The sequence below is a fragment of the Thamnophis sirtalis genome, unplaced genomic scaffold (genome assembly GCF_051295495.1).
Source record: "Thamnophis sirtalis isolate CommonGarterSnake01/CBP01778 unplaced genomic scaffold, rThaSir2_p1.2 scaffold_11, whole genome shotgun sequence".
NCBI lineage: Eukaryota > Metazoa > Chordata > Lepidosauria > Squamata > Natricidae > Thamnophis > Thamnophis sirtalis.
The window spans coordinates 53,331,269-53,475,447 of NW_028261391.1; the positions used below are offsets into that span (position 1 = coordinate 53,331,269).

General features: G+C 38.7%; 1 protein-coding gene across 5 annotated transcripts; it reads right to left on the reverse strand.

Moving 5' to 3' along the window:
- Nucleotides 1–74,434: 74,434 nt before the first annotated feature.
- On the reverse strand, nucleotides 74,435–120,476 carry XPNPEP1 (X-prolyl aminopeptidase 1). 5 transcript variants are annotated; one of them, XM_087725817.1, is made up of 21 exons: nucleotides 120,375–120,476; nucleotides 110,712–110,811; nucleotides 105,356–105,476; nucleotides 104,383–104,446; nucleotides 100,125–100,229; nucleotides 99,350–99,442; nucleotides 98,702–98,845; nucleotides 98,293–98,388; nucleotides 95,857–95,938; nucleotides 94,805–95,015; nucleotides 93,162–93,251; nucleotides 92,875–92,925; nucleotides 91,409–91,467; nucleotides 89,245–89,322; nucleotides 86,438–86,509; nucleotides 83,417–83,477; nucleotides 81,690–81,759; nucleotides 79,920–80,093; nucleotides 79,288–79,364; nucleotides 78,289–78,387; nucleotides 74,435–76,075 (listed from the first exon to the last, which is right to left on the reverse strand). In XM_087725817.1, exons 3-21 carry the CDS (start codon nucleotides 105,470–105,472, stop codon nucleotides 75,947–75,949), a joined length of 1,872 nt encoding a protein of 623 aa, XP_087581943.1. In that variant the 5' UTR covers nucleotides 105,473–105,476; nucleotides 110,712–110,811; nucleotides 120,375–120,476; the 3' UTR covers nucleotides 74,435–75,946. The 5 variants fall into 5 exon arrangements, with proteins under 5 accessions (XP_087581943.1, XP_087581941.1, XP_087581942.1 ...); XM_087725815.1 differs by having other exon boundaries at nucleotides 105,356–105,479; XM_087725816.1 differs by lacking the exon at nucleotides 120,375–120,476 and adding an exon at nucleotides 120,094–120,352.
- Nucleotides 120,477–144,179: the final 23,703 nt, after the last annotated feature.

The window sequence follows — 144,179 nt, forward strand, 5'->3', positions numbered from 1 at the left end:
TAATAATTCATGACTCTGATCAGAAATGTTTAAACATTTTATGTCAAGTATTAATTTTCATCATAGCAATACACTACTCTAGTGGCATAAGAAAGCATAAGCATAATCACCATTGTACAAACAGAAATCTTAGCCTTCAAACCACTAATGGGCTACAGTATATAGTTTTTGTGCTAATTCAGTGGTTTGAAAATTGAACAATATTTTCAAAATTAAATCACCCTGTGTTTCAGCAGTTTAGAAAAGGAGGAAGAAAAACTTGAAGCAGGGCCCAAAGTACTACCTCAATTTGAGGGAATACATTTTCCAGGAAAGAAGTCTATGTGCCAAATATTGCAAATTAAAAAAAGGTTATGTGACCATCTTCAAAGAAGTACTGAGTATGTATACTTTATTTTCATAAGAAATTAATTTACTTCTTTTTCAATCATAGGAGTGAGGGCTATGATAATCTCCCATTCCCAAAACAAGGTTTATAATGGCAAAGAAAAGAGCAAATGCCTCTTTTATATAATACTGTTTCCAGGAAAAATCAATCAAACAACTAAGTAACAAATTTTAACAAGTAAAAGTTTACTTGCCAAATAAGATATGTTCCAAGTGGATTGCCAATATCAACTGTTTCTAGCAGCAAGTTTTGTTTTCCAATGCAGGATGGCCAGTTCTGTCCCTTCCATTGTTTGGGAAAAGATTGCTTACTACCTACATTCAGATGTATTCTAAAATTATACCACAGCAAGCTAAAATGCCCATAAAATGACTGCAAGCTTTAAAGAATGTCTTGCTATGTAGAATATCCTGGCATAATCTTAGCTATGGCAATATTTAAATTACATGAGTGTAAACAGATTACAAGTGGTCCTTAACTTACAATAGTTCATTTAGTGACTGTTCAAAGTTACAATGGCACTGAAAATGACTTATGACTATTTTTCACACTTATGACCTTTGTAGCATCCCCATGATTATGTGATCAAAATTCAGATGCTTGGCAACTGGTTCATACTTATGACTGTTAGAAGTTGTTGTCTAATGAATGGCATTTACAATAACTGTAAAGTAGAATATCCAGTTTACTGATCTTATAAATCAACATTAATGTTTTAATGCAAGCGAAAGCCTAGGAATCTGAATCAGAAAATGATTAAATGCAAAAATCCAAGGCTTTGAAACTTGGAAAGCGCATGGCACAGAATGGTACAGAAACAAGCTGCAACTAGTTCACAGAATCACAACTGTGAGTGCATCCTTTAGTTAGAACAGAAAAACCACCTTGTATATTTTCAGACCAAAAAATGAAGATTGATCAGATTTTTTGCATCCTCAGTTCCATGTAATTTTCCTTCAGAAATCAGTACTGTTTTCTACTCTATTGTTACAAGTATATCCCCATTTAAATGAAACTCAGGGCGAATCAGCTGCGGTGCAGCCGGTGGTGGGCAGGAAGGTTTTCGGGCAGCTCCTGGGCGGCAGGTGTCCGGGCGGGAAGAGCCGGCGGAGGTGGCGATGGCATCTTCACTGCAGAGCAGAGGCGCAGCAGCGCCAGCAGCAGGGCAGCCTTAATTGGGCAGCAAGGTGAGCTGCGTACGCGAGGCTGCTCGGCCAGCCCGCCCCGCGACTCCTGTTAGTGCGCAGCGCATATCTGCCACGCAGACTCCAGCCCCGCAGGCCGTCCTCCCAGTGCACAGCCCCTATCCTGCAATTCCTTGGCGGCGGCGGTGGCAGCGGCAGCCGCAAGACCTCCTCCTCCTCAGCCACCGCCATATTGGCTCCCTCCTCCCTCCGAGCCCCCTCCCTCCAGCTTCCCTCAGGCCCCGCCCTGCTCTTCCCTCGCCCTCGCACAGCGGGTCCTGGCTGCATTGCCGATGCCCTTTTGTCCACTCAAACAGCACCGGGACTTTTTAAAAATGTCGCGGGACAGGGGAAAAATTGTGACAAAGAGTGCCTGTCCCGCCAAAAGCGGGATGTCTGGTCACCTTATCTACAATGTGTTCTTTTCCCCATTCCACAATATTTATACAATTCTTCTTGTTATTAGGCTTATTATATAACGTAGAAATAAGTAATGTAGATGCTTCCATTTAAAAAGAATTAAACTAGCTTTTAAACAAAGTTGGCAAGAAAGTTTTCAAATTATATCTTCATCTTTCTACCATTTAAAAATGGCAAACTCTCAACAATTTCTTTCTTAATTGGTTGCCAGTATTGCAGCTGTAACACAAGCTCTCTTGTCAAGCACTGTTAGAATTATCTTCTATTTGTTGCAATAATCAGCAAAACATCCCCCTTTCTATGCTTAGAAAATGCTAAGTAATCAATTAAAAAAAATATAAAATGCGAGACAGAAAAGTGTGAATCAGTCTGTTCAAATGTACCAAAAATAAATATCAAACCAGAAGAGTATGGGTTGAACAAATCAGATAAGGTGTTCAGATTATTCAATAAGGTGGGGGAAGTTACAGTTATGGCATCAGAAAACAATGGGTATGATTAAGATAAATTAACATTTTCACTTGGCATTGATTTTAGAGAAGCTAGTTAACTACAGTATGTGCATATATTTTTCCAGGGAAAATCAATGAAATGAAAAAGTATAACTTTGGCTCAATCTTATTAATGTTTCTTTTGCCAACTTTACTAATGTTACCCATAAAAATTCACACATTCATCAGAAAATGCAGGTGCAATCCTCATAAAATACCTGTCTTTGTCAAGACTGCTGGATAATGTTTGCATATAACACAATATAGCCAGCTCTTCTACCAAGAAATTTTGGTATAAAGAGTCCAAAATCCTATGAACTATAGTGATCAGCCATAGGTTTCCAAAAAACTGCCTTCTTTAAATTTGATGATTCAAAAAATAGTATTCGGTGATCTATTGCTGTACAGACACAAGTTTCATCTAATGCTTTTGCCTACCATCAGTTAGTCACATGAAAAGAAATTTGTGTGAAAATACAATATTATGCACACTAAACACTTCTGATAAACAGTAAAAATGTGATTTATTCTCACAGCTTTTTATGGAAGACTGGTGTGGCAAGAATTAATTCTTCATACAATGGGATTGTTTTAATTTCCTGCTAACTACAAATAAAATGTTTTCTTCTTTATACCTTGTAATTATAAAACATTCTTGTTCTATTTTTTTTCTTTCAGTGCTTATCAATTGAGCCAACAAATTCCTATTTTTTTTCAAGTTTGTTATTGGTCCATAACCAGACAATTTCTACTTTTTTCAGGGAAATGTCAGCAAGAGAACTCATATTTGATCCATGGCACCTGAGTGTAGAACAAGAAGCAATGGGTGGAAACTAATCAAGGAGAAAAGCAATTTAGAACTGAGGAGAAATTTCCTGACAGTTAGAACAATTAATCAGTGGAACAGCTTGCCTCCAGAAGCTGTGAATGCCCCAACACTGGAAGTCTTTAAGAAGATGTTGGATAGCCATTTGTCTGAAATGGTATAGGGTTTCCTGCCTAGGTAGGGGGTTGGACTAGAAGACCTCCAAGGTCCCTTCCAACTCTGCTATTGTATTGTATTATCCTTCCTAACATTATTCAATCATAAATGTAATGTAATCCTTTACAGATCATTAATGGTTTTTATCTGCCTTGTGGCAGTCTAATCATTTAAAACAAATATATAAAAAAGAAAATGGAAGATCACTGTAAGCAATTTCATGACTAAATGCCAGCTTCCAAAATAGGAACACTTTTTTAAAAAAAAAAATGGATGAATGAAGATATCACCAACTTACCTTTTTGATAAGTCATCAGTGAGCAAGGACAATGATCTCTATGGATCTGGAAATTTTACTGTTCAGGATTTTGAATCTTTAGAGTGGGAAAAGAAAACTAGTTGGTTTTTTGCTGGTTTCATGAACTCCTAGTCTTAGTGTTCAAGGACTTGTGAAGCCAAAACACCACCAGAAAGTAGACATGTAGAGTTCCTGCTTTTAAAAAGTTCATATCACTTGAAGCATTACAGGTCTCTTTTGTGTGTATGGACAGTTACTCAAGTTATGACATTGTCTGTGTTTTATTAATTTGGGATTCTTTATTTCTTTTAGAGATGTCCTCATGTTCCTCTGAGGCTCAACTTGGCAACTTACAAGGTCATATTATATATGCTTTGGTCCAAAAAAAAACTATTATTTGTTAGACAACTCATGCCCTGTTCGGTCATCATTTCAGAGTTATTCCCTCACCTAAATAGTGAAACAGAATGACTGAGGGTGGGCAAAATAGCAAAAGGAGCAAGAGGTCAGGCTATCTTCTGGCTTTCCCATTTAGTTTCATTGTGGAAATCTTACAGGGAGCATCTGAAATCTTATTTCCTCCTGTTTCTTCCTTTCTCCCTTCCCTCTCCTTTCAGCAGGCAAGAAAATAGCTACCACTAAGAGGAGAAGGGAGCCAAGTATTGGGAGACTGGCAGGGAAAATGTTATAGAAGATTGAAATGAAGATCATCTGACTGCAGCAACACATAGCAGCCAACTTTCCCAGGAATGATGGGTCTTGGATCTGAGACAAATTCTGTAAGCTACCCCAATTGAGGTACCTTGGCTCAAAATGTTTGCCCTATGATGCACTGATTTGTCCAGTTAAATGTCATGACAAAGAAATTTTAGTTTCATTGTATATACATACATACATACATACATACATACATACATACATACATACATACATGTATGTTCTGGCCCCCACTTAGCCTGTTCCAAAATTACAGTCACACGAAGCTTGCAAAAGAAAGCCTTTATCAGTCCCAGCTCATGCTGGCTGTGAGCCCAAAATAAACATAAATAAAGTTTCTGGCAAAAAGGTTACACAGCAGAATGCAAAAACAAAGAGCTCTTACAGCAAAACGAGGTTTACAGAAAGAAAGCAAATCACTTATCCAAGTGTCTCTTTGAATCAGGGTTACAAAAAGCAAATCACTTATCAAAGTGCCTCTCATGAACAACAAACCACGACCGATGAACGACGAACCACGAACGAACATTGACTTCTGCAACTAAGGCATGGCACCATCCGTCTTTTATCTCCAGAAGATGACACTAACGAGCAACAGCTGCTCATTAGTCCTGCATCCTGACTCAACTCACAGCAAACTTCTGCTGAGTCACAACACTATCCCCCACTGCAGGGCCCTTTCCCCGGGTTCCGATGGTCTGGATGCAGTCAGAATGGATTGTCCATAAGATGGCCCGCACTCATTTCCTGTGGTGCCTCTTTCATGATTCCCAAATATCTGCAGGTATAGTCCCCTTGCACCAAGACTCCCCAGGTATCCGGTGGCCACCACATCTCCTTCTACCCTTCACGGCATCGACACCCGTCCAGGGTCCTCCACCCTCTCCAAGGCCAGCCCACCAGCCCCCCTACTGTCGGAGTTTGACGGCAGCTCTAACAGCTTCGGCTGAGCCCTAACACCCTGTCCAGGGTCCTCCACCCTCTCCATGGCCGATCCACCAGCCCCCGTACTGTCGGAGTCTGGCGGCCGCTCTAACAGCTCCGGCCGAGCCCTAACACCCTGTCCAGGGTCCTCCACCCTCTCCATGGCCGACCCACCAGCCCGCGTTCTGTCGGAGTCTGGCGGCCGCTCTAACAGCTCTGGCTGAGCCCAACACCCTGTCCAGGGTCCTCCACCTCCTCCAAGGCCAACTCATATGACCCCTCGCCGTCGGAGTCTGGTGGCAGCTCCACCGACTCCTGCCAAGCCACCACACAATCCCCTCCTGCAGGGCCTTTCCCCGGTTCCAACGCTCAGGGTGTGGCCCAGAAGGGTTGGTGACGGCCTCCATGGAACACAGCCCAAGACACTGGTACCGCGCCAGGAACCTAGAAACAAAGACCAGTGCTGCAGGGACCGGGGTTGACAAAGGCTGGAATCTTGGCGAAGCCCTCCTCGCAGACCTGACCCATTGGCACTGGACACATGACTCCACGCACCTCCGGACGTCATTTCTCAAATGGGGCCACCAAAATTGACGGGATGCAAGGTGCAATGTCCGGAAAAAAACCCAATGTCTCGATGCAGAAGCGCCATGAACCTGCGAGAGCACCCGTCTACGGATGTGCCCTGCGGGAACATAGAGCTGGCCCCGATACTTCAAAAGATCCCCTTCCAAAGTCCATGGGGAAGCCGGCCCTACTTCCGCCTTTCGGTCCACCCAGTCGTCTCCCCGCTGGGCATCCCATATCAGAGACTGTATGCTCACGGGATGACAAGCGGCAGCGCAGGATGCAACGGGTAGAACAGTCCGAGGTGGAAGCGAGTTCGCAGGTTCAGAGTTCTCTGCTTTACTAGGCAGGGCATCCGCCCTGGAATTCCACACCCCCCAAATGCACGCTACCTTGTGCGAACGGGGTATCACAGCCGCACAAACGTGCTGGTTGTCTGACACGATAGTTCGTTGCTGAGGGATGGCCGCAGTCCACGCAACCCTTCTGTTCTTCTTGGGGCAACTCCCCGCCAGGTGTCCAAGATCCCCACAGTAGAAGCACAATCCCTCAGCACGTCGTCTGTCCATCTCTGTATGTGACACTCGAGGTCTGACAGCACCCAACTCCATTGGCTCCTCCCAGTCCACTGCAGTCTCTTGCTGAACTGGCATGCTGGTGGTCTCCTGGAATGCACAGCGAGGCCTTCGCCTCTGCAGCCTGTTGACAGAACTTGCAGCTGCAGTTGCTCTGTAAAGTTCAATACAGAGTGACACTGAGTACATTTAAGCTGGGGAAAATATTCAAGATGTAATGTAGAAAAATGCAATAAGAAGGACCAAAAAGACAGAATTCAAAGTCCCTTCTAATACTATTTTCATAGGAAAAGGACAAAATAACTTCATACTGAAAGTTAACATAATTTCCAGATAAATGAGAAACTCAGAAGAGTAACTTACCATTGAGCCCATTGTTATAATTGCAGGCTTTCTCGCATATGGACTTTTGAGTATGCTCATTGATAATCCACTCTTATCTTCACTTTATCACTAGTATAAAGCAAAAGTCTATTAATAACACAGGGATAAGCCACAGCAGTTCTAACTAAACAATTACAATGAATTATAGATATTCAACAGAATTTCTTTTGAAGAGTGTTAAATAATCCATAAACTACTATTTCTATGTGGTGCAGCATTAATATGTCTAAAAATAACCTGTAATTCTTCAACTATGCAATTTTTCCATTTCTATTTTCCGTTCTCCTTTTTTTAGTGGCTAATTCAATGAAAATATAAAAGAAAAGTTATGGACAGCTACCTTAATTCATAAACAGAGTATAAAAATAAAGCTAAAAGAAAAACATACATTCATACAGTTTTTAATAAGTGAATTTTGACATGTGCTTATGGGGATATTTTGTGTGAAATATTTATATAAACATATCATGTAGAATGTTTTTATTTCACAGATAGATTTCTTCCTTATGGAAGTTTGGCTATATGAAAACCCAATTGTTTTCAATCAGTTATTATTACTTTGGTTGTGGTAGGGATTCCAAGATCCCCAAGAAAGTAGATGGAATGGATTCTTCTACAGTTTGAAATCAATTGTGCAGTTATTTCACTACTGGCCTGATTCTTGGCATGAAAAGCTTACAAAGAAATAGTAAACAAATAGTATTTTTATATCATCCATTCATCAAATTTAGGGTGGTATACAGAAACATGAAGTCATACCATAAGGGGAAAAACATCATATTCTGTCCAAGCCAAAGTAAAATAACTTTCCCCAAAAGTCACCAAAACTAAACATACATTTAAAAAAAACAGCATTATCCAATTACCATCATTCTTTGAAACTCTGTGTAAATAATAATTTCACTTCTGTACTAATAATGAGTAATGAGAGGGCAAGTAAAGTATCTAAAGTAATGTCTGGAACCATCACAAACAAGGGCTACCTTCTAGTCCATGACCTTTACCTCCAAGGACTTGGAAGAGCAGAATCATTCTGGAAGACGTAGTTCTGATACAATTCAGAGATGTATTTTACAGATAATAGCATGATTTAAGAGAAATTAAGATTTATGCAATCTGAACACCAGACTATTTAAGGTTATTTTTTTATCTCTACAATTATTTATTTATTTATTTATTTATTTATTTATTTATTTATTTATTTATTTATTTAAATAAATAAATAAATAATGGAGTTGTAGTGACTTCCTTGTCACAGGCTTGTGGGCAATAAGGAAGATGACCTTCACAGAGTTATGCCAGATCTGTTCCCAAAGTGATAAGGAGAAAATGACATGATGCAAAACAGGTAGAAAATATGCATGAATGGCTTTGACTTATATCTTCCTAATACAGATAGGTAATAAGAAACTAAAGAGACATATCACAAGTTTCTGTCATATCTATTATCAATAAAAGAAAACTTAGCCTTCTTGTTCAATTGATGCAGCTGAACTACCTAGTGAAGTTGACAAAATTTCATGTACAAAAAGAATAATTCGCCATAACTTATGTTATTATAAAATCACATCTGATTATTCTACAATCCTATTTTATTTTATTTTTTCTTACAGAGACATTACTTAAAGGTTAATAGAAGCAAACATGCATTCCACGTGTCTCTGCCAATCATCTAATTTGGAAAGTGCAATCAACATCTGCTAAACAGGTACAGTTATCATGGGACATTTATTCTTACAGATCTCAAAAACTTTTTACTATATTTATTTGCAAGCTAAAATTATAGCTGTTTTAAACCAAGCTTTTTAAAAGGTTAACTTCATTTGTAGTTGAATGAATTAGATATTAATAAGTATAACAGAGTTGTGTTTTCATTGTCGTGCAGAGCTATGATTTTATTTAATTATATATTTGCAAGGTATTAAGCTGGTTTTATTTCCCAAGTCTTGCTGTTACTTGACAAAGATGATTTCTCATTGAGATAAGCAATTGGTGGACTCATCAAAGAATGTCTAATATGGCTAAGTCAAAACAAAAGCAATATTTATGGACACTTTGGGGGGGAGTCTCCAAAAATGCTTCCATTTGGTCTTTCAGAAGATAACAAAGATCAAAATTAATATAGATTCTGTATGCACAGGTTCATTTTTATGGCCAAAAATACCACAGTAGGAGAAACATTTTCTGTATTCTAAGGCATGATTATCTCAATATAATGACTGGAATGAAAAGATTGAGACTGTAATCTCATAAACTAAAACCAGAGAAATAAATAAATAGGGTACACAGCAGAAATTCCTACGCCTTTATTTTATGACAGTGCCCCTCGTAGAGTAATTAGCTACACTCTCAAAATGTCCCTACTTTTAGAAATTATTGCCTTCCCATTACTTACATCCATTATTATAAGCTCTATATTTCTGTGTGATACTTTTTCTAGTGTGTTGAAATTACAAAACCATAAGCCTCATACAAAACCCAACAGGTCAAGACATTTAACGCTCATGAAGTTATTGTAGTAGAATTGCAGATCATAAAGAATTGCAGATGGTAAAGATTTAGTGGAATCCTTCCTTTTCCTGCAGGCATGTTTTTTTTTCCTTTGTTAAAAAAATCCCCTTTAAGGCATCTTGCCTTTAACCAATAGTTGATCTGTTATTTCGCGTGCCTTTGTTTATGGGGCATGATATCAGTATAGCATGATGTGCTTATCTCAAATCATTAAATTAATGTGAACTATACTTTAACAAATTTGGATAACCAATTTCAATGCTCTTCATCTATAAACAGATGCATTCAGATAGTGTCCTGAAGTCTCTAGAAAGTTTGTTGTTGTTGTTATTGTTGTAGCCAGAAGTTCTGCCAAAGCTCTAGTCTTGAGATAATCACTCACAGATATCCTCAGTAAAACAATAAAACTTTATCTGGATTTTGGTACTCTAAGAAAAGGAAAGATGACTAAATGGCAGCTGAGAAAAAATAAATTACCGTAAGTGAATTTGTGTGAGTGCACATGCTTACAACTTGCCAAAAGAACTCTTTTGAGTGGTGAAATGTGCTTTCTGAAACATCAAGAGAGCTAATGGAGGTTTGAAGTCTCGTTCTGATAAATTTACATTCCATTTACAGAAACAATCAGTCACATTCAATCCAACTTGGATGATACTATTTTACAATTTAATAATGATGAGACTCACCACCTGTTCTTTGGATCTACGTCCTTCATAGACACTAACAGCTGCCAATACTGGGTTTAACATTTGAGATTATAAGTAATTAATGCTTCTTTGGAGCAGTATATGGCTTCTACAAAATTAAAGATCAAATGACTGCTTTTTCATATTTTCCTGCAATTAATGTAATTAAAAGATATATTTTATATCTTATATCACTCTCCCTAAGCCCTGTAAAATAATTTCATTTTTAGTACATTTAGAGGGTAAACAATGTGGGACACATTTAATTTATAAGGAGACATTATTCTGTAGCATGGGTGCAGCTACTGAGAACAGCTCCAATGAGCCTTAGCCCCCATAAATTTGTGAAAGAAATTGATTTCAAGCAGTTTCTCCCAGATAAAATATGTTTATTCTGCCTGGCTAAGGCATTCCTGCCAGTACATCAGTGCCACATTATAAAGGAAATCCAGATAATTAAAAAACAACAACAGAATGTTTGTAAAACACCCTTTCCCAGTGTACAGATGCAGTCCAGAAGTCTGCCATTCTAATAATATGAAAAGCCACCCAAAAATCTAAAAGGACTAGAAGGGGTACACTAATTCCAATCAAATTCTTGACAATGTTCTTCAACTAGGATAACCATTCAGTGCCTGAAAAAAGGTTCAGATATTCTGCAATCTCTATGGTGCTCCACAGTTGTTCAATGATCCCCATTCATTTAACTTCACTTAAAGGGCCCATGGCTACAAATTGTCAAAAATGATAGGGTCCAAGAAGTGCATCTAGATGCTAGAAAAAGATAAGACTTTCAGTTCCCCTTTATATTGAACATTATCAACAAACTCATTCCAACATTGTTTAACCTTGGTTTTGGACAGAAATATTGTTGGGGCTGATAAGCAACTCACAAATGAATGTAATGTAAGTTTATTAATTTTCTTGGATATCTCAGCAACCTCAAATACACCAGCCAGAATATTTTTCTAAACTAAGTTAAAATAGGACTTTCTTGGGATATTCTTTGTCGTCATTGTTGACCTTTGTTCTGAAGTTCATATTATTGTGAGTAAATGAACAAATTCAGATGTTAATTTTAATCAGATGGCTGTGTATCACCTTGACTCCTTTTTAAGCTTGTTAATAATGGCCTAAAATGCCATCACTTACAACTTTTGCCTCGGATTTCTTCAAGCATAAGTATTTCACTAATATAATTGTGACCAAAATTTCTAATATTGCCTGCTGGATTCTAAAATCCAAAATATAATGTAAGACCTTCTTAATAAGTATATGGATTGTATACATCCATATTGCACATTAGTATACTTGCTCTTATGATATGACTAACCAATGGGGAAACTCTCTTTTTGTCTGTCAAACAGTTATTGATTTACAACCTAAAATAAAGCATCTACAAAAACATTACAATTAATTATAAGGCAAATGAAATGAGGACACTGTATAATAGTTTTCATCATTATTTAAAAAAACATTCATAAATTTCTTCCTCTTTAATAAATCAGATGTCAGACACAGAGTAATAATAAAAATTATGATATAATTAATAAGATTTGTATTGAAAATATCAGATAAACCACACAAAAGCACTATTATCCTCTTCTGTATGAATCCCTGCTGATGAATTATTTGTAGTAGCGTAGCCTTTGGCTGCCAACTGCCCTCACTTGGTCTGGAACAGCTACAAAGATAAGTAGAGATGGCGGAAGTTAATGGGCAGTGATAAGAGAGTACAAAATCTTTTCTGGGATGGAAGAAATGATGCCAAATATAAAGATACACAATGAAATACAAGACTTGGATAGGTAAAAAAAAACCTTCAAACAGCTTTCAAGAAAACAAACCTCAGACCTGAACTGAGCTTAAATATAACTAGAACCTGATAGTTACCTTTAGCTTGGAATCTAAGCCTCCAATTTTCTTTTGATGGACTATTTGCTTTATTAAGTTAGAAAAACTGTAAGTGTGAGGTTTTCAATTACTGAAAAAATCACCTTTTGACAGTTGTATTGTGGGCTTGAGTTCCCTTCTGGTCTACAGTTTCTCAGCTCTACCATCAGTCATATTAGTGTCACTCTCATTTCACACAGATAAGGGTCACATCGTTTTCCACCAGTTTTTCTGACTCATTGTTTGGGGCTATGAAATGCTCATTATGCTTTCTAAAACATATTACATTCTGTCCAAAATTATGTAAACTATTTGTATCCATTCTAATAAAAATGTCTGGTTGAGAAGAAGCCAGCCAGCCATTCCCTGGAGCTTTTTTCCTATTTCCAGGATATGCTATTATAGTATAATTCCATTTTACAAGACTACGCACCATGACAGCACAATGCACACTGATACTGGAATTTCCCATCACATAGACCTTACTATTTTTACATCTTTCTGCATCATGGTGATTAAAAGAAGCAGCAGACAGGGATCTGCTGACACCTTCTCTGGGATTCCATTTCTCCATGACTTCTGTGATCACTTGGGATGCAGGCTGCTATTGCATCCTAATCAAGGAGAGGAACCACCTATAACTAAGGAGAAACTTCCTAACAGTGAGAACAATTTACCAGACTTGCCTTCAAAAGTTATGGGCCTCTATCACTGGAGGCTTTTAAGAAGAGACTGGAAAGCCACTTTCTGGAATGGTATAGGGTCTCCTGCTTGAAGAGGGGGGTTGCACTAGAAGACCTCCAAGGTCCTTTCTCCCTCTGTTATTCTGTTATACTACTCTTTCTACATATTGAGGTCAATTGGCTTGTGAAGAAGAACAAAAAAACAATCCACTTTGGTGATAAAGAGAAACTTTAAAGCTTCCATAAATGCTCGACTGTTTTGCAGCCATGATAAAATTAATAAAGCATTACACTCTGATTTCTAAATAATTTCCTTTTCCATCCTCCTGTTCTTTTTCTTCTGTGTTATGCCTTTTTAGAGTGCAAAACTGTAGGAGGCAAAGAGATGGACTACAGAAACTGCTTGGAAATCTTGCACTGTTAACATAAATTGATCGAAAGAGCATTTCTTGGTTTGCTTTTACATATTTTTTAATGTATTCTGTCATTTGACCCCAACATGGATGGAATATTTTATTTTTGTATCCCAGTGGCTAAGTGATTAACATTGTGATGTATATATTAGAAGCAAAAACAGCTCCTAAATTAATTTATTGCATCACCATATTCAGTCTTATTGAGCTATGAATATTTTTAAAAATGTAATGGAAACAGATGTACAAATTGAAGTGCTGAGCAATTTGTGTAGTTGGCAAACATGGAGAAGTTCACCTTCATTTATTATCAAGAGATCATTGTTCAAAAAAAAGTTCATCCTTCTCATATTTATTCCCTCAGTCTGAGAGCCAATTTCAACATTAATTGCAGCAAACAGATATGCCAGGAAAGTCAAGAAGTAGCTAATTCTGTATGATGTACATGTTCTACATACACCAATATATCCTTTAGAGGGTAGTACTGTTTTTTCCACTATTCAGCTTCAAATTGATCAGCTGGACAGCAGGAAGACATTGGCGGAGTACCAAGGACCAATTCAACCACATAAAAAGAAACAAAATCATTTTCCATCTATGCTAATATGACAAAAAAGAAGAAAAACAATATAGTCCCTAATGTTTCAGTGTTATTCATTGTCTGAAGGTTCTGTAACTACAGATATTCACTGATTGGATAAAATATATAAATAAATTAATAAACCTAATATAAAAGAAAAACAGATGTGTTTTAGAACATGTAAAACACCTGCTAGTTGTACAAAATGTATTACAGCCATCATCAAAATATAAATTCACAAAAATTAGAACATCCCAAATCTACATGCTTCTTCACATGTAGATTTAGCAATAACAATAGCAGTTAGACTTATATACCATTTCATAGGGCTTTCAGCCCTCTCTAAGCGGTTTACAGAGTCAGCATATTGCCCATGTCAGCCTCTGCTTTGCTGCTGCTTCGGCTGCCATGAAATGGGGAGGGAGGGCATGATATTTGGGAGGGGTTACTAATTGTGCTGGAGGAAGATTCTGGAGCTCAGCTGCCTGTCGGACTACGCATGCGTAGGAGGTTCCCGCCAAGACTAACGGCACCGACATTCCATCTTAGTGATGCCTTTTGAAGTTATCTCACACCTGACGCTTGGGAGAATTATGATTGGACTGTAACTGTGATGCCAAGGGGTGGGGAATGGGTCATTCTATACATCAATCGCTTTCGCGCCTAAATAATCAGTCTTCGCTTCGCTATGCCTTTAATCATTTATAATTAGTAAAAGTACACTTGATTTCTACTTATGGAGTCTCGTGGTCTTCTTTCCTAATTACCCAATGAAGAGGTGCTGACAGCCCCCAACAAGAATCCGGGTCCTCATTTTACCCACCTCGGAAGGATGGAAGGCTGAGTCAACCCTGAGCCAGTGAGATTTGAACAGCCGAACTGCAGAACTGCAGTCAGCTGAAGTAGCCTGCAGTGCTGCATTTAACCACTGCGCCACCTCAGCTCTTAATGCCGAGGTGGCGCAGTGCACCTTTCAGCATGCACTGAAAGACACGGTTTTCTTTTGGCGATGAAAGAAAAGTTTGATCTGAATCTTAAATCAAAGCTAGAATTTAAGGTTTTTTTATATTTGACTATGATATTCAAGTTTTGAATGCTGCCAATTAAACAAAGAAGAAAACACATCCCAATTAATGGATATTGTTAATTTTTAACAACTATAAATGATAAATAAAGCAAGAAAGATATTACCACAATCATGCTTCCAAATGAATGTTTCTCATGTCAAAGTTCACAGCTGTTAACTCATGATGGAGGCTTACTTTTAAGCTACTGATTAAACACTTTAATATGGATTTCCTCCAGTTGTAATGAACTGGTACTTTCTTAAGGTGAAAAAGAGCATAAGCATATGGAAGGAGACATGTTATTCTGTTCCCAAAAGGAGAGGATTAATTAGCAGTGATAGTCTGCCCGTGCAGTCAATATGCCATTCCATGATAAATGGAAGCCCAATCTTTCAACAGTTTTCTGAACTGGCTTTTGCTCTTGATAGAGGAAACCAGCTCTGCTATCTATCTACATCAGCTCTTTCCTTGCACATAGTTTTAATTGTTGGAACAGAATGAGCAGTGGTGTAGAAAACAGCAGGAACAAATTGCCATCTTTTGTCATATCACTGTGTACCAGGTATTATGGATATAATGATGGAACACATCCATCTGCTTTGCTGGAAGAGCCGAGGTGGCGCAGTGGTTAGGATGCAGTACTGCAGGCCACTTCAGCTGACTGTTATCTGCAGTTCAGTGGTTCTAATCTCACCGGCTCAAGGTTGACTCAGCCTTCCATCCTTCCGAGGTGGGTGAAATGAGGACCCAGACTGTGGGGGCGATATGCTGACTCTGTAAACCGCTTAGAGAAGGCTGAAAGCCCTATGAAGCGGTATATAAGTCTAACTGCTATTGCTATTGCTAACTCCTTTTTGAATGAATATATGGTAAAGAAAATGTATTCCTAGTTAAAAGAGCTTATTTCACCAGATAACTCATTCTTAGTGTGTTCATTATTTAGGCTTGGTTTGTTCATAAGTACTAAATGTGAACATACTTTGTATATCCATTATATTATTTAGGAACAGGAAAATATTTGCTGGGTTCCAAAGCAAAGGATCAAGAAAAGAGCTTAAACTAACACTGTGGAATTTGTGACTTTGGTCATATTCATACATCTACTTTACTATGCATTCTCTCATCTTGGCACTGAAATATGAAATCATGCCATTGTAAATATTACTACTCCCACAGTTACCAAACATTCAGAACTGATCTCCCCATAGTTTTAATTGCAACATTCTAAGGAGTGTGATTGGTTGTTCCTCTAACTCAAATTGCACCCCATCCAACATCATTCAGCACATGAAAAGCCTTTTCCAGTTGTCATGCAGAACATTGGTAATTCCATACACTGCATTTTTTTCTTTTCCATTGTATGATCAACTACTTTATTTTTTGAATTCCTTCAAATAAGTAGGTGATAGCAAAGAGACTTTTTATCTCCTGGGTGCTATTTGTAGTCATGCAACTAAGATAATTCCTGTTTGGAAATAAGGAATTTAAGAAAAAGATTTAGTTGTGATAATTGTGTGGGAGACAAAGAATAAAAAGTCCTTTTCTTGTGAGCAGATATCATTGAGAAGAAAGTTCCTTGTCAGAGTGACTAAAGAAATACAATTCCAAGTCCTTTCAATTACATTTTCAGCAACATGTTAACATGCCAGGCATGGGATGGTCAATTTCAAGGGTTGTATTGTGATATATACGTATGAAAAATACTGGCTGTTCTATTCTTTTTGTAATTGTAAACAAGCTTAAGAATTGCCAAAGAGATCAGGACCAAACTGAAGGAGTTGGCCTCATAAGAAATAACATAACTAATTACAACTGCTGTATAAAATTAATATCATGGAGCTTGTCATTTCAAGTTGTCTCCTTGAAACATCTTAGTGTTCCTACATTACTTCCATACAGCATCTTGTTGCTAGATATTACAAAAACTGCACTTCTAGAGTCCAGCAAATTAATTCATATTTGGCCAGGCTCAGCAACCAGAGAACATTGAGATAGAAAAGGAAGCAAATAGAGATTTAATCAGGTAACCGTCAGTTGGCTATATTCAGAGCAAGGAAGTTATGTGTATTTAAATTTATTCTTCTTTCTTGGAGCCATGTGCCTTGATCTAACATTGACTGATTTTGAAACTATCCTCCATTTCAAGCCAGTTTGCTATATCTATGAATATATAGATCAGTGTAAATAAAATCTCTACTTTCTAATATATAGAGGATATTTGCACTCTGACAGATTTATGCCTACAATTTATTGAGTATCCTAACATAATTCACTACTCTATTTACAAACTGAAGTATAGGCTTACTTTTGAAAATGTATGATGTAGCCAAGAATATTGTAGTTTTTTTCTTTCATTCCATGATAAAATTTCCCCATATATTGTACTTATAGTATATAGAGACCTCCTTTTGTCTTTTCAGAAAGTTCTACAAAGATAAATTAATCATTTCAGAGAACTGTGTAAGGAGGATTTTCCAGATAAAGCAAGAGAGAGGGGGGGAGGAAGAGAGGGAGGGAGGGAGAGAGAGAGAGAGAGAGAGAGAGAGGGCAAGATGGAATAAGAATTTCTAAAGAAGAATAAACACTAGCCAGCTTTAATGTTTATTTTTCATTAAAATCTTTGGCAATATTCATGTTTGAGAAGGAGAAAAAAATTAAAGGCCAATGCATTTCTAAAACAAGTTCTTTGGATTCTGACTTTATCCATGGGCACAAAATCCCAACTTCATAATGAAAAACTATTGTTGATATTTTAATAACAAATCACAATGCTAATAAAATGTTAGTAGGGGTAATTAGCTGAAAAAGCCATTAATTGGGGGATTCATCTTTGTGTCAGGAATGTAACAATATATAGGGTTCTCCAAAAGGTGCTTTTTCAAAAAGTAACTGGACTTTCTGGTTTTTCTTTGAAGACGTTTTGCTTCTCATCAAAGAAGCTTCTTCAGCTCTGAGCTGAAGGAGCTTCTTAGATAAGAAGCAAAACATCTTCAAAGAAGAACCAGAAAGCCCAATTGCCTCTTGAAATAGAACATTTGGGACAACCATGACCTGAATGACTGAGAATCTCCATAGACATTCAATGTATGGCGTTGTTTCAGCATTTTCAGTTTTCACTATCCAATTTCAGAAAAAATGGGCTTCCTCATCACTACATTAAGATGCTCTTGCACAGTGCAGAAACCTGAAGAAAAACTGTCTGGTTAACAAAATACTGCCCATACGTACAACCATTATTTTTCTTAGGCAATGGAGTATAATAGGGATTATATTTACACAAGAAGCAGAAGAAGAGAATATGATGGAGAACATCTCCTTTGGGTCTTCTGCTGACTGTTCTCTACTGTTGCAGAACAATCAGTAGGACTTGTCCCAAATAAGATATTCTCTGCCATTTCTCTCCTCATTATTTCTCCCTTACTCCGTCTCTTGCCACCCAAGGCAAAAGAGATATGGAGAGAATGATGGGAGCAAGATTGGAAAGCTGGCACCAACACTGCCATTCTTCCTATTCTTGTGAAGCAGAGAAGGAGAAGGGGGGATAATTTTCATAGCAGTTCTCTTGACATGCAAAATCTGCTTTCCCCCACAGCTGGAGCCTTTACTTCACTTTAATTTTCACAGAGAAGGAATATAGAATGAGATGGCTTTGTAGACAGCAGCTCCAGTGGGAAACCAAGGGCAACTTTATCACAAACCTGATATCTGCAGGGCCACAGCTTTTCCTCCATCACTAGAGTCACAGGCAGCTTCACCATCATTTTGTCACCCATAAGATCACTTTTATCCCATCCAAATTTAATTTACCCTTTGGTAACTTAAACCAGATTAAAGCTGTTTTCCAAACTAAGGCTTTTCTGACAACAGACCTTTGACAGATTGGCCTCTGTGACATTGCAATCAGCAGCAACCAGTCAGCAGTCAAACTGCCCAAGACTATTGCACAGAAGCAAAGAACACTGCTCTCCTTTTTTTGTATATCCTAGCAGGAGCCAGCTGTCTTCATGTGCTTTAGATTTGGATAATCAGGTTCTTATTTGTCCAAAAATAATAAGTAGATCAGGGTTGGATTTTTTTAAAAACTTCCTTACCATCAATCTTTAGCCTGTTAAGGGGGGATATTCTTTTCAACCAGATTGAGTAAAAAGGATAAGTAGTAGTTAGCATACAAGTGAAATGAAATGAGTACATTTCAGGAGAAGTTTTAGTTGTGCCATTCATAATGCGCAAAAGAAAATATCTGTCTTTTTTTAAAGAGATTAAGCTTTCTGTTTCACAGTATCACCAAAATAGTTGGCTAGAAATGAAAACTGCCACAGTTAGCCCTATTGACTCAGGTGAGCTTTGGAGCCAACAGATCCCTGACTTCAGGAAGGACAGTGTATTGAAACAATGTTTAGATTTCGCACAAAATAGACTCACATATCTCAGCAAATACACACTTATACACACACATCCACACAAAATCTTTTTTTCTGTAAATAATGCAAAGTATTATCTTTACATTCTTGGTGGGAAAACTCTCAAGGAGATAACAGTTGTATGATCCCTGGTAATTCATTGTAAGAATAGAACTGTTAGCTTCCCCCACTGGTCAAATATGCCAACAAAAAGAGTCTTCTATAATCTGCCAGCGGCCTGATAAACTATTTATCTGAATTGTGGTATTCATGAGATGAGTAGGTAACTCAGGGTCTTTATGTGCACTAAGAACATAGTGTACCCACCCTTTCTATATGAACTGCTTAACTAGTTCACTTCACAGATTTCCTTTGCTTTACACTACACCTTTGGGATATTTATTCCACTGAAACTTAGAACTTATGCTATTTTCCAATAGCATAAAAACACTACTAGGAATAACTGAAGGTTGAAGCAACTAGAAAACCTGAATCTGCAGTGCTTCAAACTAGTATAATAACTCTGTTGTCTATTAATTTTCTCTCAGCTTACTTTTAGTGACATCGTATTAGGTTCAATATGAAAAGAAAAGAATATGATTCAGGTCATGGACAATCCAGTAATCAAGTACATTTTGATAGACATTTTGATGATTGCATCTATCTACTTTGCTGGGTGCAGATGATATGGGTCATTTAAACATTTGATGAGAAACTGATTCATGGAATTGCACTTGTGCAGATATAGCCTAGGAAGTAACAGATTGCAAAAATTTCTTTCTTCACTGCAAAGTGTGATTTGTGAAAACCCCTGCCAAGGAAAAATAGTTCTGAGAGTGGTATTGCAAAATTTATAGGCATTCTTTTTAGAAAATAACCATGGACATAAACTCAAAGGAATCATTTTATGCACATTGTCTTTAATATTAACATTAAAGTGCACAAATTTCTAGTGCTGCTCATTTCCCTGAGTATATGTGTATTCTGTATCCTTGCAGGTTGGTAGACTAAAGACAATAAGTTTGATGTAGCAAAAAGCTAATCATTAAATTTACGAACTGAGCTTAATGTGAGAATGCTCAGAATAAAACTGGTCTTATGCTGCAGTGGCCAAAAATGATTGTTATTGTCTTTATCATAAGCAGACTGCATGAGGCATTGATTTAACATATAATTCTCTATATTATTAAAAGTATAGTTTAGATGTGTGCTGAAATGGCCTTTAAGGAAGAATACAAGAAACGTTGAGTATCAACTTAATTATCAAAAGGAAGATGTAATAAGAAAGAAATTATTTACATTGATTTTGTTACATCTTTTATAATTTTATGTATTCAGATTTTGCATATGGTCAGATATTGTCAACAAAGGCACAATAGAGTTCGCCTAATCCCAGAAACCTCTTAAGGTATTTTATTTAGGAGAACTCAGAGATGGTTTCCTTCTTGTGTTTGCTTAGAGAAGTAAGATGTTTTGAAGGATGAGCTGCCCCTCCAATGACATTATTTAATCTAAATTTATTTGTTTCTTCACTCATTCAGTCAATTAATTATGTTGCTGCCATATCTATGTGTGACTGGACGGTAGGCAAAATTAAATCAACATAATATTTTAAAATGTTAAAGCATAATAAAATAGAAATAACTCCATACAAACAAAAATAATCAAGGACCATCAAAGAAGACATACAAATTTCTGACACAAGAAAATAATCAAAATTGGCTATTGGGAGGAATTCTGTTCCACAGTTCAGGCACAATGATAGAGAAGATGCACCAAATGACAATACTTAAATGATGAATGATGAGCATGTCTACTCTGTCCAATCCTTGTAGATGGAGAAAAATAATATGAGACAGAGAGCTCTTCAAATAACTGCAAAGCATTAGAGATAATAACTAGCTCCATAGATTATGCCCAGAACCTGCTGGTAACCAGTATAGCTCATGAGGCAATAATTGTACATACAATGGGAGGAATACTGAGCTGTGTCCAAAACTAGTTGTGGACTGACTGAAACTTTTGAATAGTCTTCAAGGCAATCCTCTGTACAGGGTATTGCAGTAATCCAGATGCATGACATTGAGCCTCCCATCCCAGAAATGTGTGAAATTGGCTCATAAGATGTGAAAAGATGTGATTTGTGAAAAGGCCTTCTGAAACACAGCTATCATCTCCTCTTCAATCAGGAATCATGATTTCAAGAGGACTCCCAATTTGTGTAGCAGGCCTTTTGAGGTCATTTTTCAAAATCAAAGATCAAAACTTTTTGAATCCAAAGTGCACCAAATCTAGAGCCATTAAATCGTACCAGAATTGAGTCTGAACATGTCCTTCCCAATCAAATGATGGAAAGACTATATTTGGATTAGATTTTGTTTTGAATATGATGATTTAGGAGTCATAAGTATCTAGTACTGAATTTTCAGAAATAACATTGAGAAGGCTTTAAAGGACACTCTATTGTTCACAAGCTTCAATACCTGAAAAGAGAAATAACAAAGACAAGTTATAATCATACAAATATATGCATATGTATACATAGATTTTCACGGGTACAGGTATGCAGGTCTTGGCGTATTTGGGTCTTTTCCCGTGTAAGTTTGAGAGTATCTTGGTGACGTTCCGACGAGGTCCCACTCGCCATCTTCAGGCTGGTGCCTTCGGCTTTGTACTTGTTGCTCACACAAGCACGAAGCCGAAGGCACCAGCCTGAAGATGGCAAGTGGGACCTCATCAAAACGTCACCAAGATACTCTCAATCTTTCACGGGAAAAGACCCAAATATGCCAAGACCTGTGTATGTATGTATGTATGTATGTATGTATGTATGTATGTATGTATGTATGTATGTATGTATGTTTGTATACTATTTCTCATAGATTAAACATCAACTAAAATTTCTTTGGATACAACATATATTAGTTAGGTATTCAGTGCTAAAAAACTAACAGCAATAGCAATAACAATAATATACCACTTTACAGTTCCCTCTAAGCAATTAACAGTCAGCATATTGCCCCCAATAATGTGGGTCTTCATTTTACTAATCTCAGCATAATGGAAGACTGAGTCAACATTGAGCCATTGAGAATCAAACTGCTGGCAGTCAGCAGAATTAGCCTGTAATACTGCATTCTAACCACTGCTCCACTACCATGGCTCTCACAATGTCATTTCTGCTATTTTATGTATTATCACTTGATTTATGAGAGGTTTATGAGATAATAAATTGTTTAGTTTTTAAAATGCCTTGTGATGTATTGTGATTTTTGCCACACATATACACACACACACATACAAACACATGTATGTATGTATGTATGTATGTATGTATATTCTTCATTTAATAACAGAATGTGTATATCATTTTTTTCTATTTGTCATCTCCTATAGGTTGAGACGAATTCTGAAACAAAATGTATTGTAAAATGTAAGAGCAATGAAATCTCTGTTGAGAAGCTAATTGCCTGAGTCTTTAATCTTCTACCAGATTGTTACTTAGTTACTTAATGCTCATCTTTTGATATACTTCTGGCACAAGGAATGCACCGTATGGTAACGCAATGAACATTAAGGTGGTAATTAAGAGCTACTTAATAATTTTGTGTTATAGTCTCTATATCCAATCAATTTAGCAGCTTGGTGATGTGAGATTTTTATCAAGTAAGCAGTAAGTACAAAACAAAGTTAAGTAGATTACATTAAGAAAAATAAAACAACCTTCCTTAATTTTGGATTTCTTTTGGATTTTGGAGGCTACTGTTGTCAGGACTAAGACATCTTTGGTGTTGGTGTTTGTGTTGACTGGAATTGCAGTACCCCAATGCACAATCGGGGTTCCTCCTGTACTCATGACTCCTGTTCAATGATTAAGTAGCAGTTGTGGCTAGGATGACCTTTGTATAATCCACAACCTGCAAAACAAATCAACAAGTTGGAATTTCAGGAGGACCTTCATTTCAGGTCACCTTCATCTGAAGGTGACCATGGCTATTTATCCTAGACATTTAGACATTTTTTCACACAAAATTCAATCTTCAATAAAGTGTCTCCATTTAAAATATTGCAAAATAGCTTGTGTAAATATAATGTAAATGGTTCTGAACTAAGAGATTATGAAGCAAAGAACTCATGCTTTAGAATCACATCCATTTGTACTTTTATCCATTTATTCCATTTCTTCTTGATGTAAACCATATAACACAGGATGAATGGCTAGATATTATATTTTATTGTAATGGTTTAGATTTTTATGAATTATAAATTAGAACTGTGCAAAGCTTCAAAGGAGTGTTTTACTCCAGTAAAACTTTGTGAAAACTTTTGAGGTTGCTTCATAAAAGAGTACTCAAGTATTTCTAACAATAAAGCAGCATTGTTTCTTCATTTTAATGACTCCTCTGACATTTGTAACAGCCAGAAGAAACTTCTACATATGAGCAACAGATGCTAGTGGAACTCACACAGGGGCTTCAAAACTTCATAAACTATTTCATGGAGGAGAAACACAGCACCTCATAAGACTTTCACAGCTTGAAGCACTTCAAGCCAGACCCTTCCACATAGGCTTAAAAGTATATGTTTCCTATCTATCCACATTCCTGTAAACATACTATCCCATTGTGGTGTACATTTTCTATGCATTCTGGTAGAGTGAATTTGGTTCAATTGAAGAACTAAAACAAATCTTAGAAGGACTTCCTTCAAGACAGTGTAAATTACTTTATTTTATTTTGTAAAATAAATTTTGTAAGAGATTCATTTATGATTTACCAGAAACATTAAACAAAAAACAAAAATAACCCTGATTTAAAAAATAAGTTTCAGAGCATGTGCTATGATACTATTTGTTCATAAAATTCTTATAGCCATTCATCTCACATCTGTGTTTCTGATTAGCATACATGGATTTTAAAAAGTAGAAACAATCAGAACAATTAAAACTATTAAATCAATTAGAACAATTAAAACTATTAAACAATTAAAACTATAAATATTAAAAATAGCAATAGCAATAGCAGTTAGACATATACCGCTTCATAGGGCTTTCAGCCCTCTCTAAGCGGTTTACAGAGTCAGCATATCGCCCCCACAATCTGGGTCCTCATTTTACCCACCTCAGAAGGATGGAAGGCTGTGTCAACCCTGAGCCAGTGAGATTTGAACCGCTGAACTGCAGATAACAGTCAGCTGAAGTGGCCTGCAGTACTGCACTCTACCCACTGCGCCACCTCGGCGTAGTACATTTGGAATTCTACATACAATATATGTACAGTATTTTGCAGGCTCTCTATTTCCATGGGATTCACAGTTTCACTGAAAGAACCAAGTTTGAAGGGACTTCTGGAGGGTCAATGGATTGGGGGTCAATTTCACCTCAAAGGAAATGATGTTTCAAAGAGCATGTGTCACAGAGAAAGCTTTACTCCTAGTTTATATCAGATAGAACTCCGTAGCAGATAGAACCCGTGAAATGCCCCTCCCATTAACCCTGATGGGATGGGATGGGATAACCAAGGAAAGCTGGACCAACAAATAACTTAGCTTTGTATGGTTTTAAAGGTTGTAACCGTACTTTGAATTGAAGCCAGAAACTGACTAGTAACCAATGCAACTCGTGAAATATAGCTGTAATGTGTGCAGCCATAAGATATGTGAGTAAATAATTTCATGATCTGAATGTCAACTCTGAAGCTGACCTGGCTGAAGCCATGTTTTCCTGCTTCGTAGTTGCCATGAAGATTTAAAATCAGATAACTGGTAACTGTATTATCAATTTTACAACTGCAGTAATTTGCTTAACAACTGCAGCAAGAAATTGGACAAAAGTCACATAACAATTGCATCACTTAGCAACAGAAATGTTTGGCTTAATATGGTCATAAATTGAGGACTATCTGTAAACACTGGTATTTTTCCCTTGATAAGATTCTGGCACTGCTGGGTCCCCATAAGAAATTAGAAGACATGTTTGTCTTTATAAGTAAAGTCTAAAGGTATTATACACTGTATATTTTATTTTGTCTTTGAACTTTTTCCATCCCCCTCACCTCAATTTTTGTAGATAGGTGATGATCATAATTCCACATGTTTCTTGGACTGGCTATCTATTTAGCTGCTGAGATGCTGAAAGAAAGCTTATCAAAATTATTCACATTTCTTGTCTTGGCAATGCTTTCTTGACAGGTCTAAGTTATCATCTATGTTATTACAGTTGTAGAATGACCTTCTCACTAATCTTTGATAGGAATCTGTTATTTAGTTGAGCTATTTAGTTATTTAGATTTTTTTCCTTTGGGGGCAAACTTTTATCCTTGAACTGAAATGCAGAAAAGCAACTTTTGAGCTTGTTCGGTCTCTGCAACAAATGGCCTGATCAGCTATTTAAGCAAAGTATCTAATGAATTTTAATATTACTGCATATTTGTTTTATTATTAATAATCTCACTTCTACTCAAAACAATAAAAAGAGCTGAAGAAGTAGCCATCTATGCTTCATCTTTATGTTACTTTAAGCAGCAGTTTGAAAACATTTTGGTTAAAGCCCTCTTAAACCTTTGTTGTTGTTTTGTTGTTATCATTGCTGTTGTTGTTTTGCTTTGCTTTTTGTTTTTGGCATAGCCTTAATGAGAACAGATTCGACATTTTGCCCAAGTATTTTCTCTGAGAAACATTTAGCCTCCAAGAGTCTCTCTCACTAAATGCTTGGTGTTGTCTGACTAATTGATTTCAGCGAATGATCCTCTGGCTTGTTTTGTAGCTTCTCCTTGGTTAAATGAAGAAGTAAAGCCCTAGAGAATCAGGTCATCCTCCACAATGGAAAAGTATAAAAGTAAACTATGCATTTCAGATTCAGCCATCTGGAAAGAACAATTAATTCTCAAGGAAAAGAGTTTTAAGAAACTAAATGCCGATTTTAACCCTCAACAGATACCTATACTTTAATATGGTAAAACATATGAAGTGCAGCATTGATAAAAGAGAATATTTGTAACTCAGAGTTGAAATGTGGAGTCTTTGGTGCTCTCTGAGCTTGGTTGTTTTCTTGCAGACATTACCAAACTAGGTAACATCATCAATGTTAATAGGGATTTGTTCTCAACACTTGCCCTATCAGTGTTGGTAGGCATGATCTTGATCATTCCTTGATTGGACAGTTGTGCTAAATGTTTTTCAGAGAAAATACTTAGAGAAAATGCTGAATCTGTTCTCATTAAGGCTATGTCAAAAGCAAAAACATGGCTGGAGGTTTTTGAGAAGAGATTGGACAGGCATTTGTCCAGAATATTATAGGATCTCCTGCTTGAATAGTGGGTTGGAGTAAAAGACCACCAAGGTCCCTTCCAATTTTGTTCTTCTGTATTTTGTATGTCTTCAGGCTATTGGTTGGTATTCATGGATGCCCTCTGCTAGTTTTATTTCTATTTATCCTACATAATGGTTGTCTTTACACTGTATGTTGTCACCAACTGGTAGCTAGTGGACCACTGGTGGTTCGCGAGAAAAATATGTGCATTTTATTTTGCACTAAATACTATTTATCGTTTAAAAATTTCATATTAGTGGTCCATGGATTTAAAATTATGAATTTAGTGGTCCCGGAGGTCCAAAAGGTTGGTGACTCCTGTTGTACATGATTCCTGTTTTGTTCTGTTTTTTAGGGGAAGCTGCTGGTCTTTTGGTTCATGTAGCATATTTTTCTAGATGGGGATGCCATATGGTTGTAATAGTCTGTTGGTGGTTTGTTTGATGTTTTTGGTACTGTTATCATTTTCATAGGTAGTTTGGCAATGAAACATCTGCAAGAAAACAACCAAGCTCAGATAGCACCAAGGACTCAGAAATACAGTATACCAAATCCATTTAAAAAATTTATTTAACTGTTTATTTAATCTGTGCACTGGGGATACAAAACATATGACCTCAATGCTGTATCTGGTCTCGTCAGAGCCTATCCAAAAATTTATGATATATTGTAATTTTTATTGTGAAAGAGGGAGTACATTGTTATATATTATACATGGAGAATAATTGTATTAGCTATAATTCATTAGTTTTAATTCTCACTAAATGAAATGTGAATTAGACTCATGGAGTTCATAGAATTCAATCTTCTGCACAGTCTAAGAATCTCAATTAAGGATCCCAGACTAATGACTCTTTAGCTCTGTTGGAAGATATCAAATAAAGGGGAACCCTTGATCACTCTGGGTAATTGGTTAACTGTTGAGACATTTTTTAACATCTGTCTTCCTATAATTTAAATTCATTATTCTGTTTCCTGCAATCCAAAGCAAGAAAAATACGTTTATACCAAAAATAGGTTTTCTCCATATAATGTATTTTCAGGTATTTGAAAAATGCTATAATATCCCCCCCCCCAACTTTTTAAAAAAAAATAAACATACAATATCTAGCTCGTTCAATTGCTCATTGTAGGACTCAGGTTTTAGTCTCCTGATTATTTTTGTTGCAATTATTTGAACCTATTGTAATTTTATGAATTATTCTTAAAATATAGAACTGAAAAATGAACACAGTACTCAAAGTGTCTGATTTAAAAATAGAGTGGAACAATTACTATATGTTATATTGATGAAGCCTAATACTGCCTTTGTTTATTTATTTTTTCAGACATTAGATGTCAGGCTATATTTAGTTTAGTTTAGTTTAGTTTAGTTTTGAAACAAATAGTGTTTCAAGATATTTTTCACAAGTAAAATTACCAAGTCAGATGTCTCTTACCTTTTTAAGTTAAATTTATTTAATTTATATCTCCTATTTGATGTTTGTTCCTAAATTACTAACTTTGCTCTTGTCACTGTTAAATTTCATTCTCTGACTTTCATTCCATGTCTCCATTCCACTGAGATTGTTTTGAATTTTATTTTTGCTTTTCACAGTTTTGGTTGTCTCTATTTTATATTGTCTGCAGAATTGTTAAATGTTTCCTCAGCCTCTTCTTCCAAATCATTAATGAAAATATGCAAAGTAGGGAAACCAGGACTAGCCCTTGCAGCATCCCACTTGATGCAGCTCTTCAGTGTAATGAGTAACCATTGATTATCACTCTTCCAGTATGATTTTTGAGCCAACTATGCACCCACTTAATCAAGCCCTCAGTTAAATAGTTTGGTAAATAGCAGGTCATGAGATTTTTAGTCAGATGCCTTGCTGAAATCAAGGTACACGCGGTCTTCAGCATTCTCTTTGTTTATGAAGGAAATGTACTGATCATAACATTAAATAAGAATCATGTGACAAATTTATTCTTAACGATCTATGCTAAAATTGGTCATTGCTCCATTGGTTTGCATTGTTCATAAGCAGCATAGAGTCACTTTTAGGCATGATGGGCAACATGCAAGTCTAATAAATGAATTGTTTTCTAGGGTTTTACATAAAAATCTCTTCATTATTCATTCTGTAATGTTCCCAGGTATTGATGTTAGACAGACTTTGTGATTTGCTTCTCTTTCTCTTTCTATTGGTTACAGCAATCTTAGATTCCATATGTCTGCTTATTTTTCCTTGATTAGATGATTGGGTTTTCATGGTGTTCTATTTTCAAAACTGACAATAAAGTCCTGCATGTCTACTCAAAAATAAATTGTTCATTATCATTAATTCCTTGATGGTTGCAGCCTTAAAACAGTGGCATTCTGTAGTTTTTACTCTAGAATTTTAATTCCTTTATATAGAATGAAATGGAGTAACAAATGTTTGTTGCAACCTTATTTTAGAATTGTTATCTTGTCTCCCCATTCAGTTGCTCCTTTCCTAAAGGGGCTTACACAAGATAGAGAAAGGAAGAAGAAAAGAAATTAAATTGTTGAGTGGGAAAAATAGAAAAATAACACAGAACTTTCCTCAAGTGAAGCATCTGAAAGCTGTAAAATAAGATAGGATGTGGAAGGGACAAATGGGGCCAGACAGGCTTATCTAAGACAGAATACAGAGTGGACTTTTAGAAGATTTTGCTATTACTTAGTACAATGGAAGAGAACGAGATTCTTATCAGCTTTGCCACATAGCTACACTATTATCAAGTGGGGAGAAGTTGAAAGATAGTTACATCCTAGAATGTATATTTAATATCATATGTAGGATAAAAATCAGTGCCCAAAATAATATAGACAAACTTGTTTACGGTAACCTATTTATTTTTATCTTGGAAGAAAAGTAGCTGTGGACCTAAGTTAGCATATAACCTGATGAATTACTTATAGCAAGAGTAGGTAAGATGTCTTCTGTTGAAGGCCACTTTTCAAGAGTAATTTAATGGGACCCATCAAATAGGCAGAATTAAAATAAGCAGAGTAAAGCAAAAGGAAAAATCATTGTTTTATATGAAATCAGTCTGATGGCTACATATTACACACACACCCCAGTTACTTGTACTGTAAAACTTTAATCTCCATGCTCTGAATTCTGGGAAAGTTCAGGAGTTCATTACCTTCATGACAATCATAGGATTATCCCAATTAAAAATCTGATCTGAGACACACAATAAGACTCATTTAGGCCTAGCCTTTACTTTGGAGTAGATAATGTATGATCTGGATATAGAAGACATTAGACTGATTCCTTTGTTGTGTCAGATTATTTCCTGATCCTGACTAAATTTGTTGCTGCTATTCCCTCCCCAGTTTGGAACAACCTATTAGGACAGTCTAGAGTGCAGGAGCCTATTAGAAAGGCATTAAATGGTTTCTGAAGGCTGCTTGGAAAGTTTCCAAATGATCCTAACAGGCAATTTATTGAGCATCTGGCTGGAATTGGGAAGCAGCAGGTTGGTTGACATAATAACTCTCATACATTTTCCTACTATTAGCCAAAGTTAAGGGCATTGTCTGGTTTATTGAGGACTGTTAGCAGAAGCAGCAGAAGTGGTCCCTGGAGCACTGGTGAAGATAGACAAAATGTGAGTCTGATTAAGCACAGTATGAGTTCATATTTTCTATCGCTAATGACTAACTAGGAACTGCAGTTGGTCCAAACTCCAGCAACCTATGCAATGGCAAAGCAGAGTGATTATTGCCATATGACATTTGTTTTCCAGTAATTGCATAGGTTTCTAAGTGCAACTAAAAATGCTGGTCTTAACCTGTAAATTCTATAAAACTTGGTACCTGACTATGTTCAAGACTGCCTCCTCCATTTAGAAGGCCTGTCCAAATAGTCTCTATTAAAAACAAAATCTAAGTTTAACTCAGACATTGGGTTTATATATCCTACTAAATCATCATTTCAAATAATGGTCATAGAATAAGCATCAGTGGTAAGATGTTCACATTATTAAGCCATGAATTATGATTTAGACACTCCAGTGACTGGACATTAACTCAAAAGTAAGCAAGCTACATTTTGCCTTAGTCTAATGTGTAACCCAAGAAAATGTATAGTACTGCACAATTAATTTCTTCATATTGTATAATATAAAGATGGCAGATGAGTCGAATGAATTTTTAAAAGAGAACAAGAGTACATGAAGACTTTTAAAATTTACTTGAAATTTTGTGTCATTCTAGCTGGGTCCTATTGAAGAAACCTTTCCTTACTTTCTTTGAAAGTTGATTATTGCATCTGTCACACAATAATTCTGGTGTAGTCCTGATACAAACTCTAACTCTTTAATCTATTTTCTTAGTTCATTTAATTGTGTTGCATCTCTGAGCATTCTTCACAATTGAAAGAATAGATGAATTAAGGGAATTGAATACATCTCATTAAAGTTCCTTAATATGAACCATTCATCTACATCCTTTAGCTTTTATTGTGTGTCAGATTATGGCTATAGCTACATATTTGGCTAAATGTTAAATCTAAACATGAAGAGATTTAAAGTTGCAAGTATCTACTTCAACATTCAGCTAATTGAATTCAGGTGACTAAGTCCAAAACCAAATTGGAGTTATGATGATGCTCTCTTGCTCTCTGTTCGTGTATTCATGCAGAAATCCAGGCTAAAGAGTTAATTTTGTTTATAAGGAACTAAGAGGAATTTTTATTTTCTATTGTCATACATTTTTGATAGAAAAATAGGCAGGTATCATTATCAGATGCTACCCTAGACCTGGAAGATGGACTTTTAACAGATTAACAGAGTTGGAAGGGACCTTATAGGTCATCTAGTCCAAACCCCCCTCCACCGCTCAAGCAGAAGACCCTACACCATTTCTGACAAATGACAGTCCAATCTCTTCTTGAAAGTCTCAAGTGATGAAGCTCCCACAACTTCCAAAGGCAAGTTGTTCCATTGGTTGATTGTTCTCACTGTCAGAAAATTCCTCCTTATTTCTAGGTTGAATCTCTCCTTGGTCAGTTTCCATCCATTATTCCTTGTCTGGCCGCCAGGTGCTTTGGAAAACAGCTTGATCCCCTCCTCTCTGTGGCAGCCCCTCAAATATTGTAACACAGCTATCATGTCTCCCCTGGTCCTTCTCTTCACTAGGCTAGCCATGCCCAGTTCCTGTAACCGTTCTTCATAAGTTTTAGTTTCCAGTCCCCTAAACATCCTGTTTATTCTCCTCTGCACTTTTTCTAGAATCTCAACATCTTTTTTATAATGTAGTGACCAAAACTGGATGTAGTACTCTAGGTGTGGTCTTACTAAGGCTTTATAGAGTAGTATTAGCACTTCACTTGATCTTGATTGTAGCCCTCTGTTAATGCAATTTAGGATTGCATTGGCATTTTTGGCTGCTGCTAGACACTGCTGGCTCATATTTAGCTGGTTGTCCACTAAGAATTCAATATCCTTTCACAGTCACTGCTATTAAGCCTGGTTTCATCCATTTTATATGTGTAATTTTGGTTTTTCTTCTAAATGATGCAACTTCTCATCTTCTGCTAATCATGTAAAAGAGAGCTAGTGGCATACCCAAACTAGTGTATCTCTGTGCCTTTTCAAAAGATAGGATAAATGTATTAACATTATTATTAGATATGCATTTCACCTTTTTTGTTTAATCAAGATTGTATATGTAATAATCCTACCCCATATTTTACCAACAATTTTGTGAGGTGGGTTGGATTGAGAGACTGTCACAAAGTCTCAGTTTTCATGCCTAAGAAAGGACTAGAACTCAGAGTTTCATGTTTTCTAATCTAACACCTTATCTTTCTTTCTAGCAATTACCTATTCTGTTCTTTAGCACACCTACTAAATTGGTCCATAATTATTCTCTTTTATAGATACTACAGCTCCACCTTCCAATTGTTGCTCAGCCAGTACTACTCAGTTCAGTGGGCATTCAATTCAAGAAATTAAAATAGATGCCCTATCACCCTCTATTTTGCATGTTTTTGTTTTAACCTGTACTGCTTTGGAATACATAATGCAATAACTTTTTTGTTTTGATCCTCAAAAGCAAATACAATGAACCTACAATGAACATTTTCAAACATGCCTCATAATTAGGGAGGAGGGGGCTGTTAACAAGCAAAAAAGTGGCATTTGGTATATTTAGGAGTTCAATCTATATGTAAATTTCAGCCACATCTTCAAATGAAAAATAATTCACAACAATTTATGCATCCAGTTTATCATGCAATTCCTTTTGTCATTAATTAATGTTCACACAATAGTGATGCCATATTTTATAAAACAACATCAAAGCATTTCAGAAGGACCAAAGAAAGTGGTCTTAGTCCTGCATGAATAAATAAGAACCCAATCAAACCTTTCTACATGGGGGAGGGTAGTTTTAGATTACATGCTTTTCAGTCATTCACAGGAAGGTCATATTAATGAAAGCTAAGGCTCAAAACTCACCAATTGAAGAACCTCATCTGTCTAGCATAAGAAGACCTTTCTTCTGTGGCTCCAGGCTATGGAACGTTCTCCTACAATTGTCAAACATCGGTTTCTCCAAGGTGAACTGACAATCACTTCTAAACTACAGCCAGAGAACTATGGTCTTTGAATTCTTAGACTTTATTGCCATACATATTTTTATACTTACAGCTGCTCTCATATCTTTCATTTGTCAAGCTCTAGAAAAATCTGATCACAAACCCAAACTCTGGCTCAGATATGTAGACGACACTTTCATAATCTGGCCACATGGGAAAGAACAACTGGACAACTTCCTTACACACTTCAACAGCCTACACCCCAAAATACAGTTCACCATGGAAACAGAAGTAAACAACCAACTTCCCTTCCTGGACGTCTTAGTCTACAGGAAATCTAATGGCTCCCTAGGACACACCATCTACCAGAAGAAAACACACACTAACCGCTATCTGCACGCACTCTCACACCACCACCCAGCCCAGATCAACTCCCTAGCCAAGACACTCATCTCCAGAACAAAACGCCTAGCTGATGAACAACACCTAAAAACCGAACTACACACTCTCACTAACGTACTGACATCCAATGGATTCCAAAGAAATAAGATCACCAACCTAATCCAAAAAGAAACCCCCACTAAAGTCCAGGACAGAGAACAAGAAAACGGAAAAGCCCTCCTCCCATACATAAAAGGCACCACAGACAGAATCAGCAAAATCCTCCGCAAACACAACATCAAGACAGCATTCTGCACAGACCGAAAAATATCCACCATTCTAAGAAACCCCAAAGACAAAATTGAGTTAGAAAATCAAGGAGTATATGAAATCCCATGCACCACCTGCCCAACCACATACATCGGACAAACCAACAGAAGAATAAGTGCACGCATTGAAGAACACAAAAACGCAATCAGAAAAGAGGAACCAACTTCTTCCCTGGTCCAACACCTTAAAGCCACAGGACATAAAATTGATTTTAATAAGACTAGAACTATCGCCAAGGCTGAACATTTCAACAACCGAATAATCAGAGAAGCAATTGAAATAGAAAAACGCCCACACAGCATGAACAGGCGGGACGATACCTCCCGCCTGCCAGCCTTTTGGAAGCCTGCCCTTATTGATAAACGAGTCCCGAACATGATGAAAGACAACAGGCCCACACTCACAAGAGCCACACAGAATATCACCACCAAACATCCACAAAGAAAACAGACAAAAACACAAACTGATGAGGAGGCACGACCCAGAACCAGAAGCCAGACTGCAAATGCACAATTAGCCTCTTTAAAACCCCTCCTACCCTTACATGAAACACAACCCCCCAAACAATCAGAACAGAACACACCTCCACCCAATCAGGACACACCTCCACCCAATCAGGACACAGCCAAGCCCCCACCCAATCAGTTCAACCCCCCACTGGCAGTTAAAAGGAAGAAAGAGCCGAGATCTCACATTACTCCTGGAAACACCAAGCCTGAAGTAGCCTGAAGATGACGAATGAGACTTTGTCGAAACGTCGCCAAGACATCTCCAATTCTACGCGGGAGAAAACCCGAATAACTAGAGACCTACATATATATATATATATAAGTTTGAAGGAATAAAGGAAGAATTATGGAATAAACCTCCTACTGCATCAGTAAGAAAAATCAAAAATCAAAGTCATATTTGAAATTTATTACATAGCAACTACCATTCAAAATATAACTGGGGAATATTTAGATCTGTTTTGAACCAGCCCTGTATCTTGAACATTTAACAGTTAATAAATTCCTTAGGGATTTCACATTACTGCAGTCTGGTATTTTGCCATTAGCCACATGGAAGAGTAGGCTCCAAACAACCCTTTATACAACATCCTTGACAGTAGAGAACACTGAGTTACTGACCCACATTTTACTCTATTGTAATTCCTCTAGAGATACTTGGAGCAAACTGCTTGGATGTGAGGGCGATCTGACTGTGACATCTGTGACCCCATTGATCACCAGGGTTGATTTGGCTGATCTGACTGGCTAGGTGGGTGTCCCTTTCCTCCCTCATCACTCCATGTGCGTCCCTCCCAAAGCTGCACACTCGGTGGAAGAGGACGACCATCCCATCCCAACAAACTGCTAATACCCTTCATTAGACTAATCCCTATGTCTTTTATGTGTAGCTCCCCTTGGCAAACAGTAACACTAGCTGTAATCTGGCATTGATTAGTGGCTGTATTAAGATGCTATTGTTTATATTACTGTAGCATATGGCATTTTGTTTTGATGTTCTACTAGATCTTTCATGGGTTATAAAGAATGCAGTCAAATTATTTATTAGAGTTGATGAAGAATGCTGACCATGAGACAAAGGATTGTCAGAAATGAGGATCTTTTTCATAAATCTAATGTGTAAGGTAAGTATTCCATCAAGCATCAGGCTTCAAATAAATAACAAAATAATAAATAACAATTGCAACAATGGCTGCAAACAAGACAGTTTGAAATGCTGTTATAATATTGTATAGTATAATATAAAAAAATCATCTCTCTATCCCATTTAATTGAGATGGTTCAAGAGCACATGAAACCAGGATTGTGAGCAAACCTCCCAATAAAACTTTTTACTCAATAAAATTTATCCTTCATTTCATTTTGGCTGGGAATACTTTCTATTAGATTATTAATAAACTAAACAAGACACCATTAAACTGGATTGCAGGTGCCATTCTGAGAATGGAGGAGATACACATATTCTAACTTGTATTGTCCTTCATTTCTGTCCACAAGTTTGAGCTTCTGTTAAGAACCACATCTTCTTTTCCCTCACTCTTATGTGGCAATTTTAGGATATTGTATTTTCTATCAAAGTATGGTTATGATCTCTAAGTAGTTCAGGAATGTCTAGGTAGGTAGATTAAATTAAAATAAATATTATTTTAAGGATCATTATTGCAACAAAGATCTATGAACATCATAGAACCAAAGTGCTGCAAGGGACCTTTGAGGTCTTCTAGTCCAACACCCTGCCAAGGGAGGAGCCAGGCAAGTGGTTGTCTAATCTTTTCTTGAAAACCTCTAGCGATGGAGCTCCCACAACTCTGAGAGGCAAATTGTTTCATTGATTTATCATTCTTTATGTTAAGAAATTCCTCCTTATTCCCAGGCTGAATCTCCCTCAGACAAGCTTCCATCCATTGCTTCTTGTCCTTTACTCAGCTGTTACAGAGAATATGTAGATGCTCTCTTCCCTGTGACAGATTTTCAAATATTGGAAAACTGCTATCATTTCCCTCCAAGCCTTCTCATTAGGCTAAGCATACGTAATTCCCTTAGCCATTCATCATGATTTAGCCTCCAGACCAGTGGTGGGTTTCAATTTTTTTAAGAACCTATTCTGTGGGTATGGCCTATTTTGTGGGCATTGCTTGCCAGTCATGTGACCGGGCAGGTATGGCCAACTTGACATCACTCATTCACACTCAGTCACATGACCACCACCCGCAAGCCATGTGGCAAAAAAAATGGGACTCCTATGAAGGGGGGGGAGAAAGAGAGGAGAAAACCTCCCAAAATTAGACAACTGGAAGATTAAGGGCCGAAATTAAGGAGATTGGAGAAGGCAGGACAGAGAGGAATCCAGTAGAAAGCTATCACATGCTGGTGAATGAACTTTGGGAGATCGGAGGAGGCAAGACAGAGGGGAATCCAGAACAAAGCTGTCACACTCTGTTGAAAGAACTTTGGGAAAATGGAGGAGGCAAGACAGAGGGGAATCCAGTATAAAGCTATCACACGCTGTGGAAAGAACTCTGGGAGAACAGAGGAGGCACGACAGAGGGGAATCCAGTAGAAAGCTATCACACTCTGGAGAAAGAATTTGGGAGATCGGAGGAGGCATGACAGAGAGGAATCCAGGAGAAAACTCCTGAGCTTGCCGCTGCTGTCTGGTGGATTGTGCCACTGGACCTCTCCATGCTTCTCCTTTCACCACCTCCACTCCCAGGTATTGCACTTGACACCGAATTGGGCTAGGATAGTGAGGACTGGTGGGGGGAGCGAGCGATGGAGCGGCTTCCGGATGGGCAGGGGTGAGTGAGGAGTGACAGGGCTGGGGCAGACGTTCTGGAAGTTACTTCCGGGTCCACCGGTCGAACCTTCTCTCACTGGATTGGTAAATTTCACCATCCGGTTCTCCCGATCCAGTGCGAACCGGCAGAAACCCACCACTGCTCCAGACCTATCATTTTTGTTGTTTTTCTTTGTACTCAGTCTAGGGCCTCAACATCTTTTTAAAATCCTGGTTAGCAGAACTGGATGCAGTACACCAAGTGTGTTCTCACCAGTGTAGTATAAAATGGTACTATCACTTTCCATGATCTTGATCCTAGCCCTCTGTTGATACAGCCTAGAACTATGTCGCTTTTTTTCTACAGCTGCAGCACACTGCTTAATTATACATAAGAGGTGATCTACTAGATCCTCTCACAGTTATTATTATAAGCCAGGTACTTCCTATTGTGTTCTTATGCATTTTGTTTTTCCTGCCTATGTTTTCTCATGACTGAACTGCAACTTGCTGGATGAGTCCAATGGTCAAGTCTGCCAATATCCTTCTGAATCTTGAGCCTATCTTCCAAAGGATTGGCAATTCTCCCAACCTGGTGTCATCTGAAAATCTGATGAGCTCCTCTTCTATTCCTTCATCTAGATCCCCTCATCTAGATCAGTGGTTCCCAAACTTGGCAACTTTAAGACTTGTGGACTTCAACTCCCAGAATTCTCCAGCCAGCTCTGCTCTGCTGGCTGGAGAATTCTGGGAGTTGAAGTCCACAAGTCTTAAAGTTGCCAAGTTTGGGAACCACTGATCTAGATTATAAAGTTGTGGAAGAACACTAGGCCCAAGAAAGAACCTTAAGGTACCTCATTGTATACTTCTCTCTGTATAAATATATCTTCATTTATTGTGGCTGGTCGGCCAACTGTGAACACATTTGGTGGTGGTACACATTGTTCTAGCTTATCGAGAAAAAGGCTGTGGTCTACTTTGTCAAATGCTTTATTGAAGTCCAAGTATTCTCTATCCACAGCATTTCCCTGATCCACTAATTTAGTCACTTTATCAAAGAAGACAATAAGGCTTGTGATGCCTCTTGTGTCAGTGAAAGAAAGCTAAATTCATCTACCAAAGCACATGATGCTCTAAGGACAGAGAAATCTGGAGTAGAATCCTCCTGTGGATGAGTTCTTGGTTAAAACAGCATTCTAGGATATTGTGAGAAAAAGAAAAGAAAAACCCCTCAACAATCAGTGCTCGTAAGGATACACACATTTTTATTAGTTGCAGCAAATCAACTTCACTTTTAGAATTCTTTTAATTAAAAGACGGAGGGAAACATTGTTAATAAAATACATTGTCCTCACACTGTAACTGTGCCCTTCTTATGGCTATCTGTCCAAGCTGCAATCCCAGTTTACTAGTTCCTTTTCTTTCTAAATCTGAAACTTCCCTCTTTACCATACAAGTTCACTTCTGCTTGACTGATTAAATCTGATGGACTTGCAGCCCAGTGTCTTACCAACACAGGTCAAATAGCCTCTTTTCAACAGATGAATCAAAGCATCTAAAAGCATTGATTCCTGATAAGATAGCAGTTCTTATATCATGGCATACTATAGAACTGTCTAAAGAAATGACTTCATAGGATCAATACTCTGAAACAGATGCAAGATTTGAACCAAGGCATTGTGCAGTCAGAGGGGGGAGAAACACATTGTCAAAGTTCTTATTGCTGTTTCTGCAATTTAAAGAAAGCATTTCAGATGTACTTAACTGGCTCAGGGAAATTAAAGGACCCAAACAGCTGTAAAAATGCAGTTTTGAACTCTTCAAACTCTTCATTATTACATGACCTCCTTTTATCTTTAGTGACCAAAATTATCCTCACAGGCACTTAATTGTTGAAGCCTGTACTCAAGAGAGCATGCAGAGCTGAGGGCACACACTGTTACCATTAAAAATAGAAGGCTTAATGGTCAACTAATATTAATAAAACTGTTTACCTTATATCTAGATGTAGGAGACATTCAATCACTTCATTACAATACTTTAGAGCTGCATCTAAATTAGGGTTATTGTTGCTGGGCTGCAAAACTCTGGATAAGCACTAAATAATGTTAGTTTTCAATATTTCTTTTATGTCTTTTAGGGGTCATTTGAGGTTTTAGAAGATCTAATCTATTTTTTTTTTATCCCAAATTGTTTGAAGTCTTTGCTTGAAATTTTGGGACCTGAACAACAGAATTTTGATTTATGTCCAAGATTTAGCTGGAAAACAGGCTGCCTTTATCTATGAATTTTGTCCAGAGAAAACTTCTCTATATAGAGGGAAAAGGAAGAATATGAAATGTCAATTTACCCAGCCCAGAATTTTTTGCGTGGAATTCTTCATCCAGAAATTGTAATACCAACTTCTGTGGTAAATTTGGGGGGGGGGGCGTCCCAGGCTCCATCAATTAATCCAAACAGGAGATTAATCAGGAGATTAAAATTTTTATAGCTGAGCTTTCTACTATTTAATAGTTTCCATTGAATAAGACATACCTGAAATTAAATATGTTACAAACAATAAGGAAAAAGAAAGAAAAATCTATTATATCACATCTACTCTTATTATACCTTATGAATTACTTCCAATATTCAGTTTCAGGTTTTTTTCTCTTTTATAACATGAAGTCACTACAAAACATATTATGAATCCAGCCAATTTTCTAGTATGATGTTTCTCTTTTGAATCTCATGTTCATATACAGACAGACAACACTCCTATCACGCATGAATGCTCCTCTCAGATTGAAACGTCTGCTAGAAGGTGAATAGGTCTGCTTACTGTCAAACTAAATACACTACATGACTTCAGAAATTGCTTCTGCCTTGTAATCTCCTGTCAGCAGGAGTAATCAGCAGTGAAACTGCAGGAAAGAAGGTAGTGCTTAAGCCACCTGCAGCTTGAAATGGTATTGCTCATATGTGCATTTTGCTCATATATACATTTTGCAGGCCTCTTCAAACTCGTATTTGTGACGATATCTGCATTAGAAAATTTGGAAAGAGAGATCATCTCAGAAGTAATTGTTTTATAATCTACGTATTAAATTGGAGCAATGCACGGTTTGATGCAAGCCAACCCAACAATGCAAAGCAAACACAATAACATTCCTATTACCATTGGCTTTTTCCTATCTAAACAAAGTGAGTCATTGGAATGCTTATTTTTTTGTTTGTTTCTCTGTATTTTTTTTAGAAATACAATACTAGTACAATAAGACCTTTACCGATCAGTCTTTTTGTCTTGAATTACTGACTAAAAAGGGGAAAGAACTAGCAGTGCTGACATGAACTTGCTGCAGCATACTCCAGTGACAATTAACTGGAAAATGCATTGCAAAAATCACTCTGATCTGATTATACAGTTTAAATCTTTGATATTCAACTATATAATGAGATCATAGTGACTTTTGCTATGCTTAAAAATCCCCTGTTGTCATGTTTACTTTTTACTAATACATCTGAAAATATGAATGAATCATAATTACTAGTTATTAAACTTCTGGAAAAAATAAATATGATCAAGCGATGTAATTAGAAATCCTTTCCTAATTACCGAAATGGTTATTAAAGAATCAAAGCAGGAGAATTAGATGCCTCATGTCATATGTAAAATCGAAGTCTGGGGATATCTAACACATTTGTTCAATGTTTTCTTGAACAATTGCAGCATTTCCAGATTTTGTGGCATGCACACAGAAGATCTGTGCATTTCATTTTAACAAAGCTGCTCTCAGGGCTGTGGGAATAATTGCAGAGACCTGCTCCCACAGGATGTGCCATAGTGTACACGAAACAATGAAAGTGCATGGGAATGTGGAAAACAGGATAAATGACTCATAAAAGTAACTGGCCATAGGCAACTCTGGCCCTAAGTGATAACATTGTATGCTAATGAGTGTAATAAGAATAAGAATAAAAGGGGTTTTTAGAGTCTGTTCTGAACTCTCATCCCGAGATACCTTGACTGCGTGTCTTATTCCTCATGAGAGACCACCACAAGGGCAGAAAATGATTAGTGCCACCGGTTTCAGAGCCACACTTGGATGTTCATGACGTACTGAAGACTAAAGTCAAAAAGTGTGTATGGCAAGAAACTGGGTGTTCAGGTTCCCTGGGTTATGGTTAAGTTGATACCACCTCCCACTGCAAAGAGGAAGAACCTGTTAGATCAGTCCATGCCCAATGACAGATTGACCCAGATGCTGCCTTTACAAGACCCCATCTTTGATGTCAGCCCAACATCCCCTTTTCCTCCCATGAGAACATCTTCCTATGAAAAACAAGAAGTTTGTTTGGTGTTGAGGTGGAACTGTGACCAGGGAGTCATCATTGATATGTATTTTACAGATCATACAAGAGTTGCAGTGACACAGTGGTTAGAATGCAGTACTGCCAGCTAGTTCTCCTGTCTGTTGGCTGCCTGCAGTTTGGCAGTTCGATTCTCACCAGGCTCAAGGTTGACTCAGCCTTCCATCCTTCCAAGATGGGTAAAATGAGAACCCAGATTTTGGGGGGCAATATGCTGACTCTGTAAACCTGCTTAGAGAGGGCTGTAAAAGCACTGGGAAGCTGTATATAAGTCTAAGTGTGAATGCTAGTGCTACATGATTGATATGTGTTTTACTGTAGATAAAAAACCTCAAGCTTCTCTCTATGATATGAAAGCAACTCATTCTATCATTTATTTTCCTACTATCCACATAGCATTGTAAGAAATATCAATATAAATATGCAAAACAAAGTGCTGTAAATTACAAAATTGCTATACCTGTAACCTATAACATTGACTTTCTAAAGCTTTTATTACTGTAGCAAGATTAAATTTGAATCCACAAATGTTGATTTAAAATGTTGATTGATAGCAGCTTAGATTTGAAAACATACTGGAGTGTTTTTGTGCTGGTATACTTTTATAACAGCAAATGGAATTATGTCTTTTCCATATGATCTTGGAGAGGACAAAAATGAGGAACAAAGCAAGTGTATAGGCTTTAAACATACCGTATCTTTACTCTCCTGTTTTGATATTTCTAGTCTTCTTTCTACCCAATATTTGTTCTCCTTTTTCTATTTCTGGACACACTCCAGGTTTATTCTGATCTGCCCCATTCAGAATACTGTTTCAAGTTTCTTTTAGTCTTTCTTTTAGTTTTTCTTTCCCAGCTATGACAGTTTTCATCATCAGAGCCCTCACTTTTGCTGAGTCAAAAAAGATTCCAATAGAGGACCATGAATATCAGAACTCTCAATTACCACTATATTAGTGGTAATTATGCTATAACAGTAGTGCTATAAACTGTTAAGGGTCTGTGGATGATCAAACTAAATTCTAACAAATAACAGAAAACAGAATAACAACGTTGGAAGGGACCTCGGAGGTCTTATAGTCCAACCCTCTCCTTAGACAGGAAACTCTACAGCACCTCAGACAAATGGATATCCACTATCTTCTTAAAACCTTCCAGTGTTGGGGCATTCACAACTTCTGGAGGCAACTTGTTCCACTGATTAATTGCTCAAACTGTCAGGAAATTTCTCCTTAGGTCTAGGTTGCTTCTCTCCTTGATTAGTTTCCACCCATTGCTTCTTGTCCTACCCTCAGGTGCTTTGGAGAACAGCTTGATTCCCTCTTCTTTGTGGCAACCCCTGAGATATTGGAACACTGCAATCATGTCTCCCCTAGTCCTTCTTTGCATTAAATTAGACCTTCCAGTTCCTGAAGCCATTCTTCATAAGTAATATTATGAAACTACAGCATTGGATTTCCTCTAAATGATTACTCAAATATTTCTGAACCTATAACAAGACATCTATGGCAGGTTTGCAGTAGGACTGACTTACTCGCCTCCATTTTGATAGCTAATTCTATTTCTTCATATTGGCCCACATATTGATTCAGACTGTCCATCTAGAATTGATTATAAGGCACTAGATTGACCTGACCCACCCCCATTGCCCTCGTTGCAAGATGTTATCCTGGACTTTTTCAATCACAATGTATCTCTGTCCTATTTTATCTGTGAATAAGAAAACTTTTGAGTCAAACAAATCCTGCGGCATACTGCAGCCTTATGCTTCAAGGTATAGTCTTTGCATTGAAGAGTAATTTTGCTTTGTCTCACCTCCTGCTTCCTGGTTCATATTGTAACAACATGCTTGATTCTTAATATATGCACAGATTTGCACATTGTCAAGGTAACCAAGCTCAATCTTGGTTGTGTTTGAAAGTAGATTGATTGGAAGATGAAAAGTCTGAATGTTTAAAAAGAGTCCTCAACTTGATAGCATTCCCAGATATACAACATGATCATGACCTCTGTAGAAATAGAAAAACTACCAATCTCCTGGTGTGTGTGTGTTTGTGTGTGTTTAATTCACTTTTTGTTTCTTTGTCATTCAGAAAGTTCAAAACAAACTTGCAACTGGCTGGAAAATCTACACGTTGACACTGAGTTGAAGAATTCTGACACAATAGATTTACAGGCATTAAAGCAGGGTTTTCTAACATTTGCTTTAGGTATTGCAGAATAAGTCTGGAGCTTTTTCATGCTACACAGATATTCGGGCTCTGACCTCTCTCTTTTCCTCTTACTTTCCTATCTTTGTATCTTTAGGGTTTTGGTTTTGCAACATTATTTGTAAGACCATTTTGACTCTTGTGTATGTACAGCCCCTCTCTGCTGTTCCACAAAGCAGCTCTTGCTTCTAACCAATCCTGGGGGGAAAAACAATCCTGAATGTGCTATAAGAATGCAATGAATTTTTTTAAGTATTTGCCCCTTTTTCAAAGTCTGGGAGAAAAGTCAGTGTACTGTAATGTTGTAAACCCATGTTCAGGACTACCACCAGTCATGTGGTAGCCCATGTTTTTCCAATCATTGTCTCTCAATCCAACCTACAGAAAAAAATGGAAAAAGGGAATGCTATGTATATGCACTTCAACCTTCTGAGGAATGTATAGATATAAACCGAACAAATAAATAGAAAGCCATTCAAAGGCTGTCAGAGGTCTCCTTCTTACAGAAGTCATCATATTATACAAATTGCCAGTCATTGCCAGTGTGCAAGAGTATGATATATATATTTCCTTAACACATGTTCCTCATTACTGCTTACTGCCATTAGCAGCTCATTGATTCCCTTGGAGGAGAAGACACTGTATAGCCCATCGCTTCCAACCAAAAATTAATTTTTAAAAAAATGAATAGAGGAGTCCTGTCAAAAGCTTTCAAACAGTCTTTGTTTCCAAATATGCTTTAAGCACTACAGAAAATAACAAATCCTATGTACAAGTATGAGCCTTTCTGGGAGAAAATATTACGGCTTTTCATCTTGCTTTGTCTCATTTGTTCCTCAGATTTTAGACTTGTCTCTTGTTACAAGGACTCACCCATCATACTTGGACTGTTTTTTAAATTGATGTTTTCCTTGGAAATTGCCGGCAAACACTTTTTCGTGTTTGCTACTTAAGAAAGAAAGATGTAGCATATCCATACTGTAAAAAATAAAAATAGGAAAATCCCAGCATAATTTTAAAAAGCATCTTCCAAGGTCTTCATTGTTTAGAAAGACATTTTTCAATGAACACTTGTACTTTCAAACAACTCCCTTCTTGGTGAAAGCTCAGATCAGCATGAAATTTTCAATTAAGTTATCAGTCATTTTCAGGATTTTGTCATGTTGGACCCCACTATTACTGATTCCATTAATCTCTTGACAGTTAAATCCAGGCAAGTAATATTCTAGGCCTATGTTGTCATATCAAAGACTGGGCAGGAAAAACTGATTGATTCCACTAATATCCATCTATAAATACTAGTTAACATAGCTGGAGAGAACAAATTCTCTGGTCATAAATACCTGAAATTTATTAGATAATCCAGATGCCTGGAGATCAACTATGTATCAAATTTGTCAGATAATTAAATGGACAGAATCTTGAGCATATCAACTGTATTATTCCTTTTGTTACAGCAAAACCAAAACAAATTTACATTTATTTTATCTTCAGTTCCCTGAATCTTAGCAGGGCTGAGCAGATTGTTGCATAGTCTTGGAGGAACAATCAGAATCCAGGATTCACTTTATGGATTCCAAAATCCCAGTTGATTTGGTAAATTCGATTGGCCTAATTATTGTGCATGTCAGGGCCTTGGATAAATAAAGTTAATATTGTTTAATGCATCTCAATGTTTCCTAAGTGAGCAATTTGCTTGCACCATTGGGATAGGGAGCACTAGTTTTATTATATATTATTTATTAGTGGTATTTTAAAAGTGTCAGCATAAACTTGAGAAGCAGCAACTTTGTTATTCAAGTGGAAACTTTAAAATGATATCTAGTTTGAGATGTTGCTCTCAGGTGCCTACACACTCTGAAGCATGTTTACTAAACAATTTTTGAAGTATGCACATCCCTACTACTACTGAAATGTACCATTGGTTTTGCATTCTGCTGTTTTTATGAATTAATAGGAGGAGAAGCATTTCAGGCATGTAAGCCCAGTCACCATACAAAGAATTCTTCCATAGTTTTTGGCATATGGACCAAGATAATCATATAAGAACCATGGTGGCACAGTGGTTAGAATTCAATACTGCATGCTAAGTCACTGCCCAATCCAGGAGTTTAATCTTGACTGGCTCAAGGTTGACTCAGCCTTCCATTCTTCTGAGGTCAGTAAAATGAGGACTCAGATTATTGGGGCAATATGCTGACTCTGTAAACCATTTAGAGGGGTCTGGAAAGCACTTTGAAGTGGTATCTAAGTCTAAGTGCTATTGCTTTAAGAGATAAAATCCAAATAGACAGTGCTGTGAACATATCATAAACAAAGAAGGTAAAATGCTAGTATTTTGAAGGACCCAGATATCATCATGGATCAAGCATCATAAAAACGTAGAGTTGAAAGAGACCTAAGAAGTCATAAAGTCCAACTCCCTATACACTGCGGAATCCACTACACCATCACTGCAATATGACTGTCCATCATCTTTAAATATGTATTTGGATAATGAGAGAAAAAGAAAATACTGAAGGGTTTCTAACCTCTTAAAATTTTTATCTTTCAACCATCCATTTACTGTATATACTCAAGTATAAGCCTAGTTTTTCAGCCCACTTTTTGGGCTGAAAAAAGCCGCCTCGGCTTATACTCGAGTCAGTGAAAAATTTGCCCGAAATGGAGGAGAAAAAGGGGCGGGGCCATGCCGCTGGGTGACACTCGTGAATGGCCCGGTGCCCCTGTGAGTTTCCCCTCCCTCTGTGTCAGTTTGCCGCGCAGCGCGCACCGCACCATCCCCCCTCCTCACGTTCTAATGTAATGCAGGGCTGTCTTACGATTCCCCTTCCTCCCCCTCCTGCCGCTCTGCAACGATGTCCCACCTCCTCCTTGTTATGGCAAGCAGCCACATAGCGATGTCCCACCTCCTCTGGTACAGTGATCCAATGATAGGAATCACTGTGCTGTGTGTCATAGGAGGCGGGACATCGCTCCCACGGCTGCACGGGACATCATCATCACAGCGGGACATCAGCATCATGAGGTGAGTGAAGTATTTCATTGAATACACCGCTAGTTTACTGTTTTTCTTTGAAATAAATATTCAAAAACATTATTGGTATCTATTTTTATTTTTGAAATTTACCGGTAGCTGCTGCATTTCCCACCCTAGGCTTATACTCGAGTCAATAACTTTTCCAGTTTTTTGTGGTAAAATTAGGTGCCTCGGCTTATATTCGGGTCGGCCTATACTCGAGTATATACGGTAAACATCTTGCTGGAACCTGAATTTCTGATATTTCTGGTAACAATTTTAATATTCTTTTAGAACATATAAAAATCAGACTTGTTTCTGAGACCAAAATCTTTATCAAAGAAAGGGAAAATGGAAAGATGTTTGCATCTGTGTGTATGTATGCCATCTTGCTTTGGACAAAGAAATGACATTCTGGATAAGGAACTCATTATTCATTATGACAGTTGACAAATTTTTCATTTGGCTTGCCATATACCATACAGAATAAAGAGAAAAAACACACTGCAGACCAAATGCAGCAGTACCCTCCTGAAAAATGAACTCAACTTAACTTTAACTATGTTTATAATTATGTAACTCATTTTCAGGTGTAAATAATTCAGTGGGGCTGAAAGGCACGATTCAGGAGTGAGAGACATGTCCTTTTGCTCCTCCTAATCATAAGATATGAGTCCATTAACCTTTGCAAACAGATATGGAAGGGAGAATCTCCCTCTGGGGCAAACACGCTTGCCCTTCATTTCTATCTGACATTTGTTTTATTTTTAATCTAGGCATTTGTCTAATTAAAGAGATCGATTGGCAGCTTAATTTTCATATAAACTCTTTAACATCAGTGGGACTGCGTTCTGCAAACCAAAGTAAGATTTATTAAGGCAATAAAGCAGGCACTTCATAAAAATGTTAATGCATAGTCTGTGGCATCTTTTACATGGGTGGGAGCCGGAAAGTGGCTAAGGAAATCTCTTAAATGGAAATAATAATAATGAAGCCCTATAGGATGCTCAAAGACTTTGCTGGCCTTGCAGCTTTGTATATGTCTGCTTCCCCTTTTCTCTTGAGAATTCAATAAGATTTCAAATTATGTGCCAGCTTTGCACCTTTTTATGAAAAGAGTGCAGTGGTACAAATTAATTAACTCATTTGCAAAGGCCTCAATGATGACAAAGAAGAAACCAGATTAGATTCTCTCTCTTGTGCTGTATCATCTGTTTACAGCAATATATTAAATCAAAACCCAAAAAACTAAAGCATATTTTTGTCTGTGCTGCAGAAACAGCAAGAAAGCTTTAATTGACCCCCTCAAGAAGCATACAAAAGACTTTTAATAGAAATATTATGCCTTTTACACAGCAATATGGTTGTCACTTCTAAACTTGAGTAAAAAAATATTGTAGACATCTTATTTTATTTTATTTATTTATTTAATTAGTTTGTATGCCGCCCACTCTCAAATAGACTCAGGGCAGCTTACAGGTAAAAAAGGGAGGGGGTGACATACAAAAAATAAAAAACAACATTAAAAATTCAACAACATTCATAACTTAGGATGAGGCTGGATGCATCAACAGCCCCAGGCCTGCCGGAACAGCGAGGTCTTAGTCGCTTTGCGGAAGGCCGGAAGGGTAGTAGGGTCCGAATCTCAACGGGAAGATTGTTCCATAGGGCCGGAGCAACAACAGAGAAGGCCCTCCCCCGGGGAGTCACCAGCCGACATTGAATGGCAGATGGAATCTGGAGGAGGCCTAGTCTGTGCGATCTTATAGGTCTCTGGGAGGTGACTGGCAGGAGGCGGTCTCTCAGGTAGCCAGGTCCGAGATACCATGTAGGGCTTTAAAAGTAGTGACTAGCACCTTGAACCAATGGGAAGCCAGTGCAGCTTGTGGATGATAGGTGTAATGTGGGTGTATATAGGTACACCCACAATCGCTCGCGTGGCTGCATTCTGGACTAACTGAAGTCTTCGAACACTCCTCAGGGCAGCCCCATGTAGAGCATGTTACGGTCCAGATAGGGTCGCAATTGGTGCACCAGGCGAACCTGGGCAAAGGCCCCCCTGGTCAAAGCCGACAAGTGATGTTCTAGTGTCAGCTGCGGATCCAGGAGGACCCCCAAATTGCGAACCCTCTCTGAGGGGCGTATAATTTCACCCCCCAGGCTAAGAGATGGAATAGCTGGACCATCCATGGGAGAGGAAATCAATAGCCACTCGGTCTTGTCGGGATTGAGTGCAAGCTTGTTCGTTCCCATCCAGACCCTAACAGCCTCCAGGCACTGGCACATCACTTCTACCACTTCACTGAGTTGGCACAGGGTGGACAGATACAACTGTGTATCGTCCGCGTATTGGTGGTATTTAATCCCGTGCCGGCATATGATCTCACCCAGCGGCTTCATGTAGATGTTAAATAGGAGGGGGGACAGGACCGAACCCTGCGGCACCCCATAATTGAGGGGCCTAGGGATCAATCTCTGCCCTCCAACCCACACCGATTGCAACCTGTCCGAGAGGTACTCTGTCCTTGTTCTTACCTACGTCCTTAGTAAATAGTATTACAATATCTTGTTGCACCCCATGAGTTGCATTCATCCATGTTTATGAAAAAAGATGTTTTATTGCCAAAGAAAATTTCTAAATCCAAAGGCTTTTGTGAAATCACGCTAATGTATTCTGAGCCTCTTCTGTGTGATTAAATAACTTATACTGACTATGGCCTCAAAACAGAAAAATGTGTTGCAGTTCCCCTTTCACACTAATATTTTAATCTTACAATCTGTATGCTATTGTGCCTTTGCCTGATTTTCAGGAGGACTAGGTAAAATGGAGAGGCTAAACCAGTGCTTTTAAAACTTGATAACTTGAAGAAGTGTGGACTTCAATTCAAACACATGATGGTTTGGAAATTCTGGATCCGAAGTTCACACTTCTTAAAGTTGCCAAGTTTGAAAAAACACAGCTTTATAGGAATGTTTTAATTAACAGATATTACAATATATTCATTTTTTAAAGATTGTTTTAATCCTACCTTTATTGTTTTTATAAATAACTCAAAGCAGCAAACATTCTTAATACTCTTTCCTCATCCTATTTTCCCCACAACAGCAACCCTGTGAAGTGAATTGGGCTGAGGGACAATGACTGGCCCAAATTCACCAACTGGCTTTCATGGCTAAAGTGGGACTAGAATACACGAAACTGTATCGCCCAAATATTAAAGAGGGTAGTCCATGAAATTAATACCGGTATTATATCTTCCCCAATTTCCTTCGAAGGAAAAAAACACCACCAACGAAGTTTCTCTTCTACAATGATAAGGATTATAATGATAGCAAATTTGCTACAGCTTTATGCTTAAGGCAAAATTCATTCATTCTCTTAGAAAGAGATACTAATTATAACTGCTTATATCTAGTTGCTTATATCTGGTTTCAATCCCTATACGTTTGCAGAATTTCTTCAGAAAGAATCTTTCTGAGTTTCTTATAAAAAATGGAACATACTCTCATATAGCATTATAATTTGCCATAAATGTTAGGAAGGATAGGTCATGGACCATTACTGTTTGATGATGAATCTTTCCTACTTTATGAGTTATGTTTTATTTTTTCTATTTTCCCCCCCATGTCATTCCATTGATGTCCTTAAAATCACACAGAAACCAACAGCGGATGAATCAATTCTCCTGCCCTTTCAGTTCAATCATCTTTTATCCCACAGACAGCTATACTTATCTCTTAAAAAACACATTTCTCCACACTTATCTTCATCAACATACCTGCCTTCAGTCAGTGAAAGATTGTAACAAAACTATTTAAAGCTAATGCAGAGTGGTGACAATTCTGCAGCTGAGGTCACAGAAGATGAAAGAATTAATACCAAGATTGCATCAAAGATTTGCCAAGATTTTTTTTTTAAAAAAATGCTTTTTAACCAAGAGCCAAAAGAAAGCAAAAGCCAAAAACAGCAAAGCCCTGCTATGAAATTGATGATCCTCTTCATAATGTCTTGGTTGTATCACCAAATGTGTTAATTGTCAAGGATGAATGAGTTGTTTTTAGAATCCATGGTTTGTTTTATTGATTTATTTGCTAAACAAATTTATATGGCTGCACAACTCATGCACAGAGACTTAAACATCCACAACATAAAACTCATAAAACCCCACTTCCCTTCACCACCACTTCCTTTGTAATATTGGAGACAAATTTATCAACAAAATCCCAAGGAAATGCTTAAGAAGAGACATTCATTGGACTTTCATCAAATCAAATTTTCTATGTGTCAATGGACCATTACCACATATCCAAATAAAGCTTCATCTGGAGCAGTCATATCAAAGTATCTTTCTATGCAGTTGGTCAGCTACCTATCCAGTCTAAACAGAAATCAACTAATATAATTGTGTAACAAAAAACAGTTATTAATGGTAGTTGGCTTAGGAAATAGAATGCCGACTATTACTTAGTTCTGATCCTACTATTACATTGAAGAAGGAGCCTTGAGGAATGGATTGGATGTAGCAAATTAGAGTCAACAATCCCTCAGCATTTCTTCCCAATCTGCCATCCAGAGTACCTAATTCATTGCAGCAGCTTGTCACCACTTTGGCTACTGGATGTCCTCAAAATGATATCTCATGACCTGCGTCATCCATGCCAGGTACACGCATTTGATTAGGAAACTTTTAGGATCCTTTCACAAAGTAAAATTGTTTTATAAAATAATGAATACATTTAACTTAAAGCCACGATAAGCAGATTCAATTTTATTCTGATAGACTTTGTGGTCGTCTAATTTAAAGCAGTTTAAAATGTTTTAGCATGTACAATTGTAAAATGCAAAGCGCAGAATATTCTTTCTTTCTAATTTTTTAATTTAAAAAATCATTGTTTTTTTAATTAGGTTGCCTTCTGAAGCAACACTCTTCCTAATACAAAAATAGACATAAAACTGTTCAATTAAGTTTAAAATTCTAGTTTTAAACTATTGGTCTTAGCATTTAAGTGGTTTATGCATCATATAAAGTAATATATTCTAACTGTGGTGAACAACTGACATGACACATTTACCCCAGGCTGAAAAAGATAACAAGAATCTGGACTTGTATGAATCGCAAATCTTATGACATGATAATAAATTTCAGCTTTTGGTATTTTAAAAAATGAAAGTAGAAACAGATGTATAGCAAAAACAAAGCAAAAAATGAGGCTCTTCCTCTTTCTGAAATAAAGCATGCTTTTTCTTCTTTTTCCTTTATCCTATTTTGCAATAAGAGGTGATACCACCAAATGAAATTATAGTCATGGATAAAATGTTTTTCAATAGTGATGATCACAACTGTGAGCAATCCTGAAATAGCACTGTCTTCCAACTTAGATACTTTTCAGTGCCAAGTAAATGATGGGTGGAAAATGTAAAGGATCTACTAAACTTTAAATAATACAAGGTTATTGCAATATATAATAAATCATAGCAGAACATTTCATTTTTACTTTTAACAATTATTATATTTAGCTTATTCTAATCATTGTTATGGGTCCACAGAATAATATTTCTTTTCTATGAACCTTTATGAGTCATTTGACATACCCCTTTCTCTTTTATGGGTCTACATGAGCTGTTTTTCCAGATAACTGTCTAAATTTTATTTCATTTTAGAGCTGAAAGTCACTTCACCTCTTTGCCCAATTAAGCTGATAAGTTGCCATCAGAATAAAGTTAAGATCAGTTTTCTGGCCAAAATTTTCATTTGTTTCCTTGGCTTACATTGCAAAATCTTCTATCTATTGGACACTCTCATTTTTTAAAGGGAAAATATATTCACTTAAGAAAATAAGTTGCTCAGGACCACAGAACAAAATGATAGATAAAATGCCAGTGGAATGTTATTGATATTGTTTGTGATTTTTAGGTACAAAATAACTCTGCTTCTTTAAAGATACTGTTGGAATATAATAAAAACACATAATAGAAAGGATGAGATTTGTGCAGGTATTGCTGCTGTAATATAGTAGTCCTCCAAATTATTCAACTGAATGTTTTTAAAGAAAAGTTTTAACTGTTTGAGTTCTATTCTTGCAATGCTTGCAGTAATTTACTGATAAACAGAAGGACAAAAAGGCAAGTATATATATTTAAAAAAAGAACAAGAGACACATAACTAAAACAGAATACCAGCAAGTAACCAGAATCTGCAAAGACTGAGTCAATAAAGTTAATACTCAGAATGAACTCAAACTTGTCAAATATAATTTTACATTTTACTTTCACCATGTAAAAAACAAGAAAAAAGTCAAGGAAACTATTGGTCCACTAATGGGAGAATATGGTAAGAAGATGAACAGTAGCAGAATTTCCATGGAGAAAGCAAAATTGGTTCATTCTTTGCATCTGTCTTTATGCAAAAAATAATAATAATAGTCCAATATATAAAAAACATTATTGTAAAAAGTAGAATAGGAATAATTTTAGTCAAGTCAAAATAGTCAAAAAAATAGTACAAAACCCTTTATGGTGCCAAATAATTTGTAGCAGCCCATATCCATACCACAGGAAGCCCAACCACTTTGATCATGCCAGGTGACTCAGCTGGCCTTCCCTATTTTTGGAAAAGTTGGGTGGAGAAGGACAATGACCAAAAGAGGGGGAAAAGGTTTTCTGTGATACTAGTTCTCCTACTACAGTTTGTCTCCAAAATTATCTGATTTGTGGGGAAAGTTTAAAATATAGCTTATCTGGAAGGCTTTTGGAACCTGACATATTTGTATTATTACATTTTGTTTTTATTATGAGCTATGTGTACAATCTGTTTTGATTGTGTGACAGGAGAGAGAGAGAGAGAGAGAGAGAGAGAGAGAGAGAGAGAGAGAGAGAGAGAGAGAGAGAGAGAGAGAGAGAGAGAGAGAGAGAGAGAGAGAGAGAGAGAGAGAGAGAGAGAGACTTTAGCTGAATGCCTTAAAAGCTTCTGAGAGATTCATGAGAATTATCAAGGTAACTCTCCATGTCTCCCAAATAAGATAATCAATAACCATGGCAATTTTGAAATTCATTTATTTATTTATTGGGTTTTTATCTTTCCTTTATTACTTTATAAGTACTAACTAAAGTGGCAGGATAAAGCCAGTTAAAATGGATCTAAGTAATGTAAGTTATCCAAGTATTTTATGTCACTATTAGTTCCACATTTTGTCATAAAAAAGACAGAAGCTATCTACCAAAAAGTAATTGTCCAAAACAATGGGGTCCAAGAAGATATTTTAAAAAAAATGATTCCACAATATTTATTATCAAATCATTGGTATTCTTACTCTTGTACAGAGTTGAGCCCTGCCTGGTCCAGTTTTAATTTAAGGTCACCACATGTAGCCTATACATAAGTAGTGTGGTCTTCTTGTCAGGCTCAACAACTGAAAATGGATCAGGCAGCTGCCTATTTAGAGAAAATCTGAACTATCATTACTACCCCAGTAGCAAAGAATTACTGAGTTTCATAGATGGCAGGTGTGCAGACAGTACAATGGATCTAGAAGAGCTATAAATAGTTACCAACATCAGAGATGAGAAAAGTTTTGTTTTATTTTGTCAATTGTGACCTTTATAACAGATTGTCCCTATGATTTATAATCATAGATATGGAGCAACGTCTGAATATATATTTCACTGTTTGAAAAGGAATGTGTTTTTGACACCTCAACAAAACACTTTTTTAATTCATTTATCAAATTTGTATCTCACTCATTTCACTAAGTGATTCTGAATGGCTAATTTATTTATTTCTTGCATACAGCTTAATTGCATACCCACTCAATGCTCCTGCACTGCTTCCTTTGCATATGCTTAAAATTCAGATATTATTATACTGGGTGAAATAAATGTAGCATATGCACATATCATACGTTACACATATGTTTGTGTTTGTTTGTATGTGTGTGTATGTGTTTCCACTTTTGATTAGTAAATCTCAATCAAGATTAGGCAGACCTAGAGGTTATCCCAGTGAAATTATCTTAGCCTCAGTCATCCCTAAATGAATTCCATTACTTGTGGTTGAATCTGAAAGCATACATATTCATGCCAAATATGAAAAAGATCTTGTTATAAAGATTTAATGTACAATGTGGTAGGGGGTGGGGGATGAAGATGAATTTAGATTATTTTTTCCTCAACAGTTTTTGTTTTTTTAAGCAGATACTTCAAGAGTCATGGCAACTGATCCTCTGACAGACGGCAGTCTCTACTGAAGTAAAATACTGAGGGGAAATCCAAGCTGTCTCACCAAATTAAGCTTTAACATGTTTTGTAGAATGGAAATAGTTCAAACCACAGCTAGGAGATAGTGTTAATGGGGAAGGGATGTGTTCTTTTTAAAGATTTCAAAATGAAGAGGTTTGCTTTAAAAAAAGATTTAAAATTAAAAGATCTATCTGAATTTTGATTTTCTTCACACACACTTAGAATTTGTTTTACATGACTCAGTTTTAAAGGAAATGAAAACTTGGATAAATGTATATGAGATAGGGAAAGTTTTTCTTTAATTCTTATGTTGAGGAGAGAGTACCAAAATTGCCCTATTATCTATAATTTTTAGAAAATGAATCTAATATTACCATGATTCTGGATGAATTAGTTATTTCCCCGGAATCTTGATAATCAGCAAAGATGTACTATTATCCATCCTTTCGGAATGACAATAATAATAGTTTAATAATGATGCCAGTCAATGATTTCATTATAAACATCTAAAAGAACCTACTTCAAACCCAGCTTCTTCATCCAGATATCTAAAAGTAGATGCAAAATCCAAAATGTCCTAGTAAGTTCAAAAGCTAAGAAAAAAAGTTAACGTTGTGCATTTCTGCTTTACTTTCTATATTTTCAATAGGAATGATGTACACAAATGTGAAGTATTTCAGATTTTGAGTAACTACTCTCTTATGCTATTTGAGAACCATGTGGTATCATTTTTTTCACCCAGCTCAACCCTTCCCAAAATATATATTGCAAAGTTCCACCAATAAAAGATTTTCCTATCATTTTCCTACGTTCCCCAATTTGCTAAGCTCTTTATGGATTGGAATACCAATCCCAAGATAGGCAGAAATTATCTGCTTTTGTGTTTGAAGTTAGGTAGCTACTTCTAACACCTATTAACAGTCATAATAGCATAATTCTAATACTTTAACATCTGATACTATCACATAAAAGGAGCAAAGACTTAATCATTGGTGCACCAGATATCAGGCTATGTCTTGCAGTTTAATTATGAATAGATTTCAATGAACATTATACACAGTATTTCCACAGTGAGAATACAGTAATTCAATAATGAAACTAATGGATACTTTTGTTAGGTAAGCTCCCCGTTGGGAGAGCCAGTGCGTTCAGAGAAGCATTGTGAGAGTTGTGTTGGAGAACACACAAACCAGCATACAGAGATACTGCCGTTTAAATAGGCTTTTACTTTCGTGGAAATAGAGGTATCAGAGTCCATCAAACAGTCTAAGTCATACACGGATAAGACAGTCAGTCATCAACATCTTTCAGTTAAGGGATAATCCAAATAACATAGTCCAAACAGTCCAATACACAAAGTTTGCTAGCAGTTGCAAAACTTACAATAGCTCACGTCACTTTCTAACAGCCAGCTTCCAAAACACTCAGATCAGATCAGCCCAGCATCTAACAAACGGAGAGCTAACAGTCATTCTGGCTCCCTCTTATGGCCGACTGAGGAAAACAGCAACCAATCACATTTTCAGTTCTTTGGGGGTGAAATAAAAAAGGAAAAGTACTGTCTTAACAATTAACAATTAATAAAAGAGAAAATTTCACCAGATTGAAAACAATGCCTATTACAAACTAAATTACTGAAGACTATCTCCTTATCTTCCTTTGCATTATCACTATTTATAGGGGGTTGGATTTGCAAATCAGACAAAGCAAGTTGTCATTTAGATATATTTCCATTTTATGAGGTTAGAGGGTATTAAAACAGTTCATAGGTATAGCCTAACTCTTTTCTTAAGATCATTACCATAAATGAGATTTTTTCCATTGGCTTGGAAATGGGTATTAATAGGAAAATAATACTAAAACTAACTTGTATACCAAATAATGTATGTTATTAATAAGTAATCAATAGTAAAAGAGGCACAGGGATGTAATTACATGAATGTGGTGCTTATTTTATTGAAATTGTCCATTTGACTGAGTTTGGATTTGTTTCTTCCCTGTTGTTATCTTTTTGATATAACTGTTTGGGATTTACTTACTGAAGACTTGGGTTTCACTTCTAATCATTACATCCCTCACTGCAAGGGCACAAAAAGGCTCTTATAAGGAATGTAAGACTGCTCATAGACACTGAAGAGATAAAGATGGAAAGGAATACTCAGAACTCTAAAAATGAAAACAATATTTTATTTTATTTTATTTATTATTTTATTTTGTTTTATTGAGGCTGAGCTGGTCTCACAGCTGGTGGGGGTGTCTCATTACAGCCCCCATACTGAGCAGACTAGCAGATTTTCAAACATATTTGATGGGCATTGCATGTAATACTGTAGTAATACTTTATTTTTGCTCATTCTTTAAATGAGAGGGAAAAAAGAATTATTATCATGTCTCAGTCTTTTCCAGTGCTATCTTTGATTAAAATTCTTTTGCAGGAGGCTCATTTAGCAAAAGCCTTATTATACAAACATCAGCAAACAATTAACTTGATAAGATGTATCAAAAGTAAGGATAAACTGAACGGAAATCAAATCCCACTCATTTCATATTTCATTGTTTCTCCAACATGAAATGTCTCCTAAATTTCTGAATAAAGTTACACTGAGAATTATTTTAAAATTGCATTTTATGTGATTTTATACTACAAGCTAGCATTCAGTTTTGATATAACCCACCACCAACTTTGCTCCACATGTATAACTGTCAAAAATGTCAGATATATAATTATTCTCCAGGTATAATTATGGGAATTGTAGTTCCAGTACAACTGGAAATGCACCTAGTGGGAAAAAGCTGGGTTCAGCAGTCACAATAAATACAGAACAGAACTATTTCATGCATCTGAATCCTTGAACATTTTGAGAGGCACCTTAGGCTGAGAATAGTTTATAAAATGGCCTGACAGCATCATCTGGATAGCCTGCTGCTAAGAAAGAAAGGAGTCCAAGGGAAAATGTAACTACATAGTGTACAGTACAATGAAACTATCAATGAAAAAATGACAATGTATTCACTGACACTTATTCTGTACAGTGTTATTCTTATTCCATCTTATTCTAGAAATGGATTGCTTAGGGTTTCATCTTGACAACACTAGTTCTACATTTGATTCTCTCTTTTAAAATTATACTATTGTTTTTTATACTCATGCATTCTTGGATTGCAGAAGATTTTTTTCACCATGCTTTCTGTAAGGGTAAAGATAGTTTAGATATATTTTTAATAAATAAGAGGTATTTCCTCTGTATAGGGAACTTGAGAACTGGCAATTGTAGAGTGAAAGTCAGCTTTCAATTTGGCTGTCTTAACTGAACATGAAATTGAGTATGCTTCTGCATCCCTAAAGTGGGGTATTATTTGCTTCTGTATCTCCCAAAATACATATTCATTGATACATATGTTTATCAAAGTATGACAAAATTTTATGTATTAAGTTTCTATATGTAAATTCAAGTAAGTTACTTTGTCTACTGAATGATACAAAAGTATAATTTGAACATTTCTTTTAAATTCACAGCTTAGTTCACATTTAAGCTATAGTTCTGGTTATTTGTTTCTGGTTCAGTGTTATGTGTGAATTTATCCATTATATATCAGTTTTAGACCCTGTATTTTTTGTTGTTGTTGTTGTTGAAAATACGTTTATTTCCATTTCATTCCATACATCCACATGTATACTGTGCATAACCGGGGCATATAACATTGAATAATAAACACAGCCCTCGCTTTTATAGACAATACCCCCCATAATACAAACCCAATATACCACCTTGACCCACCATACACCCTCTTTCACCCCCCTCCAACTTTCATTCTTCCTTCCAACATACCCCTCTACTTCCTACTTCCCCTCCCCCTCTATCACTCCTCTCTCCCAATACATTCCCTCCCTGCCTTCTCCTCCTACCTCCAATCCTCTCTCCCACCTCTCCACCCCTCCTTCTTCTTTCACTCTACTCCTCCCTTCGGTGTACCTCTATTGTCTACCAATATATTCAGCTTGTCCTATTTTTACACTAACATTGAAAAGCCACAGTATGCAAGTGCAATCATATGCTTTAAGATCTAACACATATTATATTTCCTCCCTCCCCCCCTCCCCCTAGAATCCCAACTCCCTTCCCTCCCCCCGACTTCCCAGAGCCCGTACACGGTATAACTTTTTAGCAAACACAGTCTAAAATGTCTTAAAACAAAGCAGAAAAAAAAAGAAAGGTCGATAAGATCTCTATGTTGAACTCGGCTTCTTACTGTTACCCAAACTTTAAACAGTTTAAGTTATTGCTAATCTTAAGCATAGGCTATCTGGAGTTTCTTAGTCCCATATTTGCTTTGTGTATAATCAATCCATTTTTTCCAGTCTCGTTTATATCTCTCATTTGAATGTTCTTTAAGATATGCTGAAATTTTTGCCATTTCGGCTAAGTTTATAACTTTCAAAGTCCATTCTTGAGTTGTAGGCATGTCTTCCTTCTTCCAGTATTGCGCCACTAACAGTCTTGCTGCCGTTATTAAATACAGAACCAAGTTAATCTCTACCGCTGTAAAGTCAGTACATATACCTAATAAAAACAACTGAGGGGTGAATTTTATCCTTCTTTTGAAGATATTTTTCAGGATCCACCATATTTTTATCCAAAATGCCTTAACCTTACGACATGTCCACCATATATGAAAATATGTAGCGTCAAGAGAACCACATCTCCAGCATTTAGGCTGTACATTCGGATACATAGAAGCAAGCTTTTTGGGATCTAAATGCCATCTATAAAACATCTTATAAAAATTTTCTCTCAGATTTTGTGCTTGTGTAAATTTCACATTTCTTACCCATATTCTTTCCCATGTGTCCAGCATTTTTGGTTCCTCAATATTCTGAGCCCATTTTATCATACAATCTTTAATCAGTTCCGTTTCGGAATCCATCTGTATTAGTACATTATATATCCTCTTTATATGCATTAAGCTTTGGTCTCTTAGTTTTAGACCCTGTATTGATGTTCTGTATGAGACACACCACTGTATGTTATAGTTTCCCTTAAATCAAAGCATGAAAACAAATCCAAAAAAACCCATTCTGAATGGGTAGGCAATTACTATTTCATTAAGCATGAAAATAACAGATTGTGTCATGTCAATAAAGTGATCTCCTTGATACATGGTTCCATAGTTGACAGATATATAACCTCATTATACTGCGAAGATGTTTGTATATCCTTGGTTTTAGCCTTATGTTTTAGTGCTTTGAAGCATATACAAAATAGCAAAATACTAAATTAGCTTTATGAATATATAATGTGCCTTATTTTAAAAGATAGTATTAGAACATCTGTACAATGTATTTGCTTCTTGGTTTGGGCATATTTTGCTTAGTCATCAACTATGTGTGACTTCCTTCTAGCAATTCTTCATCTTCAAAGTGATTTGGTTGGCAGGTGATCATGGCTGATACTAATTTTTACACTCCACAGAGATCTTGGTAGAAACACATCTTGACCATAATAGAACTTCTTCCTGACAACTTGTAGCTTGCTTGGTGACTCTACTCTACTCTACTTTGATTGGCCACAGTGGTGATTCATCCTCCTATTCCTGCTCAGAGGACTTAAATAAGGTGGGAAGGTAACAAGTTCAGAAAAAGCAAGAAAGGACAAGACAGTATTGGTCATCTCTTGCTAGAATAGACCATAACCTTAGTTTCTCAATTTCAATCACTGGAAGAGACTTGGAGGATGTGAAAGAAAAAGGCAAGACTGGTTCCATGGAAGCAGTTACAGCAGGATTATGTGAATTCCTTAGGGTTGCCAAGACCTGCTACTTTGTTTACATTGGGATGATAACAATCTTGATCTACCTGGATGCTGAGAATGAGCAGTGTAACAGATCTAGTTGTGCTTCATCTGTGGCGGAGTAAAGCCCTTGTGGCACAGAGATTAGAACACAGTTTTGCAAGCTAACTCTGCCCACAGCCAAGAGTTTGAACTGACAAGCTTAATGTTGATTCAGCCTTCCATCCTTCCAAGGTCAGAAGTGCTTCACAGGATCCAGATTGTTGGGAACAATATACTGACATTGTAAACCATCCAGAGAGTGCTGTGAAGGCAGTATATAAGTCTAGGTGCTATTGCTATTTTAGAAAAAAAATTAACAAAATCTCATGAACAAATCACAAGTTGAATAATTTGGTGGTCCTTTATTTCTTTTTCTCTGATTTTAAATAGAATATAACCAATAAAACCAAAATATAAAATGTAACCAAGCCCAATTGGGTCTCTTTCATGGTATATTGTTTATCCCATCTCAGTCTCAAATACAACCCATTCTATGCAGCTACCAACTATACCTTCCCTCAGTTTTAAGCAGCATTTGTACAATAGTTATCTTCTCCTCCTTGTGTTTCATAGTGATCACTCCAGAAGCTACCCAATGCTACAACCCCTCCTTCATTTACAATGTGATGGGTGGGACAGCTGTAAAAAAAAAGACCTCAATTGATCTCCCCTTCAGTATAAATGAATAATATTGAAGGATGGTTGCAAAGTGTGATGGTTGCTGTCTGTCTGGCAGGAACTTGGAAATCACAAGAGACAAGACAACACAAAAGAAACATGTCCTTAAGACTATTGCATAGAAGAGAAATTATTTCCAAGACATGAAGAATGTGTGCAAAATGGAAGGTTCTTTGGGAGAAAAAACAAGTCACCCAGAACTTATGGGGCTAGGATAAATACCCCTATAGATAAGTAGGCACGGGAAAAGGGGAAAAACAAGGAATGAGAGATCTTCTTTTGTAAGTAGTTGACATCATTTGACATCTTAAAATACTCTCATGGAATACAGAAAGATAGAAAACAGTGAGTCAGTCACTGGTAGAAGAGGGACACCTTGTGGTTACCAAGAAGGAAATGAATTCAAGCAGATATTGTATGTTGCTCCTAGAGTGAACAATATCTTTAGAGCAGAAACAGCAGCCTATTATTAACATGATTATTATGCTAAATGTAGTTAACAGTACAGGTATGTTTTTTATTCATTTCTAAGAATACTTAATGTTGCCTGCGCTTAAGACGAGACTAAGAAGAGAGCCATACAAACAGAACTATGAAATGTTCAACAGGTTTCAGTTTTGAGCTGGTTACATGTGAGAAATTTTAAAAAATGTCCTTGGTTAAAATAATTGCAATAGCATTGTTAAACAACTGCAATGTCAATATAATGTATACCCTGAATATGTGATTTCACTGATATTAAAATGAGGGACAAATGTGAAAACTAAACATAACTTTCTGTATTCTAGCCTTGATTAACACTTTGCTATTCAGATCTTTTGGGCATAAATATAAATTATATTAATTTAGGGCAATCTATATTGGGAAAAGAAGAAATGGAAAAATCATAGTGATAAAATGGTCTTCCTTTTTTGTACTTCTACCATTATAAAATCATCAAGCTTCTGTCTTTTAATAGCATCAATATAGTATTAAATATGTAATATCATTATAACATAGTGGTGTTATATGTATCATATCATTACACAAACAACACAGTTTTATATGATTTACGACATCAATCATGGTACTGTGTCATGACACATGATAAATGGTACAGAATCCACATCATTTGCATATTCATTATATCAATTACCCCACTTAGTCTCTGCAGATGTCACAACAGTTAACTAAACTTTCCAAAGAAAAGGCTGGTTCTAATGTTTCTACTTGGCATTTAGCTTTTTCATTGGAACTACACTCTCTGCTTCTTCAAACATGAGAGGCTTAGCATCTGTGAAAACAGTCTCCCAAACAAACTCTAATTGCTTTGGACGATATTATAACAAGCTTCCACATATGGTGGCATTTATAGTTAGAGAAATGGAAATACCTGTACACTTCTTCACTCAAAAAAGAAGTTAGTTTAACTTAGGTTCATTGTTATTTTCCCCTTAACAATCAGACCAGGGGTGGTATTTACTTACCTTCCCTTCTGGTTTGCAAATGTGACCGCATGCATACGCTTTTGGCTAAAAAAATGAGGGGTCTAAATAGGATGCCATAGAGCTGGGGCGGGTGGGCAGGGGCCACCTGCAATTTCCACTACCCGTTGAGGTGAACCGGTCTGAACTAGTAGAATACCACCTCTGAATCAGACTATTATCCTGATAACATGAACAAATTCTTTTTAATACCTTGTAATCAACTGCAATTAATTTGTAAAATGATATACTTCTATCAGAGGTGGTATTCAGCAGGTTCTGACCAGTTCTGGAGAACTGGTAGCGGAAATTTTTAGTAGTTCAGAGAGCCAGTAAATACCACCTCTGACTGGCCCCGCACCCATCTATTTTCTGCCTCCCGAGTCCCAGCTGATCAGGAAGAAATGGGGATTTTGCCGTAATCTTCCCCTGAAGTGGGAATGAAATGGAGATTTTACAGTATCCTTCCCTGCCATGCCCACCAAGCAATGCCATGCCCACCAAGTAATGGCGATAGAACCGGTAGTAAAAAAAAATTGAATCCCACCACTGACTTCTACCCTTTTCATTATATCCTTATAGATGGAGTGCAAATTTTAATAGAATAGCTCAGAGCTGAACAAGAGATATTTTGAATTGGCCCATTTTATGAATTGAGTTGGCATAATGTAGTTCATTTCAGCCAATTCTATATTTAAAAAATTTCTTTACCTGCTTCAGGTACGTGGAGAGAGTCACTTAGGTGAATCCTGTTCAGTGCCCTAATTGCTTCTCTGTCCCAGATTCTAACAAGGCACCCAAAACATAACTGCAATCAGATAGCAGCAAAAATTCAAAAGCAATCTCTGGAAACCCTCTGGATCCATTAGTAACCCAACATTATTAGCTCTTTTGACCAATTATGAGTTGTCAAACCTTTTGTCACAAGAAAGTGATATGTTTATAAAAATGTATGTACCAATTGAGATATCCCCAGAACTAGATATTTCATCTACTCCAAGGCTCTAGTAGTGTAAGCCAGCAATATAACTCACACAAATGTTGAACTGGGACTAGACTGTGGTTGTCATGGTGACCATGAAATCCTGGACTGCCTCCAGTCCCAGAGAGTGGAAGATAAAATCACTCAGTACCAACACTTTGGGTAAATTCATCCCTATGAAAATATCGGTATATAACTGATAATGATCCCTTACTTGAACTTTTTCATAGGGATGAATTTACCCTATGAAAAAGTTCAAGTAAGGGATCATTATCAGTTATGATCATGACTGATACATGACAAAACTTGTCTGGACAAATTTCCATAAAATAGATTTGCCCCTTTTCCACTTCCTAGATCTCAATGACACCTGGCAAATCTGCCCTCCAACTTTGTGGTTCAGTTTATTTCCAGGAGGAAAAGAATTGTAGACATAGCTAATTGTGTATATACCATTGCCTGGTTTGGGATAAAACCCGTTGGCGAAAGAATATGTTCACTGGACTGTTACAGTACTCCACATACAATGGGTTATTATTGTTATTGTTAATATAACTGCCTAGGGTGATGCTTCACTCACAATTCCTGATTCACTATGGCTATTTAAGTACGTTGGCTGCTGAAATTTCTGTATACAATTATCTCTATTTTTCAGGATGAACTGCCAAAGATTTTAATGGGATATTGTTTTAAATGCACCAGTTACCACTCAATGTGCAATGTTAAGATTTAAACAGGCACTCTGACGAGACCATTACAGAAAGTACTAAATCAGTAATTCACCCTTCACAATTGGGTTTCATGAAAGTGTTTCAAGCCTCAGGCACCATTAAACTTTTAATGGCGATATTAGCGTTATATGCTGACACACATAACACAGCTGTTTTGGCATTATTAGATGCAGAAAAATCATTAGAAGCAGATACTATGAATTAAGTTTCTGGTGAAAATGATAAAGAACCTATAGAATTTTATTTCTTTGATTGAAATTTATTATTACAATTCCTCTCTTTGTATAATTTGGAAAGAGAGTATTTCTCCTGGAATTAAAATGCAGCATGGAACACAAAAAGCAGGTATTTGATTTCTTTTATTATTTCATTTCTTTTATTATTTCATTTCATTCATTCTGGAACTCTGATAATATCCTAGGAATGCATTGACATTGTTGCTATTGTTAGTATGTAACAATAGTATATTACATTGTTTCTATGTAATATACTTATATAATATAATTACATTATTTAAATAATTCTCAGAAAAGATTATCTAAATTCATTGAGACTGTACAGCTTCAAGGGGTATATACTTGGTATAGAGTTTACTTAATATTATGTCCATTGGAAAAACCATATCTAAGGATACAGATAATTATCAGGATATTTGGTGTCCAAAATACATGATTACAATTCCTAAAAAACATTCTGCTCATTAAGCTATGAGCCAAAATTAAAGGAACTTTAAGAGATGGATGAAAATAACCCTAAGTTTGTGGTGAAAAATAAACAATTAGTGATGCAAATGAATATTATATCAAAATTAATAGATATTTTGACCCCAAAATTAATTACTGTGCCATTTAAGTTTTTAAAATACATTGATAGGCTGTCTTTTTTAATGGAAATGATTCATGATTTCTCTTTCAAACCTATGGCTTGAAGTTAGGTTTAATTTTCCTGATTGTAAAGAATATCATGTGTTAATTTCAGTAATGTATTAAAACGAAAAAGACATAATTTACCATTATGAATTCAACTGAAGAGTTATTATTTGGTATCCTTAAAGTGCTGGCAAGTTTTTTGTCCCAAATATAATAGGAATTTACTACTATAATTTACTATAGCAACCTTTATTTGTCTGGCATTGAACACAAGTTGACATACGTATCTAAAGCACATTAAAAGGAAAATTAATCTTTGGATTTAATACACATGAACAATTGATGCTAAGAATAATCTTGATATTTTTTTAAAAAGTTGGAAAACTTGGGGTGAGGACTGAAATATAGGACTAGTAATCTTAGTCAAGTTTTAAATCATGACACCTCTAAAATATTTGAACCATTATTAATGGTTATAACGTAATAAAGCTAAATTTTAAATTGGAATTTGTATTACTATTGATAGCCTTTGGCACTGATCTCTATGATACTGGCAGAATTGGGCATATTTATGAAGCCTTTAATAAGACTGACAGTTTATTACTATCAAAACATTTAAAAGCTCCTTTTCTAATGTTTTCCTTTATTTTTCATTTTCTTCTATTTTTTTTCTTTTTTTCAGTTAGTTTTTTAGGTTTGGCCTTATGTGCTTTGAATTGTAACATCTTTGTAAAATTCAACAAAACCTAAAAATGAGAGAGAGCAAGAATGAAGATTGTATTGCAAAACAAATGCATAAAATAATAATGAAGGATGAAGCAGAAGACAAATACTGAGAAAATTATGGTTGGTTGAAGTTGAAGATATCCTTAAATGGGAAAAAAGAAAAAGCTGAAAGTTTAAATAACAAAAGGCAATGTGTCAAGTATTTATTAGAAACAAAGATAGTTTGTGAGCATAAAAAGTTACAAAGATAGGGTGACCAGACATCCCGCATCTGGCGGGACAGGCACGACTTTTCATCATTTTTCCCGCGTCCCGGGCCGTTCTAGAAAAACCCCACTTTATTTTGGGGCTCGCTTGCCCCCCCCCCATCAGCTGCCGCTAGCTCGCTCATTCGTTCCCCCATCTATTTCTAAAAATCTAAGGCAGCCCAGCCGGCCGCTCACTGATTGGCCTGGACTCCACCCAATCAGTGAGCTGGCTGGGATGGATAACTTTAAGCACGCATGGGGCGTGCTTAAAGTTTTCCACCCCAGCCAGCTCACTGATTGGCTGGAGTCCGCTTAGCACGCCGCGTGAGTCACAGGAGTCTCCATTTTATTTCGCCTTCGCGGCCGTTTCCTTTGTTTTGCTGCTTCACTGGTGAGTAACCGGTGGGAATTAGTAACCTGCGCGGGGTTAGTGAAACAGCCGCCGCCGCCCTCCTCCCCTTCTCTGTGTGCGAGAAAGATGCCCGCTCACCAGCCTGCCCACCCTTGGGCTCCGGGGGCAGCGCATGGCCAAAGCAGAGAGAACGGCCGCGTTCCGATGACCCGCGTAATCCAGGGGTTTGCCCTCCCACCCTCAACCCCGCTTTAACTTGGCTTGGGAAGCTGTCGAGGAAGGGACTAGGGAAGGAAGGCAGCACTCGACCTGCTTTCTTCCTCCGCCTCCCCACCTTTGGAAGCGCCACCCGCCCTGAGCGTTCGGGAACGCCGTGAAGCCACATTGAGCGGAGGGTGCCCTTTGAGCACGTGCAGAGCGCCGAACGGTCCGGAGCCTCTCCTGCCCGGCGCTCAGGGTTCCTCCAGCCAATGGCAGCTGGCCAGACAGCCCCAGTCTCCCTCTCTCTCCTGCGCCCAGGCAGCCAGCGCCCCCTCGCCAAGTGAACAGCTGGAGCGCGGCCGAGCGGGTGAGTGGCCTGGGGAGGGAGCCTGGTGGGTGGCCCGGCTTCTCCTCAAGCCCCCGCACGCCCTTGTGCGGCTCCAATCCTCTCTTTTTCTCCCTGCCGCCTGCTGCCTGCCTTCCTCTCTTTTTCCCCTTCCAACCACCCCGCTTCCTCCCTCCGCTACCTTTGTTCCCCGGCCCCAAACAGGGCTCCCGATGCTGGGAAGAGGGGGGGTAGAGAAAAGCAATCGGGCAGTGGGGTTCGCTGGACGGGCGCTTATTCCAAAGGGAAGCTTGGAGAGAGAGCCTAGAGGCCGTGCAACATGGCTAAGAGCATGGGAAGGTGGACAAAGAGGAAGGGGCAAGGCCGCGGGGAGCGCATCGCATCTCCGCCCTCACCTCCTCTCTTTTCAAGAAGGGGTGGTGGGGAAAGGGGGAGATGGGGAGGAAGTGGTTTGGGGGTGGGGGCTGCCGGGGGTCCCACGTAGGGGAGATGCAGGGTAGGAGGCAGAGAAGCTTTTAAACGAGGCTCCGCTCGCTGCTCATCCCGCTCCTTCTGGGCCGGCGAGCGCCAAAATAAACCTGAATCCTTTTGAGAGGGGACAGGTGTGATTGGCAATGGCGGAGGCCATGCCGACGCTTCCCAGGTCACGCCAGTCCTCTCTCAAAAGGATTCCACTTGGCCACCGCTTCCTCCTTCTTCCTCCTCCTCCTCCCCGTCCATGGATGCAGCATTTCTATGAGCCGAGAAGCTGCTGCTTCGTTCTTCTTCTCCCCCCTCCCCCACCCCTTAGCACTCCATGCATCGAGGCTGGAAACGGCAAAGTCAGCCTGTTTAGGATAACCCGTTCCCTCCTAAATAGGAGGGATACGGGCGATCCGCTGCAGGGTAGGGCTGAGGATTACGTCCAGTTCCTCGCAGACAAGGTTGCTCGGTTCCGGGCGGACCTGGACTCCAATCCTGCAGAACCAGCCGAGGCACTAAGGGATGATCTGGTAAGCCATCGCTGGGTTGAGTTTCAAGCTGTTACCCCTGAGGATGTGGACAAGGCGATGAGAGCTGTAGGAGCCTCCACATGTGTGCTGGACCCGTGCCCCTCCTGGCTGGTTGTCAACAGCAGAGAGGTGACACAAGGCTGGATCCAGGTGGTTGTTACCGCCTCTCTTCAGGAGGGGGTCTTTCCCCCCGCTTTAAAGGCGGCGGTGGTGAGACCCCTCCTGAAGAAACCATCCTTGGATCCAGCTGTTTTAAATAACTATCGTCCGGTCTCCAAATTCCCCTTTGTGGGGAAGGTTGTTGAGAAGGTGGTGGCCTTTCAGCTCCAGCGGTCCTTGGAGGAAGCCAGTTATCTTGATCCTTTCCAGTCAGGCTTCAGACCTGGCTGCAGCACAGAAACCGCTTTGGTCGCGTTGACCGATGATCTTTGGAGAGCCAGGGATGGAGGCCACGCCTCCATCCTGGTGCTCCTTGACCTCTCAGCGGCTTTTGATACCATCGACCATGGTATCCTTCTGCGACGACGGCCGGAGGTGGGGGTGGGAGGCGCTGTTCTACAGTGGTTCTCCTCCTACCTCTCGGACAGGTCGCAGTCGGTGTTAGTTGGGGAGCAGAGATCGACCCCTAGGCCCCTAACGTATGGGGTGCCGCAGGGTTCGGTCCTGTCCCCCTTACTTTTCAACATCTACATGAAACCGCTGGGTGAGATCATTCGACGGCACGGGATAAAATTCCATCTACTAACCAGTGCAAACTGGCAACTACCCGGAGGAGAGCCTTCTCGGTGGCTGCTCCGACCCTCTGGAACGAACTCCCCGTGGAGATTCGGACCCTCACCACCCTCCAATCCTTCCACGCCGCTTTGAAGATCTGGCTGTCCCGGCTGGCCTGGGGTTAAGATTCCAACCCCACCCGAATTGTGTGACTGTTGTGCTCTCTTTTAATATGTTGTATTGTTTCCATATTGGAATACTGTTTGTCTTCCCCCCCCTCCCTTTTTGAATTGTGAGCCGCCCTGAGTCCCCCCAGGGAAAAGGGCGGCATACAAATAAAGGAAATGAAAATGAAAATGAAATGAAGGTCCGATCGGCCGAGACCATCACTCCACGCTTCCTTCCCTAAAAATTTATATTTCTGTCAGAGGAAAGGTCACAGTGTTGTGTGGTAGGTGGAGCTTGGAGCACAGCGGAGAGGAAGGAAAGCGGGCAGGCAGTTTTGGCTCCCGCGAAGCCTTTAGGGATTTAGGGAAGGGAGCCAGTCGTGAAAGGAAAGGGAGTGTGCGGAGCCGTGTGTGTGTGCGCGCACGCAGACCAGCCGCCGGGGAGTTGCATCTGCCTTTGCCGAGGGAATATGTTACTGCTGTGGTGGTTGCTGGCCTCCCGTTGCCAAATGGCACCTGGAAGCCACGAGCGGTGGACGCAGCCCTTGGTGGCTTCTAGCAGGGGACCGTAGCAAGCATCTCTCCCTTTGGCTGCAGCTTCCTTTCCTCTCTCCGCCCCGCTTCTCCGCCTCTTCCTGGGGATCATGGAGGAATCTTGGTCTGGCATCGAGGAGAACCTGCCAAGTAGCGGCAGCGGCAGCAGCAGCAAAGGCGGCCAGAAAGGTCCGATCCTGGCCCGAGAAGACCCAGGCTACCCTCCCCATCTTCTAGCGGTGGGTATTTGCTAGTGATGAGCCTCGAAACAGGTGCGCAGCGGGTTCTCCTCAATGATGCCAGACCAAGATTCCTCCACGTAAATTTGGCCAGGAAGAGGCGGAGAAGCGCGGCGGTCCTTGGGGGCGCTGCGGAAGCCCTGCCAAAGCGCCCCTTTTCCAGCCGCCGCTTCTTCTTCTTCCCTGCCCTTCCCAGTTAGCTTGCTTGAAGCTCTGATGAGGCGGGAGGAGGGGAGTGGAAGTGGGGGGAGGTCTCCCCAGCCGGGAAGGGCTGAGAGGCTGCCGGCCCCTTTCATCAAAGCGCCCGGAACGTCCCCCTTTGCACGGCGGAGATTGTCAAAATGCAGAGAGGACGGTTCCGTAGGGATCGACTTTGCAGCGGCAGCTTCCGGGTGCGCTTCCCGTGAAAAGTCTTCCTCCCATTGATTCTGCATCCGTTGCTTTCGCAGGTGTGTGAGGCTCAAGAGCTAACATAAAAAAAAACAGGACCATATTTTCCTGGCAAGATTCTTGCAAAATTTACTTGCAAAATTTTAGAAAGGCTCCTTATGTGAAGATTTTAAAAAGGTGAACTGGACCTCTATTAGGGAGAGTAGTAGAAGATCAGAGGTAACCATTTGGATCCCTTTTCAAAAGGGAATAAATATTATCAGCAGTTTGGTTAGTAAATTGTAGTTAACAGCATGTTGGTTTGAAAAGTGGTCTTTAGATTAGAGATTGCAGCTTGCATAGAATAAAGTTAGCATACTTGAAGTGAAATAGGCTTTGGTTATGTTTAGGTTGCATTAGCTAAAATGTGCCAATACCATCCTTGTTGGTAAGAATTGTTGTCATGTTAGAAGAATGACTAAGGCTGACAGCCTAATCTACTCTGTGTTAAATAAATAAAATGGATGGATGGAAATGAAAGAATACAGAAAAGGTTGGTGAGGCATTTAGTGGCCTATGGATGAGAATGGTGGCTGTTTAGTAAGAAAATCTGTTTGGAATGTGCATATATATTCATATGTGGCCATAGCAAAATAATAAATAGAAATAAAAAAGCATGATTGATTTTTACTGTTTTTATGAAAGTGAGAGGATTAGTGAAGGCTTGGTGCAGCAAGGATCCCACTATTTTACTATTTTATTTTTCTTTATGTACACTGAGCGCATATTCACTAAAGACAAATTCCTTGTGTGTCCAATCACACTTGGCTAATAAACTATTCTATTCTATTTTACTCTACTCTATTCATTTCTATTTCAATTCTAACAAGTTTAGCTTCTCTCTCTTGAAAATGTAAGCTAGCATAAGGCATTATAATGCAAGCTAGCCTTAACTTTCAAACAGTTCATTTAGTGACCAAAGTTACAATGGCATTGAAAAAAGTGTCTGATGACCTTTTTCACACTTAGCGACCATTTTCACACTTAGAGACCATTGCAGCATCCTCATGGTCACGTGATCAAAATTTTGATGTTTGGCAACAGATTCGTATTTATGATGGTTTCAGTGTCCTGGGGTCATCTTTGACAAAATATAAAATTTTTAATGAAGCCCCCCCCCTCCCCCGGTCAATGGTGTCCCTCTTTACCAATCTGAAAATCTGGTCACTTTATACAAAGAGGTATTATGAATGTTTTGTTATTAGCTATATATAGTTATGTTCCTTTTTTCTTTTTTATCTCTTGACTTTAATTTTTATGGCTTAAAATTTATTTCTCTTCTTCTTTTCTTTGTATATTGCTTACGCCAAAAGACAATAGTATGATTTCTATATACATACAGAACACTCTTCATTCAAGAGAAATTCAGAATTTGTCAGGTCTTTTCAGAATTTTGAAAGTCCCCCTAAAAGTCCCCCTAAAAGAAAGTCCCCCTAAAAGAAACAATCAGACAAATGGATTTTCATCTTAACTTGTTATCAATTTATGCATCCATCTTAGCATGGATCAGATGTAATAATGTTAATTTGGAACAAGAGAGGAAAACAAAAGTGCTTTTTCAAGCTTAGCAACTTGAAGGAGGCTTATTTTAATTCTTGTATTAAATTTGTTTCTAAGTCATTAAAATAGCAAGTTAATTAAAATGTCAAACAGTTCAATTCCTTTGAAATTTTCTAATGAATTTCCCTCTTACAGTTATTGTAATTTCAATTATAACCTGAAATCTCCCAAACATGTTGTGCTTATTTAAAACTCTTTTCTGCTTATCAAAATGAGTGGCTGTTTCTGGTCTCTGAGATACAGTACATGTAAGGTATTGCCACTGCGGAATAACCAATTCTTATGACATGGGGGTCACCCTATTTTTTACATTAAAAATAATGATTCAAATCTATGAAAAGTAAATTTACAATAAGGTGGGGATAACTTTTACTCCAACCAAACCCTGGCTTGAAATGCCCTGCATTTTGTTCACTTGTTTCCTTCCGGGGAGATGTTTCCAATAAAAATTATTGTTATCATGAGTCCAATTATGTTTTTCATACATGATTGAACTCCTCTTAGCAAGATATTTACTCAGATAACATTCGTTGCTTTCATACTCTAAAACCAACTTCAGATTCTGTCATTCTCTTGTCTTGAAAAGCAATACTTAAAAACCAGTATAATTCCTTTCTGCTTAAAATTATTCATATGTATTTAATGATCTTCAGAAGATCACCCAGAACAGGACTGGGACAAGATAAAGCAGAACTGACAGGCAGATTAGTGCCACTTCTGGTTCTGATTAATTGTGACTCAAGCATTTGCCTTCATACTCTTCGTCTGTAGCCTTGCTTTAAGACAATGCTTGCTTTGTTCAGGTATATTGTCATATTGCCTGGTGAAAGAAGGGTTGACTCAGTGGTATGAGACCACCTGCTTACAGGTGAAGATATGATATAGTCATCAGCAGGCCCATGAAAAGCTACAAAGAGGGACTTTGCTTCAAGGATTTCTGCAAAGTATCCCTTTGAAGCTGTCCCACTGGAACAATATACCCTCTTGGGTTGTGTTTTTCACAGCCTTGACTGATACCTCTAATAAGCAGTTTTTGCACATGTGCTGTGCATATGCAGATGACATTTTTTTCAAGTGGAAATAGCAGAAGCAATGGAGAAAGCTTGTGTGTATACTCAGACTATGTGCAAAAGACTATTTGGCCCATCACTAGTGCTATCAGGCTGTCAGATGATGTAAAACAATTCAACAATAGCAATAGCAATAGCAGTTTGATTTATATCCCGCTTCATAGGGCTTTCAGCCCTCTCTAAGCGGTTTACAGAGTCAGCATATTGCCCCAACAGTCTGGGTCCTCATTTTACCCACCTCGGAAGGATGGAAGGCTGAGTCAACCTTTGAGCCGGTGAGATTTGAACCACCGAACTGCAGTTAGCAGTCAGCTGAAGTGGCCTGCAGTACTGCACTTTAACCACTGTGCCACCTTGAACGTTCACATTCATGCATTCCCTCCATGCTTACTAGTCACATTGTTTCAGTGATGCAAGGTGCTTTTTAAAGTAATTACTGCCAACTACACAAAATGCTTGGTGCATCAAGCTGTGAAGATCTCTCTGAGCTTCATTAGACATGTGCTTTTTACAGCTTATCTTTTTCAGTGGAACAGTGAAGAAAATGTGGACGAATTTTCCCAACAACATGAATTCTTTTGAGAAAAGTAGGAAAGCAGCACAAGTAAATGAAATCACCTTTTAATGGTGCTTTTCTACTGTTAATGTGTGCCAGATTTTTCACCATCCTTTTTTGCAACAGCGTGTTTCTGATATATTAAGATAAAGAGATACAGGGATACAAACACTTTTGGGAGCTTTAAAATTTATATTTGCTTACCTCGTTTTTTATTATTTGTTTGTTAAATTAATTTGCCACTCATCTCACTGCACAGTAATTCATGCTTTGCTTTGAATGCACCGTGATTGGAATCAGATCAGGGAAGGTCATTTTGGCCATTGAAGCCAAACCACTGCTCCGTAAAGGAATCCAAATTATTCCTTCCTCAGTAAATCCCTGACCAATGGTTGGTTAGTGAAGGGAACTTAGTAAAGATCTAGTGAAGGGGAATTTGTCATTTCTAAGAATTAGTACCACTAAGTGTTAGGAAATTTTTCCTATGAGTCTAGTAACCTACATAGAAATACTTGAAAAATATTATGCAGAAGAAAATCAAGACATGTTCTCCATTATTCATATTCTACATCCTTGATTGATAGAGAACATGTCTTTTTCTTCGGTACAATATTTTTCAAGTATTTCTAGAATATTATGGTGTCCTATTCCAAGCGAACCCTTTCAATATAATTTAGTTTAAAAACTTTTAATGCCCTAATTGTCCTTGTCTAAACCTGCCCCAGTTTTTCTGAATCATTTTCAAAAGTGTGATGCCTAAAACTGTCCCAATTATTTTGAGGTGGGGTATGGGAGTGCAGATTGAAGTAAAGCAACTATTTTTCTTACAACAGTCCCTTAGATGTCTCTTAAAATTCAAATACTTCATGTTAGTGTTCTAGAAGTCATCCTATATGCAACCACATTAACAAACTTGTACTATTTAGAATTTGTGTTTTTAATTAATTGATACACTTGAATGTTAACACAGTCCTCCACAGAAAAGTGTGCTTTAAAACATGCACAAGTTGTACTAGTGACTCTTCCCCGATCTAGGACACATAAAAAGTGATAACTTTTATCATTTCCAGTATACCCAATAGAAATAGGCAATCTGAGTCTCTCTCTGGAACTATTTCTGCAGATCCAGGATGCTCTTAGTGCACAGAATTGCATATAGAGTAGCCCCAAAATAACATGTACTAAGTTTTGCCCAGCACCTTTCTCATGCTTTGAAATACCTCAAGAAAAGTATAATCTACTTTAATCAAAGAGATTCAATATTCTATTGACTCCAGGCAAGCACAAAAATGTTGGACTAAACTTTTCAATAAAGAGTCAACACCTGTAAACCTTGGAGCTCTTTGCAGACTAAAAATAACGCCCATAAAGAATTTGTTCAAACATTCAAAAGATCCTTACATTTGTTTATACTATGTTTACTAATTACACACATTTGGAACCCAAATACATACTTATGAGAAAATTCCGTTGTGTTCTATTGCATGCTTCAGCAAGGTGGATATTGTTATCTGTGTTCAAAAAGAGTATTAGAATTTTTAATGTACTAAGAAAAAAGTGGGGGTTGGAAATACCACCCTATCCCCAATTGGCATTACTCAATAGCAGATTGCTCCATTTATTATTTGTATCTGCTGAAAATAAATTGCTGAGTTAGTTGAGATGGCATGAGGCTATCAAGACATATTCTGCTGAGGCTGCAGTCCTAAGAGTCTTGCAATTAAAAAAAACCCTGAATGCAATGGACTTAGTTCAGAGAAGACAGGCATAGGGATACAGCCTGCATGCACTGGATGGTTTATGATCTGTGATCAATGCTCCAGAAATGCAGTGTATTGCTTGGCACTTCCTTTACTGAAGGATAAATATGCAGTGACTAGTTGCCTTTCTGAAGTGTGAGATACAGCAAAGCTAGATGCTAAAATATCTCAGGAACAATTATGAGAAATTCTATTTTTCAAGAAACCTAAACCTATGCAGGCACTAATTTTAGCAGATATGTGTACCTCTGATGCAATACCATTCTTCCTTAACATTTGAGAAAATTGCCACCAAAATTGCCATTCACATTATAGAAAGTTTTCTTATTTTCATTGTTTATACAAGCAGATTGATCAATCTGATCCAGAGATTAGTTTCACCGCCATGTGTTCTTTCCCACTAAACCATCTCATTGTTTTAAGACACAGATTTCACAGCTCTGAATTTAATTTTGTTCGTTATCAAAAAGAAAGAAAACAGAGAGAACATCACAGGGGAATAAAGTCTTTCACCCTCTATCTTTCCCATTATTCCTCTTCTATTTGTCTTGATTATTATTCTTTTAAAAAATTCATGCCTTTCCCCAAATCATTATTGTAAAGCCAAAGCAGTCCTGAACATGTATTTTTAAAAAGGAATTACATCCATAAATAGAAATATGCCGTTAGTGTCTTTGAGAGATTGGCTCTGTTTCTCTAATGAGCCACTGAAGGGCTTCATGCCTTCCTTGTCGTTCAAGTTCTGGTCCAATCACTTCTCTGCATTTTCTGTGGTAGTCATTCAGCCAGTCACACTAAAAGGGGAGAAAAATAAAGAAACTGTCTAAAAGAAAGATTTAAAAATGCCAAGCAAAGTAAAGGGAAGGGACTTCTGCTTCATCAAAGATTTGGGTGAAAAACTGGCTCTCCACAGCCCTTCTAAACAATGGTAGAGAGGGGCCATACAGATCTAGGAGGCAACCCGGTATCAGAGGACAGGAACAACTAGATAGGGAATTGTAGGATATAATGTTAAGAAATTTGACAGAAATGTGAGACTTCATTGCATGACTCATGATTTTGCAATCTATTTGTCCAAAGATGTATGTATGCATTTGTTAGATTTCTTTTATCTGCTTCTGTGATGTCTCTCTTGGATAACTCCTCTGACTCTTCCTTAGAGGCTGGCTTGAGGGAGGATGAGCTCATTCCTAGCATGTAAGGAACTAGGTTAATTAATGACTCTGTACTGCTGGCCAACAGAGATTTACAGTGGGCTTCAGCTGGGGATAGTTTACAGGTCAAGAGGACTAGGAGGAACTGCCTTCGGCTGTCGATCCAAGAGCACACAGGACAGAGAAAAGACAAGAGGAAAGGAGATCTGCCAGATTACTTGGGAGGAAGCCCCGCCCCTCTTGATGGGCTGCACCAGAAAGCTATTTATCACGGCAGGCAGAGGGAGGGGTAGCTGGGAACCTGTTTGGTTGTGTATTTGTCATGCTTCCAGCTTGACTTGGTGCCTTGGACACTCTGAACACCTTGCCAAGTGGATCTCATATATGTACTTTAGATTTTTCTGGTGGATTAAAGTTTGTTTGGTAGACTTGTTGGAAAACTTTTTATTGTTTTATGGATTATTGGCCATTGCCTTGTGAATTAATCTTGGTCTACTTGTGGCTGGATTTATTTGGGACAGTTCTGAGGCCAGGTGAGGGAAACTGCTGGGGAATATTAATAAACTCTCTAAAACACACTTCCATATGTGTGAATGGTGCAGCACAGCTCCCATAAATTAAATGCATAACATATACAATATATAGAAGACTAGCTTATTTTATTTTGGTTTTGAGATTTAAACTTGCCAGTGTTTGCTATGTAATAATTAGGGATTGTTCAGGCTCCTAATCACTTTCTTTACTTTCAAAAATTGTTATCCATTAGAATCATCTGCACAATTTGTTGTTGTTTTGTTCACTGGGTGCTCAATGCTCCCAGTAGTAGTAGTAATATTAATAGGCTTTTAGGGAGATGGATCAAGATATATTTCATTCTGGAAGAAGCTTATAATCTCTATCTTTAAAGAATGTCCTGATTACATGCTTAGGAAATCCAGGTCATTATAGTAAGATATAAATGGAGCACATGATAACAATGTTAACTCCATCAAGGAATTGCATTCTTTTCTACTACGTTACAATTCATAGCTTTCATCTTGCTAAAGTTTCAGTGCTAGTGGCAAACTTTCTGTGGCTGTTATCCATAAATAAATCTACTCACTGCATAAACCCTCCCCAAATATGACTCTGCAGTTCCTTATTAACATTTCCAACTTTTTCCTGGCCTTTAGTAGGTACCGGTATTAACAGCATCTTTGCAGTTGTCTAACACTTCCTTGGTAGTTCAGCAAGTGTGTATATTGCATGATAGTTACATTATGTTTGGTAAGTTTTATAACTTGAATCTGAGTTTGGACAAAGTATCTGGAAACCACTACTATACAATAAACGATACTAGCTAAAAGTATCTCTTATAACTTGCATATAAATTTAATAAATAATTTTAATCTTTGTTTTAAATTTGTATATCTTGTATTTATTTTGTGTGCTTGAAAAGTGTAGAAAGGCAGGAAAATATATCATGTGGTACCAGTAACGTAAGATGATTGTACGTATGCATGCGCAACTACACATGGTTAAAACCACCTTAAATTCATTGAGAACAGATAATAGAGTATTTATCTGATCAACTTTGAGTTGGTCTGTTTAAGGTCAGGGCTGTCTTCTTGTACAATAAATGTGATACATTATATTTTGAAATCTTGGTGAATTAGGAGATTCTCCTAGCCAAACATCTTGAACTCCATCTCCAAATACCTCTGGTGTTATTTATTTTATCATCGTTTTATAACAGAACTGACTGAGATAAGTTGGCTGTAAATAAGAAATAAATATTGTCATTTTGATTTGATTTTAAAGTTCAGAATAAAAGCTTCCAAATAAACCATAATGCATTTTATTACCCATCTTACCTCTCTTTGAGTCAGTAAGTGAACAAGTATCATTTTTGTTTGGATTGGGACTAGGGTCAATGGTTCAAACGTCAAACTTCCTCTGTTGCTGAAGTTATACTGTGAAAAAGAAAGTGCTACTTAGTCTTAGTCCTCTTCACATCAAGAGGAACAGATATATGTATGCATAATTGCCAGAGTGTCTTACTCTGCTCTAAAGAAATAAACCTTAAAACAAACTTTAACAAAGTTCCCTACTTGTTAAAAAATTGCCAACCAAGGAATCTAGCATGGAAGTATGTAGGCATAGTGAAATGAATATTTCTGCTCTGATCAAATGTAAAATGTATGGGTTTTGTCAGCAATTAGGTAAGATGAATAGTCAAACTCTGTGAATTGGTGAGCATACCGGATCATGTTAGGGTGCTCTCACAAAATGGTTATCATGCCAGGTTCAAAACTAGTTTTGATAGTTTTTTATGACCTGCTTCAGTCTCAGCTCAGCTTACTTTGCATGTTCTTAATGCATGAGACTATAGATGGCTACCATTTTTATCTCCTAAGCCAACCTATGGCAATTGCTCATTAATTTTCTTAAATAAAAAGATTGAAACTTAATAGGCATCAAAGAGGATGTTCAAATGCAATTGGTTTCCGAAGCCCTCATGTTGTGCCTTCCAGAGGGAGTTGTGTTCTGAGCCATATGCTGGGAACTATATACTGTTACATTAAAGCAATGCCTCCCTCCCCCTCCCCCAACCTTTAGGGCACTAGGGACCGGTTATGTGGAGAGAATTTTTTCTGGGGACCAGACAGGATGTGGTTTTTGTGCTGCCTATATCCCGCTTGTTTGCGCAGCCTGGTTTCTAGCATTCCATAGACTGGTGTTGTTCGAGGAACCGGGGGTTGGGGACTCCTGCATTAAAGGGCTTATTTATTTTGGATTAAACTTCTAAATATATTATCAGGGAGGCATTGCACATAAAAATCATATCCTGGATATGCTGAAGTATCAATCACCTTTGTTTTAGCTGGAACAACAATGACAACATTTTCAATCCGGATCCCAAAGGAGCCATCTTCATAATAACCAGGTTCTATAGCGACACAATTAAGGGGAAAAAAACATTTAGAATAAAACTCTCATAAATAAAAGCAAACCTCTCACAAATAAGAAATGCTCAAGAATTTATTAGCCAACAGCTCCTCAAATTTCATTTAGTTAATTTTTAAAAAGTGTGCTATGTCTAGTGAACACAGTATCACGTCAGGCCTTGCTGTATACAAGATGGGTAGATAAATCAATGGTAACCCTCTGTCATCTAATCTAAGAAAATATTTTTGAGATGCCCCTTGTTAGAAACTGAATAATTAACCTTACAGAACTATTTTAGAGATTATTGAGATATAGCATGTAGAAAAAAGTCTGAATAGTTGAAGACACTTTAAAAATACAAGATAGTCTGATAATTGCATTATTCTTGTTTATTTTTTGAGGAAATATCACTGCATTCATGTTTTTCCCTATAAAATATGTGGAACAAAACAGTATGTAAGGGTTAAACATTCTTATACAAATATTCCAAGAGTAAAAAAAAAAAAAAGCAAAATAATTTGCCCAAATTATATAACAATCAACAGGGATATGTTACCATCAGAAACAATCATTCCAGCTTCCAGAGGTTCATCTGCAAATGTTTTGTAGCTAATGCCACATGGACCTTCATGGACATTGAGGAAGGCACCAACTCCATGACCTGTACCATGCAAATAATCTAAGCCATGATCCCACAATGCAGAGCGAGCAAAGGAATCCAGGAGATGACCTATATACCAATACAGAAGTTACCAAGATAGAAATATAACACTCCAAACTATTCTTTTTTCTAGTAATATTTTAACTCTAATCAAGAAGATCGTAATAGCAAATGGTTTTGTTTCTCCTCTGGGATCTGCTTATTTGACCATTATATCTACTGATTTTTCCATAAATTAATTCTCTAAAGCAGTGATGGCAAATCTTTGTTGCGTCGGGTGCCAAAAGCACATATACATGCACTATTGCATGCACTTGGATGCCCACCCCCATAATTTGATGCCCCCGTGGCATGCCCCCTGCGCATGCATGTGTACACGACTTTCTTGGAGCCTGGGGAGGACAAAAATACCATTCCCGCCACCCTAGATGCACTCTGGAGGCCGGAAATGGCCCATTTTCCGACTTCCGATAGACCTGGTAGGTCCATTTTTTTTGCACTCCCCAGGCTCCAGAGGCTTTCTAGGAATCTGGGGAGGGCAAATAATGGCCCAACATGCAAACCGGAAGTTCGGGAACAGACTTATGGGTTGCCTGTTGGACCGTTTTTTGCCCACCGGAGGCTTCAGGAGGCTTCCCTGAAGCCTCCAGAAGGTGAAAAACAGCCCAATGCTCAAACTAGAAATCCGTTTCTGAACTTCCGGTTTGTGTGTTGGGTAGTTTTTCGTCTCCGGAGGCTTTAGGGAAGCCTCCGGAGGGGGAAAAACGGCTGAAAATTAAGGCCGAAAATCAGGTGACCAGCATGTGCATGTGCACTGGAGCTGACAGGGCAACCTCTTGGGTGCCCTCAGAAATGGCTCCGCATGCCACCTGTGGCACACGTGCCATAGGTTCGCCATCACGGCTCTAAAGTAATTAGTGATAATCTAATGATTTTCCCTATATTAATTATCTGAACAGAAAATAAATTTGTGATACTCTGAATTTAGTACCAGAGATTTTAAAAAATGGCCATACCATGTCACAAATTATTTTTAGTTTAAAGAATTGAATTTGGAAAACTTGCATGATCCAGAGAAGTTCCAATCCCACAATAAGGATTGCACATTGGTACAAAATAATGAAGAAAAAAGTTTACTTCATTAACATTTCAACTATAACATACTGAAAGTGCAACATACAATGTTCACTTCAGCTAAAAGCTTCTGTAACAATCTGGTGAGGTATTATTGTTTGTAAACCCTAGTTCATATTTTAATACAGTCAATCCATTCTGACATAGAAAAAATATTGGCTAATACAAAGAGGGGGTGCACCATGCTATACAACAGGAGACTCAATGTCACCAAGTGAATCATTAAGAGCTGAGCTACTCAAAGCCACTCAGGATGTGAACTTAACTCTACTAACACAGTCTACACCAGAGAACTTGGCAACTTTACGTTTTGGTGACGTCAACTCTCAGAATTCTCCATCCAGCTCTGCTGGCTGGAGAATTCTGCGAGTTGAAGTCCACAAGTCTTAAAGTTGCCAAGTTTGGGGATCCCTGGTCTACACTTTCAATCTCCTAAATATGTCCTTCCAATTCCGATTAATGAAAATGACATCACCACAGCTGCTGCTGATCACTTTAATAGAAGATAGTGGGGAAAAATTTAACCCAAACCTTTGGTTCCATTGGGAAATATGGCTGCACTGACTGCTATGTGGCCCTTCAGGACATAGGTAAAACACTCCTGCAAAGAAAGAAAACACAGTAAACACAGCAAATAAAAAAATGTCTAGTCATTTGTGGCCTGGACCATTTATATACATTTCTGGACTGATATCTGTCAACATATTTGACATATGGATAATAAGGAGCAGTATAATCCACAAATCTCTTTAAAACTAATAGAGATGGAGATTGTAGGCTAATAGAACCAGCTTTCATACAATCAGTCTTTACAAGGACTTGCCATAAATGTTCTCCCTGGATCTGCTATATATTTGAATTAAGAATTTCTGTCATTGACCAGAAGAAAATTATTAAGCTATGCTAATACACTGCACATGCTTCTCAATTTTAGAGATGTGGGGAATGATGCATTGGTTTGCGAAATAGGTGACTAATGCCAAAGTACCTTGAAGTGATTTGAGGATGCAGAGAGAATGAATGAGGTACTAATTGCAAAGAATGAATAGGTTGAGAGGAAAGGCAGTCATGACTAAGGCAGTCATGATTAGTTGGAGTTGATGAGTTCCTCAAAAAAGAGAAACGAGAAGTTTAAGATGCTATATGGATAAGGAGAAAGCAAGTAGCTAAAAAGATACAGAGATATAATAAATTAAGTGTGTATAAACTACTTTTAGATGTATTTCTTCTTGTTACCTTCCTTCAATTTTCTTTACTCACTACGTACTTTTTTACTTGATTTGTACAATGTTGCTCACACCAAAAGAATAGCATTCTATGTATTAACTTAAAAATAAATTTAAAAATAGGGTAGCTTTTTTTAATTAGAAAAATGAAGCCCTATCTAACTTGATGCATGTCTTCAAAGTAGGTGCAAAAATAATTGGCTTAATAACTATTGAAAAGGACCAAAAAAACCTGGAAACAAGTTGATGTATGCTGATTTTGCTTTTGGATCATTATTTTTTCCCAACACTGAACTCTAGTTACATTGTTGAAAAAATAGGATTTTTTTCTTCTTTTTCTTTCTTTTTTCTTCATCTTCAGTCATTAGTCCAAATATTTGAGTTAACTTCAGAAGAAATCATGGACCAATTATACTGACAAGATCAATAAGATGAAACTGATCAAAATAAAAGGTAAATTTCAACTACCTATGGATAAAAGCTATGTACAGCTTATATTCAGTGATGCTACAGAAGATACAGTAGGATAATAAACACACCAGCTGGGCAACACAATAGCTAGGGACCTGTAACTCTACCAATCAACTATATACACAGACAAAGGTGGGATAATGCAGAAATGCTGGAAAAGGATGCACTTGTACATATGATTTGGAAAAACTTACAGTAGAGGATACATGATATACAAACTAGCTAGCTATAGGAGGACTTGGGAGTGCACAAAATGCCATCTTAACTCTATATGGAGTTACTTGTTTGCTGTTTCCCTAGTTTAATGGTTTCCACTCTCAGATATCTTTCAAAGAATCACTCCTTCCTTATGGAAGCTGCCGTCCATGAGGATGAATGGCTTTGGATCCCTAAAGTTGGATATATTACCTATAACATTTAAGGGACAATTCATATCATCAGATTTGATTTTCAGTTCCATACATTAAATGAATGCAATCTAGCAAATGATGTAACCTAGAATGTTTACTGATTAAAGGCTGCTTGAGAAAGGCAATTAGAGGAGAAAAATATTTTGTATACCTTTTCGTACATCAATGGGGTACCAAAATGCATAGTCCTTGTCACATCTGTAGTTCCATCCCTTCAAAAAAAGAACAAAAAGAACTTCTAAAAAAGATGTTTCCAATATTATAAGATAAAAACCCAGGTTCAAATTCTAATAACTAATAACCCAGTGAAGGAAGAATGTATTTTGTGGACGTTTTCAAACAGTTTTGTAGAATGAGTAAGATTCCAGAAGAATAGCCACTGCTTGCCCGAATCACTTATAAGAGGCCTTTTCATTACTGAGAAGTAGTTCTATACAATGAAATTATCTCACAGAGACACTGAAAGACCATTGGCTCTCCTTCAGCATTTTAGAGTTTGAATAAGATTATTCATAAAGGAACTCTGTGCATCAGACTTCCTCTGGAAACTAAAATGTAGAATTTGTCTACCAAATGGCAGAATGAACAAATAATCAATAGAGACTGTCATGCTGATATCATGCTTATTTTTTCTACTTTGCATTACTGTTATTAACTTTATTTTTTTCATATGGCTATGTTCCTACCTTTAATGAAGCACAATTTGTTTTAATTGGGCTTTGTTACCTGTCATGCAACCCGTATCAGACAACATGCTAAATTGTATAACAGGCATTACAAACAACAATGAATGGATTTTTGAAACATACTAAGCTAAAACAAACAAATAGCATTATGGCTTGGCACAATATGCAAATCTAGTCAATATCCTTGAATCATTTCGATTTATAACTTGGAATATGCCTGGCAGACCTTCAAGATAGCATAAAATATAAACACAGAAGGTGGAATAGCAAGATAGAAAAAAATAACTGCAGCAGTATTGATTTTCAGCACATATTAATAGATGATCTTCAAACTCCTAAACTACAATGTTTCTTCAGAATTCTGAGATGCCCTACAGGTTCACAAATATTTCAGCTACATGATGATACAAATTAATTTTAAACACATTTTAAAAATTTTAAACTACAACTTTGAAAAATTTGGTTTTTTCCATTCATATCTGATTCTTCAGAAGCTTTTACTAATCTCATATGTTCTGTATGCCCTGAACAGCAGTTCTAAGATTGGCAGTCTGCAGACTCAATGCAGATTCTGAGGACTGTAAGCAACCTATTTGGGAAGTAAGATGCTGGAAAGGCTGTTTTATAGGTTATACACAGTTCAGCATAAAACGTGTGGATTTAAATTATTTCAGTCCATTTACCACTTCATTAACATTGATGGACTATAGAGTGAAATAAGATTTTTCCCCCAAGTTGGTTATATTCAGAGTTCCAGGCACTCTGCCCCGCTCAGGTCATGACTTGACCTGAAAAGTCCTTCCATTAACTTTGCAACCACAGCTAGTTCAGTTCTGCTGTCCTTAAAGCTTGGAAAATATTATGGATGGATAACTCATTATTCTCAAGTGGCTGCTTCTCTTTGTAAATCTGAAGGAACCAATAATTAGACTGCCTGAGAAGAGAAAGATCCCATTGTATGTCTTATCAAAGAACATTCACACAGTTCCCATTCAAAGGCCTGCTTAAGAATGTTGGCAAGCAAAAATGCCAAAATTCTGAAGAAACAATTTTCTCCTGAAGATCAGGTCAGGCCTGCAACATTCTTCAATATTGACTAAAACAGTTTAAATCTCTATTAAATCTTTCCAAAATACTCAGAATCAGAATAGAGCTGGAAGGGACCTTGGAGGTCCTCTAGTCCAAGCCCCTGCTCAAGCAGGAGCATTTCAGAAAAGTGACTGTCTTCTTAAAAACCTTCAGTGATGAAGCATCCACAAATCCAGCAGAATGCAGGATTGCAGGCTAATTTTGTCAACTGCCAGCAGTTCAATCTTGACAGGCTCAAGGTTGACTCATCCTTCCACCCTTCTGAGATCAGTAAAATATGGACCTAGATTTTTGGGGCAATATGTTGACTGTAAACTGCTTAGAGAGGGCTGTGGGGTTTTTTAAAAATTTATTTTTATTTTTTAGCGTATGGCACATGTTAGCCAGGGATCACTGAGGTGGCTGGCTGCCTCTGTGAAAGGAATTTTTTGGGCGGTGTTATCTTTACCCCCAGGATGCCTGAGTGTGGGTAGGCAATCAGGAGAGGCTTCTTTCTTGTCCCTACGTGGTGTATTCAATCACAAGAATGGAGCCGCCAATCTCAGTGGTACACAGGCCCAGCGTATTACTGTGTGACCCACCGCAGCCCCCGGAGAGGGCTGTAAAACACTGTGAAGCGGTATATAAGTAAGTGCTATAGCTATTCTAGCCTTTAATAATCTTTAACAAATTTATATTTTTCCATCAAACTAACATCATTAAAACTTTGATATGTTATCCTAGGAACTAGGGTCCTCTGAATGGCAACATCTAGACAGGAAGCAAATCCTATTTCAAACTTGATCCATCGTAAGGAAAGCAAAGGTAAAATAAAAACAAATTTTAATTTAATAAGGCTGCCATAAGCTTCAATAAAAATTTATCTTCTCTGCGAAGTTTGATTATGTTTTTCATTAATCGCCTTACTCTACCTCTTAAGCATCCCTTAAGCTAAACTTAAGCAAATAATGTTATTCTGATATTTTGCCCACTGCAATGTTTTATTATTCTTTATTTGCAGGAAACATATGTTCAGAAAAAATAGTCTCTGATATTGTATCAATTTAGCAATATTCTGGTATGGCAAACATCAACATTTGCATTCTGACAAAAACTATAATAAAATATTAATTGCCCAGCCATTGGAGTTCAAGTCCAGCATCCATACAAAGAAGTCATAATGGAATAGAAGATGAAATAAATGAATTGCTAGTTTCAAAAAAACCCTTTCCCAACCTTGTCAGAATAACAATAATTGTACTTATTATTCTTTTACTATGGTTCTTTAGAACAAATCTGAGATGATTTAAAGGGTTTATCCCTACATAATATAGATAAGAAAAGGGAGTTATTGTCCTAGGTTTATTGGTTTGAAATAGAAATAGAAGCATAAGCTGCAGGTATAATAACCCACTTACTTGTATTGAGCACCAGAATCCAAGAGATAGATCTCATTCAATGACAAAGTTCTATTTGTTTCAGGAGAAGGCCTATTCAATAATAATAATACAAATTTAATGTGTCAACATCTTGTTTCAGGAATGCAGTTTATGAAGCTATTGCTTACATTATACAATTAGATGATTAACTTTGCCATGCATGAATAATGTTTAACAATAACACATTTGGTTCGTCTGTTACATATAATCTATGAAGGTATCTATGAAGTTCATGTTTAACCAAAACCTGGGTGGCTTGGACGGGCTGTTCTCTCTCAGAAACCTGGCATTAACCAAAACTCAGGACAGAGGTGGTACAGTAGCTATTATCATGCAGTACCCACCTGCTTCATTGAGGAAGAAACTTGTCCTGCTGATGTTAATTAAGATAATGGTTAACATCATCCTTAAGAAACCATCACTGAACTCAACCACATTGGTAACCTCCATCCTGTCTACAACTTTTTCTTTTGGGGAAAGATAGTTGATAGAATCATTGGCATACATCATCAGGAAACCCCAGAGGAAGTAAATTATCTTAACCGCTTTAGTCAGGTTTCAGATCTTGCTTATTAAACAACATTGATTGCTCTTGTGGATAATGTCTGGCAGGAACAGGATGGATCTGGTACATCTATCCTATTCTCCTTGATCTCTTCCCTCTGTGTGAAGTACCTCAGAGTTCAGTTGTATGTCTATTTCGCTTTAAAACTATACGAAGTTTTTGGAAGGTTATCTAATGTCTCAGGTGAACTATGATCAGTATGCTGATGATACCAGCTGTCCATTTCTAACCAAGTGAGGTTATGGATGCATTGTCTTGGTATCTGCAAGCTGAGGGGGCCAAATGGGGAACTGCAGGCTTTTAGGTCAATCCTTAACAGACTGAGTGACATTGAATTTGAGGGTCCTTAAATCTGGTGATTTTCCACTTGCTCACCCCAAATGGAAAAGGTCACAATTTGGGATTCCTCCTTGACTTGTTCTTAGAGGAACACATGGAAACTGTGGCTAGGAGAGTTTTAACACTTTTTCTTTGGCACTAATTACATCATTTTCTGACCTAAGAGGCACTAGTCAATTGAGCATGGCTTGGTCACTTCCTGAATAAATTTGTTGGTCTCCCAGGTAAACCAAACAAGAAATATAATCAGGTGACCTAATTCCATTTTATTCTCAGGCCACATTAATAGACTCTTACAAGTCTTAAAATTCAAATTCCTATCATCACTTTTAACAGTCTGATATATTAGGGCAGATCCTTTTAAAGTTTCTTTCTTTACCCATTACGCATTGAGAGCTCCTCACCCTTTTATCTGATCAATTCCTGGGCAGTGTCTTATCAGCTGGTCCCTTAAAAACATTCCCACATATCATTACAGAATTATTGCAAGGCTGTCCACATGTGGCTGTTCTTGAACAACATTTGGAAGCTTCAGCTGGTTTAGAATGCATTGGCATGAGCAGCTATGGGCTCACTTTGATGTATTTATTTTATATGTCCTGTACTGCACTGCACTGACTCCCAATATGCTTCTGGATCAACTCAAGGTGATATTATCATCTATAAAGTCTTTTGCAGCATGGAGTCAGATTATTAGTACAATGTTTGTAAATTTATTAGTTATATGGTAAATCTCTCTGTTCCTTTCTACCAATCCCCTTCAATCAGGCAGGAAATTCTGTAGGTTTCATCTATTGGAAGAATATCATTTGTGGGACCCAGAAAGTGAGATTCTTCTGTCAAGGCACTTGCCCTTCGGAACATCTTATCTTCCAAGATTAGATTAGCCCTGACTCTGTCAGCTTTCCAAAGAGCTTTAAAGAGTTGGATTTGTTCCCGGGCACTGGAATTTAGATTAGCTGGAACCTGTGGGATGTTCATAGTTTATCAGATGTGTTTTTTTATCTCAGCACTTATTATAGATTTTCTATATTTTTATTTAGTTGTTATTTTATATAGTGTTTTTATCTGTTGTTAGTTACCCAGAATCGCTATGATGAGATGGGAGATGGAAAGCTGTAAACATCAAAATAAATATTGACTTAATTCCTTGGATTGAACTATCATGTAATACATACTTTCAAAAAATAGATAAATATGGAGGAAGCTGCCTAGCTGTGGCAATTCCTTTTCCTTTATCTTTAACCATCATTTAAATCTATTTTAGTTTCTATTCTACAGCAAGTACTCTGACCAAGGTTCAGTTGTTCACTGAAGCTATTTTTAAGACTTCTTTTAAAAGGGCAGTTTTCCAAATTTTAAGTCATGCAGTCCTTGGCAACAGGGATAAGCCTCTGCTCACATTTTGTACTTCTATGGCAACAATCACAAGGATTCCATTTTGACAGTTTCTCAGTAATAATTTTGAACACACAAATAGCCAGAAGAGAAAGCAACAAAATCTTAAAAGCCAGCTTCTACTTCTGACTGGTCGTGGCGCAAGGCAGATTCTTCTTTGTTGCTTCTCCCACAAATAGGTATAGAGGGAGACTAAGGCAGTATGAAGATTCTAATTCTCTAATCCCCACATAAATTAAACAGCCAGAAACTAGAATAATGCTACCATCAATGGAGATTATCATTCCAGGTCTAAGAAGCCTAAAATGACATAAGGACAATATTTGATGAGTTGGAATGCAAGGAAAAGGTTTGCTTGTCACAATCAAATAGTAATCAATTTATTTTGAACTTAATTTGAACTAAGCTGCTAGATACTATAATGCTAGATGTCTTTTTGATTACACAATCAGCAGTTAAGTGCAAGGACTTTTATTGCTCTTACTTGTAGTGAATGATAGCACCATTTGGGCCTGTACTTGAAATGGTAGCAAAGCTCAAGTCAACAAAGTTCTCTTGCTGCCTGAAAAAGACAAATATTTCATTTTAAAAAAACAAAAAAAACCCAAATCACAAGAGATTTTTCCTAGCGGTATTTTCTTCAGTTGCCTCTTCTCTTTTGGTCATTTGTCATTCCCCCTTTGCTGGGTAGGATTTGAAATGCTAAGAAGAAGGAGAAGGTACACAACTCTGAATACTAAGAAACAGAGGCCAACCAAAGTCATCATCTTTCCCTAGTCCAATTCAGTGAGGTGATGTAGATTCTGGAGATGTGGAATCTAACCACTTAGTCATGCAAGCCAAGACTTGTTCAGCTTACTCTATAACAGTGGTTCTCAACCTGTGGTCCGCAGACCCCTGGGGGGAACCATGATATTTCACAGAGCGTCTGTGAAGGATTGAAGAAATGTTATGATTTAAATCTTAAGACTTGGGGGGTCCGTGGTCATGATCGGTGAACACAAAAGGTATTTAAAGGGGATTCATGGTGAAGAAAAGATTGAAAACCACTGCTCTAGATTAATAATAGGTAAGAAATCAACCAAAGTTTGGAAAGCTGAAAGGAAGCTGGAATTAGGTGCTAGACTAATGATCCTGTTAGAGTCTCCATCCACTAACAATAAACAATAGCACTAGCAAAAGCATTTAGACTTATATACTGCTTCACAGTGCTTTACAGACCTCTCTAAGCAGTTTACAGAGTCAGCATATTTCCCCCAACAATCTGGATCCTCATTTTACCTACCTCAGAAGGATGGAAGGCTGAGTCAACCTTGAGTCTGGTAAGATTTGAACTGCCAAATTACAGGCAGGCAGCAGGCAGGAGAAATAGCCTGCAGTACTGCACTCTAACCACTGCACCATCTGTTCTGACCTAGGCTTCCTGATTCAGTAAAAAGCACACGCATACTCCCCAAAATCGTCTTTTTATTTCAAAGGCTTTGAATTATGTTCATTCACAGCCCATAATGAATCCCAAATAGTTGTAAAGAGTTCTACAGCAGCTGCCAAAGTCTTTCGGGATAAGACTGATAAGCACCCACCTTTATCTTCCTGGAAACACTGCCTAAGACTTACTTGGCAGTTAGGTTGGCAAGGCCACATGGAGCAAAGAGTCAAAACGGAGCTTCAGAAGGTAAACTGACCAGTATGAACCAAGTTGCTTCCTGCAAAAGCTCACGTATCTTTACTCCTCCTTTTTGTCCTATGGGAGGGGCCAATCACCTCCAAACCTTGCTCCCGAGTTGTCCTTTTTGTCTTAACTGTTCTTGCCTCCTGGCAGCTCTGCGCATGCACGCACTGGGAACAGGAGGAGCCTGTTTCTCTGTCTCGCTGATGTCTGACTCTGGAGGCTCCGGAGGCAGCACATAACTCCCAGATGGCCCTGGCTCTCTCTCAGCCTCTGACACAGAGCCCTCATCCGAGCCTATCCCAGACTCCAGGACTGGCCCATGTCCCTCCCCATCCTCCTCGCTGTCGGGACTGTGCTGCCAGCTCTGCAGGCTGCAGGCAGACCACAACACCACTGTGGTTCATTACGTAAATGTTAGCTGGAGTGCTTCAGAATAGGTTATAGCAGTTAGACTTATATACCGCTTCATAGGACTTTCAGCCCTCTCTAAGCGGTTTACAGAGTCAACATATTGCCCCCAACAATCCGGGTCCTCATTTTACCCACCTCGGAAGGATGGAAGGCTGAGTCAACCTTGAGCCGGTAAGATTTGAACAGCCGAACTGCAGAACTGAAGTAGCCTGCAGTGCTGCATTTAACCACTGCGCCACCTCGGCTCTTATATATGCAAGTTTATTAATTTTGTCTTAAAAGTACGGTAGGGTTGATTTTACAGTCCTCAAAACATTATAATTACTAAAATTAAAAATGGCTAAAATTTTGAAAGACAGCCAAATGGTATAATATATCTGCTCTCACATGAAAGCTCATGAGATTTCGTGGCTTATTTTTAAAAGAACAATTTCATTTTTTTGGCATATGCAAATGTTTTTATTTTTAGCATGTGGAATCATCTACACAAATTGTCATCTCAACAATTTGCTGAATCTGGAGTGCAGTAACCCAGGACATCCCACGTTAGTCTTTTTTTTCTTACCTACGAAATTCCTCTGCTTTATCTGCTGCTATGATTTCCGTAATGTTGCCCTTGGGAACCTGGCAAGCAGCAGACAAAGTTGTATTAAATCAATAAAATAGAATAGCCTCAGTCAGACTTTTTAAAATTTTCTGCATACCTACATTTTTTCTGATATGTCATTGTTAGCTTCCCTCCATTACATACTAGCATTCAATAGGTGGACTGATAATTACAAAATGTCTATGCATCAGTTATGAAGAATATATCTCAATAACATAATCAGAAACTTTCCGTATTGGAAATGAAATAGAAATTTCATAGGTTGCTCTCATAGAGGACTTGTGGTAGGGTTTGAAGGAAGGACTATTTTTATCCTATTGAACTTTCACTACTAGTAGTAGTAATAGAGCGGCTTTCAACACACTATTGATCACATTATTATTTGGCACTACCTATGAGAGTTGGAAGTTGGAAGCACCATTTCACAGTCCTTCTACTCTTTCCTGAATTGCAAATTCAGTTTCAGGTGATGAAAGGAGGGGAGAGGACAGTTCCTTGTTCATTTCCTTTTGTCCCAGAGTTTGGTATTTTCTCAACCCTTAACATCCTACATAGCTGGATATAAAGACTGGAAGTGTCACCCCGCTGTTCACAGTGAGGTAGCATCAATTTTCAGGTGATACCCCGTACCAGGGGTGGGTTCCTGCCAGTTCTAACCTCTTATATAGAAGAGGTTTCACAAATCTACAGTGCCTTTTAGAACCGGTTCCAGCTCCCTCCCACCGCCCGTCCGCACATCATCAAGGTGAAGAGCGAGAGGAGGAATTATGGGAGTTGAAATCCACAAGTCTTAAAGCTGTCAAGTCTGAACACCCCTGGGGTTTTTTTTCTAAAGGGCTAGGGATGAAAGGGTCTTGTAGCTTGACAGCTTTAACACTTGCATGCTTCAAATGCCAGAGTTTCTGAGTCAACATTTTGGTTGCTAAGCAAGAGCGTTGTTAAGTGAGTTTTACAAGTTGGCCACACCCACCCAGTCACATGGCCGGCAAGCCACTCCCACCAAGCAGGCCACACCTACAGAAGAGGTTCTAAAAAAATTTGAAACCCACCACTGCCCCGTACCTTCACTCTGTGCCAAATGGAAGATAACAGAACACACAATGCCTGGAGGCCTTCAGGATATGAATGGGGAGAAGCAGGCATGGCCTCAACCCAAACAAGACAGAGTGGCTACTTATTAAGAAACTTACTGATTGCAGGATAACAGATTGTGCTTCTCCAGAGAATGTAGGCCCATAATTTGATGGCCCTTCTGGACTCACATTACACCTCTGTTCAGGACCCACGTTAGTCATTACCCATAAAAGCCTGCATGGCTCAAGGTTGGCTATATTTTTCCTAGATCCATGATGCTGTTATGCAATTCATGTAAGTGTTCACTCCAAGTAATACACCTCTCATAACAAAAGTCTGTAAAACTGTACCTCCTTCTCCAGCCAATTAAACAGCTCACACAATGCAACAGCATCTTTAATCTGTCATTAAAAGAAGAAATAAAAGTTAAAAATGTAGAAGAATTTGGAAGAATCCATCCAGTGCTTCCCATATACTGTGTTTCCCCGAAAATAAAACAGGCTCTTATTTTCTTTTGACTTTTGAAATAAGCCTTATTATTTTTGAGGTGCAGGAGACGGCGAGTGTGGTCACCTCATGACTGCTGCTGTGTTACAATATTTTTGGGGATGGCTTACTTTCTGGGCAGATCACTTACATGAGCCTTCCTCATGCCTTCAGCTTCCGCCACATTCTTTACAGCTTTTGCTATGCAGATGGGAGTGTAAGGAGTGAGGTAGCAGTGATCCTAAAACATAGACAAAACCCAAAAAAAAAAAAAACACCAGAGTTTGGTCAGGTCTCTAAGTACTTGATGGTCCAGGTGTGGCATGGCATGGTCAATACAGTAAACTACATTTTCTTTGACATCATATCTGTGCTTGGATCATAATCTGCTAATTTACTCATTTCCAGACTCTTATCTGTTTTGTATTTATATCCTTCTTAACCAGAACTCAAGAGCATCAAAATGCTAAAGGACAAGAAAGGTTGGAGCTATTAAAGTATTTTGGCTCATATTTGTCCCATGTGTGAGATATTATTGTAAACAGCAGAATAAACAGCAATAATAAGGCTTGAAACTGAAAGACGTGATAAGGGAATACATTTTTAATCAAAAAATTAAATTCCCAAGGTCAGAAGAACTGCATAATAGGCTGCTGAAAGGAACTTCCTAATGATCTCGCCAAACCTTTATGTATCATCTGCAAAAAATACTAAAGAACTGGCAGGCAACTACAGGAGAAAAAAAATTGTCCCTGTGTTCAATGAGGGGGGAAAGGAAGCTCCAAGGTAATTGCCAGGCACCAGCATGGATTAATCAAGAAAATAGTCTCTGATATTGCATCAATTTAGCAATATTCTAGTATGGCAAACATCAACATTTGCATTCTGGGAAAAAAAAACTAGCCATACAAAGAAGAAGTAATAATGGAATAGAAGATGAAATAAATGAATTGCTAGTTTCAAAAAAAACCTTTCCCAACCTTTGTCAGAATAACAGACTACCAGATCAATGTTACCTTGTTTCTTTTTTCTAAAAAGTGAGGAAACTTTGTTGAACATCTACAAATATAAATTAATTTTAGGAAGTCATTGAATACAGCTTTCCATGATGTTCTGATTAGCAAACTAGTTAAATGTAAGCATTACTTAATTAACTGTAAACATTGAAGTTAAGGATCAGCAGGTTCACACCTTGATCACATTTGCATTAGTAACAATGAAAAAGTGGAGGGGATGCTTCTTCTATCTGCAAATGATAACAGTTGGGTAAAACAGGTAATGAAGAGAATCAAAATTATGTTCATAGATCAGAGAAAAGGGCTGAAGATAAGAAAAAGACATTTAAGAGAGTCCTGATTTAAGAAATCAAGTGCACCAAGAATACGGAAATTGATAAAGAGTATTTGTAAAAAGGGTTTTGGAAGGCTGTTGCAAACTGAATCTGAGTCAGTGATAGAGTATGGCAACAAAAACAGACAAATGCAATTTTAGACTGCTGAGTTTCCTTTCTATCAGAATTATAAAATAAATATCCAAGACACACACAGTCTGTGTGCGTCTCTCTCTCTCTCTCTCTCTCTCTCTCTCTCTTTCTCTCTCTCTCTCTCTTTCCCTCCCCCTCTCCCTCCCTCCCCCCTTTAGATGCTGATAATCTAATCTGCCTGTCTTTTTCTAATTCAACACATTTCTTGAATAAATTCTTTAAACGTACTAGTCATTTGATCTATCCAGAAACCACTAGCAGCTTCCGAGATCTTGGCTTCGGACATAAATTGCCTGTTAGAATGTACACACCTTGGGAATGGCCTGAGTTAGAGCATAGCTGGCTTTATCACTGAGCCAAACTTTTTCATGTGGAGAGAGAGTTTCACAAATTGATTTCAGAACATTGAGGATGGAATCGTACGGCAGCACTTGTACATGCAATTCAGGGTCCTGAGCAGAATCCAGGGACAGATGTTCTCTCACATTTGTGTCTACCAAGCGATTACCATCAATAAACAACCTAAGAGAAGAGTGGGGAAAGAAACAAAGGATGACAAAGTGCCCCTTTAATAAAGGAGGGACAACTGTGTTTTTACATTTATGAAGGGTCACTGGGAAAGTCTTAATGATCTTGATGTCAAGCTCATTAAGATAATTACTACAATGTCCTTAAGATAATACTTCTCAGAAAAATAAATTTAAGAAATATTACATATGGATGATATCCAAATCATATTCTGTACAGTTTAACAGTTATAAAACTCTGATACAATACATAATATTCTGTTCAACTCTCCCTAAAGCACTTTAAAAGCAAGTAGCAATATAATGGTGTATGGTAATTTTAATGCAATATTTCTACATAAATAATGTTTGAGTAAAAAAATGATGAAATCTATGAGGTGCTGGATAATAGCAATAACATTTAGACTTATATACCGCTTCACAATGCTTTATAGCCTTCTCTAAGTGGTTTACAGAGTCAGCATATTGCCTCCAACAATCTGGGTCCTCATTTTACTGACCTCGGAAGGATGGAAGGCTGAGCCAGAATCGAACTCCTGGCTGTGGGCAGTTTATTGCATTCTAACCACTGTGCTACCACAGCTTCATAATGTTATTGTTAATAAAATCTAAGACAAACATGAAGCACAAATTATCACAGGGAATCAATCAAGAGCTTCGAAAAATAAAATAAAGTAGTTTAAAGATCTTTAAAGGCATCATGTATTATATCCATTGATGCTGATTTGGAAATACATATGTATTAATACAAACACTTTGTTTTTAAAGATTGTATGTAATTTTTAAAAAAAACGGCTAAGTATTAGTAAAACAAATAAGAAAGCTATACTTCTTACCTGATAGTGTCTATCCCTATGATAGCATAAGCAAAAAATACTGGATTGTATTCCACATCAGACCCTCTAAGATTAAAAAGCCCTGTATCACAATAAAAAGACAGCATTAGAGCCTTAATTAACATCCAACCAACCTTTTAACCAAGATCCTCATCCAGATAAAAATTTCTGGATCCTTTCACAGCTTCTGCCACAAGATGGCACTATTATGCTGCACTGGAAACTGCTTTCAAGTTGTGTTTAGTACAGAAAATTAGAATCAAATGACAACATATTTAGTTTTGACCCGGCCTTCTTTCTGGATCCTGATTTATAGCAGCCCACCCAAAACCTGACCACAGCTTTAGCCCTAGAAAAGACACTTTTGCTTTAGGCAGACATGCAGCTTTGCAGTTAGTGCTATGTATGGGAGTCTTGGAAGAGTGGCAGCTCCAAGAAAGTACCAATTATCTTCAAGAGCTAGGACTTTTTCACCCATCTAATGCTGAGATGCTTAACATTACTGGGAACACCAGCCACCTTTTCTTTATTTCCTTTCTTGTTAATTGCAATGATCAGCTAACTCCTCTGATCTTTGCATTTCAAAAGCATTGCTACTGACTAGCAAGATTTCCATACTGTACTGTTGTGACTCAGCAGATGTCTGCTGTGAGTCTTTTCAGGATACAAGATTCATTATGCAGCTGGGGCTTGTTAGGGGCAGGTTTGGAGATAAAAGGATGGATGCTGCCACGCCCTAGTCGCAGGAGTCAACGTTCCTTCATGCGTTCCTGGGTTCGTACAACATTGCTTGATACACTTGGATAAGTGCTTTGGTGTTTCATGTAACCCTGATTCATGGAGACTTTGGAAGAAGTGCATTGCTTGTAAGAGTTGTTTTGTATTCTGTTATCTGCTTGAAAGAGACTGTATTTCTGTTATTTTTGGGCTTGAAGCCAGTTTGAACTGAGAAGTGATAAAGAAAGTTCCTTTTAAGTTTATTTGTCTTGCCGTTTGTTAAGAGCCGTGAAGGGGGGACAGAACAGATTGACTCCTGCCTGACAAGCCTTAATCTCAGTAATTATGGAACAATTAATGGCTGAAAATAGATTAATGGCACAGCAAATCGCAATGTTGTCGGATCAAATTCAACAGTTGCAGAGAGCTGCAACCCCCCCCCCCCCCCAGCCAAGGAGGAAGTGCCCAGTAGCCATGCCAGATAAATATGATGGGAGTCTGGCCATGTTTGCAGCATTCTTGGGACAATGCCAGCTGTTTATTAGCCTGAGAGCGGAGGACTTTCCCACTGACCGGACGAAGGTGGGATTCATGATCAGTTTGCTCTCAGGAACAGCTGCCCGTTGGGCCACCCCCTTATTAGTTCAGCAGAGCCCTTTGTTGGATGACTTCCAGGGCTTCTGCCAGTATTTCAAATGGATGTTTGAAGATCCGATCAAGGGGGAAACAGCTGTCAGAAGTTTGAAATCACTGCAGCAGGGGCATGGTTCATTGCAGGACTATGTGTCTGAATTCAGGCTATGTAGCCAGGATTCCACATGGAATGAACCAGCTCTAATGGACACGTTCCAGGATGGATTGTCTGAGGCCTTGCAGGATGAACTGGCAAGGGTGGACAGGCCACCGACGTTCGACGCGTTGGTCCACCTGTGCCTCCGGATAGACGCCCGGCTGCAGAGGCAAAGGCCTCGCCATATATTCCAGGAGACCACCAGCATGCCGGTTCAACAAGGGACTGCAGTGGACTGGGAGAAGCCCATGGAGTTGAGTGCTGTCCGACCTCGAGTGTCACGGACAGAGATGGAGAGACGACGTGCAGAGGGATTGTGTTTTTACTGTGGGGATCTTGGACATTTGGCAGGGAGCTGCCCCAAGAAGAACAGAAGGGTTGCGCGGACTGCAGCCGTCCCTCAGCAATGCACGATCAAGTCGGACAACCAGCACATTGGTGCGGCCGTGTTACCCCATTCGCACAAGATAGCGTGCGTTCGGGGGGTGTGGAGTCCCAGGACGGATGCCCTGCCGAGTAAAGTAAAGAACTCCGACCCTGCGAACTCGCTTCCACCTCAGACTCTTCTACCCGTTGCATCCTGCGCTGCCGTTGGTCATCCCGTGAGCATGCAGTCTGCCGTTTGTTAAGAGCCGTGAAGGGGGGACAGAACACTGTACTAAATCCCAGTGTGGTTCATTAGATCTGGGATTATGATGTTACGGAAAGTCAGCTGTGCGATTTATAAATTTTGCTTTAGTCTCACTATATTTTATAAGTCTAGCCTATTATGCTTTTTTTTCCCAACAAACTGAGTAGGCAAACCATGATCTAAGAAAAAAATAGAGTAATACGCCGGACATATTGCTGGATGTATTTTCACTGCCAATGCCCCGAAATCACTCAACATAGCAATAAAATAATGTTGAATGGCTCACACTGATACTCACAAGCCACATCATCCAAAGCTGTGACAACAAACCAGAGAGCCTTTCTCTCAGTCATTTTGCCCCGCAGAACTGTAATTTTTTCTCTCCAACTGATTCCTGCAACAGCAATTCAAATTAGAGCTCAGCCAAACTGGGATTCAGACAAGTGCACAACCAAGGACTTCCTTGCTGCAAATGGGTAGCATTACCTCTGTGAGTTAGCAAATATTAAAGTTACAATAGTGGTTTCAAAATCTCATGCCAGCCCTTTCCATTTCCTGTGCTCTGGTCAAGATCAAATTTAAAAAGGACCCTGCTGACCTGATGCCTGCCAGATGCCGGCTTAAAAAAAATCAGAAAATTTGTAGGGTATCGTGTTAAAAAACCATGTTCAGTGCTGTATCCACAAGCATATTTGGGTTCCTCTTACCTGTGAAGCTAAGATCTAGTGTCATCAGAGGCTTACAAGGTCGTGATTGCCGATCTGCCCATATGGCATCAATCAAATTGTCCTTGACTGGCACAAGAACATGGCCAGCACATTTCAGAACTTTGTTCATTCTCTTCCACTGGTCTGAAAGAGGCAGAGAGAAACCATCTGTTAGATAATGCATTCCTGATATGCATATACATAATCTCCATGTAACACTGCTGTTGCGCAAGCTGCATTGTTGCCAGTTTTCTTTTGGGCCCAATTCAAGTTATCAGTTATCACCTGTAAAGCCTTCCATGGCATGAGACCAGGCTACCTGAGAAACCATCTCAAACCAATGGATCTGTCCCACCCCACTCGCTCCAGCAGATCGGCATCTTGCCTGGTAACTGTAGCCTGTCATCCATCATCCTAAAGAAAAGTTATTAACACTTTATATAGGACCTGGATTGTTGGGGAAAATATGCGGACTCTGTAAACCACTTACAGAGTGCTGTAAAGCACGTATATATGTCTATGTTCTATTACTATTGCTATATACCACTAGCTGTACACCAAACAAAGTTGATTGGTGAATAGTATATAGGGGCAAGGTGTGAAAATTTAACCCTTTACACTAAGATGGAAACACTGGATCAAACTCACCAGCAGGAATAATAGAAGGATCCACTCCAACTTTGGAACCTTGAGGAAGTACACTTACAAGCCAGTCCTCTTGAGTAGGGGTGTCTTTCAGTCCTAATGAAAAGAAATCCCAAAAGACAAGATTGCAAACATTAAAGCAAGGCCAATTCAAACCAAAATGAACTGGATAGGATAATCACCTTGTTCCCTACATGGAAATCATTGCTTTCTCTTGGATGAATAAAGGCAACCTGAGAAAGTAAAACACAAGCCCTATTTCTGTAACATTCACATGAATTAGGAGTGTCAACATTCTGTTTAAAATAGTATGATGATGAATATTAATTTTACTTTCTTTATTCTCATTCCTGCTTGTAGTTTACTTAGCATGGCAAAACCAGGAATTACACAGTGTCAACTAATAACAAATGCAACTCCTTAACTGAAGAACTTAGGTTTACATAATGTAAAGTAGTGTTTCAAACAAAGCAAGTATTCATGAGATTTATTGGCCTTAAGGCCTTCACTGGTCTTGTAGTATGTCAGAGAATAACTTTAGAAAAAGCAGGTAGAATTAAGTTAAAAATCTAATTTCACTTACATGAATTGTATGTAATGTGTTTTATCCTTAATAATTATTCCCTTTTTTCATATTACCGATTAGAGTTTGATATATATTACAGTTTGATGGCGTGCCAATAGACGTTTCTCAACATAACCCTGTGAGATTCTCCTCAGCTAAAATAATTTTCTGGGTAAGATGAAATAAAACCCTGGTTTGGGTTGACACACACACCCATCTTCATGAGTGTCCAATTGGAATCCATTTGTTGGGATGCCTGAAGGAAATAGCGTCCATCTGTCCACATGGCGGCATATTGCTCTGTTATAATGGCAGTTCCTGTCAGAAAGCAGAGAAGATAGCAGAACTGAAACTACAGAGACAATGGCAGACTTTGCTCTCATTTAGTAAATCCAAGAAAAGTAAATATTAATCAGATTTTAACACTAAAACACCTCAAGCCTAGGTGGAGTTTTGGAGTTCTTTCTGGAAAAAACCTTAAGAAGGAAGAAGATACTTATCTTTGCCTGCTAAGCCAAACCCCTGATGACACCAAGCAAGAATGCCCTGCGGCATTAAAAAAAGAAATAGTTGAAATCATTTTTTTTCTAAACCAATGGAATATTGAGTAGACGAAATAAGAAATGCTGATCCTGTAAAACAAAATTCTTTGGGCCAAGGCAGAAGAAAAGGCTGGAAATAAAAGATAATTAAAAATATCTAAATAGTCATTGGAGATCAAACCATTAAAATATGTCACTTCAGCAAAGTAAGGAAAATGCCAATTGGAGCATTGTGAGAAGCAATTTGCTCTATGATTAAAAGATGGGAATCTATTGGATGATTTGATTTCTTATAATTAGAGGTCCACCAGAGCTATATATACCTGACTTGTTAATTTGTTAATCTTATTTTGCTTAGCAGGCAAACAGGAAGCTATAGAAAAGGTGAGTTGACAATGTTAGCACGGCATGTTAATCAGCGGCACAGCTTGAAACTAAACCCAATTCTTAAGAATACAGTGCAATGCTTGAAGCCACAGGAAATGTTGCTAAATAGAACATGCTGTTCTGATGCAAGGCTTACTCTCTCACACACACATGCACACAAATAGAGAGGGAAAAAGGCAGGGAGAGAGGGAGGCAGGAGAGAGAGACACAGAGACAGAGAGAAAGAATTAGTGTTCAATGCTCAGTGATTTCAGATGCAGAAAATGTTCTTTAGGGAAGCTAAACTTGGCTAACTGATACTGTTTACTGCAAATCCCTGAGTACAAGTATCCTATTTTCATAAGCCTTGGACAGAGAAAAAGGAAAGCTGTAAATACTCTATGAAATAGCTAACAGGATTTTTGTTTTATTGGAGAGTCATCTAAGGGTCAGCAAAAGCTCATTACTACTCTGGTATTACATCACCAGTCCAGCTGGTGTGTATGCTGAAAGAGGAAGCAACAATTCAAACCTTTCAAATCTTTTTCTGTACAGCATGTAAACTGCAAAACCAAACAGTTCTTCAGAAATGAGCTAGTCATTTCTCTCTTGCATACATACAAATGATTATCAATAGTGCTATAATTTCACTTCCCCAACATACACATGGGGAAAGGGGGAAGGAAAGGTCTCTTACTATATCTAAGGCTGCAGTCTGATGTGTATGTACCCATTCTGGATAGACATGGATAGAATTGCACAATCATGAAGAGTCAGAAGGGAATAAACTCCCCATCTTTCACCTTGTTCTTGTCCACAGCCTGTTCATCATTGACCCATGACCTTAACTGGTTACCTATTATATGTGGTCCACAATATGACATCATATTCTTCAAGCAGGAAGTTCATATGTGATATTCAAGAAGGTTTTCTATTGGAAGAAGGCGGGGCTTAGCAGTGAGAAGACGGATTTTCAGGCTATTCCTGAAATTCCCCTATTCCGAAGCATTTGGACGGTCCCTTTTTGGACCAAAGCTGTCCCGGAGAGACAGTGAAAGGTAGGAGGAGATCCAGTGGCCCCAGAGACGTCCGCAAAGTCTCCTGAGGGCTTTGAATTTAACCTCCTTTGCCAGTGACTTCCAGATTAGCCATAAGGCTAACTGAAACTGCAGATAGCTCCAAAGAATGGCGAAAGTGTTTTCAGCTGGTAAGGTGATTTTATTACTCAGAGAAAGACAGTCCGCCTAAAAATTCAAGCTAATTTAAATTAAAGAACAGAAGAATCTAGCGGTGATTTCGATCTCTTTATTGGTTTATGGACGGTGGTTATCCTACTTTTTAAATGTTTTAAATGCTATTTACACGGACAAAGGATAGATTACTCTAACATCTCCTCTGACCCTCTGCAAGTGGGCTGTAAACCAATTCACTATAATTTGGCTCCTTACAACTTGACACTTTTATTGCTTGGCTGGATTGGTCTAAAATCTGATAAGATTGTACAGTTCCCAGCTTGTTTTTATTTGCAAATACCTCAGAGTTCTCAAAGAAAAAATAGTAACTGCGTACAAATATGGTGTCTATTCAAGCCTCTATTCAAATGATTTCTTCGGCACTACAAAAATTATCTGCCACACATGATAGAATTGAGAGGAAACTGGATTATCTGCTGTTTCTAGCAACAAAATATGAGGGAAAAAATGAAAATGTTGAATGTTTGAATGTTCTTCAAATACAAACTAAGGATGTCAGAGATAAAGATTTTCAATTTGCTGATATTCGGGCAACTGGTTTACCTCTGAGGGAGAAAAAGATGGAATGTCTGAAGGGGGAGCAGCCACACAGAAGATTTACTTCGAAAGACAGGGCACAGGAGGAGTGAGAAGCATTAAAGAATTTATACTTTATGAAATACCATCTGCAAAACTTTTGATACCACCACTGAGAATTAAAGACAAGCTGATAAAGCAAATAAAAGGAGGACGGCAGCATTATATGAGAGGCACCATAAGCAAAAAGGTGCAAAGATTTTTTTGTATGGACTTGCTCATAAAGATGTTTGGAGAATTGGACCCACGAATGGCAACAGGATTAAGGCGATTCTGTTACTGGAGAGACACAGGCTGATAGATGGAAGAGTACAATTTAAAACTAGCTAAACCTAGTTAAATTCATTTGTAATAGTTATAGTTGAATAATAATTGATAATGATAGTAATGTATATAATGTTGAGTTGCTATGATAAATAATAATTGGATATGAGAAGGGAAGGTTAGAAATATCCTTGGACTATATATAAAGGTTATTAATCACAATAATTATTATTATAAAAATAAAATAAAACTATATACAGTTAAATCTTAACTAATATGGGGAAAATGCTATGATATACGATATAATTAAATAAAGAAAGGAAAATGATAATAAATTATATACATGGAGGATGGAATTTTTGGTATTAAATATTATGGATGTTTAGCTAAAACAGGATATGAGGATTTGATGTTAATGGAGGATTTTATAAACAAGTAAATGAAATGCCAGCATGTGGTTATGGATTAAATCTTTGGTATAGTTAAGGATGAAGGATGTTTAAACAACTGTAGTCAACTAAAAGTGGAGGTATGATGATGTTAATATGGTAAACATTTGAGTTAAGATATTTGAATTAATATGAATTAATGGAAGAGATGTACAAAAACTTGTTGTAACCAGCTGATATACTTTTTTATAACATATACTTGTTGTGGTTTTTTTTTCTGTTTTGTTTTTTGTTCTTTTTTGTTTTGATTTTTTTTTCCCCACTGTTGTGGGTATGTGTTGTTTATGTAACAAAAAAAATAAAAAAAATAATTAAAAAAAGAAGGTTTTCTATTTACTTTAATCACTGAATATGGAATTAATACAACATCAAAGACTCTGAAAGAACTTTAAATGGTCAACTAGTATGGGTAGTTCTCTATGACCTGCCAACACTTTATTGTATTAAAAATAAAATAAAAATAACAAAAAATAAACAAACTATCAGAGTTGATGTACAACATAACTTTTTTTTCCCCAGTGAGGACATGGGATTGCCAAATGTTAAAAACAGATGACTGGAATGTTCACTTAATGCATCTGAAGTATCTATATCACTCTACACATAACTAAATACATGTCAATGCCTCAGTGTATACCAGTGGCAGCCTAAATAACATTTATGTATTTTCCGTTGAGTATAGAACAGTTTATCCAGAGAGCATGTAAACCTTTGATTTTCTCTCTTAAAAACTGAAATTAACCCCAAAAGAAATATAAAACATCAGGGATCATATTCATTTTTTAATGCCAAATGATATTTTGGGGACCGCATTTTACAGGTGACTATCTGAACATCTATATATAAAAACAAACAAAGGAAAAGATATTCAAAAGAAAAGAAAAATACAGAAGTTCTCTCTGTAATTTAGTGAGAAAAACAAAGGTTCCATTAAGGGCCCCTTTAATTGAAAGAGAGATTTGGCACTGGATGCTACAGAGCTACCAACTTTAATAGACTGGACATAATTCTAGAAACTTACCTGCAGAACCATTAAATCCACAAATGAACTCTCTACGGCAGTCACAGGGTGCAATGTATTCACTCTGACGAAGGTAAAAATAAAAAGCAAAACTAATGATGATCAAAGGGATGCACATAAATTATCCTTGTTTCCTGCTATAATTCTTTCAGTCTTGAAAGATCTTTGCATATTCCTCATCAGATGTCCTTGTATCGTTAAGAATATGGTTGAACAACACCAAAAAGAATACAGTACTTCCATTGGGTAATCCTAGATCTGTCTCCAACTTTCCCTTTCTCTTTCAATGTCAATTAAGTAGCATTACAATTTATCCCTATATGGTAATCAATCTTAACTATGAAACATATTTGTATTATTTTTAAAAAGTTACTTCTACTAACAGTGATTAAGATGTAGAGTTCCCTAGGTTGCTAGTCCTGGGAAACCTTAACTTGCTTTCCCTTGACAATGGATCTGGAGTGGCCAGAGAGTTTATTGCTGTCATGATAACTATAAACCTGATCCAACCTATTGCGTTCTGATTTCCATTGAAAAACTGTTTGTCGAGAAGAAGGCTGTCAAACTCATGACTCACAGGATGGATGCGTCATGCACTGGCCACGCCCACGCCTGGTTTAGCGAAGGGGGAAAAGTCCCAATACATCACATGATGCCGCCATGAGAGCAAGAATTTGACACCCCTGGTCTACAAGAACAATGTAACTGTATGCAGCGAGGAAGATTCTGTAAGATTGTATACCAATCATGTGATACTTGAGATATGTGCATGGAAGCTTCACATTTAAATTTTTATATCAAAAGACTGCCTCACTGAAATTATATCTTGGTAATGATCACAGCACAAATTGCAATTGGGAACTCTGTTCATTGCAGTCTGTTTGGTGAGAATCAATTTTTTCTATTATCTGAATTACTTTAGTGGGGTTTTTTTTTCTGAATGCCATTTCTCAAGCAGAAAACAATACAATACCTGATGAGCATCTCCAGAAGGCACAATATAGGCTTGAATGGGTTCAGAAACATATTTGGAATTTTTCATCACTTGCCGAAGCTGCTTCAGCAGTTCTGTAGTTATTTTCGGAAACATGGTCCTACTAGAAAAACAAGAAGTTAAGAGCACTGCTGATTTTGTACTGAAGATTTAAAATTCCAGAAAATTATCAAGTAGAATTTTTCAATTGAAATCGTTTGAATCTATATTTATAGCCCTTCCCAACTTTGCACAGTACAGATCTGCTGAAATAGCAGCCTATGGAATTACCACTCTTGACCTGCCTTTGAAAAGATTGTGTGTGTGTGCACATGCCTTTGAGTCAATCTTGACTCCAGGTGTCAGCAGTTTTGAAAAGTCCCTGCAGTTTTCCTGGCAAGATTTCAGACGTGGTTTGGCACTGTCTCCTTCTTAGGGCTGAGGGAAGTGACTGGCCCAAAGTTACCTGTCTGGCTTTGTGTCTAAGACAAGATTAGAACTCAGGGTGTCCTAGTATATAGAGTAGTGTCTTAACCACTAAAACAATTTAGTCTCTATGAAAAGACTAGCGGACAAGAGAGAAAGAGAGGTTCTATATATTTGGGTCACAATAGAAAGGTCATCAACCTTTTCTAATCAGTAGAATTCTTTGAATTTTAGCCTTTCACTGAATGCCCAGTCAGAAAAACACTGGAGTGATTGATCATGGACCAAAGCTGGTTGCACAATTACTTCCTTGATAAACTCTCACGGATCTTACGTTAATCATCTTGAATTATTTGATAGAGGATAGCTGAAAGAGGACAGTCTAGAAGAAGCTGTATGTAAGGAAACATTTGGAATTAAAAATCAGCAGATGCTTCGAGACATGAAAGAAGAGCAAGGACACAGAACAGGAAGGAAATAATTCACAAGCTGTTGCTGTTTTCAGTTCATAAGGAAAGTTCTGAGAGCCATCACCTCTTCCACATTACTACATTTCCTTGCCAGGAATAAATAGCAGGCTCTACAATTGTTCAAGGATTGTTTTCCTTAGTAAGGGTAAATACTTGTCTGTTCTGAAAGCTTGAATCTAGCTTTGTTAGCCATATTACGTTACACAATCTCTTCCAAATTCAAGAAAGCATAGATTAGTAGTTAATCTGCTGAACTAGGACCAGGGAGACTTAAGTTTAAATCTGCTTTTAGACACAAGATTTAGCAGGTAACCTTGGGATAGATTCTTAGACTGATTTCTTAAGACTAATGTACCTCAAAAAATTATTGACCCTGTGGCATACACTAGTCCTGGAGCTGTTCAGCAGTTACAATATGGAACATGCAAATAACAGAAGTGAGTATACCCCCTCACATTTTATAAATATTTAAGTATACCTTTTCATGTAAGAACACTGAAAAAATGACACTTGGCTACAATGCAAAGTAGTGAGTATACAGCTTGTATAACAGTGTAAATGTGCTGCCCCCTCAAAATAACGCAACACACAGCCATTAATGTCTAAACTGCTGGCAACAAAAGTGAGTACACCCCTAAGTGATAATGTCCAAATGGGGCCCAAAGTGTTGCTATTTTGTGTGGCCCCCTTTATTTTCCAGCACTGCCTTAACCTTCTTGGGCATAGAGTTCACTAGAGCTTCACAGATTGCCACTGGAGTCCTCTTCCACTCTTCCATGATGACGTCATGGAGCTGGTGGATTTTAGATACCTGGTGCACCTACAACTTCCGTTTCAGGATGCCCCACAGATGCTCAATAGGGTTTAGATCTGGAGACATGCATGGCCAGTCCATCGCTTTACCTTCAGCTTCTTTAGCAAGGCAGTGGTCATTTTGGAGATGTGTTTGGGGTCGTTATCAAGTTGGAATACTGTCCTGGGGCCCAGTCTCCGAAGAGAGGGGACCATGCTCTGCTTCAGTATGTCATAGTATGTGTTGGCATTCATGGTTCCCTCAATAAACTGTAGCTCCCCAGTGCCGGCAGCACTCATACAGTCCGAGACCATGACATTCCCATCACCATGCTTGACTGTAGGCAAGACACACTTGTCTTTGTACTTCTCACCTGGTTAGCACCACACACACTTGACACCATCTGAACCAAATAATTTTATCTTGGTTTCATCAGACCACAGAACATGGTTCTAGAAATCCATGTCCTTAGTCCTTAGAACATCCTGCTTGTGGGCTTTCTTGTGCATCATCTTTAGAAAGGGCTTCCTTCTGAGACGGCAGCCCTGCAGACCAATTTGATGCCATGTGCGGCGTATGGTCTGGGCACTGACAGGTTGGCCCCCCCACCCTTCAACCTCTGCAGCAATACTTGCAGCACTCATACATCTATTTCCGAAAGCCAAACTCTGGATATGACGCTGAGCATGGACATTCAACTTCTTGTCTAAACTGCTGGCAACAAAAGTGAGTACACCCCTAAGTGATAATGTCCAAATGGGGCCCAAAGTGTCGCTATTTTGTGTGGCCCCCTTTCTTTTCAACCTTCAACAGATCACTGATGCTGAAAAATTGTTCCTTAGAAGACTATTTTGATTAATGATCTGGTTTGTCCTCATACAATTCTAGCACATATATTTGGAGGCTCTAACATCAGCTGTGCATTCTCAAATGTCTCCACTTCCTAAATGGCATAGATTTCACTGGACAATCAAGTCAAATGTTTGCTACATTAAATACTATTGACATATTTTAAGATTAACATCTTAGTATCTGAACAATTAATTTGGCAGATGGTTGATACTCCTTCAAAAAGCAGAAAACAGGGAAATCTGACATATACAATGTACTCACACACTAATTGTCTCTGTATAAACTTTTGCAAAGTCACTGTGTTTCACTTACCATAGTACATTAACTAGAAGGCATTTTTCCTAATTCAATAATTTTTTTATCACGTCCAGATAATTCTAAGACAACATTTCTGTCCCTTGGAAAACTATGATGTTATAAAGCATATTTCCAATTGGTGGGACAGTGTTATTCTAATAATGAAAAAAAGAAAGAAACTGCCACAACAAATTAACTCTTCTTCAGACCATTTAAAAGAGATTGTGATCTTATGGGAAATTATCACAGTTCTTTACATTTTTGCAACATTTGGGCTTTAATTCGTGCTTTCTTGCCTTGCCATATGAATCGAGCCACTATTGTCTCCAAAGATATTTTAAAAAATTTGTCCAATTTAGTTGGTGCCATTTGAAACAGAAACAAAAATTTCGGTAATACATATGTCTTAACTGTCGCAATCCTGCCCATCAAAGACAGTTGTTTACCACTCCAATTAGTCATATCCTTAGATATCTGTTGTAGCAATTTCATATAGTTATCTACCTTGATAGAGGAACATCTCTCCGTGAGCCAAATTCCCAAGTATTATATTTTATGGGCCATGTTAATCCCTAACAGGCTTTGTACTTTCCTTTTCTGGTTCAAAGTCATATTCTTAATTAACAGTTTTGTCTTCTCTTTATTTATACGTAGCCCCGCTATCCTACCGTACTCCTCTATTTTATGTAAAAGTTGTATCCCAGAAGCCATAGGATCCTCCAGAATAAAAACAAGGTCATCGGCAAAACCCTGGACCTTAAATTCCTGAGCTTTAGCTCGTAACCCTTTAATTTGTGTATCACTCCTCACTATTCTAAGAAGGGGTTCTAATGTGAGGATAAACAGTAGGGGGGATAACGGGCATCCTTGTCTTGTGCCTTTACCAATCTCAATATCACCCACCTCTTCTCCATTTACCAATAATGTCGCAGTTTGTCATACATAAATTGCCCAAACTGCATTTAAGAAGTTTTCTCCAAACTTCATATTTTCTAATTGTGACAACATAAACTTCCAATTTACCCGATCAAAAGCCTTTTGTGCGTCAAGAAACATAAAGGCCACTTGTTTATCCAGCCGGGCTTCATAATATTCTAAGGCATCCAAAATAATTCTAACATTATCTTTCAAATGCCTTGACGGCAAGAAGCCGTTCTGATCAGGGTGTATAAATTTACTAAGGAAGAATTTAAGTCTATCTGCCAGTATAGCTGCAAAGATTTTATAATCCACATTCAAAAGTGAAATAGGCCTATAATTTTTGATTTGGGTATGGTCAGCTCCAGCTTTAGGATTCTATTTGTTATCCTTACACAGGTTATGGTGCCTCAACACGCATTAGATTAACTGAAGCAATTGCTGCTCAACGGAAATTCCACTGCTGATAAATCTGATTGCAAATCCCCACTCCACTATGTACCATGGCCACTGATCAACTAATGAAGCAGAAACTGCCTCTAGCAGGCAAGAATCAATTTGAAACATGGCATCTACTATACTGTAACCAAGCTTTTTCTAGCACACTGCCAATAAAGACTGAAATATAATTTAAAAATTAAGGTACTAGCTTTTGCTGAAATGAAGAATCTAATCCTCCCCACATCTTCAGAATAATATTTTAATTTAGCAGCGTTGTGAAAAATGCGATAGCAAATAAGCCAGACATAAGACTAATGTTTCAATATCCTTCAGATATCTAGTATAATTCTAACCAGTTTGCCCACATTATATATTCTTTTTTATCAAATTAGCCTACTTTAGAACACACTTTATGACAATTCCAGTCCTCGATTCCTATTTATACGAAGTAGGCGCATGACATAAAAGAAAGGAGACTAGAAGGTACTTACCTACTTACTTACTTACTTACTTACTTACTTACTTACTTAATATTATTTTACATCTTTGAAAATTATACCCTTAGACTTTTATCTCATGTTCTTGTTCATGTTCCTTGGGCTTATAAGACATTCTCCCATTTTTCTGCCAAACGAAACAAGCACAACGTTTCTCACAGATAGTTAGTGCCATTTTGGGAAGGAACAAAGGAAGGAAGGAAGGAAGGAAGGAAGGAAGGAAGGAAGGAAGGAAGGAAGGAAGGAAGGAAGGAAGGAAGGAAGGAAGGAAGGAAGGAAGGAAGGACCTACTGGTTACCTTTATTTTAGGTCATGCGCCTACTACCTTATCTGCATCTTGAGAGGACCACATTGACTTCAAATGATGTACCTCCACAGCCTCTGCCGTAACACTATGCAATTTCTAGCAAAAGGGCTGTCTTTTTTACTCCCTTTCCATTTCTTTGGGGTGGGTCACTAAGCCAAACTTCTACATTCTGAAGCATACAGATGATCTCATTTCATTCTATACACATTGCAACCAGGCAGTACATTTGATATTAAAGTAACAAACAATAACACAAACAATGAAGTGAAACAAAAATGAAATTAAGTATTTGTGTCTCTATAAAATAAACCTTGGCAAGCATTATCCAACATCATCTTTATGGCCCATATTTTACCTGTCCCAGGTAGTTATTCTTCTGAAACCCAAATTTCCCAGCCTTGGATAGTGAAATCACTTCTGTGTTCTGTTCTTGCTCTTCATTAACTCAGCAATGCCTGACAAAGCAAAGGGCAAAACTTCAAAGGTAAGCAGACTTTGGCCACAATAACCTCTTTCTTCTCATAATGGATAATTGCAGATAATGACTGTTTCAAAAATAGACTGTAACAGTTCACAATAGCAGAACAGAAGGCAGTGTGACATTGGGAAGGGGAGGGGGAGTAGCCTGGACTTCAGTCTAGATTATTCAGCCAGAAAGCCCAAGCCCAGGTCAAACTCTTAACATATTTTACAGGATTAGATTGTTCAGAACATAATAACCAATGAACTCCAATCAGTTGCCCAAAGCTATAGGCATATACCCCAGCCTTGGATCAACTGTCATAATTCCAACAAACAAATCAGAAGGGTAGCATGCCAAAAGCCTAAAACTCATATAGAAAAAAAGAAAAAATTGAAAGAACATTGTGTATTCTATAAGAAGACACTGTGAGCTATTCACAAGGGGAAAAAAGATACAGAAAAGTAGTTATTCATTAACTTTTGCTCCAGGAACAAGTTAATGCCCTTGATATGCTATCAGTAGGAAGAATTCCATAAAAGGAGTATTTTTTTTCAGGGTTTCCACTTGAACCCATGTCTCTCATTACTACTGCTACATGATTCTTTTTCCCCCTATACTACAACCCCTGCTTTCTTTACTGGAGCTCAATCCGTCATCCCCTCCCAAGGAATTTGGCACACCCTACCACCTAATACTTGCAGCCTCCAGGAAGTTTCCTTAATTTGGGCACTTCCTACACAATAATTCCATACTTCTTTGTGAGTGTCCACTTTGCCTCTCCTTGGAATGGGGATAATGAGTATAAAAAGATAAAAAGGCCACCAGTAGTCAAAGGGAAGACAGGATACTGGAGGATACTTGGCATTCCAGACACCATCTTATTTCATCCCTATTTTTATTATTTCCTCGCTCTGCTCATTTTTGTAGTGAAATAAAGTTTTCAGTGAAGCAAAGGGGGGGAAAACCTCCAATTGTTTCTGAAGAAAAAAGTGATAGTGAAGAAAGAAGTGGGAAGAGGCAAATCTAAGAGAGGTAGAGCTGCCACCAATGGAAAACCACTGGATCTCAGAGAAAATGTGACAATAATGGATTTGCAGTGGTGGCTCTGAGGCCAGAATGGGACAATTTGCCAATTCACCATGGCTAACTTGGTGAAGGATAACTCACCATGGGCCAACTTGCAACAGGACAATTTAACAATTTCAATTTAATTATTTGAAACAAATAAAAAATATTTTAATTTTTGTCATTCACATTTCATTCTGTCCCTCCTTTTGCATCCTTTCTTTAATGTTTCCCTTCCACCATTTCTTTGATATTAGTTTAACTCTTGTCCTGCAGCGAGCTGTCCAGCAGCAAGTTGGCTATGGCAAGTTGGCTGTGGTGAGTTGGCCATGGAGAGTTGGCCCTGGAGAGTTGGCCATTGCAAATTGTCATAGATTATTCTATGGCAGCACCTAAACAAAAGATAAGCAGCTTAGTTACTGAAGATTTTGTCAAGACAGGCAATATGATTGGAATAGAATAAGGAAGTACCAAACCTAGATATGTGCACCAATTTTGCATGTAAGGTGCTTTAGACTAACATCTGAATTACTATGCAGCTTGAGTTTTAGTTAATTGAGCATAATTCCAACACTGCTTTTCTATATCAAACAGTATATGAAATATAATTAAATCAAGATAACAAGATCATACATTCAGTTAAATCATATGTCAATTAATTGTCTTTTTGATCTGCAAGTTTGTTTCCAAAAACTAATGCTTGAAAGGTAAGAGCAAAACAAGAGAATTATTTAAGTCTTCAGAAACTGTCAGTGAAACTTGGCTTGTTATTTCGGCAAAATTTTCTTTAAAATGCCATTAGAAAGATGAACTCTTTGTTATATATGGATAATAATGAAATGAGAGAAATACCAACTGTACTTTTAATGTCATTTTAATGGCAGTGGTGTGTTTAGAAAGACGTGAGCTTCTGATCTGGGCTTATTGGACCCTAGATTTGGTTTGCTGGACTTTGGAATTAGTGTGCTGTATTGGGGCCCTGAGGAGGAGCGGTGAGTGGATTAATTATTAATCATGTCTGCCAGGATTGGGTGGCTAGTTTGTAACCACCATTACAGCCCTTTTGAACTCTCCCCCCATCCAGCACCTTTCAATCTACAATCTACAATCCATCTTATTGGGCGTGCAAGGCCCCCCCGGTTTGCCCTCCTTTGTGGCTGGGGGGGGCTTTCCTGCTTACCATCTTTACCATCTACCTTAGCTTGCTTCTCCAACTACGTTTTCACCTTTATGAACTATCTCGCTGGACTTTTACTTTTACATCTCTCCCCCTGGACTGTGTCTACCACCGTGCTGTTGCCCTTTGGACTTTATATCTCTATGTATGGACTACTCGCGTATTTTTATCACCTTTTTATACCTGCGCAAATTTTTCCTTGTAAGTAGTGTGGATGTGTATGACTGTAAGCGAATGACCGCACTTTTAGACTTGTGTAATTCCCTTTTTATCATATTGTTGTATTTTTAAATTTTCTTCCGGGGGTGTGAGTGAGTGATTGAGTGCTTGGGTATGTAAGTGAGACTGGGATGGGAACCGGGTTCCCCCACACTGAGTGCTTCGCAGAAGTGTGGGGGGAGCTGGGCCTACTCCAATCTCAGGATGACTGATTCGAAGGGCCTGTCGGAAAACGCGGGGACTATGGGGGTGGGTGGAGGGACTACGGACACGGGAGTGGGCCGGAGCATTACGGTCTTAACAGGGAGGGGCAGATATGGCGGGGACTTTAGGGCTGGCCATTACCGGGGAAGGAGGGCTCGCTACGTTACAGAGATCCCTCCTTCCGGCCCTATGAGTCCCACTCCAAGGCCAGATGGCGCGAGTAATCAGGACCCTGGTCTCAGGCTGCTGTCGCTAAATGCCAGGTCTGTAGTTCATAAGGCTCCTCTCGTTCGGGACTTAATTTTAGACGAGAGGGCAGACCTGGCATGTATTACTGAAACCTGGCTGGGCCCGGTGGGAGGAGTCCCCCTCGTAGAAATGTGCCCAGAGGGCTTTCAGGTGCTCCAGCAGCCGAGGGCCCAGGGAAGGGGTGGGGGTGCGGCCATTGTTATCCGAGAGTCTCTAGCACTTCGTAGGATCCCTGCTCCGGAGCTTGTCGGGTGTGAGTCCCTGCTGGTGAAGTTGGACCTCAAGGGTCAAGTGGGTGTGCTGCTAACGTACCTGCCTCCCAACTGCGTTGCAGCAGCCCTCCCCTCGCTCCTCGAGTCAATAGCCGAGCTGGCAGTTGAGTTCCCCAGACTTATGGTTCTGGGGGATTTCAACTTGCCTTCACTCGGTGAACACTCTGATGGAGCGCAGGAGTTCATGGCTTCCATGACAACCATGGGCTTGACCCAAGTAATCCGGGGACCAACCCACTCAGCGGGTCACACGCTTGACCTCGTATTTCTCTCGGAGCAGTGGAATTGTGATCTTGGTCTGAGGGGTAGCGAGATCTTGCCCCTGTCATGGTCGGACCACTACCTATTGAGGCTTGACTTTCGGAGACCAAACCCCCACTGTAGGGAGGAGGAACCGACCAGGTGGTTACGCCCCAGGCGACTTATGGACCCTTTGGGGTTCCAGACGGAGCTTGGGGTTATTCCTGATACTCTCGCCCGCAGTCCGGTGGAGACTCTGGTTGCTGCCTGGAACTTGGCAGCGACGGAGTCCCTTAACCGGATTGCGCCTCTACGGCCGCTCCGAGGCAGTGGATCCCGGAGGGCTCCTTGGTTCACTGAGGAACTCCGGGAGATGAAACGCCGGAAGAGACGCCTAGAGCACAATTGGAGGTCCAGTAAATCCGAATCGAGCCGAGCACTTTTAACAACCTGCATCAGAGAATACATTCGAGCAATCAGGACGTCTAAGAGATCACATATTGCCTCTCTGATTGCGTCCACTGAGTCACGCCCAGCCGCCCTGTTTAGGATAACCCGTTCCGTCCTAAATAGGAGGGACACGGGCGATCCGCTGCAGGGCAGGGCTGAGGATTACGTCCAATTCCTCGCGGACAAGGTTGCTCGGCTCCGGGCGGACCTGGACTCCAATCCTGCAGAACCAGCCGAGGCACTAAGGGATAATCTGGTAAGTCATCGCTGGATTGATTTTCAAGCTGTTACCCCTGAGGACGTGGACAAGGCGATGAGAGCTGTTGGCACCTCCACATGTGTGCTGGACCCGTGCCCCTTCTGGCTGGTTGTAAACAGCAGAGAGGTGACACGAGGCTGGATCCAGGCAGTTGTTACCGCCTCCCTTCGGGAGGGGGTCTTTCCCCCCACTTTAAAGGCGGCGGTGGTGAGACCCCTCCTGAAGAAACCATCCTTGGATCCAGCCATTTTAAACAACTATCGTCCAGTCTCCAACCTCCCCTTTGTGGGGAAGGTTGTTGAGAAGGTGGTGGCCTTTCAGCTCCAGCGATCCTTGGAGGAAGCCAGTTATCTCGATCCATTCCAGTCCGGCTTCAGACCTGGCTACAGCACAGAAACCGCTTTGGTTGCATTGACCGATGATCTCTGGAGAGCCAGGGATGGAGGCCATGCCTCCATCCTGGTGCTCCTTGACCTCTCGGCGGTTTTCGATACCATCGACCATGGTATCCTTCTGCGACGACTGCGGGAGGTGGGGGTGGGAGGCACTATTTTACAGTGGTTCTCCTCTTACCTCTCGGACAGGTTGCAGTCGGTGTTAGTCGGAGGGCAGAGATCGACCCCTAGGCCCCTAACACATGGGGCGCCGCAGGGTTCAGTCCTGTCCCCCCTTCTTTTCAACATCTACATGAAACCGCTGGGTGAGATCATCCAACAGCACGAGATAAAATACCATCAATATGCGGACGATACACAGTTGTATCTGTCCGCCCCGTGCCAACTTAATGAAGCGATGGACGTGATGAGCCAGGGTCTTGAGGCTGTTAGAGACTGAATGGGGGTTAACAAGTTTGTGCTCAATCCAGAAAAGACCGAGTGGCTGTTGTGCTTCCCTCCCACGAATTGGCCAAGTGTTCCATCTCTCAGGCTGGGGGGTCAAATTGTACGCCCCTCAGATAGGGTTCGCAACTTGGGAGTCCTCCTGGACCCTCAGCTGACTTTTGAACACCATTTGTCAGCTGTAACCAGGGGGGCATTTGCCCAGGTTCGCCTGGTGCACCAGTTGCGTCCCTACCTGAACCGGGAGGCCCTCACAACAGTCACTCGTGCCCTTGTGACCTCTATGCTGGAGTACTGCAATGTGCTCTACATGGGGCTGCCCTTGAAGAGTATTCGGCGACTTCAGCTGGTCCAGAATGCAGCCGCGCGAGCGATCATGGGTGCACCTCGATTCACCCATGTAACACCTATCCTCCGCGAGCTGCACTGGCTGCCTGTTGATCTCCGGGTGCGCTTCAAGGTGCTACTTGTCACCTACAAAGCCCTTCATGGTATTGGATCTGGGTACTTGAGAGACCGCCTACTGCCAATCACCTCCACTAGACCGATAAGATCGCATAGATTAGGCCTGCTCCGAATTCCATCAGCCAGCCAGTGTAGACTGGCAACTACTCGGAGGAGAGCCTTCTCGGTGGCTGCTCCAACCCTCTGGAACGAACTCCCCGTGGAGATCCGGACCCTCACCACCCTCCAGACCTTCCGCGCCGCACTTAAAATCTGGCTATCCCAGCTGGCCTGGGGTTAAAGACTCTAACCCGCACTCGAATTGTATGACTGTTGAGTTCTTAAATGATGTAGTGCTTTTATGTTGTAAATTGTTTGTCCTCCCCCCCCCCCTTTTGAACTGTGAGCCGCCCTGAGTCCCCCCAGGGAAAAGGGCGGCATACAAATAAAGTGAAACTAAACTAAACTAAACTAATCCTTTCGGTAGCACAATTAAAACCAATGAAGAGACCCAAGGCTATGAATGTTTCCTCAGAAATATTGCATATTCAATGTTTTTTTCTGAGGGCACCCACCGTTTATGTTTTACATTGGAAAGATAAGGGCTTACATGACTAATTAATCATTTAAAATTGTACGGGTTTCTGATTTCTCTATTATGAAAAATATGTTGGGAGCTGTAGTGTAGAAGTATGGATTTAAAGTAAATCAAACATGAGGGGGTCATGTTTGTTTGGGATTGAAAAAAAGAAATTTTAATTAATGCTAGAGCAGATAATTTTTTAGTTGTGTTTCAGATGCTAGACTAGAAACCAGATGACTATGAGTTCAACCCCTCCCTAAGGCTTGAAAGCTGGCTGGGTAACTTTAGCCAATCACTCTTTGTCAAACCTGCCCATTTCACAGGGTTATAGTGTGATGTTTATTATTTGTTTCAGGTCCTGTTTTGTTTTGCTTATTTTGTTGTTTATTCGTTCCTTTTAGCTTGAACTATCTGTCTAATTTAGTAGTTTTTAGCTGTTTTTCATATGTTTTCTAGTTTTGTATCCCACCCAGAGTCCACTGGAGTGGGGAAGTTAATAAATTTAATTATATTCATCACACAGTCAGCAAGATATTTAGAGTGGATTTGGTATTTTTATCTACCTATTGAGTAGATAGGTAAATAAAACAAAACAAAACAAAAGACAAATATTGTTTGACTATGTTAAAGGTATTGTCACAGGATGCAAGTTGTTCCTAGAAAGTGTGTAACTGATTATTGCAACACCAGGGGAGAGCAGAGTACAAAGATAAAGAATGGGAAAAGAACCCAAAATATGAAGATCTGACAAATCAAGTTGAAAAATGTCACTTAGAAACTCTGTGCATAGACAAAATTTTCATTTGTCAATTACAAAAGACTAGCTACTTGAATCCACATATATACTAAACTAATATAATATGAAATACTACATTATTTGAAAGAACGTATGAAGGCAAATGCCAGCTAAAAACCTGACTTACATTGTTGTGTATATAATAAATCATATCCCAGATCCTTGGGAAGGACTCGACAGGTGGCTAAAATGCCATATCCAGTCTAAACATCTAGCTGACTGTATAACCATCCATAATAATAGGTAAGTATCCTTTAAAAAGGTAGGATATAATACAAGTAATCCTTGACTTATAACCACAATTGAGACTGGGACTTTTTTTGATAAATAATGCAGTGGTTAAGTGAATCACTTGCCCAATATAATTACCTTTTTTGTTTTGGTCTTTAAACAAATCAAGTAGTCATTAAGTGAATCAAGTTTCCCTTATTGACTTTGCTGGTAAAGTTGTAAATGGGATGCTGCAACCATCGTCAATGCATGTCAATTTCCATTTTGATCATGTAACACAGGGATGCTGTGTCAGTCATAAGTGTGAGAACTGATTGTAAGTCAATTCTTTCAATGTTATTGTAACTTCAAAAGTTAAATAAATGGTTGTAAATCAAGAACTACATACAATATTAATAAGGTTTAAAAACTAATGATATGAAAAAGTCTGGACAGGGATATGGCAATACCTGGAGGCAGCAGAAGAGAAGAGAAAGAACTGAAGAAAATAAAAAACTATGAAGAGCTCAGTGGTGGGTTGCAGGCGGCATGCCCTGGTATGGACGTACTGGTACCTCCTGGGAGCACCGGGTATGGTTCTGGTACGATGCTCCAGAGGGCCCACCCGCCTGCCCTCGTTCCTTACCTGTATTTGAAGGAAACAGGCCATCTGCGCACGTGCATGCAGCGTACGGTGCCTGTGCAGATGGAGCATTGCGGAGCATCGCAGGAGGTAAGGACGCATGCACATGCTGTGTGCATGTGCACGCGCACTGTGCATGCTCATGATGTGATGGTTGCCGGGCCCCATTGCACCGTACCGGTTGCAACGGGATCCGGAACCCACCACTGGAAGAGCTGCAAATAAAAGTAGAATGACTTTTGCAAAAGAAAGCAAAGATAGTACCAAAAGGAATAGGCGCCTTGAGTGCAATCTCAAAACATCTGAAGCACCACTTGAACACTGGAAAAATCACCATCAGTCAATTGCAAAATTCAGTTTTACTTGGAACAGCTTACATCCTGTGATGATAGCTTTAAACATCATCAAACAACAACATCTGCCTCTCCCAGGTCCTTGGAAAAGACTTGATAGGTGAATAAAAATGCTTAAAAAATGCTAAATCCTAACATCTGTATGAACAACAATAATAATAATAACAACAACCATATATGCATGAGAAATCTTTTACAAAATCTTTCTGGATTTTTCAAAAATAGTGAAATAGTACAATTAATCAGTGCAACTACCTACCTTCAGAAGTTATGCTCCAACACTAGAGGTTTTTAAGACAACCATTTATCTGAAATGGTATAGGGTTTCCTGCTTGACCAGGGTGTTGGACTAGAAGACCTCCAAGGTCCCTTCTAACTCTGCTATTCGATTATTCTGTTATTAGTCTGATAGTATTGCCACCAACATATTTGTTGCTTTTATTTGTTTTTTATGTTTAACAGTGGATTCACTTTCCTAACAACTCAGTAGTGGTTCAAGAACATCTCATTTAACTCTGATTCTACCAAAAATGTCTAAGACTGCTTCAGATAACTTTGTTCATATATTATACCAACCTGCAAACAAGGAATGCCCAAACCTGGGGCCCACAAAGTTTTGCAAAATCTTTGCAAATATTGATATCAAACTGAAGGGAAACGGCTTAGATATATGAATAATTATGTTTATTACATCTAATTGATCTGATTCAAATTAAATTTGGATTAAATCATAGTCATGTTTCTTCTACTTACTTATCTTGGCTCCACTTTTTTTGCATGGGTCAAAAATAGTGGGGGTGGGGGAGTAATGAAACATATGTCATAACGTTGCAAAAAATACAATTTACCTTCTTACATCAGATGTCAGGATGCAAGGACATCATGGCAGTTTTGGACCATTATGTGCATGTGTGAACTTGTCCCAAAGGTGCTTTTTCTTTGGAGACCTTTGACTCTTGAAAAAAGCACCTTTCTGACATAACAAAACTATGAGGCTAGCCTCCTGGAAAACAACTGGAACTGTACATTTACTTTCGGCCTAGAAAGTACTGTGGGTCCTCACCACCACATCTTTGAACAGCTGGCATTCAAAGGCAGCCTTTTCTGGAAGCTGAAGCTAGCCAGCAAAGTGAGAAGTACTTGAGAAATTCATTTTTCCATGAGAAACATCCAATCAAAAATGTTATTTGAGCAGGCAAAGGCCCCCCTTGAAGTTTCTGGAATTTATTTTTGAATGAAATAGACACACAGAATTAGAGAAAGTTATTCACCTATGTGCATTTCTAGATGCCTTGGAAGAAATTTAGACACTACATTGATTAAAACGCTTCCGGTTTTCTGTCAATTCCTGACATCTTAGCTATTTTGTTCCAGTCGCTCCAAATTAGTTTCATTTATACAACCCCTGCACTCCCATCTGGTTTAGCATTGTTCGAGCCTCATTCCTAGGTCGCCAGGAACCCCATCGTGTGTTTCTTCGCCAGCTCGCGAACGATTCCCATCCCGTTTGGGAAAACAGCATCGCTCCCGCCTCAACCTCTGAATCTCTCACCTGATACTTTGCAGGAAGCGGGCTCTCATGTCAGCGGTTCCGGAAACTGCCGCTGCACGACTGACGTCTCGGACCTCGTGAACACCGGAGGGAGGAGCGAAGATTCTCAGCGCTCACCGTCTTTCTTCCTCCCTTCCTCGGCGGGAGGAGTTACTGTTGTTCCCATTCAGGTTTTCCCCGGAAGGGCTGGCTCCTCCGGCGGAACGTTAGGATCCACAGGTGCCAGGCCGCTTCGTTCGCTCCTCCTGCAGAGCTGAGCACCTTTCTTTGCTTTTTTTTGTCCTTTAAAAAAACTGCGGAATTACATATTCACGTTTAAAACAAAGCGAGCGATCCCGGATGATCATCCGGAAGACAGGATCCAAAGCCAGATACATTTCAGGTGGAAGTGTTGTGTGGTCGTAGCCTTTGTAATTTTTAAAAGCAAAGCTTTTGCTACTCACTACAGTTTGGTCAGCAAAGCAGGATTATACGAACCATCATTTAACATATTGTCCACGTTTCCGCCAAGTGTGTTCTGTAGGCAGAGATTTAAATGGCAGTGCATTTCTTTTTTGCTGTTTCCCATGCTGAACGTCTATTTGTTGTGCTAAATTGGCAAGGTGGAGTCCCCCTGGAGAATCCTCAACGGGGTGTCTTCCAAATGTATTGGATCAGAACTCCCATCATCCACACAAGCTTCTTTTCCCAACAAGTTATCTCCAGTTAGCATAGGATTTACTCTATAGTCTTAAGAAATCTGGGAAACATCAAATTGCTGTAATATTTCTGAAACTGTGCCTCTCATATAATATTCTTTGGTTCTGTATGTTGAATTTATATCTATTTAAAAAAAACATAAATATATATTTGAGAGGCAAAGCATTCATATTTAATCAGTCATTCCAAGTATTCAACTCTACTTGAACAATAATATAATCGGTTTCCTGGTTTCTAACCTGGTGCTTGAACCACTAGATCAAACTGGTTCTTTTTCCTACAAAGCCACCAAGTGTTCAGTTACTCAAACTGTAATCATCTCTCATCTGGACTACTGCAATGCACTCTACGTAGGGCTACCCTTGAAATCCATTCAGAAGCTTCAGCTACTGCAAAGTGTGGCAGACAGAGCAGTCTTTGGGGCACTAAGGATGGTCCATATTCCATTTCTGCTCTGCAAACTTCACTGGCTTCCAATCTGCCTTCAGTGATTAGAATGCAGTCCTGCAGCTAATTCTGCTGACTGTTGCCTGCCAGCAATTTGGCAGTTCAAGTTTCGCCGGCTCAAGGTTGACTCAGCCTTCCATCCTTCCAAGATCGGTAAAACAAGGACCCAGATTGTTGGCGCAATATGCTGACTCTGTAAACTGCTTAGAGAGGGCTGTAAAGACTGTAAAGCGGTATGTAAGTCTAAGTGCTATTGCTATGGCTTACAAAGCCCTTAATGGCTATTTGATTAACTGTCTCATCCCATTAGGACAAGCCCATCCTTGTTCTGGCAGAGTGGGCCTTTTATGGATCTAATCAGTTAAAGAACTCCCAACTATCGGGTTTCAGAAGAAAAGGCTTCTCAATTTCAGCACCTGCCCTTGGGTTAACTGCCTCCACCTCCTATCCTTCAAGAACCTGAAGCCTTGGCTCTGCCGGTTGGCCTGGAGATCAAATGGGAATGTCCCATGCTGGAGGTGGCTTTCCACCTGTCCATCTTTTTATTGTTGTATTTATGAATTCTCATTTTTTATTCATTTTAATTTTTTGTTTACACTTCATTTTTCCTTATTATTGTTGTAAGCCACCCAAAGTAGCCCTACAGCAAGATAGTTGACAAATTTTACAAATAAATAAATAATCAAGAAGCTCACTATGTAAATGTGCTAGATCAATGATGGCGAACCTTTTCAGCACCTAGTGCCCAAACTGGAATGCGCATGCGTGCACAAGAAACCCGAAGTGCAGCTGGCCGGTGCACATGTGTGCACCGGCCAGCTGGTGTTTGGGTTTCCGGAACGTGCATGCGCCACAAACCCAAAGACCAGCTAGCCAGCTCATGCAATGCAGACCAGCCAGCTGATCTTTGGGTTTCCGGCATTCTAGCGCACACTAGCAGCTGGCAACGGTGCACATGCCACAGAGAGGGCCTTGCATGCCACCTCTGGCATGCAGGCCATAGGTTCACCATCACGATGCTAGATAATATCTCAAAGGCTTTCTGCCTGTTTTGCTAACACTAAAAGTATTTTACATTTAGTGTACGCTTGTGATGTGTGAATTGCAAAGAACTGCTAGATGCCATCAAAAAATATTCTTCTCTCTTTGTTGCTATATTAGTGGTTTCTTGATTTACTCTGATCTAGATAACATTATAAACACAGTTTATATCTTATAATTGGCATGATTGCAAAGCATGCCTAGCCAACTATGGTCCTATCTTTCTACTCTTTTTGTTGGGGGGCGGGGGTTCTTTGTACTGGAATCCTTCCAGCTTTGCTCGAAACTTGCTTAGTTCAGCAGCCCATGGGAGAAATATATATTTCCATTGGAGAAGATTCTTACCTCATCATATCTTTTTGCATTGTGATTCAGTTAACATTACAACAGCTGTTTTCTTCCCCACTTCTCCAATTGAATTGCAGATGTTTGAAATATGTACATATATGAATGATTCAAAAGTTATCTTTCTGCATCTTCCTCTCACATTGGTTCTCATCTTACCAAACAGATACAGATTGAGATCCTGAGCGTAACACATCAGACCTGTTTTGTGTTTCTCAAACTTGCTCTGCAACTATACAAACTGTGTATGAAACAGAAATATCTAATGAGAGATGTAAGGCCTGCTGGTCATAAATTTAAAATACCATTAGAAATGAACAGTTATTAAGCACCTCTGAAATACAGTTTAATATTCTTGTGCTGCAAAGGAAAGATGCATGTCTCCAAATATAATAGGAAACCCATATAACAGGAGACAAATCTAATCTCATCTCACTACTTTAGTTTACATAGTGTAAACTGTGCTATATAGTTTGGTTTGGGTTTATTGGGATTCATGAACTCATCTTTATGACTTGTAAACAATGTTTTATGGTGGGGCAATAGTCCAGGCAACTGTGGCTTATTCAGACATGAAGAATCAGGCCACACAATACGTTCCAGTTAAGGTGATTTATTGCTCATGCCTATACAAGAATCTAGCCAATTAATGGTCAGTATTAAATTGCTCCTAGATAAGAGTTAATAGAATTCAAGAAGAGTTTGTGAGAGCTTAATGACTCCAGGCCAATTCCTCTCTTGAATTCACCTCCAGGATCTGCTCTGCTTCTCCTAACTTACTCAGATATGCAAATCTAGCAAATGTGTTGCCCAAGGTATTTAGAACCCATCTCCTCATCCAATTATGGTACATCAAACATAGATATATTTATAGAGAATGAATCAATCATTACTGATATTTCAGTATCATCCATCAATTAGCAATTTTATGTTACACTATATTAGAAAATTCTTCATATCCTGTGCTTGCTATTATTCTCACACAAAGATTTATCTAATTTGTCTTATTATCTATTTAATTTTCTTTAGGCATGATTTGATTCTGCTTTTCTTGATATTTTAAGAAAGCAATAACAAGCTCTCCAAATAAGGAGATTTTATATTTATCTTTCACTTTCGTTGTACTTCACCTAAAGTGACTGACTGAAATAATGACTTGTACAGATTTGCCATCCCACATTTGTCATATGCATGATGCGCTGGCCACACCCACCCCCATTTTAGCGAAAGGGAGATAAATTGTAATACATCACGTGACAACAACATGTCATCACACGTTTGACACACCTGGTCTGGAGTTACCATTTCCTCCAGCATTTGCAATGTTGCTTTTAGAGTTATCCAAACACCTGTCTTGCAGTGTTTCTCAAACAGAGCAGATGATCTATTTAATTTTATTGCCAACTGGATATATCGGAGGAATTTTCTTTCATCCATCATCTAAGCAAATTTAGAATAATTTCATGACTCTGTGTTTGTGACATTTGATCAATTGATGCCTGGAAAACTTTTTCCCCTTTTATAAAAAAAAAATTGCCATAAATTTGTATCTGAGTATTAAGAAAATTCAATAAGGGTTATCAACTGAACTTTCCCAGATTACCCCAACAGAAGAACACAGGACTTCATCTGAGAAAGAAGATAAGGCATTATATAGTTAAATTAGAGTCAAGAAACTAAGGATGAATAACCAAATTTTATGTCAGCAGCATCAGGTGACTTTGAATTCTGATCATTTGGATTGATGATTCCTCAAAGGGGGAAACTGATGTGTATTTTCAGCAAATGGCCACAATAGGGAATGTAGCCAGTCACAAAAGGAAGCAAACTTGTGACATTGTGTTCTCCTATCTAGCCTCTCAAAATGTTCTCTATCACATCCATTTATTTCTCTTTTTTTCGGGCAGGGGTGCAATACTAAATAATAGAATAATGAACATTTATAAAACAAATTCTAATATTTCTAAAAAAAATGGGGTGAGGTCTATCGCAGGCCTCACCCCATTCCTGATAGGTATGTAAGGGGTGGTGCATAAATGCACCAGCGTGCCTGCCGTCCCTGTCCTACAGTTCCCATTTATTTGTACTCATTTCTTATGTATATGCTTATACCTGCTTATACATTTCATTACATTTCATTTCATTTTATTGGTCTTGTATGCCGCCCACTCCCGAAGGACTCCGGGCGGCTTACAATAAACAAAGGAAGGGGATAAATAGATAAATAGACAGACAACAATTTAAAATACACAACATTCATAGTTACCGTGGGGCTGACTATTGCGGAAGGCCGGGAGAGTAGTAAGGGTCTGGATCTCCACGGGGAGCTCGTTCCAGAGGGCTGGAGCTGCAACAGAGAAGGCTCTGCCCCGGGGAGTCGCCAGCCGACATTGGCTGGCAGAAGGAATCCAGAGGAGGCCTAGTCTGTGCGATCTGATCGGTCTATGGGAGGTAATTGGCAGGAAGCGGTCTCTCAGGTACCCAGGTCCGATGCCATGTAGGGCTTTATAAGTAATGACTAGCACCTTGAAGCGAGTCCGGAGACTAATGGGTAGCCAGTGCAGCTTGCGGAGGATAGGTGTAACGTGGGTGTACCTGGGTGCACCCACGATCGCTCGCGTGGCTGCGTTCTGGACTAGCTGAAGTCTTCTAACACTCTTCAAGGGCAGCCCCATGTAGAGCGCATTACAGTAATCCAGTCTTGAGGTCACAAGGGCGTGAGTGATTATCTGAAGGGCCTCCCGATCCAGGTAGGGTCGCAATTCGTGCACCAGGCGAACCTGGGCAAAGGTCCCCCTGGTCACAGCTGACAAATGGTGTTCTAGAGTCAGCTGGGGATCTAGGAGGACTCCCAAATTGCGAACCCGCTCTGAGGGGCGTATAATTTCACCCCCCAGCCTGAGAGATGGAATACTTGGCCAATCTTTGGGAGGGAACATCAGCAGCCACTCGGTCTTCTCTGGATTGAGTGCCAACTTGTTTACTCCCATCCAGACCCTAACAGCCTCCAGGCACTGGCACATCACTTCTACTGCTTCGCTGAGTTGGCACGGGGCGGACAGATACAACTGCGTATCGTCCGCATATTGGTGGTATTTGATCCCGTGCCGGTGTATGATCTCACCTAGCGGCTTCATGTAGATGTTAAATAGGAGGGGGGACAGGACCGAACCCTGTGGCACCCCATAGTTGAGGGGCCTTGGGGTCGACCTCTGCCCTCCGACCAACACCGACTGCGACCTGTCCGAGAGGTAGGAGAACCACCGAAGAACGGTGCCTCCCACTCCCACCTCTTATATACTTATATGTTTATGTTATATACTTATATGTTTATGTTATATTTATACGTTTTCTCATACATGCTTGACAAACCAAATAAATAAATAAAAATAAAGAATTGCTTTGGACCTTTCATGAGCATAGGAATTCTCTACTATTCCTTAAAGGGGTCTCTCTTTTCCAGACCTCCACACCAGCCTGGAAAAAAATGCCAACTGCATGATCACCTTAACTAGTAAATAAACTTCTTAAGTAATTGAACTGATTGCAGGCTTGTTCAAAAGCCTTGTAAAAAAATCTATTTTATTGAACAGAAGAGGAGCACCATACTTTTATGAGGATCCAAACAATTTTTCAGACATTGTTCTACTAATTAAATCATTACTGTGCTGTCTCTTATTTTAATTTTCTGAGGATTCTTCCAAAGTACAGATAGTCCTCAACTTACAACAGTTCATTTAGTGACCGTTCAAAGTTAGAACACTGAATAAAATTATGACCTTTTTCACACTTATGACCATTGTAGTATTCCAATGGTCATGTGATTTACATTTAGATGCTTGATGTCTGGTTTATATTTATGACAGTTTCAGTGTCCAGGGGCCATGTGTTCTCCTTTTGCAATCTTCTGACAAGCAGTTAATGAGAAACCAGATTCATTTAACTACCGTATTACTAATTTAACAACTGCAGTGATTCACCTAACAAATGTGGCAAGAAATGTCATATAACACAGAAAAACTCACTTAACAAATTTCTCACTTAGCAACATACATTCTGGGCTCAACTGTGGTTGTAAATCAAGGACTACCTGTATATGCTGGGCAGAAAAGAATTCTGGGAAATAAGGGTGATGCTCAAAACTGGCCTTATTTTTCCATGTCATATTATAAATCAGTGATTTTTCAAACTCAGCAACTTTTAAGATGTGTGGGCTTTAACTCCCTGAGTTCCACAGGTACCACCAAAACGGATGGAAAGCCATGAGTAGCATCACAGAATAACACCCAGAGCTACTATAACAATGGATTTCTAGTGCTCCTATTATGCTTCAATCAAGACTGAAACTGCAGAACAACTCTGTGTTTACAGCTGAACTATACAAAAGTACATCTTTGAACCTTAAGAATTACCTATTATTATTTCCAGGACTTTCTTCCCCATGCCATTTTCCTACTCAAGGGGAAAATTCTGGAAATAATTCAGTCCACAGGATAAATTAAATTCCCTTAAACTCCTATAAACAGAAGCAAGTTGAGTTTTGTCTTTGATATTTCTTATTAAATGAAGCAGAATGTGTCCATTTGTTAATTATTGTAATAGCATTGCGAGGATGAATACACTGCAGCATTTACAATTATTTCTGAAGAGGAGTAACTGTGTGTTCATGTTAGAATAGTTTGAACAGTAGCATCCTACCCCTGCAAATATTTAAAGGTGTTTCAGAGAGACTTTCAATATTTGCTGAGAAGCTTAAAAGATTAAAGGTGTGGCATAGGCTTATAGTCCATAGTGAGGATGCAGGCAAAATAAAAATAGAATGATACAGCCCTTAAGCATGAATAAGGAAATAATACTTAATCACAAGCAACTGTGAATGATGGACGTGCTTTGTGTGCTTTTAATAATATGGCTTTCTTTCAGCAAAACATAAGAACCGGAAGGAAAAGTAATTTCCCAACCAAAGAGACGCAGATTGTTTCTTTGAAAAAAAGCAAAGAGTTGCAATGCTGTAGCTGTTAACTAGGGAGTAAATCTCACTAAAACCCAAAGTCTGTAAATATTCACAATTAGGCAATGGCAAATTGTTATGGTTATGATTTTTATAAATCATAAAAATGACAGTGCAAAAAAATATTCTAAAAAGCAAACACTGAATAATCTCTGTCAGCAAACTGACCAAAGCTCTTTTTCTAGAGAAAAACAATGGGTGGGTAGAAATGTTATGAAATGAGTCAGAGAAAAGGAAAAACTTATTCTCCTCCTGCTGCCTTCTCTTCTCTAAATCCTCTTCCAAAGCTGTTTTTTTTTCCCCACTGGGAAAAGCAACCATCTGTTTTTTGTCACATGCATATGTGAATGATGTGCAGTTCCGCCTCATATATCAACATTGCATTAAGATTGCACTTGAAATAAATTTAGCCTAACCTTCTCCTCCTCCCACAGTGTTTCACTTGGTAGCTCCTCATTATTTCCATCTTTTAGACATTTTGCCCATGATTTTTATTCCTTACAAAATATGAGATCTCCACATTTCAGGGGAAATGTGGAGCATAGCTGAGTGAATAGGAATTTGATTGCATCAGAGCTTCTAATTTATAAAAGGCTTGTAACAAGACAATATATTTAACAGATAGCTCATTGGTACATCTTAAAGCTCTATGGTTTCCTCAGTGTGTCTGCATTGTTCTTTGGAATGCTTCTAGCACATCAAAGCTTTTGAAAGAAAGCTATTTGTCTCCTTTTGTCCAAAGACATTTAAAGTTATACATCGGGATACAATAATGTGGTTTCCGTGGTGTAGTTTGTGCGGGTTTTATATAGTTCTTCAACCAACATAGTTATCAATTGTTCTTTCGCTGAATAACTTTTCAATGAAATAAAATATCTATTTTAATTAACTACTTCTGCAATAAAGTGTTTAATGGAATTTCACACCAAACATAAGAATCTAGAATTTGTTTAAATATTCATTATTTGGTAACACATTGTATGAGGCAAACATGTTGCTTCATTTAAGATAATGAAAATTGAACTGAATAAAGAGGTTGCTTTTATTCTGCTTCAAAAAACTGAAATATCAGAAATATGGGTTTTTTGGACAGGTAATGAGCATTTGAAATGTTACCTATATGCTATTTTTCCTCATTCAAGAAATAGTAGATATAGAGATTTTTTTTTCTGTTCAATCCTGTCTGATTTTCAGAGACTGCCTGGACAAGTCTTTCCTGTTTTCTTTGGCAAGGTTTTTCTAGGTCTTCAAATATGGATGGAATAAACAAGTTGCAAAAACAAATTAATGAACATCTAAACAATAAAGTTTAGAAAATTATCTAATGCTAACTCATCAGCAAACTATGACTGGCAAAGAGATAGGATTTTTAAAAAACAAAAATCGTTAGCATCCTCCACTACAACAAATTTAATATCAAGAAAAATAGACAGCACACAACTATCTTTGAAGGCAAAAGTGTGGCAAATTTATGTTCTTTCATTGTTCAAACAGTACACAGGAACCAAGCTATTATTGATATGAAAATCATTTGGCACAATGTGTATGTAAAAAAAAAAAGAACAAAAGAACAGAAACTAAAAGAAAGAAAAGAAGGGCTGTATAGCAGGATTAAATAACAGTGACCGATTGGTTTGATCTCTGAGGCAAGAGTGTTCAAACGTAAAAAAAGAAAAAAGAAATGAATTTGTTTTACAGCTGAAACAACTGATGTACAGTATACTTAGAGAACAGTGCAGCATTCCTACCCATTTAAAATCATCACATTGAGAAACTAACCAACATTCAGTAAAATGCTGATCTCATATTTTTACATTGAAAGATAATATTGATTTTTAGGCATAGAAAAATAATTAATCCAAGTAATTAAAAAATGTTTTACACAGCTTGTGAATTATACCACTTTTTCCCCTTTTTTTTACTGTTAATTGTTTTAATCTTTTATGGATGATAGCACCAATTCAACAGATTAGCCAGTGTTTTACAGAATAGAAAAGGCTGGATTTAACTTTGTAGAGCAGCAAAAAAAAAAAAAAAGTAGAAAGGGCAGGTCACAGCAATCTGAGCAAATGGGCCGACATTACAGAAGAAAGTCTTGTTAAAACTTTCATTGCTTTCCAAAGGCAGAACAAAATGAAACAATAAAAATAGGCCTTGTGTTCTTGGGAGAAATCAGTAGGAAATACCAGTTCCAAACATCTAATAGAAATAATATGACAGATTAATCCCTAATTAAATCATATCCCAATTTTCAAGGCTGATTTATATATAGAATAATCATATATTATTATAATAAATAATTATAAATATATTATAAATAATATATATCACTTGCTATGCTTCCACTAGCCTACAGTGAATTGAAACATAAGTTGGTAGAAATTAGAGTTTTGAAAATAAATAGGATACACTTTTAACTGCATTAATAAACCTCTTGGATTCAAAGATTATATACGCTACAGTATATTCCTTGTAATGTGATTCAAAATGAGCAAAGTTAACATGAATGATTAGCATGGATATAAACGAGGACTTTCTCTGTGATTAATGTTCCTTCTAAGAATCTACTCATGCAGTATTTGAATAAAGCATGGAGAATACTTTAAATGCCTCAGAGTGGAATGAGATTTTAAGTAAACCTGGAATTATTTTATGCTAAATTCTGTGCTTTTAGAAACTATGATAAGCCTAAAAGCTTGCACAACTAATATAAAATTAAATAATTAATTCATTAGATTACAACATTTCATGATTTAGAATATAAATATTTTTTTAGAGCCACTTGCATGCTCATTTTTAAATTGTGTGTTTATATTGTATGTATACCCTCATGTGCATGTACCATTTGAAGCTGGGGAAATGAAATTGTACTTTTCCTATCTCATTTGGATTGTATTTTTTTCCCTAAAAAGCAGGATGTGATATCAGAAGATAATAATGTCCGGCATTGCAAAGGATGTTACCCTTTTGTTATCCTATCCATATCAGGAAATAAACAATTCCTTATCAGTACTCTTAAATGTCACACCTTTGTGACCCTTTTAAAAATATGTTCTAATCCCATCCCTCTTACTATTGCAGCTCGCTTCCAAACACCACCCTCTAAAATCAATACAGATGGGGAAAAAGTTCTCAAATGTTTTTGGAAGCTTTCTAGTGAGGGAAATGACTAACAGGATTTATCCTGCAGCAAGGCTGTAAACCTATCTTATATATCTGTATGTTTTGTTGTTTGGCGGATGCTAGAGAATTTAACATCATCAGAATCTTTATTGATATATAGTTTTCTAAAGCAGTATTTAATCAGATATTACTAATTAATATTAGTAACAATTTCAGTTTAGAAATTAAAAGCTAAACTGGCCATAGGGTTTAAAAAGCCACACACACACCCCACACTCCCCCTGTGCATTTGCGTGAGACCCCCTGCGCAGAGGGGCAGAGACCCAAAAATCAGCTGGCCAGCGGGAGGCAGGTGCATATGTCCGGTGGAGCTGAGCAGTCTTTTTTTTTTCTGCTCATAGCTTTGCCTCTTGGTAGAGTTAAGTATTGTATTGCTTCTAATTCAGGAACCACACTGCATAAATGGAGAAAGGTCTCAGATTTCGCAGTGCTTTTGACAAATGAAAAGCCAATATCATTTGCACCATAAGCAGGCTTTTATTTTAGAATTTAAGTAAAGGCAGTACACTTCTCTCAGTCAGATACCTCTAATATTATTTAAGAGTGCATTCAATAATTTCCCATCTTCTTTTACCTTAATTACTAAGGTAATTAAGATCTTTTAAAATGATATGAAGTGCTTCTTCCCAGGTTTCTTTTTATCTGGGCTAAGTTGCTAATGAGGTCACTTGACAGGTGATTCACCTGCTTATCTTCAGTTTGTTTATGTCTGCTGGCTTCTTGTTCTGAGCCTTCCTATAATCTCTCACATTTAAAATTATCTGATTTCAAGTAATTATGTAATTCCAAGGACATCACTACCCTTGTTCTTTCTACCTGTCTAAAATCACTTGTACATTGTTCAGTTCTACTTCATCATCTGCATTCAGTAATTGAGCCAATTGATTCTAGTGCTGCTATAATGCAGAATTACATTAGAGGTAATTTTCTATAAGTATAGTGAACCTGCAGATCTTTAGGCAAGACTTTTTTCTTCCCTAGTGAGAACTTTTATTGTATTCCACTATTTGAACCCAGGTCTCAAACCACCCATTTCATGATTTCAGCAGCCACATTTTGCAAGTCTTTTAAGTACAAGCACTTTTGTCAATTACCCCTATCTTCATACAAACATTAGGAAGTTAGAGAGGGCTGTAATAAAGCACTGTGAAGTGGTGTAGAAAGTTAGCACCCACCCAGGGGTGGGTTCTGGCAGGCACAACTGCTGGTTTGCTTGTGGGTGCACTGCGTGCACATGCACAGTACAATAAAATTGTTCTGCCCATGCACAGAAGCAAAAAACAAGATGGCGGTGCCTACAGTTTGGCCCGGAGAACCAGTTTGGGGGCATGGCAGGCCTGGGTTGCTGCCAGCTCCAGTGACCCAGGTTGCCAAACCACTACCAGTTCGGTCAAACTGGTCCGAACCGGTAGGAACCCAGCACTGCACCCACGCCTCTCTAAGAAGGATGAAACATTGTAGGAAATATTAAAAAGGTAGAATATTTCTCCTAAAAGAGAAATTATATTATATATATATATATATAATATTTCATGTGTTCAGCTATCCAGAATCACACATGCTGCTTCACTATTAAACCATCGTTCCAAGCAGCCCCCATGTTTCCAGTCTTTCTTCCCACTTGGAACTTAACCCAGATGGACATTTGTTCCAACAATTGTATATAAGGCTAAGTGCTAAGTAGGCAAAATATTGTTGGATAGCCATTTGTCTGATACGGTATAGGTAAGGTGACCAGATGTCCCGCTTTTGGCAGGACAGTCACAATTTTTCAAAATTTGTCCCATGTCCCGCTGCGTGTTCAAAAAGTCCCGATTTAAAAAGGACACCGTTAAAAAAAATTTTTTTATTTCTCTGAAGTGTCATTCCCGGTGTGACCTTTAGAGGGCAGTGATTTCCCTCCCTCTGCTCGGCTTGCTCGCAGCCCTCCCTCCCCTCCTGCTCTTCCAAAGACGATCATATCTCATATCATATCTCCCTTCCTTTCGATCTGGTTGCTTTTCTCCAGTCTCCTTTGGTGAGGAGGGGGTGGGGGGGAGAAGATCTGTCATTTTCCTTGCTTTAAAAAAAGGGGGGGGAAACCTAGGATTTATTGCAAATAAAGATCCACCCCAAATGGATCGGGAGGCGGGATGGGGGAGGGGAGTGGGAATTAGGGAAAAGGGGATTTTCCTCCCGTGCCTTGGATTTCATTTATTTATTTGTTTGTTTGTTTGTTTGTTTGTTTAAAAGTTGCTTTTCTTGTATTTCCTTTGCTCGTTTGTTTGGTTGAGGGGAGGGATGAGTGGAGAAAAAAAGAGAGAGAGATCTGGGAGCTTGAATTGGGGCGGCTGGAATTGGGGCTGCGGGATGGGGAGGGCAGTGTCTGTGTGTATAATTTGGAAGAGGCAGGGGGAATGGAGGAGATTTCCTTCTCTCCGCTGCTCTTCTCTCGTCTCCTTCTGTCGGATGGGGTTGGGAGTGGGTGGGTGGGGCCGTACGATCCCGTCTTATTTTTTTTAATCTATCCCTTTTCTACCTTGTGATCTCTCACTTAACAGCTGCAAATAAAAGACTCTACTAACAATTCTCCTTTTGTTGCTGGTAAAAATCGTACACACACACACACACACAAACATTTTGACTGCTCTTTTTGTGCATCCAGTGTGAAGTGAGCAGGAATGAAGGCTACACACACACACACACACACACACACACACACACACACACAGATTAATAACCCCCATTTTGCAGCCCCAGACTCTTAAAAACTCATCCATCCCTCTTCATTCTTTATATTTCTCTACACATTTCTCTATTTATCGTATTAAGTCTATCTCTTTTTTTTTAATTATTATTCTGCTGGTCTTCCTGGGCAGCCTTGATGCCCCCCCCCACCCCCCCAAAAAAGAGGCAAGTTAGAAATTTAAATTTTCATCCAGCATGACTAAGGTGTGCTTTATCCAATTTTCTCCTCTTGAGCTTCTGTGGGCAAGGGCAGTCTACCTGCCAGCGTCAGGAGTCATGGGAAAGGAGCAATATAAGGGGAGTTACAAACTATATTCGTGTAGACTTTCTAAAGAGATTTAGCGATGATGGCATAATAAGATGTGACAAGGCTTGCATGATGCCATATAATGAACTTGGCTGCATTGAGTCATTTTAAAAAAAACTTACTTTTTTTAAAGGGGGCACTCTAATCTATTCTATTCATTTCTATTTCAATTCTAATAAGGAGTTTAGCTTCTCTCTCTTGAAAATGTAAGCTAGCATAAGGCATTATAATGCAAGCTAGCCTTAGCTTTCAAACAGTTCATTTAGTGACCAAAGTTACAGTGGCATTTAAAAAAGTGACTGATGACCATTTTTCACACTTAGCGACCATTTTTCACACTTAGTGACCGTTACAGCATCCTCATGGTCACGTGATCAAAATTTTGATGTTTGGCAAGAGTTACAATTTATATTTGTAAATTGTAGTTATGTTGAAATAAAAAAAATATTACAATACTATTTTTTCATTGTATGAAAATTTTTGTTGCTCCGTATAAAATTTTTAATCAAGCCCCCCCCCCCGCTTCAAAGGTGCCCCTCTTTACCAATCTGAAAATCTGGTCACCTTAGGTATAGGGTTTCCTGCCTAAGCAGGGGGTTGGACTAGAAGACCTCCAAGCTCCCTTCCAACTCTGCTATTGTATTGTATTTTAATAATGCAATTGCAAAGTGGTACAAACAGGAAAATGTAATGCATCCTCTATTTCTGATATATAACTTTTTTAAAAAAATCAACTATAGAGAGTTTTCCTTTCATTTTATTTTTTCCGTTCAAGCTAAAAATAAGTTTCATAATTTATTTTACTAAATCTTCTCAAATTACTTCCCTACAAAAACCAGGAGCAGTAATAATAATTTCAAACTGAGTCTATCTGAATAACTGTGCAGTCATTCTGCTACACACTGTGGGAATCAGATTGTATATTGAAAGATGTTTTGGCTCTTAGTCTCAGAGGTCAAATACAGGAAGTTGAATCGTAGGTCATATACTGTATCTCACTAAGCCATTATTTGCTTAAGTGTGTCTCATCACATTTCGCTAGGTTCATACCACATGCTAAACTAAAACCAAACGAAACTAATCATATTATAGTTTAATGTACAGTAAAGTGCAAGCCTAAGCAATGAAAGCTGATTTCATTTACTATCTTCAGCTAGCAGATGAAAAGGACTGATATTGACAGTGGAAGTAAAATTCCATTTCTATTAAAGTTAAATGCATTCCACAAGAGATTCAAGAGTGAAAAGTTTGTGGAGCTTCTTGTTTGTTATGGAAATCTCAAAAGTGAACAGTTCAATTTAGATATCAGTCCTTGCCATAATATTCCTGATCAGCTGGTATGCTCTCTGGTGGTATATTCCACCTTCAGAGCCACATATCTCCTCTTCGTTTAACATATACCTTTCTCAACGAATAGTTGCTGCCTGATAATATCCAGACCAACTTCAAAGACTTTCACTATTCACTTCCCTTGAACTATCCAAAGTATAGCTCATATAGATTTTTGAGTACTTTTAGACAGCCAAATACCAACTTATCCTTAGACAAAAGTACTAGTTCTTTTGCTACCATCCATTGGAGAAACATGTTTGAGACCAGAGGTGTGTTTGGTAAATTCCTTGTTGTTGTTTTTAAATCTGTCTCTCTCTCCCTTTTGTTCAATTTAAATAGTTTTTCCGGTGCTAACAATGAGTCAGTCCATTTTGTGTTGGCCTAAAGGTTCAAGATGGATTGTGAAATCTGAAACTTTCAAAGGTTTTCATTCACATTTCTGTGTAGAATTCTAATTGTAAACATTGTCATCTATCAAATAACTGCAAAGTGTGCAAGTGATTTTGTGTTATCATTGACATTACACTATGGGCTAGAATATCATTGCTTAAAGTAGGGAAGTCAAACTCAGTTTCATTGAGGGCCACATCAGGGTTGTGTTTGACCTCGCAGGGCAGGGTGGCTGTGGCTCCATTTTTTGCCACGACAGTCTCCAACAGCCTTCTCTGGCAGAGGACTGCAGGAGGCTGTCATGTCCAAATGCAGCTCTCCCGAGCTCCATTTTGGCTGACAGGGCACCACGTGCCAGTCCTTTGCTGTTTCCAGGGCAGGCCCATGGGCCAGATCTAAGAACCCCATGGGCTGGATCTGGCCCATAGGCCTTCAGTTGGACACCCCTGGCTTAAAGCCATCTGATGACTTTCGTATTTTATTTTAAGCTGCTTGCATTTAAAAATTAAATTAAATTTCTGCAGATTAAAAAAAGCAGGAATTCATGAAAGAATCTTAGTCATTTACAATAATAAACAATCCATCCTCTCTAATAAATGCCACACAAAGGGGTTTACATAGATTATGTTAAATTTCCATGTGGTTTGTTTGATTTGGCTTAATGTATTGCATGAATCCAAGAAATAAATCATAGACTATGTTTTGTGTGTTGTATAAACTCAACCAACTTTACTATATTTGTTTTTTACTCTGGTTGAACTTAATAAATATGTGGAAAAGATGAAGGCCCCTTCAAGTTAAACTTGATTTGTAGTGATTACACAGGCAGTTTCCATAGAAACACAGAAGTGGTTTGATAATTGTCTTTACTTAAGTTGTTTCTTTCTTTCATTGTTTCATTGATTGATTCTTTGGGTTGGTGGGCAAGGATAATTGACGCGCAAAATATAGCCTCTCATTATCAAGACAACCCCTGCCTTCTCGAGGTGCCCACCGTTTTCCAACAGAAGGGGCTCTGTCGACTCTTGGGCCCGGCGAGCTCAAGTAGTACTCAGCCTAGAATCATGGATCCCGTTGATTCGGGATGCATGCGACTCTACAGCGAAGGGATTGGCGATGCCGTACCGACGCTAAAGACTTAAGTCAAGTAAGTCAAGATTCTTTGGGTTACCAAGTGACGTCCCATCCAAACCTGCTTAACATTGAAATATCAATCAAGTTTGTCAGTTACAGCTGCCTCTCATGAGGAAAAAAATTACAGATTTAATTTGAATTTGATTTTACTACATGGATTGCCTCATAATGCTTTCTTGGTAACAAAACAGAAGTATTTTTTTTTATTTTTGAATAGACACAAACAAACAAGACACAACAAACACCATAAAACATATTCCATTACAAATTATAAAAAGTGTGTTAATTGGTTACAAAGAACTTTCATGCATTCCTTCCACAGTCATCACCTATAATCCATATCAAATTATATATTTTACATCAAATATATACATACATACATACATACATACATACATACATACATACATACATATATATTGTTGCATTTGTGCTGATAAATAAATAAAGGGAGACTAGTATAGATCTATTTCAAGCTATTTAGCTCTCATCAGCTAGCCATACCCTTACTGGGATTTGAACCTGGGCTATATTACATACTAGGCAGACATCTTAGCCATTAGGCCACAGGCTCTTATCCATTATCAGCCAAGCCAGGGTGAAAGGTATCTATTAGATTTTTACAACCCCCGGTATGCCCAAATATGGGCTGATAACGAATAAGAGCCTGTGGCCTAATGGCTAAGATGTCTGCCTAGTATGTAATATAGCCCAGGTTCAAATCTCAGTAAGGGTATGGCTAGCTGATGAGAGCTAAATAGCTTGAAATAGATCTATACTAGTCTCCCTTTATTTATTTATCAGCACAAATACAACAAAATGTAACAAAAAGGCAACAGTAAAAATATTGGGTTTCTGCCTGGATGGTCTCTTGTGATGAGCCGAAGGACAGAGAATGGAAGTAGTGATCTTCCTCCCATATTTGGGCATACCAGGGGTTGTAAAAATCTAATTGTAAAAATCTATCTATCTATCTATCTATCTATCTATCTATCTATCTATCTATCTATCTATCTATCTATCTATCTATCTATCTATATATATATATATATATATATATATCGTCATACCTCATCCTTCATATGACTATAGTTGTTTTAACATCCCTTTATAACAAATATTCCAAAATTCAAAGCAAAACCACATAATGGCATTCCATTGTTTATTTTCAATATCATCCAACAATAAGGTGACCAGATTTTAACATTGGTAAAGGGGGACACCATTGACCGGGGGGGGGGGGAATTGATTAAAAAAAAATTTCACTTAACAAATGTGGCAAGAAAAATTGTAAAATGGGGCAAAACTCAATAAATTTCTCACTAAACAACATAAATTTTGGGCTCAATTGTGGTCGTGCATTGAGGACTAGCTGCACTTATCTTCAGTGTTACTTCATTCTGCTGTAGCATTAAATTTCATATAGAACAAGCTTGTTCTTTCAGAATTGTGGAATTGTTATATAACTGTCTATCTTTAGAAAAGTTTCTCTTGAGTTAAACTCAGCTCCTATAATTTTATTGATGTGTCGTAATTTTCTTAGCAGTAGTATGGAAATTGTCATTGTTGCTTTTGGACAATTTTTAATATTTTCCTATTAAATATACAGTACTGAGATTCCCAGGTGGGTTCCCCTCCAATTATTAGCCAGGTCAACCCTGCTCATCTTTTTGAGAGCAGGCAAAAACAGCCAGGTCGCTGCTGAGGAAATGGACAAGGCCATGGGAGCGGTGAGTGCCTCCACCTGTATACTGGACCCGTGCCCCTCCTGGCTGGTCTCGACCAGCAGGGAGGTGACACGTGGCTGGCTCCAGAGGATTGTTAACACCTCTCTTCGGGAGGGATCCTTCCCGCACCCCCTAAAGGATGCGGTGGTGAGACCCCTCCTGAAGAAATCTTCCCTGGACCCAGCCATTTTGAGCAACTATTGCCCAGTCTCCAACTTCCCTTTCGTAGGGAAGGTTGTTGAGGTCCGACGGACCTTGGATAAATCTGATTATCTGGATCCCTTTCAGTCAAGTTTCAGGCCTGGTTACGGCACGGAAACTGCTTTGGTCGCGCTGATTGATGATCTCTGGCAAGCCAGGGATAGAGGTCATTCCTCTATCCTAGTGCTTCTTGACCTCTCAGCGGCCTTCGATACCATCGACCATGGTATCCTTCTGCGACGGATACGAGAGGTGGGAATGGGAGGCACCGTTCTGCGGTGGTTCTCCTCCTACCTCTTGGACAGGTCACAGTCGGTGTTGGTTGGAGGGCAGAGATCGACCCCTAGGCCCCTCAATTACGGGGTGCCGCAGGGTTCGGTCCTGTCCCCTCTCCTATTTAACATCTACATGAAGCCGCTGGGTGAGATCATCCGCCGGCACAGGATTAAATACCACCAATACGCGACGATACTCAATTGTATCTGTCCACCCCGTGCCAACTCAGCGAAGCAGTAGAAGTGATGTGCCAGTGCCAGGAGGCTGTCAGGGTCTGGATGGGAGCGAACAAGCTTGCACTCAATCCCGACAAGACTGAGTGGCTATTGATGCTCCCTCCCAAGGATGGTCCATCTCTTAGCCTGGGGTGTGTGTGAAATTATACCCCCTTCAGAGAGGGTTCGCAATTTGGGAGCCCTCCTGGATCCGCAGCTGACGCTAGAACATCACTTGTTGGCTGTGACCAGGGGGGCCTTTGCCCAGGTTCACCTGGTGCACCAGTTGCGACCCTATCTGGACCGGGAGTCCCTTCGGATGGTCACTCATGCCCTCGTCACCTCAAGACTGGATTACTGTAACACGCTCTACATGGGGCTGCCCCTGAAGAGTGTTTGAAGACTGCAGTTGGTCCAGAACGCAGCTGCGCGAGCGATATTGGGTGTACCTAGATACACCCGTTACACCTATCCTCCGCGAGCTGCACTGGCTCCCCATTGGTCTCTGGACGCACTTCAAAGTGCTAGTCGTTACTTTTAAAGCCCTTTATGGTTTAGGACCTGGCTACCTGAGAGACCACCTCCTGCCATTTACCTCCCAGTGACCAATAAGATCACACAAAATTTGGCCTCCTCCGGGTGCCGTCGGCCGGTCAATGTCAGTTGGTGGGTCCCCAGGGAAGGGCCTTCTCTGTTGCTGCTCCGGCTCTATGGAACGATCTCCCCGTAGAGATCCGGACCCTCACTACTCTTCTGGCCTTCCGTAAAGCCACGAAGACCTGGCTGTTCCGGCAGGCCTGGGGCTGTTGATTAGTATCCAGCCCCAATCTAACTGTATGCATGTTGTGGATATTTTAACACTTGTATTTTTTTCTTAAATTTTTCTTAAATTTTTTAATATATGTTTGTTTTGCCTGTAAGCTGCCCAGAGTCCCAAACGGGAGTGGGCGGCATACAAATGCCAATAAATTGAAATTGAAATTGAGGTTACATTCCTACAAATTGAAAGCTCTCTCCCTCCCTCTGTCTCTATCTCTCTCCCCTCCCTTCCTCTCTCTCTGTCACTCTGTGTGTATGTGTGTTTGTGTGTCCGTGTGCGTGTCTGTCTCTCTCTCACTCACTCAATCACTCTGTGTGTGTCTCTCTCTGTCTCTCTCCCTCCCTCTCTCTCTATCTCTCTCCTCTCTCCCCTCCCTTCCTCTCTGTCACTCTGTGTGTATATGTGTGTGTGTGGCTGTCTGTCTGTCTCTCACTCACACACTCACTTAATCACTCATTCTGTGTGTGTCTCTCTCTCTGTGTCTCTGTCGGTCTATCTTTCTGTCTGTCTCTCCTTCCCTCCCAACCTGCAGATGGGGCTCCAGACCAGAGGAGCCTCTTCCTTCTTTTTAACCAGGTGGTCTTTCCTAAGACATAAAAAAGAACCTTAATTACAGGCTCAACAAAAGAAGCTGGAAAGAGATAATGAAGCCAAGAAGCTGAAACCTGGGACTGGAGAAAAACCTTTTCTATCCCCTTACCAGCCCATCCAGGAAGATGAGTAACACGAGGGCGATCCCTCCCCCCCCCCGTGGATGGGGTCCAGACCAGCGGAGCCTCCCTGGATGTCGCAGCAGCAGCAGCCCCAAGTGCACCGATCTCAGCTTTTTTCGCATCGGGGCGTGCTGCAAGAGGGATTGAGTGAAGATCTTTTCTAGCCGGCACAAAGGACTTCCCCAGACTTGCTTTGCTGAGTGGGGGCTTCAGTAGAAAGGAAAGCAACTTCAGAGCTACGGCTGGCGTCGGGCTGGCAAAGGCTTCCCACTGACCTCCACCCCAGCTCCGAGTTCCTGCCAGATCAAATTATTTCAGCAACATCTCCCCCCACCACGGCACCCCGCCTCCCCATCGCACGTCACCTCCACTCCATTCTCCAGCAAGCCTCATGGGGTTTTTTGCCTTTAGGAATAAGAATGTTTAAAAGGCTTTTTTTTAATTTGAAAAAAATATGATGCAGGTTCTGAAAGAGTGAATCTCCGTCGCAGGGCTACGCTTTTTCTTCCTCCAAATAATGGTCACTGCTTATTGTAGTGAGTCAGCCTCCTAACTTCAGTCCAGGCTCTGCAATTACCTTCTCTCCCCCATGCCCCCAAACCCACAGAAACAGGAGGGGTCATTATCATTAGCACTCTCTCCCACACCTGGCCTCCCCTTCGGAGGTAAGGGGTGCGGAAGAGCAGATCTCCCAGGAACACAAATATTCCCCAAGTGGCCACCACCCATTTCTCATAGCTCCCCCTCCCAGAAAACGGGAGAGGAGTGAAATAATGCTACGCTTTGGAAATGCAGATCTCCAACGCCAGGTCCACGCCAGGAGGTTCGGGGCTTCCCTCCAGGTCACCTGCACAGCCAGCAGCCACGTCCACAGGCTCCGTGGGGAAAGGCGGGCCATAGGAAAGGGCAGCAAGTGTGCTCCCCGCCTGCCTGCTCCAATCTCACCCACCCAGTTCCCAAAACCTCTCTTTGGAAAGAGTTCTCCAGCAGCCTCTGGCAAGGTGTTTTCCCCGCCCCGCTTAGACCGAAAGCAAATAAAGCAAATAAAATATAAAATGCTGGTTTACCTTTCTCTGCTGCTTCTCTCCCAGTCTGGAGCAGAGAGGGAGATCCCTGTCCTAGTCTTCCTGCTGCCCTTGTGGCATGGGGAAAATGGAGGGTACTTTGTCCTTTCTGTCTTCCCGTTACTCAGAAAAGCAACTCCGGGAAGGTCCTTTGGTGGCGGCAGGCGTCCTAGAACCTGCCTGCTAGCAAAGGACCTTCCCGAAGTTGCTTTTCTGAGCAACGGGGAGACAGAAGGGACAAAAAACCAGCCGGCCGAGATGGGTATACAGGGCTGGGGGCGGGGCAGGCTTACTTCCGGGTCCGGTCACAAAAATTTGGACTTTTTAAGAATGCCCCGGGACAAATTGTGCGAAATTGTGACTGTCCCGCCAAAATCGGGACATCTGGTCACCTTATCCAACAACATTCTATCTTTGTGAAACGTTCTAAATAAAAAATAATTATGTAACAAAGTTTCTAAAGCTCTTTTCTTAATCACTGTTTACAATTTATATCCAATTTCAATATTATAGGCTTTCATACATAACTAAGTTTCAAATCTTCCTTTCATGGTTACCATTTAAAATTTATACCAAATTTCCTCTTGTCAAACCAATATATATGTATACATTATATCATTATCAATTATTTATATAACTATATCCAAGATCAATCCAATTTCGATATTATAGGCTTTCATACATAACAAAATTTCTAAACTTCCTTTCATGGTCACCATTTAAAAATTTATACCAAATTTTCTCTTGTCAAACCAATACATATGTATATAAGATATCATTATCAATTATCTATAGCTATATCCATTATCACTTCATTTTTAACATAATGCTCTAATTTTAACTATTTAGCTAGTATTTTGTTAATAGTTTTCATATCTCAACCTGTGTCTTTCCAGTAGTAGTACAATCTTATTTCTTTTGCCTTATGTGGGATTAATCTTCTGGTTATTTCCTTAATCAACTTTGTGTGGACTTCTCTTCGCACCTTGTTGCTTGTTGCATGTCTTATAAATTCTCAAAACCCTCCATCAGCTTCTTTAAACAGCTTATCTTTGGTTATCAGTAGTGCTACACTTGATCTTAGCCAAAAGGCCAAGAAGCGCTTCTTGGCCTTTTGGCTAAGATCAAGTGTGTAGTTATCAGTAGTGCTTTTGTCAAAGTTCCTCTTCTTAAATCTACCAATTCTTCTCTTTTTTCTCCTTCTATACCTTGAAATCTGGGGTAGGGCTCCTTTCCATCTCTCTTCCCTTTCCATGTTCCATTCTTTCCATTTCCAACCACGCTCAGATCACTGTCAATATCCACAGTTATCTTGCCTCTTTGTTCATTTTTCCTTTGGATTTTTGAGACTCTAACCTCCACTTTTTCCATTAGCTGGCTATCTTCAATTTCAGCAATTTTTGCTATATTACCATCTATATTTTCCAATTTCTTCTCAATTCTTTCTGATGTTTCTAATAATTTTTGAATTTCAAACATAATCTGTTGTAATGTTATGGTTTCTTCTTGGTATTGTGTCATTGTCCAATTTATAAATACTGCCACTCTAGTTGGAAAACAAAGCTTTGTTTTTCACTTCTCTCTCGCTGCCAAAGAGACATCCAAAGGGCACCTGCATAAACAACCCATCTTATCTCTTTGCAAGCTAAAACCATTGAAGTGCAAGGTCAAAATGATCAGAGAAAAGACAGAGAAAAATATTTCCAGAACTCAGCCTCCAATCTCCAAGTTGCAGTGTTACTTCTTTTCCTTCTGATGTTACTGCTCTCTTTATATTCCTTTTATATCATCTTTATATTCCAAGCTTAAAAGAAACAATGCTCTTAAATGAAACAAAATAAAAAGAAAAAAATAACGATCCAAGCCAATATTGTGAAAGAAAAAAAAAGATTTAATCCATAGTTTAAAAAAAAAGTAGTAGAAGAAAAGTCAATACTTTCACTTTAAAAAGTAGGAAGTGTTTGCAAAACTTCCATTCATAGAAGACGATTTTAAAAAAGGATAACTCACTGTCCAAAATAGCTTAAATTCGCCGCTTCTTTTCTTTTCTTTTCTTTACAAGTTTAATTTGGTTTTAATCTTTTTTGGGCAGTCTCTTTTGTAAAAATAAAATTTCCTCACCAGATGGACAAACTTTCTCTTTTCCGCTTTCCTCTGGTTGCGGAGCTGTCCT

Coding starts and splice junctions, on each gene's coding strand:
- XPNPEP1 (XM_087725817.1), bottom strand. CDS start 105,472: ATGTTTCCGAAAATAACTACAGAACTGCTGAAGCAGCTTCGGCAAGTG. Junction 92,926..93,161: donor AAGGCATGAGGAAGGCTCAT/GTAAGTGATCTG, acceptor TTTTAATGACAG/ATTAAAGATGCTGTTGCATT. Junction 81,760..83,416: donor CCCCATTGATGTACGAAAAG/GTATACAAAATA, acceptor CTTTCTTTGCAG/GAGTGTTTTACCTATGTCCT.